General features: G+C 40.7%; 3 protein-coding genes across 3 annotated transcripts in view; 2 read left to right on the forward strand and 1 right to left on the reverse strand.

Annotated features, from left to right (window-relative positions):
* The first annotated feature begins 42,914 nt into the window (after positions 1–42,914).
* Positions 42,915–74,809, forward strand: wash1 (WAS protein family homolog 1). Its single transcript, XM_072267689.1, has 11 exons — positions 42,915–42,956; positions 44,176–44,335; positions 49,461–49,572; positions 52,358–52,504; positions 58,568–58,704; positions 61,394–61,529; positions 62,058–62,262; positions 65,979–66,119; positions 70,431–70,592; positions 71,079–71,147; positions 73,803–74,809. The coding sequence occupies exons 2-11, from the start codon at positions 44,196–44,198 to the stop codon at positions 73,964–73,966; spliced, it is 1,413 nt and encodes a 470-aa protein (XP_072123790.1). The 5' UTR covers positions 42,915–42,956; positions 44,176–44,195; the 3' UTR covers positions 73,967–74,809.
* A 3,570-nt stretch (positions 74,810–78,379) lies between these two features.
* rtcb (RNA 2',3'-cyclic phosphate and 5'-OH ligase) lies at positions 78,380–121,465 on the reverse strand. The gene is made up of 12 exons (XM_072267688.1): positions 121,301–121,465; positions 114,405–114,483; positions 113,569–113,636; positions 111,464–111,563; positions 110,622–110,778; positions 92,901–93,057; positions 92,230–92,389; positions 89,682–89,857; positions 83,394–83,582; positions 80,457–80,567; positions 79,718–79,837; positions 78,380–78,956 (listed from the first exon to the last, which is right to left on the reverse strand). The coding sequence occupies exons 1-12, from the start codon at positions 121,391–121,393 to the stop codon at positions 78,849–78,851; spliced, it is 1,518 nt and encodes a 505-aa protein (XP_072123789.1). The 5' UTR covers positions 121,394–121,465; the 3' UTR covers positions 78,380–78,848.
* A 3,640-nt stretch (positions 121,466–125,105) lies between these two features.
* Positions 125,106–139,295, forward strand: part of fbxo7 (F-box protein 7) — a 20,511-nt gene continuing 6,321 nt past the window's right edge. Inside the window, exons 1-6 of the mRNA XM_072267690.1 lie at positions 125,106–125,309; positions 126,955–127,104; positions 131,974–132,460; positions 134,670–134,811; positions 137,686–137,769; positions 138,605–138,700. Coding sequence (XP_072123791.1) covers positions 126,983–127,104; positions 131,974–132,460; positions 134,670–134,811; positions 137,686–137,769; positions 138,605–138,700 — 931 coding nt within the window. The 5' untranslated portion in view covers positions 125,106–125,309; positions 126,955–126,982. The remainder of the gene's footprint in view (positions 125,310–126,954; positions 127,105–131,973; positions 132,461–134,669; positions 134,812–137,685; positions 137,770–138,604; positions 138,701–139,295) is intronic.

Here is a 139,295-nt window from a genome sequence, read left to right on the forward strand (position 1 = left end):
CTTCCTTTCTATTCAACTACCTTACAGTAGTTTTATATAGCTCAAGTCCTGCATTGTTTGAATTACAAAGTGCAATATGACATAATTAATAACATTCTCTTTTATCACCAAGCAGGTTTGCATCACATGTCTCTAAGCAATCCACCCACTGCATCTGTCAAAACAAAAATCAAATGATTGCAAGTATGCAGTAAGTTGCCAAAAAATTCAGTAAACAAGCAGAAAATAGCAAGTGGTGATAGCAAGTAAACAACAATCTGTATCATTCTTTAAAGATGTCATGAAAGGTGTAAGCAAGGTTTGGAAGTCCAAGTTTAGGGTACGTAATCCATCTTTGTTCATCTGTCCAAGGCCGCCGATGGGAATTTAAATTTGACAACTTTTAGGAGGAGCACTTTAAACAGATCAATATTTTATACATGTATGCTTCATGATTACTGGGACAATCCTTTCCCTACTCCACTTTTGCTCCACTTTCTCTGCACTTCCCAACATCTGCCCGTGATTTATACCAAAGCGTCTGTCTTTAAAAATCTGAAGGTGTTCAGGTTCAATCTCTGGACTCCACAGAATTAGTTGACTTGAGGCCAGACAGCTGTAGAAGCAATATAATCAGTTCAAGAGGAAGAGTAAACTGACTGGAATTTCCATTCCTGAATCCTACAATAAATGCATGTTCCTCAATAGTGAATGAGAAGAAGCCCAGAGTTAGCTAACATCTATATTTTAATAATACACCAACACTGTCCATATTAACACAAGAGAAATGGCCACCTGAGAAGGAAACATAACTGGTGTTGAATGAATACTTCTCAGGTTTCCAGCTGGGTTCAGGTATTGACCTTAACCGAAGTTTTGATGACAAACTCTGCCATCTTCAACAGGGATGATGCCTAGGTATGTCGAGTCTGGTGGTAATTACTCCCCCTTCGTCCATCCCTCCTGATTGGCTAGTTCTCAACCAATCAGGTTTCCGCTGCCTTACCTTGTTTGCAATCAAATTTGAGACCCTCATCTTTTTTAAAACTCTTTTCTTCTAGTTTTACTTCAGCGGCTTCCTTCACCGGACCAGACATGCCTGGGCATCATCCTCGATGGAGATGGAGTAATTTGTCATCAAACCTTCAGTTAAAATCCATACCTGTACCCAGCTGGAAGCCTGATAAGAGATTATTCTTCATATATGCTGGGAAAGCACTAGATCCTTTTCATACCTGGTATATTACTCTTGTTATGAGGAGATAATGGGTGGAAAATGAAGAGAGAGTGACAGTGAGAGACAGAGTGTGAGAGTGACAGTGAGAGAGACAGTGAGAGAGAGTGAGAAAGAGAGTGAGAAAGAGAGAGTGAGAGAGAAAACGCTGTAATGGTTGAAAGAGGATTATTATTGTTGAAAAGTTAATAAGACAATGTTCTAACTGTACTAATCACAACACGATCGTAACAATGTGATTTGTGTTGTGACAAACATCAAACATGTCACAAATTCAGCATATGTTCAAATGAATTTAATTTTCTAGGAGTATTTGGCTCCTTAATTCCAATGGGGAGTTATTCAACAATATCTAAGATTCTTCATGTCTTGCCTCATGTTGCCGAGGATAGTTAACGGAAATTGGAGTCAACCATACATCCAAAATGTCCACAAAGCAATCGAACCACAAAATGAATTAAGGGACAACATGTATTTATTTTGTATCTCCCATTAATCATGATTTACCTCTGAATCATTTTCATGTAACTCAGCATTTTAAATCAACTTCTGAAATTTTTTGGGAAGGAAACTTGTATTTAAATTTGAACATACTTTAACACTGAACTGGGAAACATTTCAGTTTGAAAATCTATGTTTATTAAAGTTCAAACAATAAAATTCATAGGCACTCATTTTCCTATATTCATGTAAAGCTTTCTTTAGATTCTAACCTATAATTTATTCCTGAGATCAATTATTCAGTACACAATTTTTTAAAAATTCTTCATTAGTTCCCAGATTGGAGTTCATTCTTGCAAATCCATTTTCTACAATTGATCTACTTGATCCTATAATTGCATTCTAGCAAACAAGGAAATGTTGCCATCAATCTAACCTATGTTTGTTTTGCTTGTGACTCTGCTCCCATCTTTGAGTATTGTTTTAGTTGATTTTAGATGACAATTATTATCATGGGAATATATGTAATGATGTTCTCTAGTTTCTGTTGAATTGGCACTGATGGATAACAACTGTTGATCTCAATGCCTCTTGGCAAAGAATATGGGAAACGATAGAACAAAAATCTGTTAATGACCACTGGTTTCTCTGCTAGCTATCCAATGCAAACAAAAAGTGATCAGGATGTTCACACATGGGTCTCATGACCAAATAAATCATGGGAATTAATATCAATCTTGTTCCATGAAGAATGAATGCTTGGGCAAAATATCAGAATGCTAAATATCCAAGGAGCATTAGATAGTATATGCTCTTCCTTTGAAGAAAGGTGGGGAAAGCATTTGTGGAAAAAAGTGCTTCTTTACACACCTGTTTTTATTAACAATTACAGTCAGCCTTCATAATGTGGCACTCTGTGCCTAAGAGTGTTCATGGCTGTTAAAAGAAACAGAAACAAAAATCTGTTAAACCTCATCACGATTACTCGTAACAGTAGTTTTTAGAAAGGATTATCAAAGATGACGTGCACTTCCCACACAGGACTGGAAACTAATTGTCTTACTAATCCTTGCACTAAACGTTTTTAACCTTCAGGTTAACCATGACAACTTGAAACCTATGCAACCTTTGAAAAATAAGTCTGTCAGCTGTTTTGGTTGTGATTGCTTCTAATGGAGGCTTTGCTGAAGGGCATGCAAAAAATACAGAATGTTCTGACAGCTACTTCTGCTACTCTCACACCAAAGTCATAGTAGCTATGGCAAACGATAGGAAGAACGTCCTACTGATGATGTTAGCTGCCTAATGTTCAATCTTAGCACAGGCACTTTGTTCTATTCTTTTTCTTTTTCAGAGCTCAGGAAACTTTATTAATCTGGATTATTTTAAATTCAGAGTACTGCACTTGAAAAGATAAAGGTTATCATTTGCTGGCCCCACTGCAAATCTCACACTACAAGATCATTAAAAATAAAAACAAAAATAAACCATTCAACTGCCCCATCATTCAACAAAAAGCATTCTGACATTCTGCATTGTTCCATATCCCCTCAAGCCATTATATCCAAATATCTGCCAATATGTTTTGAATGTTATAAATGGACATGAACCTACAGTCCGTTTATGGGAATGGATAGGGAATTCTGAACTGGACAGTTTCTACTTCTGACACATTTTCACCTTTCAAGCTAGTAGAAATGTCCTTCCTGTTCTCATGCCACTTACAAATTTTCAATAAAGTCACTTGTTTTCTAAATTCCATAAAACATGGATCTAGTCCACTTAATCTGTTTTTCATGGGACAAACCATCATCCCTAGAATTTACATTGCTATTCTTCTTAGATAACAGTATACATTCAATCACAGCAAAGTGATGGAAGGAGTCAGCAATTCTGCTATCAAACAGTACTTGGTCTTAACTTCAAGTTGAGGTCTAGGGATTCCCTCAACTCCTGACACCCCAAAGCCAATCTACTACCTACAAGGCACTAAACTGGGGTGTAGTTGAATAATCTCCATTCTCTTGGAGGAGTCCAGCTCCAAAAAGACTTTAGAAGCTCAACACCAGTCAGGACAAAGTAGCTTGCTTGACTGGGGCTCCATCTACCACATAAATATTCATTCCCTCCACCACCAGCTCTAATATATTATTTACAAAAGCACCACATAGTTTTTCACCCAATTCACTCCAACAACAAGCCAGTTTATCAATATATTCTCAAGACCAATTGGTTGAGTGCTAAATACAAACTTGCATATTTTTAGTAAAAAAAATTTTAAAACTCACTGAAACTATATATAATTACAGTCAGAAATCTTTTTATATTCTGATGTTTTTGTAACATGGCTAAAATCTCAATTGTTCTTCTAATTGTATGCTGCATCTGCCTATTAACTTATTTGATTTATGTATAAGAACATCCAGGTCTATACATTACACAGAAAAACTGGATATTTCCTCCCCTCTTCCTATTATATTCAAGAAATTTGTTAAGTTGACCATGATGTACTACAAAAGCTGTTCAATTTTCAGATTCAGATTGCAGTCACATCTGAATAACTTAATATTCCTCACCAAATCCAAAACAGGCACATTCTCAATGGCAATTCTTGCTGGATTTTATGCTTGAATTTATTGATAAAGAGACATGAAGGCATTTCATTCCTGAAAATGCAAACTGCCAATGCTACATGTTTGCTGATGGGACTATAGCATAATTAACTATTTTATACACACACACACACACACACACACAGCAAGAACAATAATAATAATAATAACAAAAAAAATTGTTGTATTTTGACATTCTTTTGGTAGGAAACTGCATACATCAAGACCAGCAGAGTTGATATTAGAAAAGGAATAAGTATTTCACTTTGTTCATAGAATCAACACCAGCCATTCCTAGCTGAGACATAAAAGCGATTTAATATATGAGTTTATTAAGAACCATTTTGAATTTGCTGAAGCCTGTTTAAGCAAGCGGAGAAGTCTTTGTAGATTCCAACCCCGATTTCAGAGGTGATCGGTGCTAATCAACCGTGTCACTCACTTATTGTATTCAGTCAATCTTCTACAGTACTGATTCAAAGATTCAACCCTGCATGTTAACAAAGCAATTTTTCTTCAAATGTTATCTTGACAGACACCCATTCAGCTACAAAATGTCATGAACATTGATTTTATGCCACTGTAAGCATATTATATAACTAAATAATCTCTGCTAATTAGGTTGTATAAGATTTTTTATAACAATTCTGTACATTGCCTATGAATTCTACACAAAAATAGTGCAAAAGCACAAATCAACACCTTTATTTTCTGAATAGTGATGGTTTGGGAAAAGGGAAAACGCAGAAAATCTCAGTGTAATTATACTACAGTCACTGAAAGCAAGTGTTTGGCTGCAGCAAGCAGATAGGAAGGTAAGTGGATTGTTGGAATTGACTTCAAACGCATTTGAGTACAGGAGCAAGTATTACTGCTGTAGCTCTACAGTGCTTTAGTGAGACCTCACCTGGAGATTTGGTTTCCTTATTTGAAAAAGGGGATCTATGGAGGGGAATATTATTACCTTATAATTATTATTATTTTTTCTTTTCTATTTACACAGTTTGTTGTCTTTTGCATATTGGTGGCATTGACTCTATTATGTTACTGTGTATTTCTGCAAGAAAACGAATCTCAGGGTTGTATATAGTGATATATACGTCCTTTGATAATAAATTTATTTTGACCATTGTACTTTGAATAAACAGTCAACATTTCAGGCCGAGAACTTTATCGTAGCTACAATAGGACTCCCCCTTCACATTTTTTTTCCATTCTTCATTCTGGTTCTTCTCTCACCCCATCTTTTCACACCTGCCCATCACCTCCCTCTGGTTCCCCTCCTCCTTCCCTTTCTTCTGTGTTCCACTATCTTCTCCTCTCCACTACCCTCCCAATCATTGAGCACATCCACACGAAATGTTGCTGTGGAAAAGCAGCATCCATCATCAAAGATCCTCACCAGCCAGGCCATGCTCTTTTCTCACAGCTACCATCAGGTAGAAGGTACAAGTGCCTCAGGACTCACACCACCAGGTTCAAGAACAGTTACTACTCCTCAACCATCAGGCTCCTGAACAAAAGGGAATAACTACACTCATTTAAGGACTCTTTTATCTTGCTATTTCATGGTTATTATTTATTGCTACTTACTCATTATCTGCATTTGCACAGTTTGTTTACAGTCTACAGTACTTGATGTTTACAGTTTATAGATCCTGTTTACAAGTTACTGTTCTGTAGATTTGTTAAGCATGTCCACAGAAAAAGAACCTCAGGATTGCATATGGTAACGTGTGTACTCTGATAATAATTTTTACTTAGAACCTTAGATTTTTCTTCTTTAATCCCATAGCTCTTCCAACTATGACCTCACAGCTTCTTATTTCATTTCCTTCTCCCCCACCGGCCCACCTCCTCCCTCACCTAGTCTCACTTATCACCTGCCAGCTTGTACTCATTCTCCAACGCCACCCCGCATCTTCTTATTCTGACTTCTTCTCCCTTCCTTTCCAGTCCTGATGAAGGGTCAGCAGTCGATAGGTTATTCCCCTTCACAGATGCTGCCTGACTCCAGCAATTTGTGTGAGTTGCTCAAGATTTCCAGCATCTGCAGAATCTCTTGTGTTTTTGAAAGGAAAGTATCTTGCTGCCCTGAAAGGAATTCATCAAAAGTTACGAGCCTGGATTAGCAAGAAGGATGTGCTTATGAGGAGAGATTGGATAGGTTAGCAAGAAGGACGTACATATGAGGAGAGATTGGATTGGTTAGCAGGGACGTAAATATGAGGAGAGATTGGATTGGTTAGCAAGAAGGACGTATATATGAAGAGAGATCGAACAGGTTAAGGCTGATTTATACTTGTGCGTACGGGCTACGCCATAGGTCTGATTTATACTTTTGCGTAGCCCTACGCCATACCAAGCATGCGTAGTTGTGTCTGCATTGCTCTGCAATTCACTGCCAAAACACTAGTTGGTGGTGGGGTTTCTATGCCACTGTGTTAAGTTTCTTCGTGAGAGACATGGACGAGGAAATGCATTTCAAATATTTTCGGATGTCGGCAGGTAGATTTGACAATTTCGTACATCGTCTCCAACCATTTATTTCGCATCAGTGTACAGACATGGCGGAGAAAAGCAACCAGAAATGCGTATGAGGAAATGCGATGCTACCAAGCGGATCAATCACAGTTGTTGCGGTCTGTGTCACCGTGACGCACGAGTTACATTTTTGGGGAGGTGCACATCATCCTACAGCATAGGGTATGTAGTACCTACAGCGTACATTTGACGCACAAGTATAAATCAGCCTTTAGGTTATATTCAGTCAAATATGGAAAAAAAAAGAGGGGAGATCTCAGAGAAACCTATAAAATTCTACCAGGAATAAATAGACTAGAAGCAGGGAGGACATTCTTGAAGGCTGGAGAGTCCAAAACCATGGGTCACAGCTCAGCATAAGGTAATGTAATTTAGAACTATTCTGAAGAAATTTCGTCAACCAGAGAATGCTGAACCAGTGGAAAAAGCACAAGACATAAGACACAGGAGCAGAATTAGGCCATTTTGCCCATTAAGTCTGCTCCGCCATTCAATCATGGCTGATTTATTATCCTTCTCAACCACACTCTCCAGTCCCATAAGCTTTAACGCCCTCACTAATCAAGAACCTATCTACTTTCACTTTACATATACTCAGTGACATAGCCGCCTTTGGCAATGAATTCCACAGATTCAAAGCCAAAGAAATTCCCCCTAGTCTCTGTTCTAAATGGAGTTCACTCTACTCTGAATCTGTGCCCTCTGGTCCTATACTCCACCTCTATAGGAAATATCGTCTCTACCTCCACTCTATCCAGACCTTTCAATGTTCGATAGGTTTCAATGAGATTCCGCCCTCATTCTTCTAAACTCCAGCAAATACAAGCCCAGAGCCATCAAATGCTCCTCATACATCAACTCTTTCATTTCCAGAATCATTATCATGAAGCTCCTCTGGACCGTCTCCAATACCAGCACATCTCTTCTTAGATAAGGACCCAAAATTGCTCACAATGCAACAAGTATGGTCTGACCAATACCTTACAAAGCCTCAGCATTATATCCTTTCTCTTATATTCTAATCATGTCAAAATGAATGCTAATACTGCATTTGCTTTAATTACCACCAACTCAACCTGCAAGTTAACCTTTAGGGAATCCTGCACAAGGACTGCCAAGTCCCTTTGCACTTCTGATTTTTGAAATTTTCTCCCCATTTAAAAAATTTCTGCCCTTGTTTGTTCTACCAAAGAGCATGACCATACAGTACACTTCCCAACATTACAATCCTGCTACTTCTTTGCCCATTCTCTCAACCTGTCTAAGTCCTTCTACAGACTGCCTGCTTCATCACCCGCAACCTGGCCGCAAAGCTACCAATTCTGTCCTCCAAATCATTCACATATAATGTGAAAAGAAGCAGTCCCAACACTAACTCCTGCAAAACACCACTAGTCATTAGCAACCAACCAGAAAAGGCTTCCTTTATTTCTACTCTTTGCCTCATGCTAGTGAGGCAATCTTCTGTGCATGCTAGTATCTGTCTTGGGCTCTTAACTTGTTAAGCATTCTCGTGTGCGCCAGTTTGTCAAAGGCCTTTTGAAAATCCAAATGAACAACATCCACAGACTCTCCTTTGTCTATCTTGCCTGTTATTTCCTCTAAGTATTCCAACAAATTTGTCAGGCAAGGTTTCCCCTTAACAAAATCATGCCTACTTTATCATGCGCCTCCAAGTACTCTAATAAAGGACTCCAACATCTTCCCAACCACTGAAGTCAGGCTAACTGGCCTATAATTTCCTTTCCTCTATCTCCCTTCCTTCTTAAAGACCGGAGTGATATTTACAATTTTCCCGTCCTCCAGAATCATTCCTGATTCTAGAGATTCTTGAAAGATCAATACCAATGTTTTCACAGTCTCTTCAGCTACCTCTTTCAGAACCCAGGAGCATAGTCCATCTGGTCCAGGTGATTTTTCTACCTTCAGACCTTTCATCTTCCTAAGCACCTCCTCCTTAGTAATAACAACTCACTTCTGCCCACTGATGCTCTCAAATTTTTAGCATACTGCTCATGTCTTCCATAGTGAAGACTGACACAAACTGACACATTCCTTTGTCATAAACAGTAGAGGACGTCAATACATATATTTGTGAAAATAAATGTCAAAGGGATATGCACCCATTGTCATGTTGATCGATGGTGCAGACCTGAAGGGTCAAGTGCCTCCTATTTTTACAGTTTCTAACTAAACAGCAGAACAAATATAGATATTGTCAAGAGTTATTATTTGTTGTTATGCAAAATATAAAGTGTACACACAAAAATTGAGACTGGGACATTTCAGACTATGCATTATGAAACAGGTTGAACTTATCTCTTTACCACATCAAAACCATTTATGCATAGGAACCAATATTGATGGCAGCAACAGCCATACACTTCCTCCTCATGCTGTATTCATTGTATTTAATGTCAACAAATATCGCTAGGCATACCTTATCTTTCACAAGATTATACTTGCCAGCAAAGCACTAAAGGATTACTAAACTCCAAAATAAACAGGTTATAAGAGTAAGACTACGTAGTAAGCCTGGAGTTCAGCAAATCTTATTCATTACAGCACTATTCAATGACAATGATTGAAGTAAAGTCACTGCACGTATGTGGGGAAGGTGCCACCCACCCTTTCAGCAAATAGTGTCTCTGCAGAGAATAAATTTAAGAAGTTAAATGGGAGAGCATTGGAAATTTTTCATTGCCTCAGGGATAAAATTTCTAATTGTGGTAATTTTTTTTCAATAACGTCCATGCACTCAAAGCAGTTACCTTTCCTATAGGTTGTTGTCAAACATAGTCAGAAACTATATGATTTTTGAAGTCAGCCTTAGCATGTGTGGAATGCAGGGACATCTCTCAGTACTTGACACACTTCCACAACAAATGACCTTGGGCATTGTTTGATATTGTCAAGGGATGAGCAGAATCCAGAATGAATGCCAGGCAGTTCTGTTTAATTGAAAATGTCTTTTGTAACTAAGCTGGTACTCCTCCAGCTGTGATGTAATAATAAGCAAAATCAAGCCACATGCAGTAGTTTCCATTGTGCAGTTCAGTTATAATGAACATAGGCAGAAAAATAGTACTATACAAATATACAGTATCACAAATTTAAATGGCATCAGAAATACCTATGTGTATTTCTCTTGCTTTAGATCACATAAAATTCTTACTGAATTACTTATAAATGGTCAGAAGTTATAAGGAAACATTATCTAATGCATTTGACTTGACCCAAGCAGATTAAATAAAGGTGAATGAAACATTTGAACCTAGATGACTGAAAGGTCTTTGATGAGATGCTGTACAGGAGACTCTTTTTATGAAACTAGGTGGTATTTATATATTGTGGAAATATTCAGGCATGGATTACAGTTTGATTAATGGACAGAAAATAAAGAGCAGAAATAAATGTGTAATTTTAGGATAGCGAATTTGGGATGATGAGCTTGTCATATGACGAGGAACAAAACAGGCCTCTATCTTAGAGAGATGAGAAGAATAAAAGGTAATGTTATTGAAATATAAAACATATTTAGGAGGCTTGTCAGGGTGAATGCAGAGTGGACATTTTTCTCTTGGCTGGCAGGTCCAGAACAAGTCACCATCTCAAAATAGGGGCTTCCATCAGGACAGAATTGAATAGAAGCTTCTTCACCAGGGTGTTGAATCACTAACTAAGAAGATTGTATTGTCACTAAGCATATTCAAGACAGAGAATAATATTTTTGGATAATAAGGAGAAATAAATTTAGTACCCAAATGTGGTGTTAAAGTCAAGATTAACATGATTTTATTCTTTGACAAAAAAGCCACAATTGGTCAAATGGTCTATTGCTGCTTCTATTTCTAATATCTATACAATATTTATTACTTATTTATTGTTATAATTTTGTATTTTCCTTTTTGTATTTGCACAATGTGTTGTATTTTGCACATTGGTTGCTTATATGCAGTCTTTCATTGATTCTATTGTGTTTCTTTGCATTTACTGTGAATGTCCAGATGAAAACGAATCTCAGGATGGTATATGGTGACATATATGTACTTTGATAATAAATTTACTTTGAACTTCGAATTTTCTAACTCTATGCTTCAGAAATTACAGGATAAATAAGGCAGTTGCTCACTAAATTAAATTTCTTTGCAATATGCTTCCATTTGCCACATTAATAAACTAATCTGCAGTAAAGATATGTACTTATTGACATCAATTTTTTTTCATAGACCAAGAACAAGGTGAAGTGTGGGATACAATTCAGTTTGTGCAAACCATAATGATCTATTTACAGTTTCAGAAAGAATGACAAAGTCATAAGTTGCAAGGTTAGTTGTTATGATGATGTGGAGAGAAAATATGGGAAAAAGAAGGCAAACTCTAATAAAGAGAGAGAGAATCAGATAGAAAGAGCAGAATGGAAAAGGAAGGGATGTGAAGAAAAGAAGAAGTACTAGATCCGATAGAGACAGAGGTCGAGAATAAAAGTACTTTCACGTGCAATCACAGACAGAGCAGAAATTCAGTGACAGGAACAACCAAAAGGATGCAGAGAGGTTAATCTTGTCACTAAGCTAGACAAAGAAAAAAAAATTGAGAGAAACAGAAAGTGACAGAAAAAATATGTAAAGATATAAGAAAAGGAAGCAAAAGGAATCCAGGGCCATAGGACCGTATTCTACAAAAGACAGACGGCCATGGGAAAAACATAAATTAGGCTAAATCCATTCAACATTTTTAATAGATACAAAGCAAATACAAAATTAATATCTGCATGCTCACATTTATATCAATATATAATGATTAAGTTGCAGTTTATCAACAAAGGGTCACATTATAGTGTAACCTGTAAGAACCCCTTCAAATCCCTGTGATATTTTGGAGTATGTATATGCGAACAGGTTGGGGAGAATTGAAGGGGGTTGGCAGTAGGATTGAAGGAAGGCAGCTGGCCCTCCTCATTCTATATTAGTCACATCCATCATGAGTTTCTCAAACAATAGTTTTCATGTCCAACACGCAGAGCTGTACACATAAAAAGAAAACATTTACTAATGCCCTTAATCTTTGCGTATCTATAGGTGAGTCACTAGCTTCAGCACTTATTTACTATCTGGAGGTCTTGCATTATTTTAAAGTTTCTGAAATTCTCCTTAACTCTCCTTCCTTTGAATACAAGTAGAAGCTACTCTTTGCTGATATACTCCAAAAAGAAGCAATCTACACTTGATTACCCTCAATTACTTCCATATTTTTCTCCTTTAGTCTAAATATCTAATGCATATTTTTGAAGTTAGTTGTAATCATATGCACCTCTTTCCCCCCAACCTTTCTGGTAACTAAGATGGAAATACTGATAAATAGAAAGTCAATGTCTTGCGTTTATTGGACCATTAACCTTAGGACACAGATCTTTATATTGGCATCTTCTTCAGTTCAGCAAGGTAGTTCAGTGTCAGTAAAAGTAATATTCACTTGGGCTTTTCCACCTTAATTCCAAAACTCAGTGATGAAGACTCTAAAATCCACTGTGAAAATCTTCATGTGTTTTGACCGATCAATCCTTTAAAATAAATATTCCTGGCCAATCACGGGGGCAGTTTCAATATAAACTTAGTCGCGCTTCTGGAAAACGTACAATCACTATTAAGATTACTTTACAAACAGAAAATGTTCCGGGTCTTAATGAAGTCGAACAATACATTCTCAACTAGCCAGTGGTGTACTTGTTTATATCGATAGAAACGGATAAAGTTCAGGAGGACCGGGGCTGTGGAGGACTTACTGTGGGTTGCAGGAGATCGGTGCTCTGGTACTGATGGCGGGGTGTTTGTGCTGTGGGTCTTGCTGATGATGCTGGAGATCCCGCGGCTGTTGCTGCTGCTGATGGTGGTGGTGGTGGCGGTGGGGGCCGCCGCTCGCCGGCTGCTCTTTCAGACTCCGGTTCTCCTCCAGGAGCTCCTCCACTTTCAGCTCCAGCTCGCGGATCCTGTGCCGCTGCGTCTGGATGAGGGTCTGCTGATTCTGCACGATGGTGGTCAACTCTTTGAGATACAGCACTGCTCTCATCGGGTTCTCCATCAGGCTTTCCATGGCCGGGGAAAAAGGCAGAGAGATGCAGGAGGCGGGATGCTGCTTCTCCGCACTCCGGCTGCTCCTTTCTCCTGGACCAGCTGGAAACTGACGCACAGCCACGCTACTTAAAGGGACAACCCGCCTGTTAAAGGCGCTGCGACCGAGGGAACATTCAAGCGCGCGCCTCAGGATGAAACTACATGCATGAACCTCTTGTGAGCCACAGCTTCTCTCTCTCTCTCTCTCCGATGAGTTGCCTACTGGAGCATGTCACACTTTGCGTGTCCCTTTTACAAATTTTACACGAGGAGATTGCAGTTTTATACGGAGCCCCATGTTTAAATCTCTAACAGAGCGGCCAGAGTATCCCTCTGAGATTTACTCCATTTTACATTATGACCTATCGAGGTTTGTGGGGAAAGAAGGGAGGTAGAGAAGAAGAGTTTTCTTTTGAGGAGGAAGTTATTTTTATTCAGTTTTTTTCCAGCATGTTGGGCGGCGGGGGGGGGGGGGGGGTCTCTGCTGGCATGTCCAGCGTGCCCATTCCGAATTGTCCTTGAGAGGTGCAGTGAACTACTGCAGTCATTTTGGTGAAGATACTCCCACCGTGTTGTTGGACAGGGTTCCAGAACCTAGACCCAGTGATAATGAAGTGCAAAGTGTTTTCAAGTTAGGATGGCGTTTGACTTGGAGCATAACCTTAAGGCAGTTGTACCAGAATCTGGAGTCCCTGGGTCATCTCCCCTCGTCAGTAAACCACTGTTTTATTGTATGAGGGGAGATTAAGTAGACTGGGATGTGATCTCTGGAATTTAGAACAATGATAACATTGTTACAGGGCTTGATAGGGTGAATTAGTTTCTGCCCGTTACACCACTGGCATTCAGGGCAACAATGAAGGTCCTTCATCTCTGGTGGTGTTCAGGGCTTCCTTCATCATGTCAGTAGCTTCCTCCTGGGTTACTCTACTGTCAGTCATGCAAGTGCTGGGTCAAGATTGGAATACCGTCACACTCGGAGGTAGAAGGATTCTTCATCGCTGTTTCTGTACCAGTCAGGGTTGTTAGCCCCAAGCTGAGAGCCCAAAACTGGAGGACCAGTGGACCACTCTTGGTCTGGCCTATACTCTTTGTAAGGATGGCCCTACCAAGAGCTAAAGCCTAAAGCCCTGACTCCAGCCAACATCGCTTTCCAGGTCATTGAGGCACGCAGGACTCCAAACCCAATGACAAGGTTGTGGCCCTCTTGGAGGTGACAGGTTGAATGCAAAAGTGAACTTTCCCATGGCTGGCAAGTCTGGAACAACAGGATCTTAAATCCTTGCACTTCTCTACACCAGAGATCAATGCAGGTATACTCACTGAGTATAATCAAGACAGAAAATGATAGACCCTCAGGTAATAAGTGAATTAAAGAATGTGGAATCAGTGCAGGGAGGTGGTACTGAGATGAAACATCAGCCAGAGACTTATTGTGTGGTGCAGCAGCTGCAGAAGGGCTGAATGGCCTTTTTCTTGTTTTTATTGCACTTGTTATAATTATGTCCAATTCTGTGATGCACTTTGCTGCTTCTTTACTTACATTGTGTAATTAACACACTTAGCTTCCTTCTTCATCAATGACTTTCTGTCAAGACTACTTTCAAGCCGCTTAACAAATACTTGTCATTAAAGTGTGAAAATTGGTAAGGTATGTATGTGAATATACGAACTTCAGAAAGAGAACATTAGAAATAGAAGCAGTACTAGGCTGTTCAGCCCTTCACACCTGTTTTGCCATCGATCACAGCTAACCTTTCACCTCAAGTCACTCTCCTGAATTAACCCCATGTCAATTGATCCCCACAGTACCTAAAATTCTATCTTTCTTTGTTGTCCATATAATTAGTGACTAAACCCTCTTGGGTACAGAGTTCCAACAACTGAGTCCTCTCTGAATGAAGACATTCCTTTTCATCTCTGTGTTGAATGGCTGCCTCTTTATGTTGAAATAGTAAACCAGCCAGCATAATCAAAGAACACACATCAAAGTTGCTGGTGAACGCAGCAGGCCAGGCAGCATCTCTAGGAAGAGGTACAGTCGACGTTTCAGGCCGAGACCCTTCATCAGGACTAACTGAAGGAAGAGCTAGTAAGAGATTTGAAAATGGGAGGAGGAGGGGGAGATCCAAAATGATAGGAGAAGACAGGAGGGGGAGAGATGGAGCCAAGAGCTGGACAGGTGATTGGCAAAAGGGATATGAGAGGATCGTGGGACAGGAGGCCTAGGGAGAAGGAAAAGGGGGGGGGAACCCAGAGGATGGGCAAGGGGTATAGTCAGAGGGACAGAGGGAGAAAAAGGAGATTGAGAGAAAGAATGTGGCATAATCAAAGATCCCATGCACCCAGACATTTTCTCCTCTTCCCTCCCCACTGGGCAGAAAATACCACGGCTTGAAAGCATGTGGAAAGAACATGGACAGCTTTTATCCCTCTGTTAGATAAGACTACTATATGTTTCTCTAGTGCAATAAGATGGACTCTTGACTTCACAATCAATGTTGTTGGGTCCTTGCACCTTGCTGTCCATCTACACTACACCTTCTTTGTACTATAACACTTCATTTTGCACTCAGTTATTGTTTGACTTTGTACTACTTCCCTCTCCTCTCTCTCTCTCTCTCTCTCTCTCTCTCTCTCTCTCTGTCTCTCTGGCTATCCATCCCATAGGATGATGATGATTCCTTTCAGAGAAAGGAACAGCGTGTGCGTGAGTGGATTTTAGGTGAGTAGGGAGTTGCACAGGTCCAGACCCACCCTCTCAACATCCCCTCCTGGATCCAGTGGCATGGTGGGGTCCAAGATGGCTGGGGGAAGTTCTGTTGCAGTGAATGGCCAGACCAAGCTTCGATGCAAAGGATGCCCTTTCTGCGCTTCATGGCACGTGTTTGCTAGATGGCCGTTGACCCTATGAGAGGGTTCATCTGCCCTTTGACAGGTCTTGTTTTTCGTCCTGCAGGGTGTCTAGCCACTCTCCTCACCAGGCGAGCCTGGTGGGGGAGACGGTTTAGTCGCCCACCACCCGACCATGCGACAGGTAGTACTGGGTTACATGGTACCAGTAGCACTCAGATGAGTACTACTTCAAAGCAACACTCACAGCACGCTGGAGGAACTCAGCAGGTTGGGCAGCATCTGTGGAAAAGAACAGACAACGTTTCGGGCCGGAACCTTTCGTCAGGCCTGAAACGTCTGTTCTTTTCCACAGATGCTGCCCGACCTGCTGAGTTCCTTCAGCGTGTTGTGAGTGTTGCTTTGACCCCAGCATCTACAGAGTATTTTGTGACTGTACTACTTCAATGTACTGTAGTAATGAATGGATCTGTATGGTCACTCCGAGAGGCAAGTTTTTCACTGTACCTCAGTTCATGTGACAATGATAAACCAAATTACCAATAATAATAACCAATTTAACCCTAATTTTAGATACTGTACCCCTTCCAAGGGAAACCAACTCCACTCTGTCATCAGAGACAGAGTTAATCTGCATTAGGTACTTCAAAGCACTGGAAAATTACCATCTGAACAAATATCCACATTCTCTCTCTAGCTACATAGCTCTAATCATGCATAAGCTGCACCAAAGCTTGGCTACATCATCCTGAATCTGAATTCCCATTGCAGGCAAGAGAAAATATTGCAAGCATGTTCTCATTTTTTAATTCATTTTGACTAAAGTGTAACATCCTTGCTGACTCATGGGCAGTTTCAACTTTGACTGTTTAAAATGAAAAGAACATCCAGGAAACAGAACGTCAAGTCTTGACACTTACAGCAAAAGGACCTAATAACCAACCCACCCAACGCCAGCGTTTCTTCACATCAAGCATCAAATGACCACACATGCTGCCATACGCCGATGGATCCTGCAAAGGGCCATTTTATCATCTCCGAATCTTAAGAGTGGAGCAAATCATCCCTGAGAGAAAATGCCAAAGGGTAGCAATTAGCTCAGCTGCCTTATCTGCTACCAAAGGCTCCTGCCATGATGTTCAGTGACTGAATGGAAACGCTAAGTAACAAAATATCTATGTAATTTTAGTCAGCACACTCAAACTCAGTTATCATTCCTGGTGTGTCTCAGATTCTGCTGTGTTGCTCCAGAAATCTACATATTTATTCCATCCACAAGAACTAAGAACTAAGAACCAGAACTAGATCAGGACACCAGGATACCATGGTGGTTAGCTCAATACCATAACAATTCCAGTAACCCAGGTTCAATTCCACTGCTGTCTATGAGGAGTTTGTAAGTTCTCCCTATGATCATATAGTTTTCCTCTGGGTGCTCTGGTTTCCTCTCACATTCCAAAAGACATATGGTTAATCGATCACATTGGTGTAACGAAGCAACATGGGCTCTTTCGGTTGGAGGGGCCTGTCACTGTGCTATTATCTCGAAATAAAATAAAAAAGAGTGAGGTTAACGCCTTCAGTCAGAAATGCTCAGGGCTGCCCCAGCCATAAAGATGTCCGTGCTTACTTCTGCGTCACCAATTAATATCCTCAATCCCACACGGAAGGGAATCTATTTGCTTTGCTGTGGACAGACACCACTGGAACATGAATAGCAGACCGCTTTCACATCAAAGGCTTGGCTGTAGTGGTGGAAGTTTTCAAGCTGATTGAAGCTGGAATGCTTGTATTTCACAGAGAGTACGAGTGAGTGAGGTGAGCATACTGTCGCAAGATGTCAGACTCCCCACTTCCTCTCCCATCAAGTGGACACTTTCTCCATGCTGTGAGAACTGCACTTGCCCCTTCCTTCCTTCCAACAAAAATGAAGATGGAAATAATGGTATATTTTGATAGACTCGTCCTTTTCATAGCTGAAGCTGTAAATGTAGCTTACCAATGTGTCATTGCAAGGCCACCAACTGTATTGAGACCTGACTATTAAAGTCGCCTGGTTTCACTCTACACTGTTGTGTTTTCAATCATTACCTCTTCTGCCACGTGCATAACTCAAACCCCTAGAGTACTTCTCCCAACAAACACACACCTACATATTCTTGTGCACCAATCCCAATCACTCTGGTGTGTTTCTAGGAAAGAGATGAATGGATGCATAATGATAAAGTGGATTAAGTTCATTCTTCATTCCATAAGGGATAGGCTTGTCGGGATTAATTACATTTCTTATAAAATTGCTTAAGGATTAATGATATGGGTGAAGACTCCATGGACCATGCTAAAACTTATCTATCTGAAAATAGTTCACACCAATACTGAAATAGTTTAATTTTCAAATTGCTTTGTTTAAAGTGGATCCAGCAAAGTAATATGCTATTTTTATAGGTGCGATTCCATCTATTCCTCTGGAGTTTCCTTCAACTTCTTGCGATTCATACTTTTCCTAGCTGAACATGACAGCACTTCCAACATTCATTCTTGAACTATGTGTGGGAGAGAAGTGGTTTATGCAGTAAAACCTGTACTTTCTTATAACGCCCCTCAACCAGCACACCACTCTGTGGGGCAAGACAGCAGCCTGCTGTATAAAATTTAAACCCACTGATGTACAATTTACAAAACAAGACAGTGGAAGTGAGGAGTGAGCATGTATGCTGTGATATTAGGGCAAGGGGGGAATAGAAGAAAAAGGAAATAGATTGATTTCCAAATCAGATACTCTAGAAAAATAATATATGTGACATACAAACATAGATAGATAGATAGAGAGAGAAGGGAGAGGGAGAGAGAAAAAAAAGCAGTCAAATAAAAACTCTGACAGAGTAATTGTGAGTGGCATTTAAAACATAGATGGTGGTGGACAAGCCGAAATGCAACTGACTTAGAGAGTAAGAACTATTGTTTCTACATACTAATAAAAGTCTGGCCCAGATGGAAGCACAGAAATAATGAAAGCTTTTAACTGACAGCATTCCTCCATGGCTCATGTACTATGATAAAACTGAGCAATGATCAACAACATGATCCAACAGTGACAAAAAGAATTCCCCTTCCACATTTTCTGACTGCTGTAATTGCGTTATTTAGCTCTGTCTAAGTGTATAGCCCAGGGCTATGCAAAGAGACCTTGATGAAATTATATATTCATTTCACGTAGAAGCCAGAGAAACAGCCTCATGATTGTAATCCAAACTGTCATTGTAGGAGAGTGAGAGACCTAAAAATAAGATATATGCAGATCAGTCAAACAAAAGTAATTTTGTCCTTTAAAAGCTTTGGCAACAAACCGCCAATGTTCAAGCTGTGTATTTCTTCCACCTAAAAAGAACAGGCTTTCTGTTTTTTCTTTCCTTTTATCCTCATTTTTGCCATCTCAACTGAAAATTAAAGCACATTTCTGGAACCAAACATCTAACTGTAACTTTGATCCTCTTAAATGTTCTCAGCAGAAGATAAAAGGTTAGCTGAAGTATGGTAATAAAAACAACTCAAGCCGGAGTTCGGGTCAGTAAAACAAATTTGAGATAAAGAGCTAGATTGAAACGACAGTGGGGTAAACAATATCACTGCATATTGAAATGATATTTCTGGTTTGGTGGATAATAATGATGCTGATTAATGTTCAAGAAATGGTGAACAAACAATATGGTTAAACTTTTGTTCTAAGGGAACGGCAAAAGGTGGTGATGAGAGTACACTGCTAGCCTAACAAATCACAATGTTTCTCGATAATGTATTTTGTCACTTGTTCTTCTCTTGATTGATGCATTCCCGTAGTTAATTGTGTGCCTCCAGTAAAATCGAGAGCATAAGAAAAAATAGGAAATTTTTACAGTCACCTGACACTCCTATGATCTTTGTTGGAAACTGTAGCATATTTAATATTTGAGTAATATTGTAAATATATTGTTTGATTAAGCATTCTTCATTGTTTACGTAATTCATTACGGGTTATAATTAGAAGTACGTGAATGGCATACGTCATTACGCCACCACGTCAGAAGTGTGTGCCTCACTAAAAAAACTAAGTAGGCCAGTATTCCAACTCCTGTCCTTTTCTTTCAATTAGTTTCTGGAGTTACAAAACGTACCAGGAACCAATAATCTTTTTAATTGTAAACCCAAGCGACACAGTTCTTTCTTCTAAATGACGGGAGGGCGTACAGGAGTGAGATATGCCAACTAATGGAATGGTGCCGCAGCAACAACCTGGCACTCAACGTCAGTAAGACGAAAGAGCTGATTGTGGACTTCAGGAAGGATAAGATGAAGGAACACATACCAATCCTCATAGAGGGATCAGAAGTGGAGAGAGTGAGCAATTTCAAATTCCTGGGTGTCAAGATCTCTGAGGATCTAACCTGGTCCCAACATATCAGTGTAGTTATAAAGAAGGTAAGACAGCAGCTATATTTCATTAGGAGTTTGAAGAGATTTGGCATGTCAACAAATACACTCAAAAACTTCTATAGATGTAAAGTGGAGAGCGTCTGGCAGGTTGCTATGCGGGGTGGGGGGGGCTACTGCACAGGACTGAAAGAAACTGCAGAGGGTTGTAAATCTAGTCAGCTTCATCTTGAGTACTAGCCTACAAAGTACCCAGGACATCTTCAGGGAGCAGTGTCTCAGAAAGGCAGTGTCCATTATTAAGGACCTCCAGCATCCAGGGCATGTCCTTTTCTCACTGTTACCATCAGGCAGGAGGTACAGAAGCCTGAAGGCACACACTCAGCGATTCAGGAACAGCTTCTTCCCCTCTGCCATCTAATTCCTAAATGGACATTGAACCCTTGGACACTACCTCACTTTTTTTTAACATACAGTATTTCTGATTTTTGCATGTTGTTTAATCTATTCAATATATGAATACTGTAATTTATTTATTTATTTTCTCTTCTATATTATGTATTGAATTGAACTGCTGTTGCTAAGTTAGCAAATTTCATGTCACATGCCAGTGATAACAAATCTGATTCTGATTCTAATTCTAATATAGACTTGCACACTAGCACAGTATCTGTAAATGGTAAAGTATGGCAAAGAGTTTTTCTGAACAGGACAGCTTCTCCTTCCTACTCCTTGCATATCTGCACATTCAATTCATCTCTAGAAACAAAACTGCTGATATAATCCATGGGCTCCCGTTGCCACATTATGAGACAACTCCGGGGAATGGTGTTGAACTTTTGACTGCTGCTGCCTGTCCTCATCAAAAGCATGAATGGTGTCAGAAGGCTGCGCAAAATTGTTACAATGTTAGGGATATTGTGGGTTCGAGTCCCACTGCAGCACAATATTGTTGACAAACACTCAAGTTCAGTCTTGGGAGAGTGGCACACTACTAATAGTGCATCCATGTTAAATTACAGTCCTATCCGCATAATAGTTGTAAAGATCACATGACATTTCCTCTTTGAAGAAGGCAGTTGTTCTGGCTAGTAATTAACCGTCAATGAATCGTGTCAAGTCTTATTGAAGACTGGGAAGCTGGCACCTTCAAGAGAGAGAAAAAAATAATTTCCCTAAAAATTGGACAACCAAATGACAGATGAAAACAAACTTAACCTTTTCTGCATATTTAATCTAAGCAAACTGTCAAAGAAGTATTAATTCAATATTATCCAAGCTTTTGAACCATTCTGAGCTGAGAGGATTGTGAAGTTTTATACAGAATGCTACAAGGATTAATTTGCATGGGTATGGTGTCAGCTGAGCCAATTATCCCTGAAGTAGAAACAAACAGCTGATCCCAGATACAGTACTCACAGTTTTATTTTGTTTTTGTCACATCTTTGTGCTTTGCACTGAATTCCAATCATCAATCCCCCTCCTCCATTGAATATATCTTTTCCTTTTAATTATGTGGTTGATTATACTAACACCACCAAGAAACATGACTAGATATGGTCATCTTGCAATGTGCCAGCACCTGGTATCAATTCTGTTCCTTGGTCAAATCTGTAGTTGGATTGTGCCATTGAGAAATGGGCCAAACGATAACCTAAAAGGGAAGCACCATCCTTTCTAATTGGCTCAAATCAACAAAGTATGCAAGAGAAGGTACAACCCAATAGTTTTCAAAAGGATGAAAAATAAATTGTGAAGCAAAAAAATGTAAATGTAAGTAATTCACTAAAGTAACTACGGAGTACTTTTGACACATGTATACTTTAGAATTTGGTTAGGAATGTTGTCTACATTTCACAATTGTAGATCGTGATCACATTTTCAGTAGGTGTCTGCAGCTTTTGTGAGAACTTCGCTCAGAGATGATGAACTGGATTCAGGAGACCAGTTAGCTTGACATCAGTAGCAGGAACTCTGCATGAGTCTATTTATTAACTCATTTAATAAACTCTAACATTTATCAAGCATGATTTCACTTTGACTATAAAGTGCCCGTTTATTAAGGTCTTCCTTCCAGAAGACCTTCAATAACGTACTCGAAAACAAATATATGAGGATCACTTAATGGACAGAAAGCAAAGAGTAGGAACAAATAATGCTATTTTTGGGTTGGACGACTGCGACCAATGAGAGCTGCAGGAATCATTATTGTGCCTCAGCTGTTTACAATGTATATCAATGAATTGGATGGAGGAATCAAGTTTAATATTCCAAATCTGTGAATGAAACAAAGCTAGGTGATAATATCAGCTGTGAGAACGATGCAGAGAAGCTTCGGATGGCTATGAACAAGCTAAATTAATGGGAGAACAGTGACAGATGGAATACAATGTGGGAAAAAGTGAGGTCATCTACTTTTGATTGAGAAAAAAATTATCATTTTTTTTAAGTGATGATAGATTGAGAAGGTCTTGGGTGTTCATGAAACTCTTAAAGTTTATGTACGGATACAACAATCAGGAAGGAAAGCAGTTTTGCCTTAATTTACAAGTAAATTTGTAACATTTTACACAATTACATGATGACCTGGTGAGACTGCATCTGGAATATTGTCTGTACATCTGGTTTCTTTCTTCTTCCTCTTCTTTTGTGCTAGTGGCAGCTCGCTTCTATCAGGAAGGCGCATTACCACCAGCTATTGTAATGGATTATGGCAGGAGCCATTACAGGGATCAGATCCTGCCTCCCAAACCTGTTTTAATTAAACAAGTTCACCATGACTTAACCATCCCTGCTTCAGGTGCCAGAATATCCTGCAGCCTAGTAATTGCCTAAACTGCTTCTTACCTTCTCACGAATATCTGTGGTACACCATGATCGCTTGTCCCACCGTCTCTGGTACCTTACAAAAGTCACACCACCCGTTCCCACGTTTGCCAACAAGTGCCAAAGTGGAGTGCAAATCTGTGTGTCCTAACCTCAATCTTGCAAACTACACATCTTCCCTCCTATTCCTTCCCAAAATGATCTGGTATCCTTGCCTTAAATAGATAGATTAGAAGAGATGCAATTAAGTTTCACCTGTGTGTCAAAGATGTAAGTGCAGAAAGCCTACTGTTCCTATTTCTGACATTTCATGTTTTTTTAAAATATAAACACTGCACCATCTTCTCCTCTTCACCAAAGTCCCTGCTCAGCAAAATTCTACATATGGTACTCAGTAACAGCAGTATACTGTATAACTGTATACCATGTTACAAAAGAACACCCATAGTAGCCAATGCCTAATATCACACTCCAGGAATTCCTTAGGGAGTCAGCACATAATGCCTGGATCATCTTCAGAGGTTCGGGTTCCTTTCATACTTGAAATACTTGTTTGGATTGCAAAGAGTGGAACGGGCTAATGAGCAGAATGCAGGTGTACTCCTGCATTGTCTGCCCCGATTAGATTATGTTTCGCCTCTATGATCCTTAAATAAGAAAGAAATCTTGGCTACCAGCGGCCATTTTCTACACAATGCCACATTGGCGATCCCTGCACATCAAGTTTCTTCATTCTCTTTCTTGCCATGGGTTGGAACCTACATAAAAGTGTAAGTTCGGATACATGTATTTGTTTTACTGAGTTACTATCATAAACATTATTTTCCTGAATATTAAATATTGAGACTCATGAACCTTTTTGAATGAGGATCTTTTTATTCCTTTTGTCAGGTGATGCACCATTTTCCCTCTGGATGAGACAAATCCGGAACTCTAGAGGTTTTGAATTATGCAGTCTACTGTTCCTGCACTGAAATATGCCATTAGATTGAGTTTGTCTGTCTCCTAATTTTTAAGAGTCACAATACTCTAACAGCAACTTCTGAATATTTTCCAGGCTGGTGCTTTGGTTTGTTTGAAGCCTATGGGACTGTGATTCATTGCTCTATATTTCCTGGATTTTATTGAACATCATAATGCATTTGTTAAGTACCATTACTTTACACAATTATATGGTTGATTTTAGGACAAATAGCATTCGTTGCATTTTTCCTTGCTTTCCTGAAAATAGCTGCATCATACATTACAAATGCTAGTCATCAATTGTTGCTGCACCCATTTCAAATGCCATTTATCATGTAAAGACAGTACGGTCAAGCTTCTTTTCAAATAGGAAGAAAAGGAGCAATATCTACCAGGGCAGGTAGATGGGATTAGGCAGAAGATCAGGTCAACATGGGCTAGATCGGCCAAAGGGCCTGTTTCTATGGTGTAGCGCTCAATGGCTCTATCTTGATAATTCATAGTAGCTTCTCCCTAATTATTTGGTTGTCACCATATTGGTGTGAGCACTTAGATAGATAACTTGCATGGTCAGTGGAAATAATTGTCTTGTTCACCTCAGAAAACTGTCAAAGTTCAAAGTAAAATTAGTATCAAAGTACATATGCCATATACAACCTTGATCCCTAATCCAATTTTTATGTACCAGTGGCTAGACTGTGCAATCTCAGTTCATTGGTCATTCATCTATTTACAGACACAGCACATAACATGCCCTTCTGTTCCAGCAAGTGCTAGGGTGCCCCTGCTGCAATGTTGCCAGCTGCAGCCACACAGGGAAGGAGATGCCAAGGTGGTGTTGCAAAGAGCAGGGGCCTCTGTGGGCATGTTGGAATCTGTACTGGGTTGGAGACAGTCTCCTCCCGTGGGTGCTGCCCTCAAGTGTTCGCTCATTGCCGTCCTCCGGTGTTCACTTGCTGCTGCCCTCTGGTGTTTGCTCTGTGTTGCCCTCCAGTGTTCACTCAGTGGAGGAACAAGCTGGACCAGGACAGCTTTCCATCAATATACAGTCATGCCAGTCGGGTACTTGAGCTCTGCAGTACATATTTTTTCTTTGTGCCTCTGTCTTTTTCTGAAATTGTAACCACGCGTGATATTTGTGCTATATGCTATGTGCCATGTGCTGTAAACTGTGGATAATGTGTTTTAGACCTTGGCCCAAAAGGAACACCTTTTCGTTTGGCCATATTTATGTATGGTAATTAAACTTGAACTTGAGCTTGGTCTAAGCCATCCAATTCCATGGAATGAAAGAAAGAATCATAGCGAGGTACTGCACATGAAAGATGTCCTTTGACCCACCAAGTACATGACAACCATCCAGCAACCATTTACAGTTTTCCTGAAGGAGGTTCTCAACCTGAAACGTCAACTATCTATTCATTTCCACAGATGCTGCCTGACCTGCTGAGTTCCTCCAACATTCTGTGTGTGTTGCTTTGGATTTCCAGCATCTGCAGACTTTCTCATGTTTACAGTTTTCCTGCCCTAACCATTTTACTTCCCCCACATTTATATCAATGCTCCCCCAATTCTACCACTCACCTCCACACTAGTATCAATTTATGATGGCTAATTAAGCATAAAATCTCAATCTCTAAAGATATGGGAGAAAATTGCTGTCCCTGAAGGAAACCTGCGCAGTCACTGGGAGAATGTACAACTCTACACAATCAACACATATGGTCAGGATCTTACAGGCTCCATAATAACGCTGTCCATCAAGGCTTTGCACGATCCGAGTCTCACAGTCAGGAGTATGGACCAATCAAGTACACGCAGTAGAAGGAATATGCAAGAATTAAAACTCTATCTGCCCCTCCCTAAAATTCACAAAACTCAAGTGGAAACAAGTCATCCTTGACCTAAAGGATTGTTTAAGAAAATAAATCTCACCTACACGAACTGACTGAATTCTGATTTGAATTTTTACACTTTGGACATTTTAGTCTGGTGTTATTTAATACCAATGTGGAATTCTTGCTAAAAATCTTTGTAGTGCTGCAATGTTATTTTAAAAGATGGTATGAGGTTTTATCAGCAAACTCTTCTGGCCCTTTTAAAATCTACAACATAGTTCTTTAGATGCTAAAAGCCAGAGGGATGGAGTTTGATAGGGTGGGTGGGTAGTTATGCAATTCCTTCTGCTGCATTCACTTTCACAACCTGCTCCCAACTATAGAACTTAAAGTCATTCTAGATGCTTCACTGCCTCTTTAAATGATCTGCCATAATTGGTTATATCTCGGACACAATAGAAGGGCATGGTTTATTGTGGCTCACAGATGGATTTGGTATCTTGATCTTTGAAAGCATTTTTTTCACAGGTAGACATGATCATGCTGGTGCATTGGAGGCAATGGAGGATGTTGTCTGATCTCTATCTTTACCTGAGACCTGGAAAGTGATTCTTGTTGTGGCATCCATGTGGCATGATGGATCTTGATTGTGTGGAGGAAGTGGGAGGAGGGGTGCTAAGGTTAGTCTTCCAAATGTTTACTGTGAGCTGTCTCTCATAAACTTCAGTGGCCTAAATCTCAATGATTTGGAATTTAGACTTTATGTATGCACAAGTGTTTAGTTTTACAGAAACTAAAAGATAGAAGTGCATCTGATCTTGTTCTGGAATGGAAGAGGTGAAGGTTGTATAGTTTCCTGTTTATTTTGTAGAGTAGCTCAAGCAGAGAGGTTGGCAGGAACATCAGTACCCGATTCTGATAAGGAAGTGGGAATGGGAATTTACTGGAACTTCTGGTTAAGATGGCGCTACAGAACCTGTGTGACAGCTTTCTGGTAGTCAAAAAGCTAAGAAATCTGACTAAAACAGCACTAAAAATACCTTTACTGAGGTAAATTCTGTTAAATTATTGCCACAAACAGTGAAGGGGCGAGCGATGGTGAGGTGAGTTCAGGGAATGAGCCAAGATGGAGTTTGGAAGTCCATACAGCTGGCCTGGCAGTGAGGGTGGATCACTCTGTGCACCTAAAGGAGAAGTAGTGGCCCAGGCAGAGGAGATATGGTGCTTGTACAACAGGCCTGGGTGCAAGGTTGGATCGCCCTGGGAGCTGAGGCCCAGATCAGAGGTGAAAGTCAATTTTGCTCTCCACAATCTCTCCAGGGTATAGAGCCTTTCATTGTTCTGTTTTTCGGTCAATTTAAACACCAACCCAGATAGACTGAAAAGACAGGGTGTCGGTCGGGACAAGAGCCAATTTCACTCGTTTTCCACGATGGTCATCTCCACGGCGCTGAGGCTATGAAGATTGCTTCGGCTGCTGTGCTCTGTGCCAGCTAATATGATGAACTGATAACCAAGACTTTGGGTCTACTTCAGGCTGTTCCAGGGTTCAGATCAGAGGAGCTAATTTTGGTTCAGAATGCTGTTGTTGTTCACTTCAATTGTTTGCATGATCTTTATTTTTTTCTTTCTCTTGTGCATCGAATATTGGTCTTTTATTTTTATTTTTATTCTTTTTTTCTTTAATTGGGTTCTTTCAAGTTTCTTGCTTTGTGGCTACCTGTGCGCAAGCAAATCTCAAGATTGTATAATTAATACATTCTTTGATAATAAATGTACTTGAATCTTGAACTTGAGGAGAAGAAGTGAATGGCAGTTGGAAACAGAAGGGGAGGAGTGTGTGAAGTGGATGGATGGAGCCAGGAGTATAAAAGAAACAGAGATGGATGACAGGGGCGGGTGGGATTTGGGGGAGGAAGGAAAGGGGGAAAATGGGAGGACCAGATGATCAGAAGGGGAGAAGGAAAAAATGGGGGGAGTGAGTTTTCCTAAAATTGGAAGTCTCAATATTCATGCCATTGAGTTGTACCCAAGTGGAAAATAAGGCGTTGCCACTCCAATTTGCATTTGGCTTCATCCTGGCAGAAGAGGAGGCTTAGGATGGACAGATCAATGTTGGAATTGGAAAGACAGTTAATATGGTCTACAAAATGGGAACAGATGTAGCAGAGATAGAGAATCTGGGAGAAGAGAACAGCATTCTTACTAGAGACAGGATGGGAAGGGGTGTGGTCTAAATAGCTGTTGGAGTTGGTAGGTTTATAATGAAGATCAGTCGACAGTTTGCCTCCTGTAAGGGAGACAGTGAGATCTAGGAAAGGGAGAGAGGTGTCAGAAATCATCTACGAGAATTTGAGAACAGGGTGAAAGTTAGTGACGAAGGTGATGAAATAGATGAGTTCTGCACAGTCACAAGAAGCAGAACCAATGCAGTCATCAACGTAACAAGAAAGATTTGGGGGGTGGTACCAAAGAAGGTTTGGAACAGCAACACATACAAAATGCTGGAGGAGCTCAGCAGGCCAGGCACAGTCAACGTTTCGGGCCAGAGACTGTTCACATAGCCAACAAAAAGCCGTGAATAGTTGGGCCCATGTTCATACATTTGATTTGCAAAAAGTGAGTGGAGTCAGAAGAGAAGTTGTTTAAGGTAAGAACAAGCTCAGCAAGGTGGATGAGAGCATTGTTGGAGGCAAACTGGTTGGATCGTTGTTGTAGAAAGAAGCGGAAGGCTTTTTGATCTTTCTGATGATGGATGAGGGTGTATAAGGACTAGACATCCATAGTAAAGATGAGGCACTGGGGATGGGGAATTGGATTTTTTCTGAATGATGGCGGGCAGTTGAGGGCATTCTGTATATGGTTGGGAAGGGATTGGAGAAGAGGAGACAGCAGAAAATCAACATATGAGGTGATAAGTTTGATGGTGCAAGCGCAGGCAGAAATGATGTGTCTACCAGGATTGTCCTGTTTGTGGATCTTGGTAAGAGATAGAAGTAGGAAGTGAGGGGTTAAGGCATTACGAGGCATTACGAGGTTGATAGCTGTGGAGAGGAGATCTCCTGATGCAATAAGTTCTGTGACAGTGCAGGTCCGGTGTTTTGTTGGTGGAGTTACCATACAGGGCTTGGTAACAGGAAGTATCTGGCCTCTGCAAAATCAGTCCATCGGACTACAATGGCACCACCCTTGTCTACGGGTTTGATAAGTGAGTTGCAGCTGGTACAAAGTAAATGGAAGATGGCACATTTGGAGAGGGTGAGGTTAGAGCAGGTCAAGAAAGTGGGCAGGTTGAAGTGATCGATTTCTTAGTGGCAACTGGAGATGAGAAGGTCGAGGAAATGTAAAAGGGCCAAGGGGGTATTTAAGAGAGGAAGGGGAGTTGAAGATATGAGAAGGGATCATCTGTGGAGGGGAGGTGGTGGAGGAAGGGTGCATGGGGTAGGAATCCTTGCCAAAGAAATATGCACAGAGGTGGAGACAGTGGAAGAAGCATTCCATATCATGGCGAACATCAACCTTGTAGAGGTGCAGGTGTAGGTTTTCATAAATAAAACTGGGTGAGGCGTTTTAAGTTTAAGAAAAAACCGTAACACATTTATTGATCTCCAAAAACCTGAACACAAAGCATGCTAAAACCCTTTACTATGTCATCATGTCACACCTGCCTCTTAAAGTGAAACCGCAACTCAATATCGGTGGACATGAATTATGTACATTTCCACCAATTATGTTACACTATGCAGGGAAAGGGGTTCAAATTTGAAGCCTTTGCTGAGGACTGACAGCTCAGCATCAGAGGGGAAGTCGGGTGAGGGGTAGCAAAGAGCTAGCAGGGGTTGGAGTTGGGACAAGGATTAGGGTCAGAAGAGGAGAAAGAGGGTAATAGGTGGGGTATTTAGGGAAGGTGAGATTAGGGGGATATCAGAGGAAAGAGGGGAGGAGGAAGTAGTAAGTTCTTTTTATTTTATCTACTCCAGAGTCCTTATTATTTTTAAATGATGGATTGCCCGTTCAAACACTTGTCCTTCTGGGGTGGCACCAAGAACATGTTGGATAGCACACTGTGGAATGAAGTCAAAGACCTTTAAATCAAACATCAAATGTTGATTGAGATTTTCATTAGGATATTATGAAGCTCGCCTTAATGGCTGAATTTTCTGATTCGGTCGAAGTGGCTGTAAATTAAAATGGCATCAATTGCAAGTATCATCATGACATAGGACTTTTTTTCTATTGTCTCCACCTCCATTAGTATTTCTTTAGGCATCTGCATTTACTTATTTATGCAAAAATCCCTTCTGAAGAAGTAGGCTGCCTATTAATATTGACTATTCACTCAACCAGGGCAATAATTCAACTGTTAATAGCATTGATGTGATGAGACAAAGTTATGGAAACACTGCTTTAAATATTCTGTATTCACAGTTCCTTTTCAGATTTGCTTATTGATTAGGGTTTATTGAAACTTTACACTTGATTTTCTGAATTACAGCAGGATGGCCCTTTGGTTATTTAGACGAGGACCAACATGATCAGAATGAATGTCCCATAGTACCCAACTCCTCAAAGGTACAGATCAGAGAGGGCAGTTGTGTGAGCCACAGACAATGAAGTGCTGTATATGCAGTAGCAGCTTTTATAGGTCTTCTGATATTACAGATTGTAGTCAATGCAGACCAGCAATAACATCTCCCGTGCTGACAGATCATTTTCTGGCAATCAGCACAGTAGAATACAATAGTATCTCAGCTGTAGAAAGGAAGGACAGTATGGAGGGATCACCTAATGAGTCAGTGTGGATGGAAGTCAGAAATGGGACTCCCAACAATCACTCAATTGGGAGTATTCTATAGAAACCCCCTAATAGAAGCAGAGACAGTAAGGGACCTATCAGGAGGCAGATTTTGGAAAGATGCAAAAATAATAGGGTTGTTTTCATGGGTGACCTCTCTTCTGGAAAAGGTTTAGATGGTCCAGGAGGGATTCCTGACACAATGTGGGGACAGGCCAACTAGAGGAGAGGGTATATTGGATCTAGTGCTAGGTAATGAACCTGATCAGCTGACAGATCTTGGAGCAGGTTGAAAGGTCAGCACAATATCCTGTGCTGTACTGTTCTAGGTTCCGTGTGCTATGCCTGGTTTGGAGGCTGTAATGCTCAGGATCACAATAGGTTGTAGAAGGTTGTTGACTTAGGCAAAGTCATCACAGGCAGAACCCTTTCCATCATCAAGGACATCTTTAAGAAGGTGGCATCCATCATTAATGACCTTTCACTATCAGGATGCGTCTTCTTCTCATTACTAACGTCGGGGGGAGGTACAGGGATTAGAAGACCCACACTCTAAGTTTTAGGGACAGCTTCTTCCCCTCTACTTCTAGTTTTCCAAACACTACCTCATAATTCCTCTTTTCCACTATTTATTTATTTTGTAGCTTAAATTAATTTTTATCTCTTGCTCTGTTCTGCTGCCATAAACCAATAAAGCTCATGACTTGTATCAAAGGTAATAAACTGGAATGGGTCGTCATATATAGGTGACTGGTGCTTGATTATTTCACCAGGAGGGAAGAAGTAATCCCACCTTTTTGGCATCCACTAATCTTCAGTGCTACCCTGCCTGGAAAATATGGAGAGCTGCCTTCAGTTCTCCTCTGTTTTGTGGTGCTGAAGTAGATGAGATAACATGTGCCTATTCTAATCCCATTGTGATAACTGCAATGCACTCAATAAAAGTGACAGAGAGAAGCATGAATTATATTAGAAGGGGTGAGTGGGTGTAGTGAAAGCAAAATGAGCTTGTTAGTAAATGACAAGAAAGAAAATAGTTGGGCATCATGGAGCGGCATAATGAATGTGGCAGGATGAAAGTAAATGTGAAGCGGGACTCAGCTTTCCATACTTTCTTTCATTATGAGGACATTTCCTGCATGGAATCAAAGATCATGGCCTTAGCCTCTTGCAGCTCATTCACTGAGCCACCACCAGCCATAATTTCAAGATGAAACCAGGAGGTTTTTCACTTTTGCTGTTGAGGAATGGTGTTTTCCTGTGATTCACTATTAATAATTGGTGTGTCAACGAGATATTTGTAAACCAAGTGTAGCCTTTCTGGATTTGGAATCCATTCTTATATTTCCCCTTGTTCAAACTCCAGCACTCCTAGTTCTGAAGTAGAGACAATGTCACATGGACAAGTTTTGTGTTTGTTGCAATGCTATGGATAGCAACCCTAAAAGTGATGTTCAGTCATCTTGCTGTGTTACAACCCGAACTACATTATCTTTCTTTAGAGGCTTTTCTCATTATGTCTCAACATGCTTCTGTCAATATTAAAGTTTATGTGGTTATTGTCTTCAAGTGTTATTTCGTATAAGGGAGCATTGCTCTGAATGCTGTATAAAATTCACCTTGGAAGTTTGCTTGGGCTTCTCAATTATTTTCTGGACATGGAATCTGCCTGCCCAGTGGTTTACTCAATGAAATAATAAACAATGCAAAATTCTGAATAGACTACAGGTTAGCATTGGAAAAAAGGCCAGATAGCTATAAAAGATATTACATTCTAATGCAAAGAAAAATGAAGGTCACAAACAGCTTAGAAGATAAATCTGAATAGCAAGAGGAACTAAAGCATATGAAGACAAAGGATTTAGAAATATTCATACAGGAATCACTAAAAATAGCACTGAAAGTTAACAATGCTAAAAGAATAAAACAAAGCATTAAGTTCAAAAGAATTTTTAAGGGGTTTAGCATCTTTGAAAATGTATATATTATCAGGCCTGGATGAAATAAATCCCAGGCTGCTAAAAGAAGGGGAGGGAATTGCAGAGGCTTGAAAGACTACTTATCAAACCACACTAGCTATAGCAAAGTTGCCAGAAGATTGGAGTATTTCCAACTATTAGAGTACTGCTACTCTACAATTATTTAAAAATAGAGGAAGCAATAAACTGAGTATCTACAGACTAATGAGGTCCACTTTGGTTCTGGAAAAAATACTGGAATCAGTTCTAAGAGACAGTATAAAACTTCATGTAGAAAGACAGATCAATCAGAATCAGTCAATTTGCATTTGTTAAGGAAGGTTTTAACTTGACTTAGCTTGTGGAGGATGGTCAGTGTAGTTTACATTGATTTTAGCAAGGCTACAGGTAAGGTCCCATGACAGGCCAGTCGGAAGAAAAGCTCCAGAGATCTAAGGCAGAATGGCAAACTGGATCCAAAATTGGCTTGGTGGCAGGAAGAAAATGGTTGACAGGTGCTTTTGTGACTGTAAAGCCATGATGTGGAATCCCACTGGACTTAGTGCTCAATCCCAGTATATATTAATAATTGAGACCTAGGTTCAGTGGGCATGATAAAGGAAGTTGCAGATGATGTGGCTGACTGTGAAGAGAAAAGCTTTAGACTGCAACAAATATAGATAACCTAGTCAATTGGCAAAAAATAGCAAATGGAATTTAATCCAAAGTCAGTGAGACAATCCATCAGTGGAGGTGCAAAATGGCAAAAAGTTGCATAACAAATTTATGGATCTAGTACGGAGGAGCAGATGGACCAGACCTTAAGAATCTGAGTTGACAAACAGGGCAATGAAGTCTTTCTAAAGACTTGGAGGATGCCCTCCTTCAACTACAAGCTATAGATGAGAGAAGCTATCCCAGAACTCATAACATTAGTTAGACTAGGTACAGTTCTGACCATCATATTGTATATAGTCTGATTGTCTAGCTACACAAAATATGTCATTGCTCTGGAATTTGTGCAGAAAAGACTCACCAGTGTGTTCCCTGGACTGGAAAGCTTGACTTATAAGGAGATACTGGATAGGCTCCACCATTTATTCCTTAGATATAGGAGTCTGAGGAGTTTCCTTAGAAATATATTGGAAATCATGAGGAGCATAAGGTGAATGGTCACAGTCTTTTTCCCAGGGTAGGAGAGACTAAAACCTCAACATCATTTTCCTGTGCTGTCTTATATTTTTAAATTCTGTTAATGTTCAGAAAACTGTTTTGAATTAACTCAATGCAATGGAGTTTTCGCTGCCTCTCCAGGTCACAAATAGTTCCCAGGCTACATCGTAGATAGTGCAACACTATCACATCTGGAGTACAGAGTTCTATTCCAGTGTCCTCTGTAAAGAGTTTGTACATCCTCCCCATGAACACATGGGATTCCTCTGGCTTTTCTGCTTACACCCCGCAGACCAAAGGCATACGGAGGGGTGATTGATAAGTTCGTGGCCTAAGGTAGAAGGAGTCAATTTTAGAAAACCTACCTAGCACATTTATTTTTCAACATAGTCCCCTCCTACATTTACACACTTAGTCCAGCGGTCGTGGAGCATACTGATCTTGGACCTCCAGAAAGTGCCTACAGCAGGGGTGATTGATAGATCTGTGGCCTAAGGTAAAAGGAGATGAGTTATACAGTTCTCACTACATGCACATGCAGTTCAGCTCTTTGAGTGATTATGCACAAAGTTTGAAGTTAATAACTCATCTCCTTCTACCTTAGGCCATGAACTTATCAATCACCCCTCATACCAGTTAGTTGGTTAATTGGTCACTGTTAATTGTCCTGTGACAAGGCTAGGTTTAAATAGGTAGGTTACTGGGCAGTGCAGCTTGTTGGGCCAGAAGGACCTGTTCTGTGTTGTATAGCCAGAAGAAATGTCTTCCATGCATCATTCTGTAACAAATTTCATTTCAGTGTGATCACCTCTCATTCTTGAGACTATTGATATGGTCTATCCAACCTTTCCCTTTATGGGAAAAATCTGGTGAATCTTTGTCACACTCCCTTTAAGAGTGCAATATTAAAGGTAATTTGCACTATCATTTAATATGTGGTCTCACTAAGGTTCATATAACATCTCCAGTGTTTTATTTTTACTTTATCTTTTAATTATAATTTCCTTCAGTTTCTTGGCCTCACTGGGGCCTTAGTTCTCTCGTGTAGTTGGCAGGTTCTCTGTCCCTTTCTCCAAGAAGATAGACACCTTGTCCTTATTCCTAATTAAAAATGTTCCTACCTTTCTCATCTACCCTTGCTAGTTTATTCCTTTTTGTAGACCTATAAATAGTCTTGCAGTCCATTTTTATGTTGCTTGGCAGTTATCTTTCATATCCTAATTACAATTTGTTTTAAGTCAAATTCTTGGACTTCCTTTGCTGAGTTCTAAAATGTTCTCAATCCTCAAGCTGAGTGTTGTTCTTGCAGCTTTTTATATTTCTTCCTTTAATTCGATGCTATATATTTAATTCTTTCTGTAAATCCATAGGATGAGGATGGATAGCCTCATCCTACAGTTTTTCTGTCAGCCCAATCAAATTGAGAGAGGAGGCTACTCTGAAAATGTACTTTGTTTGTTGTAACAAAATGGAACCTGTATTGTACCAGAGTGCTTTGCTAATGGTGTTCATTCAACATTATGCCTATGGACCTTGAATACATAACAAACTGCAGAAAGACAAGTGGATTTGGTTACTGAAAGAATGTCAAGTACAGTACTGTACGCTAATTAAGCAGACTAACAGAATGCACCCTGTCCTTGAACTGGCATGGGTAGATAATACTGGTGTATAAAAGAGTGACTATGTCATTTGTTTTCTCAAAGCTATCACCGGCTGTTGTGCAGTGATAGTCTTCCCTTGCAGCAAGTAAAATAAGTACACATATGATTAATCCACATTGGGTTCATTGTTGTTTGTTATAAGACAATATGAAAGGGTACTTCACACCACATACAGGTCAGAGAGAAAGATTTAAAAAGGAGTGTTCGTGGGCTTTCAGCTTTTTCCAGCAACCTAATGGAATCATGATTCATTAGCAAGGGGAAATAAAAATAAGGTAGGTACAAGTGGAGCATCCATTATTGGAGTGGACCAGTGTTAGAGTGGGGAGGCTTTGGCTCAGCAGTCTTCAACGACAAAAGGCTTTGGCAAGGTAAGCTTCTAGTAAGTTGCTTCTTTATCATTCTTCATCTGCTAATGCACAGTTAGTGAAGTGAGAATAGGTCCAGGGGACTATGTTGTGTTCATTGTGTGAAATGTGGGAATTCTGGAAGACCTCCAGCCTCCCAGCTAACCAAATGTAGCTCATCAAAAAACATGTAAGGGAACTGGATATGCAGCTCGATAACACTTAGATCATACAGGAAACTGAGGAGGTGATCGATAGGAGCTACCCCAAAGTTACAGGAGGCAGGTACCCGAGTGATTGTCAGGAGAGGGAAAGGAAATGTGTGCCAGGTCAGAGTACCCCTGTGGCTGCTCCCCCAGTAATAAGTGTACCTCTTTAGATACCTTTGGGGTGTACGATCTACCGGGGGGGGGCACAGTGACAGGATCTCTGGCACTGAGTCTGGCACTGTGGCATGGAAAGGAAGGGGTAAGAGAGGACTGCAGTAGTGATACAAGGTTCCAAAGTTAGAGGAGTAAACACAAGTTTCTGTGGACATGAAAGAGACACCCAGATTGTATGTTACCACCCAGGTGCCAAGGAAAGAGATGTCTTGGATCAGGTCCACGGCATTCTAAAGTAGGAGGGTGAGCAGCCAGAAGCTTTGTTACATATTGGCACCAGCGACAGGTAGGACAAGAGAGGAGGTCTTGAAGGGATACTTTTAGGAGTTAGGTAGAAAACTGAAAACTGGGACCTCCAGGACAGCAATCTCTGGAATGCTGACTGTGCAACGCACCAGTGGGGGTAAGAATAGGATGATTTGGCAGATAAATGTGTGGCTGCGTCACTGGTGCAGGGGCAGGCTTCAGAATTCTGGATCAATGGTGTCACTTCCAGGGAAGGTACAGCATGAACAAAAGGGACGGGTTACACCTGAAGCCAAGGGAGACCAATATCCTTGCAACACACATAAAAGTTGCTGGTGAACGCAGCAGGCCAGGCAGCATCTCTAGGAAGAGGTACAGTCAACGTTTCGGGTTGAGACCCCTCAATCCTGACGAAGGGTCTCGGCCCGAAATGTTGACTGTACCCCTTCCTAGAGATGCTGCCTGGCCTGCTGCGTTCACCAGCAACTTTTATGTGTGTTGCTTGAAATTCCAGCATCTGCAGATTTCCTCGTGTTTGCATTTCCAATATCCTTGCAGGCAGCTTTGTCAGAGCTGTTGATGTGGGTTTGGTAGGAGGTTAGGAACCAGAATGAGTGGGCTAAGGATGGGGCAGTTGGTATACATCCAGGTGCAGTGTGCAGTGAGACTGTCAGGAAGGATAGAAAAATAGTAGAGCAAAATTGCAGTCGGTGTGATGAGTTACAGCGTAACATGGTGACAAAATCAAAAAGGGTGACGGTTAGGGAAATTGATTTGCTAAGGAAGCTCAATTAAAGTTGGTCACAAATAAATTCGACACAGACTTTGACGTGGCTAGAGTACCTTTATTCATGAGCATGGGAAAAGTGACTCGCTAACTGTGTGGTCGCGAGTCTTCCTTGTCACCAGAACTGTTAGAGAAATTGCTCAAATGCATGACTCAGACACTTTCAGACTTCAAAGTAAAGAGCATTTTATTCACGATATTGTGTGGAGTGGAACTGCTAACAGTGGGTTTCGAATTCCAAAAAATACAGAAAGCACATGTACAAATACTACAGGGAGGCTGCAGACGACTTAGACAGATTAGGAGAATGGGCTAAGAAGTGGCAGATGGAATACAGTGTCAGGAAGTGTATGGTCATGCACTTTGGTAGAAAGTATAAAAGCGCAGAAGATTTTCTAAATGGGGAGAAAATCCAAAGATCTGATGTGCAAAGGGACTTGAGAGTCCTTGGGCAGGATTCTTTAAAGGTGAACTTGCAGGCTGAGTTGGTGGTGAAGAAGGCCAATGCAATGTTAGCATTTCAAGAGGACTAGAATATAAAAGCAAGGGTGTAATGCCTAAGCTTTATAAAGCACTGGTGTGGCCTCACTGGGAGTATTGTTAACAGTTTTCGGCCCTTATCTAAGAAAGAATGTGCTGACATTGGAGAGGGTTCAGAGGAGATTCACAAGAGTGATTCCGGGAATGAAAGGATGTTTGTATTGTATGAGGAGCATTTGAGGGCTCTGGGACTGTACTTGCCGGAACTTAGAAGAGTGAGGGATCTCATTGAAATCTATCGAATGCAGAAAGGTGTAGAGGGGATGTGGAGAGGATGCTTCCGATAGCAGGCGAGTCTAGGATCAGAGGGCACAGTCTCAGAATAGAGAGATATCCATTTAGAACAGAGAAGAGAAAAAAATTCTTCAGCCATAGGGTGGTGAATCTGTGGAATTTGTCGCCACAGATGGCTGTGGAGGCCAGATCATTTGGTGTATTTGAGGTGGTTGGTATGTTCTTGATTAGCCAGGGCATGAAAGGTTACAGGGAGAAGGCAGGAGACTGAAGTTGAGAGGGAAAATGGATCAGCCATGATGAAATGACGGAGCAGACTTGATCGGCCAAATGGCCTAAGTCTGCTCCTATCTCTTATGGTCTTATGATAGCTCTTTCACAAGCTGCATCACTGTGTTGTGCTGAAACTGCACAATGGTGAACAGGAAAGCTGTGCGAAGCGTAGTCAAAACTGTCCAACGCATCACTGGCAGTAGTCTTCCTGCCACCAAGAATATATATATATATATATATTCTTGGTGGCAGATAGGGCACCTGGCTGAGTACTAAGGACATGTGCTGATCAGTTGGCTGGAGTGTTCACCAATATCTTTAACCCCTCACTTCGGCAGTCTGAAGTACCCACCTGCTTCAAGCAGGCTTCAATTACATCGGTGGCTGTGGTGACCCGCCTCAGTCATGATCATTCAGTAACACTTGCATCCACTGTGATGAAGTGCTTTGAGAGGTTGGTGATGAAATATATCAACTCCTGTATGAGACATGAGAAACGAGTTGGATCCACTTCAGTCTGCATAACAGGTCCGCAGCAGATGACCTTTCATTGGCTTTTCACTCAGCCTTGGACAGCAAAGGTGCACATGTCAGGATGTGCATTATTGACTACAGGTCGATATTCAATACCATCATTCCTTCAACACTAATCAATAAGCTTCAAGACTTTCACCTCAATACCTCCTTGTGCAATTGGATCCTTGATTTCCTCATTTGCTGACCCTAGTCAGCTCAGGTTGGCAACAACATTTCCTCCACAATCACCATCAGCACAGGTTCACCACAAGGCTGTGTGCTTAGCCCCCTGCTCTTCTCACTTTATACTTATGGCTGTGAGGCCAAGCACAGCTTCAATGGCTTATTTAAGTTTGCTGATGACACTGCTGTCAGTGACCAAAGATGGTGATGAATCAGTATATAGGAAGGAGATTGAAAATCTGGCTGAGTGGTGCCATAACAACAACCTCTTACTCAATGTCAGCAAGACCAAGGAGCTGATTATTGACTTCAAGAGGAAGAAATAGGAGGTCCATGAGCCATTGTTCACTGGGAGATCAGAGGTGGAGAGGGTCAGCAACTTTAAATCCTTTGTGTTATTATTTCAGAGGATCTGTCCTGGGCCCAGCACGTAAGTGCAATTATGAAGAAAGCACAGCACTGCATTTACTTCTTTATAAGTTTGTGAAGATTCAGCATGACATCTAAAACTTTGACAAACTTCTATCGATGTGTGCTGGAGAGGATATTGACTGACTGCATAACAGTTTGGTATGGAACGGAAAACCTACATAATGGGGTGGATATAGCCCATTCCATCACAGGTAAAGCCCTCCCCATCATTGAGCACACCTTCATGGAGACCTGTAACAGGAAAGTGGTAAGGACCATACCACCCGAGTCATGTTCTCTTCTCACTGCTGCCATCAAGAAGAAGGTATAGAAGCCTCAGGACTTACACCACCAGGTTCAAATAATTCAGTTTAATATCAGAGAACATGTACAGTAAACAACCTGAAGTTCTTACTCTTTGCAGATATCCACGAAACAGGAAAAAACCCGAAGAATGAATGACAGAAATATCAGAACCCCAAAGCCTCCCTCCCCCCTCCACACACAAGCAGCAGCAGAAACACCAATCCTCTCCCTCCCTCTCCCCCCACTTGCTCCAGCAAAAGCACTGACCTCCCTCCCCCCATCATGCCATTGTGGCTATCCCTCGAGGTCGAGGATGATAGTCTTCATTCTGTTGATCTACTTATGGGCTCTCAAGTGGCTTATGAGTCCAATCTTGGCTCTGAAAGTTCTTCCACATTCAGGACAGGTAGTTCCAGATGGCAGATCGGACTTTGGTTGTTGCTGCCTCTCTTTCCATTTTCTTCTCTTTTCTTCTAATTCTGCACATCTGTTGGCTTCGAAAGTTGCTGTTCCTTCTCGGATGATGACTTGCCAGAGTTTCCTGTCCTTGGCATTGGTTTCCCAATTGTTGATGTCGATGTTACCTTTCTTCATGTTGGCTTTTAAGACGTCTTTGAATCTCTTCTGTTGTCCGCCTCTTTTACGTTTGCCTTCTTTAAGCTGGGAGTAGAAGATTTGTTTTGGCAGACATTCATCTTTCATCCGAACAACATGACCGCTTCACCTTAGTTGGTTCTCGATAACGTAGGCTTCAATGCTTGTTGTCTTTGCTTCATTTAGCACGATGACGTTGGTTCTTCTATCTTCCCAGCTGATATTCAAGATGTTTCGAAGACAGTGTTGATGGAACTTTTTAAGTGCCTTCAGATGTCGTCGGTATGTTGTCCAGGTTTCTGATGCATACAGGAGCGTTGGGATTACCACTGCTTTGTACACTAACATTTTGGTGTCTGTTCAGGTGTCATGATCATGAAAGACTCTTGTTTGGAGACGTCCAAAAGCTGTTCCAGCACATTTAAGACGATATTGGATCTCATCATTAAGGTCAATATTGGAGGAAAGGTGACTTCCAAGACACGGGAAGTGGTCCACGTTTTCCAGGGTTGGTTCACCAAGTTGAATTGATGGTTCCATCATGCCAACAATAGCAGAAGCCCCCGAAGGGCTCTTGATCTAGAATCCATCAAAAACTACAGTCCACCCCAACACTTTGGCATCTCAGACAGGCTCTCTCTCACAATTACTATCCCTCAACCATCAGGTTCTTAGACCAAAGAGGATAACTTCACTTGCTCCATCATTGAACTGTTCCCACAACCTGTGGATTCACATTCAAGGGCTCTTCATCCTATGTTCTCGATAATGATTGCTTATTTATTTATTATTATTTTTTCTTTTATATTTTCAGTTTGCTGTGCTCTGCACATTGGTTGTTTGTCCATCCTGTTGAGTGCAGTCCTTCATTGATTCTATTGTGTGACTTGGATTTACTATCTATGCCCGCAAGAAAACCTATCTCGAGTTGAATAAGGCAGGGGTCCCCAACCTTTTTTGCACCGTGGACCGGTTTAATATTGACAATATTCTTGCGGACTGGCCAACGGGGGGTGGGGGGGGGAGGTGTTCAAGTAGGGTTAAACTCACCTCAACATGTCTTTTACAGTTAAGGTTGCCAATTTTCTCACTCCCAAATAAGGGACAAAAGTAGCAGTCAAATCCTGGGACACTTTACCTCAGTAAAGACCACAATGACCATGAAGCCTTACGCGGGTACCTGTATGCGCATGTGCGTACATGCCGATTTTTTTCCCACAAATCGGTTTTGCCTTCATCTTCCTGACCATACTGTACATACATTATTTCTACTTTATACAGGCTGTATATTTATCATATCATTCCTACTTTTACTACTGTATATGTTAGTGTTATTTATTTTCGGTTTTATGTGTTATTTGGGTATGATTTGTTAGGTTTTTTTTGGGTCTGGGAACGCTCAAAAATTTTCCCATATAAATTAATGGTAATTGCTTCTTCGCTTCACGCCATTTCAGCACGGAAGGTTTCATAGGAACGCTCTACCTTAGCGGGGGGAAATACAGGACAAGGGCGGTCCCCTGTGGGACAAACCAATTTAGCCCAATATACTGGATGTCTCAGCAAATACGGGACAGTTGGCAACCCTATTTCAAGTTCGACATTGCGTGACAGGGAATGAGGAAAGGTGCAGCTGACTCATATCGTTTCCTCACGTCCCGGTGGTTGGGGACCACTGGAAGGTGACATAATGTACTTTGATTATAAGTTTACTTTGAATTTTAAGAAGAAAGCTGGTGGGAGAAGAGAGTGGACCATGGGAGAAATGGAATAGGGAGGGGCATCAGGGGAGGCAATAGGCAGATGAGGAGAAGAGGTAAGAAACCAGAATGGGGAATATAAGAGGGAAGGGGGAGGGAAAAAAATATCGAAATCCATGTCCAGGCTCTCAGGTTGGAAGTTACAAAGACAGAATATCAGGTGTTGCTCCTCCACACTGAGAATGGCCTCATTATGGCAGAAGAGGAGGCCATGGAACAACATGTGGGAACAGGAATGGGGATAGGAATTAAAATGGTTGGTCACTGGGAAATTCTACTTTTCCCAGATGGAGCAGTCCTCCAATTTATGCTGGGTCTCATTGGGAGAACCAGATACAATAGATGACTCCAATAAATTCGCCACTGAGGTGTTGCCTCATCCGGAAGGACTGTTTGGATTCCTGACTGGAGGTGAATGGGCAGGTGTAGCATTTCTGTCGCTTGCGGGGATATGTGCCGGGAGGAACGAAGGGGCAAGGAAATAAAAGAGGGCGGCAGTCCCTTCATAAAGCAGAGCGTGGGGGGAGGTAAAGATGTGTTTAGTGGTAGGATCCCATCGAAGATGGCGGAAGCTACGTAGAATGTTGTGTTGGATGTGGGAAGATTATGGAATGGTAGGTGAGGACAAGAGGAACCCTATCCCAGTTAAACTGTTGGGAAGATGGGGTGAACAAATTAGTAGTCTTTCCGCAAAAAAAGGACAGGCATAATTTGACAGAATTGTTTTAACCATATAAGATTTGGATAGAGTAGGTATGGAGATAATCACATAAACGTGAAATAAAATATATGGATGCCAAAATATGAGATAATTACTAATTAACTAAATGACCAGGCCAGCAAGCGAGGGGAAGAAGGCGAAGCTTCCCACAAGGCCCAGAGTGGCGACCTGAGGGCGTGGTTTCTGGCCGGCGATGTAGTAAACGCATGCGCACAAGATGTAAGGCGATGCGCAGGCGTGGATTCATTTCCCGAGGTAAGATGACGGAGAGCTAGAGCTGGGGATATTGAATGATGGGGGGGGGGGGGGTTGCCTGTTGGTGGTTGAGCTGACGGTGGCACCAAAGTCCCAAGCGTGGGAGACAGCCACCTTCACAAAGCAAATTTGATGGGGGAGAACATGAATGCTGCGCGAGGGAGTTGCGGGGGGGGGTGCGGGTATGTGTACGCATGCGCTAAAAGAGATCTCCTGACAGGAAGGTTCAACAGTTAGTTCCCGAAAGTTGGGATCAGAGGGTCGGGCACATTCAAATCACTCACTCACCCTATCTCCGGTCATAATTGCAGTCCCCCTCCTATCTAGGCGCGGGCAGATGGGATAGTAGATGTTTGTACGTTTCCCGGTCGTATGAAAGAGCTAGTTGTTTACAAATAACTGACGTTTAATTAGGGTGATATCAAACGATATGTATCATGTAAGAAGGGTATTATTGACCATTTGCGTTCATATGATTTTTGGAAATCTGCATTCATTCTGGACCCCTCGATACATAGTGAAGCCTAAAGTCCCACACCACCAGGTTCAAGAACAGCTGCTTCACCCAGTGAACCAAAAGACACAACCAATCACTAGTGTTTAACAATACTATGATGACCTTGCACAATGGACTTGTAGTATAATTTGTTTTTTTTTGTGAGTGCTGCTTATATGATGCTATGTGCCTCTAAACCTCTACAAGCTTTTCATTGCACGAGTGTATATTGACAATAATCTCGATTTTTGAATGTGTTGCCTATCTCAGAAATCAATGGTTCTTTGCAAAAGGAAAAATGAATGAACAGCTATTATTCTTTTTAAGCAGTGAGGCAGCACTTGTACCAGTGGCATAGCCAGTAGAGCTGCTACCTCACAACTCTGATGACCTGGTTCAATCCTAAATTCCAGGGATGTATATGTGGAGTTTGCATGTTTTCATGTGACCTGTGGGATTCCACTGGGGGCTTCAGTTTCCCTCCATAGCTTGAAGAAGTGTGGGTTAGTGGGTTGATTGGCTGCTGTAAATTGCCTCAACTATATAGATGAACGGTCAAATCTGGAGGAGGGAGGGAAGAAGTTGGTAGGAATTGAGTGAGAATGGGTTATAGGGAAATGCAGTAGGGGAATGTGCTTGTTCTTGAGAGCTGATATAGACTTGTGGGCTGAAATGCTTCCTATGTAAATAGAAGATATGGTAATTAACTTCTCTTGCTTTCAGTTTTCCGATATTGAATTAAAATGACGCAGAAATACTTCATTGAAGGACAGGTGTACACTGTTCCAATCATCCAGTCAGACTTGCGCCGAGAGGAAGCCATTCATCAGATCAGTGATGCCCTTCAATATCTCCAGCAAATCTCCAATGATGTGTTCACTAGGTATGGACCTTGAGAATATTTTGGTATATCTGTGTTAACCATTGAAAACAAGCTGAGATTGTATATGTCTTTTTATAGCTTGTAGTGCAGTGCATAATTAATATTTGCATTTTTTCACTGCTGCCTATAGAGGGGAGTTAGTCTCAATATTCATCAGTCACTCAAAAATCCATGATCGGATGATTATGCTGTGTCAGATTGTCCTAGATCTCTACAACAGAAAATATACTTCAAAAGTGCACAAATACATGTACAGTGCATTGGAACATTCTGTGATTGTGAAGGTGCTATTTAAATGGAAGTCTTTTTCTAATGTTTCAAGGCATGTTAAGCAGAAGGCATTAATATCAAGCATCTGATGAAGAATTGGCCATAAATCTGGGCTTAAAGAGAGTTGTATAGATAGCTTTTGGATGAAAGTTGTAGGGTTTGAGGCCAAGCTAACTAAAAACCTTCGCCTTTGATACAAAGGAATGGATGAGTAATGCTCAGAGGCTGAAAACTGAGCCCCTCAGCATTACTCGTGATCAAAAACAACATAAGATAACCAGGCTCCAAACTAAGGTGAACAGAAGGAACTTATTTCTTTTAGCAGGAATGTCAGTTGCTAGCAGGCATAGGTTTAGGTAATTGGTAGAACCTTGGAGGTTAGAATTTTTCTTCTCTCCATAGAAAAATCAGGAACTCTCCTGTTTCTGGTTTTCCAATGCTACGTTGAAAATATGCAGTAGTACTTCATTGGAGAACTGGTGTGTTTTGTCCCAATCAACTTATTGGACTTGCTTCACAATGAAGCCATTCACCAGATCAGTGATATTCTTCAGTATGTCCATAAAATGATAATGAAAGTAGAAACTCTTGTACTTAAAAGACTTGACCTAAGACCAGAATCTTAGTTGCAGAATTAGGTCATTCGGCCCTCCAGTCCACTCCGCCATTCCATCATGGTTGATTATCCCTTGCAACCCCATTCTCCATTCTTACCAGGTGGTAAGATTGGGCTCCCTCACCTCTGCCCCTCTGACCCTCAACACCTGTGCCCCTCGGGGCTGTGTCCTAAGCCCCCTCCTTTACTCTCTGTATACCCATGATTATGTTGCCACCCACAGCTTCAATCAGCTAATTAAATTTGCTGACGATGCTACATTGATAGGCCTAATCTCAAATAATAACAAAGCAGCCTGCAGAGAAGAAGTCATTACCTTCAAGAAAGCAATCTCTCCTTTAGTGTCGCAAAAACAAAGGAGCTGGTTGGACTCCAGGAGGTTTGGAGACAGGCTAACCCCTATAGACATCAATGGATCTGGGGCTGAGAGGGTGAGGATCAAATGTGGTCTCTACATACTGGCTGTGCGGTGAAAAAAGCACACCAGTGCCTCTTTCACCTCAGGTGCGGTTGAAGAAGTTTGGTATGGGCCCCCAAATCCTATGAACTTTCTACAGGGGCACAATTGAGAGCATCCTGACTGGATGCATCACTGCCTGGATGGGAGCTCAGTCCCTCAGTCGCAGGACTCTGCAGAGAGTGGTGCGGACCAGCTGAACGCACCTGTAGATGTGAACTTCCCACTACTCAGGACATTTACAAAGATAGTTGTGTAAAAAGGGATCTTTGGGGACCCGAGTCACTCCAACCACAAACCTGTTCTAGCTGGTACCATCTGGGAAACGGTACCGCAGCATAAAAGACAGGATCAACAGGCTCCGGGACAGCTTCTTCCACCAGGCCTTCAGACTGATTAATTCACGCTGAGACAATTGTATTTCTGTGTAATATTGACTGCCCTGTTGTACGTACTATTTATTGCAAATTACTATAAATTGCACAATGCACATTTAGACGGAGATATAATGTAAAGACTCATTCATGGTGGTATCATTACAAGTGAATGGACAAAACATTGAACAGGTGCGAAAGTTTCATTATCTTGGCAGTTGTCTGACAGATGATGGGAGATGTGAAGTTGAGATCAGAAGGAGAATAGGTATGGCTAAGACCCAGTTCATGAAGCTAAAAGATGTACTATGCAATTGGAAGGTAGACATCCAAAGTAGAATCCGCTTCCTCGAATGTTACATATGGGCAGTGTTGAGGTATGGATCAGAAACATGGACCCTGAAGAAGGATGACATGAAACGAATTAATGCTTTTGAAATGTGGTGCTATCGACGAATGTTGAAGATCAACTGGGTAGAGAAAGTTTCAAATGAGAGGGTTTTGTCCGAAGTTGATAGACCACGGATACTGCTGGAGAAGATCATGAAGTTAAAAGTTGCTTATTGTGGACACGTTACGCGAGAGATAACATCTTGTCGGACTTGCTATATGGAAGGGTGGAGGGAAAGAAAGGAAGAGGAAGGCAAAGAACAAAGTGGCTGGATAACGTCAAGGATTGGACCAAGCTGGACAAGACTAGGGACGTTGTGGACAAGTGTCGGGACAGAGCAGCACAGAGGGAAATTGTCTGCCAACTGGAAATTCCAGATGCGACCTGACAACGATAATGTAAAGATTTTTACTCATGTATATGAAGGATGTAAGTAATAAAGTCCATTCAATTCATAACTCCCGACACCCTTACTAATCAAAAAGCTATCACCCTCTGGCATGGCCTCCACAGCCATCTCTGGCAATAAATTCCATTGTTTCACCAACCTCTGGCTAAGCTTGAGGAAGGAGGAGCTGGAAGAAGAGTTTAAGTCCACAAAGAAATAAGGGAGATAGGTTGATTTGACTGTATACCATTGGCAGTGAGAATTCTTTCACAGAGAAATGAGGACTTTGTAATGGTGTTTGAGTTAAGATATGGAATTGGTTCTGTTAGAGGTGCACCAAAGTGTCATTTAGAAACTTGCAGTAGGGGTGTAATAAATGGAAACTTAATCGTCAACTGGTTCTTTCTGAGTTGCTGGGTGTGATTACCTTCAATTTGTGTGCATCATTTCTGTCATTAATTTATTTGTTTGAGTGAGCTATTTCCTTGTTTTCCTCTGTTTTGTAATTAGAAAATAATTCCCTTGCAATCATCACTGATGTATCCTTGACTTAGCTGTGATCATCCAGCCTAACACTTGAAACATTTTTGGTATTGGACTGAATTGTCCCTACTTTCTACCTTTACCAAGTTGAACCGTGGTAGCTGTCACACTCTGTAAGACGTGCAATGTGCAAAAAGATTTATTTTGAAGAATCTTGTCGAAAGCCTAAGATTTGGAGAAAAAAACTGGACAAATCTGTATGGAAATGAGATCTGTTTCATAAATAATCTGATTTCATTGCATGTGTTGCTAAAAGATTATGATCTTGTCTGATTATCCAAGGAATGCAGGATTCTAACTACTAATGACTTCCATGTAGCAGCTTTCTGATTGCTGGGAATGTGCATGTGTAAATGCTAATATTGTTCTTTAATTTTATTTATTGAGATATAGTGCAGAATAGGCCCTTCTGCCCCTTCAAGCCGCACTGCCCAGTAATCCCCGATTTTACCAATTTACAATGACCAATTAACCTACGTCTTTGGACTGTGGGAGGAAACCGGAGCACCCGAAGAAAGCCACATTGCCATGGGGAGAACATGCAAACTCTTTCCAGGCAGTGGCGGAAAATGGACCTGGTTCACTGGTGCTGTAAAGCGTTATGCTTAACCGCTAAGCTACCATACTGACCTCTTTTAGAATTGTTTGTAACACAAAAACTGTTAGGTATAAAAGATCATACAGATTTTACATGAATGTTAAAGTTTTAGGGATGTTCTTTTAATTGATTATAAGAGTAATTATCATTCCTATCTGATCCAGAAATACCAATAGCAGATTCTGCTGAAATCTTGAAAATCATGGGGTTCTTTTTTAGGATAACTGCTGTTGAAGTTCTGCAGGTGTCAGTTAGAGAGCCTAACTTTTCACTTTATATGTTATTGATTTGGATGAAGGACCTGGTAGCATTGTGGACAAGTTTGTCTTTAAATTCCTCTAACGGTTAAACGTGCATAATTTCAGACTTGCCCACACAAAACTTTGGGTTGCTATTTTCGCTCTTCCGCTCAACCTGTCTACATCCTATTATAGATTTCTGACGTCCTCTTTGCAACATGCCCTCCCACCTATTTTTGTGTCATAGCAGACTTGGATACCTTAATTCTGCCCCTACCTCCATGTCATTAATGTAAATTGTAATTAATTGAGGGATAAATCATAAATAATTGAGGGAATCAGCTGGTGTACACAGCATTTATGATATGGAAGTGGGTGGGGAGGTGGGTACTGAAAGCTTATGTGACTTGAGCTGAATTAAGTTACTTTATCTTAAACATTGATTATCTCATTGAAGTTGTACTATTTGGGTAGATGGAGAGTATTGCATCACACTTCTAACAAGTACATTGCACGTGGTAAAATAATGTTGAAGTCTAGATTTTCAGTTTTGTATAGGCTGATCATTACCTCTTCACATTTAATATTCTATACCTAAGCACAAAACTTTAAATTCCCATTTTTCTTACCATAAGTAATCATATAACTTTAGTTTTGCTTTGAAAGCTTTGTGAACCTGAATCCTTCTATTACTGCAATATGTTAGCCTAAATTCAGAGTATCATATGTGGCGGGTAGGGGCGTACTTTATCCAAATTGTATTTGGTCAAAGCTACTGGCCTAATAATTCACCTGTCTGTCATCCCACTTTCTCGGCATTGACCTTCCTTGCGGCTTTCAATGATCTTCTGAGGAATTGATCGTTATGCCTGTTCCAGTACAATCTGTACACTCCTGAAACTATCTGCAGAGGACAGAATTGACCCCTGAAGTTGAACATTGTGACAAGCTGCTCTCAAAACTTGTTATCCATTTAACCAATTAGAATCCACTTAGCTGTCCTAGTATTACATGCATCATAACTGGGCAATGCATACAAAATGTTGGAGGAACTCAGCAGGTCAGGCAGCATCTGTGGAAGGAAATGTCTAATTAACATTTCAGGCCAAGACATGCTGAGTTCATCCAGCACTTGTATGTATGTACACCCAAGATTTCCAGCATCGGCAGAATCTTTTATGTATCATAACTGGGTCATGGCATTTCACTACTTAAGAGAAAATCTTAATAGAAGGATGTCTTGTTACAGGGTTTCCCAAAATGTGGAGAGTAACCAAACTCGCTTGAGATCTATCAGTGACCGGATCAACTTGGCACAAGCCAAGATCAAGAAAATCAAAGGCAGCAAGAAAGCTACTAAAGTGAGGGCTGAGTACCTTATTTTCTTTGAGTGGATATGATTCTAGCTTGAGTTTCTTTACGGAAACGAGGAGTCATGAAGTTAGCTCTTATTCCCTTGTTACACAATTTGAATTTAGGTGTTCTGATATTTTCATTGCAAATTGTGGTGTAAAACTAACTACTGTATTTGTACTCAAATTTAATTTGAATTTGCATTGAGACAATTTTTGTACTTCTAGTCAAGTAACTATTTAAACATTTGTGTGCAAATTTTTTGTTATTTCAGAGCCAGTAAGAATGGAGCTTTAGCTTACAGACAAAGGCATAAGAAATAGAACAGGAGTTATCCATCTGGCCTGTCAATCCTGCTCTGCCATTCAATAGTATCATGGCTGACATGACCATGGACTCAGATCCACCTACCTGCCGTTTCTTCATAACCTTTAATTCCCCTGCTATGTAAAAATGTTGTCTTACCGTGTCTTAAATATTTTTAATGAGGTAGACTCTACTGCTTCTCTGAGCAGAGAATTTGACAGATCTACAACTCTCTGGGAAAAGTAATTTCTTCTCATCTCTGTCCTAAATCTATTCACCCAATTCTTGAGGCTATATATCTTAGTGCTAGCCTCACTCATCAGTGGACCCGACTTTTCTGCTTCTACCTTATCTATCCCTTTCATAATTATATGTGTTTTTATAAGATCCCCTCTTATTCTTCTGAATTCCAGCAAGAATAGTCCTAGGAAACTCGATCTCTCCTCATGGGTTAAGCACATCATCTCTCTGGAATCAATCTGGTGAACTTGCTCAGCACCACTTCCAAAAATACAGACAAATATTTAATTTGTCTGCAATTTTTTTATTCCTAATGTTCTCACAATAGTCTGCTTATCGATGCTCAGTTTGGACTACGTAGGATGCAATCTCATCATTTGCTCCAAACACGGGGAAAAAAAACTGAATTCCAGAGGTGAGGTGAGGTGAAAGTGATCAAGGCAGCATTTGATAGTGTGGCATTGAGGAGCCCTAGTAAAATTGAAATCAATAGGTGTCAAAGAAAAACATTTTCAGTGATTGGAGTTCAGTCTTGCACAAAAGAAGTTGGCTGTGGTTGTTGAAAGTCAACTAGCTCATTGTCAGGAAATCACTTCAGAAGTTCCCCAGCCAGCTTCAGTTGCTTCATCAATAATCACCATCTACCTCCTGTTGCACGACCTCATCCTACCATCCCACTCCCTCTGCTACTTTGAGCATATGTTCAGAAATGGGGATATTTGCTGGTCTTGCAAGTTGTTATTAAATTAGCCTGACCTAATCTGCATATAGAACATCTGGATAGCATTCTGAAATAAGTTGGAAATGTAAAGTAATATGCCCAGAAACATTGGCGAATAACTATTTCCATTAAGAAAGTCTTACCACCTACATTTGGTACTCAGTGGTATTAGCATTGCTGACTCCCTCACCATCAATTTCTGTGGGATCAACATTAACTAGAAAGTTAACTAGTTCAGTCGCACAAATACCAAATTTTCCCAAAGCCTTTCCAATATCTGCAAAGCACAAGTCATGAATTAATAGAGTACACCCCACTTGTCTGAATACATGTAGCTCCAACAGCACTCAAGAAACTATATACTGAAGCAGCCCATTTGTATATTTCTACGGCTGTGGTGTGCATCATCTACTAAATACATTGGAGTTACTCACTTGGGCTTTAGTGGCACTCCCAAACTCAAAAGGATTCTATCAACAGGATGGGGAGGGGTAGTATGTGTGGAGGAACACCATGCATGCTGGTTACCCTCAAAGTCACATAGCATCCTAATTTGACAATATATTATCAGTCCTTCATTGTAACTAGAACAAAATCCTGGAGCTCCCTATCCAGACATGACTATGAGGATCGTTAAAAGTCCAAAAGGTAGCTCACTGCAGTGATCTTCTTGAGTGCAATTAGAGATGAGCAGTAAATGCCATTGTCATGAAAAATGAATGAATATTTAACTTAGGGTAATCTTTACCTTCTTGCATTTCTATAGGCATTCTACGATCTTTTTAGGTTTCTTGCTAGCCTACTCTTGTACTCAGCTTTTCCTTTTCCCAGGAGTTCATTCTCCTTTGCTGAATTTAGAAAATGACCTAATCTTCAGGTTTGCATTTTGACATTTTAACTTTTTCCTTTGTTCTTGTACAACGCTTGATTGCATGAATGAATTACTACTATGTTCTTTTTGGCCTTCATAATACATAAACATTAGTTCCTTAAAAGTAGCTGTTACTGATTCTGTCAGAGCTTTAAATATAGTTTCCCCTATCTATCATGGATAAACATGTGCCTCATACTTTCATAATTTGCTTTATTTGGATTTAAGATCTTGGTCATGGATTAAACTAAATCATTTTCAGTTTTTGTATAAAATTCTATTGTATTCTGATCAATATTCCCCAAAATCTGTGTTAAATGTCAGATCATCAGTTAGCTTTTTCTCATTACACATTACTTGAGCTAAAAATAATCTGTTTTCTCATTTGATCCTCAATATGGTACCATCTGTTACACACTGTGCAGTATTACTGCTGATATAACTTGTCCAGGCTATATGTAGATTAATGTCCCTATGATTTTGTTTCTTTGCACCTATAATTTCCTGTTATGCCCTGCTTAGGAAGCTAAATGGAAACCTTGAAGTTTGTGGAGGGGTTAGGCAGAAGTTGCTACAGAGTTACCATGTTGTGGATATTAGTATACACTGATATTTTGCAAATGCCACATTAAAAATATATATTTGCCTTTTATAGGTCTTTTCCAGTGCAAAGTACCCTGCACCTGAGAGGCTTCAAGATTATGTTTCAATTTTCACTGGTGTAGATGACTCCAATTTGCAGAAGCGTCCACGCTACAAGATTCACAGCAAGTTGAAACCACTGGATGAGAAGGCAGTGCAGGTATCAGTCAGTGATAAATACCTCATTTGTGAAAATAATTCAGAATTAGTTACTTAGTCCTTTCAGATCATTCCAAATGCTTTGTCTTTTTCGAATGGGAATGTTTCCAGTATAAGGTTGGCAGCAAAATTTTCCTCTACTTTATTAGTAATACTTGTGCATTCTGGGTGCATAGTTTATGCGGAATTAAAACTATAATTTTCAAAATAAAAACAGATTTTGCAGTATTTTTAGATTTTTTTATATTGTCAAAGAGAGAATTTACTTTCTCAGTTGTGTAACATCACATGAGCCATTTGTGCTGCCAACACCTGGAATACTCTGGATGTTTGGGATCTTCTGACTCCTGCAACTTGTTCGTGAATTATGTGTTTAATTAATTTCAAAGTAAACAAAATATAAGACATTAATTCTGTTTACTCCTCTAGTTCTGTGTTTTATACCATGTTGATGAATCTCAATGTATTGCATAAATATGCAGAGCTGTGCACATGAGGCTGAAGTGTTTTGTGCATTAAAAATTGATGTGAATGAACTAAAGTACCCATGTCACTCTACTTCAAAGTACTCTGCCATGCATTTCTGGTTAATACACAGCTCATATTAATCTCTTTAGGCAGTGGATTATTTATTTACAATGCAAAGTGAATTGGACCAGAAAACTAATAGAGTAATGCATAATTCATTTTTCAGCACTACCAGTTCCTAAATTTTGTAGAGATATGAAGAGGACAGGAGGAATGTGTCTGCTGGATTATTCTTGTGTAGTCCTAGCCCAAATTTGATGAGTCAGATGCCCACTTTCCATTGTTGAAGTGGTTGTGTAATTGTCATTCAGGCTCTGCAAAGCAGTTTTTTCAGTGCATTTTCATTGCCTTTGCTGAATATCCCATGGGGTTAGAGATACTGGGACAGACATTACAATGGGCACTCAATATCATCAGTGCTAGATTGGAGCTGTGGGATTCAGCAGAGGTGGACAACTGAAGAGAGAATTGGGACTGACCTATCCCTCCAAACACAAGTAGAGAAGGACTGATGTGAAATATGACTTGAAAATCTGGCTCATTGCTGAGCGTGCAAAAGGATGCCTGACAGTAACTGCGAAAGTCTGTGCCTTTAAAGGAACATAGGAGTTCAATAGTCTTGTACTGAAGCCTGTTTTTTTTTCCCTGTTCAGGGCCCATGTTGATCCGCATAGTGTATCTGAAATCCAACATTTCAGCCACATTGTCAAAACTGACATAACTCATGTATATTCTTAGTCCCTCATACATACACAAGTTCCAAAGAGGAAGCATGCAAAGCAGACTTCCGTTATGCACTGTGTGCTCTGGTTATGATTGAAGCATAAAATTAAAGTGCACAGAAAATGTTCTCTAAGAATTACATTTTTTTAAGGTCAAGGAATTCAAAAAATTACTTTTTATTTCAGATTTATTTAATCAACATCATAAAGGTGATCATGAAACCAACCTCTTGTAAAAGCCCAGTTGATTACTGACATCCATTGGAAAGCATAATTTCTCATCTTCTATTTAACTATATTCATTTTCAGTAAAAGTTCCAGCCACTCAGAACAAGAGGTTGGAGGTGCTTTTAGCATTATGCTATCTGATGTCTAAAGGTGGTGTGAGGAACATATTCCATTCCTTTTTACTACTGAAGTTCTTGTATTTTTTTCTGGAAATACAATAAATGTATTTATAAAGTTATAAAGGGATTAAGTTACTCAGTTTTTATTCTGTGAGCAATAGTTCTCATCCTATATATTCAGTCTTGTCTTTCCACTTTCCAGTAGTGCTTTCTTGTCCCTACAGGAGTGGTGCTGAAGCACTGCTATTGTATTCCTTTTGAAAAAAGGAATGAAGGAATAACCGGAATAATGAAGCAATTACAGCATAGTTAAATTATTAGATTCAGATCTGATGATGCTTCATTTTGAAAGGCAGGTTAATGAAGGGCATTCAGGATAGATTTGTTAATGGAAGTTTATGTCTATCTAACTTCATTAAATGTTGAAGGAGGAACAAAGAGGCTTGATGAATTCAGTACTTCTGCTTCAAGCCTGCCTGGATTTTGGCAAAGTTTTTGACAAGGTCCTGCATGGCAGGCTGATCAAAAACAGAACAAAGATTTGTAGAATCCAGTATAGCAAATTAAATCCAAAATTGGCACAGTGGCAGGAGGCAGAGTAATAATTAATGTGCATCACTATTAGTGTCCCACAAAAGTCGATGCTTGGCCCCTTTAAACAAACATTTGGGAAGGAACGTTAAGGAAGCTTGCAAATAACACAAGTCATGATGGGGAAAGCTTTTGAAGATCTGAAAGTCTGGTAACTTGGACATTAACAAGTCAATCCATAGTGTTGCAAGGTAGAGAACTGAGGAAGCACAGTAGGCCAGGTACTGTGCAGTAGACGAAATGATTCATGTGGCAGAATAGAGGAACCTTTCACTCTATGTCCACGTACTCTTAAGGTTGCAGGAAGGGTAGAAAGGGGCATCTGGGATGACTTGCTTTATTAGCCAGGGCATAGGAAATAACAGCAGGGAGATTAAGATAGAATCATATACAACATTTCAAAGTTGCTGGTGAACGCAGCAGGCCAGGCAGCATCTCTAGGAAGAGGTACAGTCGACGTTTCAGGCTGAGACCCTTCGTCCTGACAAAGGGTCTCGGCCCGAAACGTCGACTGTACCTCTTCCTAGAGATGCTGCCTGGCCCGCTGCATTCACCAGCAACTTTGATGTGTGTTGCTTGAATTTCCAGCGTCTGCAGAATTCCTCGTATATACAACATTTGTCAGGTACAATTTGAACTTTGTGGATATTTCATATCATTGTGTTATAGAATTAATGCAGTTGTACCAAAGAGGATGAAATAGGCTTTACTGGGAAATTTAGAGAATGGGAATAGTATATTTAAGAAGAGATTGGATAGCTTTAGGTTTTTCTCCTTGGAACTGAGGAGGCAGAGGGCAGAATTAATTGAAGTATATATAATTACACAGGACCTATGTGAGTAAGCAGGAAGGATCAATTTCCCTGAGTGGCTGGGTCAAAACTAGTGCCATATAGATTTTTAAGTATTTTGGGAGGTTTAAAGGGGAATTGAATAGTGTTCTTATCCAGAGATAAAGGTGGGGGTCCGGAACCCACGGCCTGAAAGGGTGGATGGGACAAAAAGTCTCAGCTTATTTTAAAAAACCTGTGGAGGTGTACTGGATGAAACTTTAAAGCAGGACAATGTATCAAGTGATTGGAGCTGGGATTAGGTTGGGTAGTTCTCTATCAATCAATACATACAATGTATTTGAGCAATAAACTCTGGTGTTTTCTCTGACTCTATTAATGATCACTGACATTGTCTTTGCATCAATAGTATGCTATTGAGATAGTTGATTTAATACCATCACTAGTCAGAAGCAAGTGATTAAAATTTTGTTAATAAGACTGAAATAAAACTAGCCAGAAATAAAAAAAAACAGTAAGTGTTTCTATTAAAAGAAAAACCCTAATAAAATTAGCAACGGTCTTGTAGAAAGTGAATCTCCGGAATTAATAATGTTAAAAAAGAAGAGAAATAAATCAAAATTATTTTTTCCACCAGTCTTCTCTCTACAGGACACGAGTGACATGCCAGAAGTAAATGTAAATTGAGAATTGGAAGAGGGGGAGAACTTTGGAAAAAAACAGTCATCCGGGCATGGGCAAAGTTAATTGTTGGATCTATGGGCTGACATCTGTGTGCGTTCTTATGAACTGTATCTTGGTGTCTTAAAGGTGGCCAGTGAGGTAGTTGAGTACTGATCTTAATTTTCCAAAGTTCTCTATACTTAGAGTACCTGAGAACATCTGGTTCCCTAAACCTGTCCTGCCATTTATCAAGATCATGGTTGATAATTTTACCATTTTCCAGAACAATCTTCATATCCCTTGAATCCCTTAATATTCAGAAATCTACAGTATAAAACTGTTTTAAATGAACTCTGTAACTGATTCCTCAGTCCTCCAGAGTATAGCATTTCTAAAAGTTATTACATTAAGAGTAAAGAAGAAACTTTTCCTCATCTTATTTCTAAAATTTCTTTTTTTCCAGAGTCCACACCCTGGTCTTAGAGTCCTGGCAATATTCTTATAAGTCTTCGAATAAACTCTTCTCGGGCTTCCAGCCAGGTACAGGTATCGATGTTAACCCCGACACTTTGATGACCAACTCTTCCATCTTCATCAGGGATGATGCCTGGGCATGTCTAGTCCGGTGGTATTCATACTCCTGTTGTTCATCCCTCTTGATTGGTTAGTCCTCATCCAATCAGGAGGGATGGACAACAGGGTATAAATACCACCAGACAAGACATACCCAGCCATCATCCCTAATGAAGATGACAGAGTTTGTCATCAAAACATTGTTGAAATCGATACCTGTACCCAGCTGGAAGCCTGAGAAGAGTTTATTCGTCATTAATACTGGGAAAGTAGTAGGTCCTTTTTCACTTGTAAATATTCTTAGCTCATTTTCCAGCCTAATGATATATTTCCTGTAACAAGGTGGCCAAAGCTACACAATACTCCATGTGCAGCCTCAGGAACCTCTTGCACAACTGCAGCATAACATCCCAACTCCTAAACTTATTGTCTTAACTAATAAAAGCCATTGTGCAAAATCTGCTCTTCACAACCCTGTCAACTTGTGACAATACTTTCAGGAAACTACAGTATGTAGTTGTACAGTACTCTTAAATTCCCTTATTCCCAGTTCCCAACACCTCACAATTATCTGAATTGAATGCCATTTGCCATTTTTGGACCCTTTTATAGCTGATGTAGATTCCCCTGTAATTTTTGATAACTTTTTTCACTGTCTACGTTACCACCTATTTTAGTAACATCTCCAAATTTAATTGTACCTTATCATCTAAATTGTTCATATAAATGATGAACCATGAAAAGCGTTGGTCTCTGTGGCATACAACTTGTCACAGGACTTTAATCTGAAAGGCAGACTTCCAAAATCCAAGTTTAGTTCATTGTCATATCCATAAGTACAGGTGTATACAGAGGTGCAACAAAAAACTTACTTGCAGTAGCACCATCACAGGCATATAGTATGATATAAGCAGCATTAACAAGAAAAACAAAAATTATAGTCTTTGAACAATAAGTCCACCATCACCCTCCACTTTCCATCCCCAAGGCAATTAACTATCCACTCAGCTCTCTCTGGATCCCATGTATTTTAACTTTCCAGACCAGTCTTCAACGTTGGACCTTGTTAAAAATCTATGTAGACAATATCCACTGCCTTGCTCTCATCAATCCTCTTGGTTACCTGTTCAAAACAAAATTTGTCACAAACGAGAAAACTTGCAGATGCTGGAAATCCGAGCAACACACACAAAGTGCTGGAGGAACTCAGCTGGCCAGGCAGCATCTAGGAAAAACATTCAGTCGACGTCAGCTGTACTCTTTTCTTATATGCTGCCTGGCCTGCTAAGTTCTTCCAGCATTTTGTGTAACTAACAGATTTGTGAGGTACAATTTCCCATGCAGAAAACTATGTTGACTATCTCTTATTAGTCCTTGTCTATCCCAGTGCTGGTAGATTGATTCCTTCAGAATCCTCTCCATTAAATTGCCCATCACTGATGTTGGGCTTAATCGGCCTGTATTTTCCTGGCTTGTCTTTGCAGCCGTTAAGTAATGGTACTTTAGCCACTCTTCGGTCTTCTGGAGCTAACCCCATGACAAGGTGATGAAAATTTTGCTTTTGGAGTTTTGGGAGCTCCTCAGTGTGGTAGGCCATCTCCAGGTTGAAAGGACATGAGATAAATACCTCTTGACTGAGAAGTCTGATTGCCTGACTGTATTTACTCTGCCAGGACTCAACAATGAAGAGAGGCCAATCTCCCCTGTGCTATTGCTGTGATATCGGAGATTGGTCTTGTCATGCCAGTGAATTGCTAGCAGCCAACTTATTAAGAGCAGATGGTGTTTCTAGTGCTATTCGAGGGTTAGCGACTAAACTTAATTTATATATTTCCTTAATTTCCTTTAGGAGAAAGCAAAGCCTTATCCTGTGTGTTTGAACACAAAGTCACGGGAGGACAATGAAACGGAGGAAGGGCTGGGAAGCCTTCCACGAAATATCAGCTCCATCAGTTCTCTTCTGCTTTTCAACACAACTGAGAACCCGTAGGTATCATTGATCCAATGAAGGGAACACCAATTTTTTTGTCGTATATTTATTCTCTGTATGTATTGTGCAAAAGCCTTGGACTCATATTTATAAGTAGGCTGTCTAAGACTTTTGCACGGTACTGTATTTGTCAATGTAGAGCAGAGAACAAATTTGTAAATCTAGCAGGAGTAAAAGATGTTGGGAATGGCAAGGGTAGAATGCCACAGGAGGGGAATGGCAAGGGTAGAATGCCACGGGAGGGGAATGGCAAGGGTAGAATGCCACGGGAGGGGAATGGCAAGGGTAGAATGCCATGGGAGGGGAATGGCACAGGTGCAAGAGAAGGAGTCCCAGGGGTGGGGGCTGGTGCTGGTGCAGGTGCAGGTGCAGACACACCCAGTCCTGAGACACCAGGCAAGGTCAATTGATTCCAAACAATTGGTTTATTGGTCATTACAGAATGTTTCTCTGGTGCTGCCCACTCTCTCCCTTCACCTTTCCCCTTCTCCCAGCCATGATTCCTCTCTCCCTGTCTCCCTTCTCACTTCCACTTTCTAATAGAAACCCATATCAGAATCAGGTTTATTATGATTCACATACCTCTCCTCCTCCACTCTCACCCTGAACACCAGCGTGCCTCAAGGCTGTGTGCTGAGCCCTCTTCTGTACTCCCTTTTCACCTATGACTGCATTCCTGTACACGGTTCTAACTCCATAATCAAGTTCACAGACGACACCACGGTGGTTGGCCTGATCAGAGGGGATGACTAGACAGCCTTACAGGGACGAGGTCCAGCACCTGGCTGCGTGGTGTGCTGACAACAACTTAGCCCTTAACACCCAGAAGACCAAGGAGATCTTTGTGGACTTCAGGCATGCTAGGAGCCACACTCACGTCCCCATCTACATCAACGGAGCTGTAGTGAAGCGTGTATCAAGCTTCAAATTCCTTGGTGTCCACATTTCTGAGAATCTCACCTGGTCCCTGAACTCCTCCATCCTGATCAAAAAGGCGCAACAGTGCCTTTATTTCCTGTGGAGCATCAAGAAAGCTCACCTCTGTCCCAGGATACCGAATGGCTTTTTACCGCTGTACCATTGAGAGCATACTCACCAACTGCATCTCAGTGTGGTATGGCAATTGTCCTGTATCGGACCGCAAAACACTCCAGCGTGTGGTGAAAACTGCCCAGCAGATTATTGGCACTCAATTGCCCACCTTTGAGAACATCTACCATAAACGCTGCCTGGGCAGGGCGAAAAGCATTATCAAGGATGCATCTCACCCTAACCATGGACTTTTTACTCTCCTCCCATCTGGTAGGTGCTACAGGAGCCTCCGCTCCTGCACCAGCAGGCACAGGAAGAGCTTCTTCCCTGAGGCTGTGACCCTGCTGAACCTCACATCACAGCGCTAAGCAGTATTACACCCATATTGTACTGTCTCAGTACTTTTATATTTGTGTGCTGTAGCACTTACTTTTTATTCACAGTTATTTTGTAAATAACACTATTCTTTGCATTTCTGGTCAGATGCTAACTGCATTTCATTGGCTTTGTACCTGTACTCGGTACAGGTACAATAAAGTTAAATCTAATTATTGTGGCAGCAGTACAGTGCAATACTTAAAATTACTACTGTACTGTGCATATGCCAATAAGATGGTCTGTGGATCATGTCCACATCTTACAATTATGTAATTAGATTAGATTAGATTCAACTTTATTGTCATTATGCTGAGTACAGATACAAAACCAATGAAGTGCATTTAGCATCTGACCAGAAATGCAAAGAATAGTGTTATTTACAAAATAACTGCAAATTTTAAAAGTGCTACAGCACACAAATATAAAAGTACTGAGACAGTACAATATGGATGCAATACTGCTTAACGCTGTGATGAGAGGTTCAGCAGTGTCACAGCCTCAGGAAGAATGTTATATGTCCTGAACTGAATCAAAAATGATAAATAAATTTCATTGACAAAGAATTGGAAATCTTGAATATAGCAGTAGCCTTTTTTGTCTGCATACAGGCAGTCATGAACTAAGTTTGCATAAATTTAAACTCAAGTTTATAGGTTTAGGATAAAATGTATTATTTTTACTAAACATTTTGAAGATAACTTATCTTGCTAAGACATTTTAATCTTTTTGAAATTAACATAAAGGAACTGTTCTCAACCTTAATTTCTACTCATCCTTTAAAGAAGAAAATTATATAAATCTTTGATGGAACAAATGAAATTAGTATGAAATGCATTCACAGGTTTCATTTCTGGCTGAAATAATATTCCAATGAGAGCTATTGCTGTAATGCCTGGAGGAGATACAAATTATTTAGAGGTTACTTCAAGCTCTCAATGTAGGCTCTTAAACAAAATGGGTACCTGAATGCATTTTTCATTGAGCATAAACTATCTTTAAGAGTCTGTGATAACTGGCACTGGTTTGTGTATTTCACTTGAGATGCCCATGGAAATGGAAATGCTGAACTGGTCCCAATGTTGATTAAACTTTTATGACTGCTTTCTAATGCATCAGTTAGGAATTCTGGAAATTATTGCAATGGAATTTTTATCAAGAATGTACAAAAAAATATATATTATTGACATGCAGCTTGTGTTTAGCTATGCAGTCTTGTTCTTTTCTCTCTAGAAGCTAATATTGAACCACACAGTATTCTTCTTCTCCTCCCTACAGCTACAAGAAATATGTTCTATTAGATCCATTAGCTGGTGCTGTCACAAAGACTCACACTGCACTAGAGACTGAGAAAGAGGAGAAGCCATTTGATGCGCCACTGTCTATTACCAAGAGGGAACAGCTTGAAAGACGGGTAAATGTAGAGAATTTTTATCATTTTGAAAAGCTTTTAGCTCTATCTACTCAGCCACGTGACACAATCTGCCACAATTAAACTCACATGTAATGAGGAATGTGATTTTTATCATGTAATGAGCAGAGATTTATATTATGGACAACTAGTATTTATCTATCACCAGCCATCTTCTGCAGACTTCACTTAATGGGTGAAGAAAGGAAGATGTCTACACATTAATTTGTAATTAGTGAAAACTACACTGCTTTATTAGCTGAACACGATGATCTCGTTAGTTTCACACATTCTGTATGTGATAGGAAATAGTAACGAGAGAGTTCTGTTTGTACTAAATTGTCACACATTTCTGCAAATTCTTTGCATTATCAGTACATTCTTTTTCAAACTGATGCTGAGAAGTTTGCCTTAGTTCTGTCAGATTTATATTGGCTGCCTGATTATGGGATGTACTTCTTTCTACTGGTGATTTGTTCATTAGGGACTCAGTTGCTTGGTGTAATATGGTACCTTTTTTGTGTGTTTCAGACAACTGAGAATTATTTCTATGTACCTAACCTGGGTCAGGTCCCGGAGATAGATGTACCATCCTACCTCCCAGATTTGCCTGGCATTGCAGATGACCTCATGTACAGTGCTGATCTAGGTCCGGGTATTGCACCGTCTGTACCAGGAAGCAATATGCCTGAACTGCCAAGTTTCAGTATTGAACCAGTTTACACAAATGGTCCAGGTAACATAATGTGGTCTACGGTTGCTACTGTGGGATTGATAAATCTAGATATTATTATTCCCACCCACTGAGAACAGCTCAGCAGAGTAAATTTTCAAAATATGCATTGTGGATTAACCTGTTTGTTTTCAAGCTCTATAATATTTTAACAACTTTCTGCTAGTAGACCAAATGACTCCCTCTTTCTCTAATCATCTTAGTTCTTGGAATCTGAATCAGAATCAGGTTTGCTATCCTTGGCATATATCATGAAATATGTTGTTTTGCGGCAGCAGTATATAATAAACTATAAATTACGACAGAAAAAAAATCTAAATTCACTGTATTAAATAAGTGGTGCAAAAAAAATGGTGAGGTAGTGTACATTGGATCATTATCCATTCAGAAATCTGTTGGCAGTGGGTGAGAAGCTATCCCTAAAATGTTGAGTGTGAGTCTTCACTCCTGTACCCCATCTTTGATGGCAGCAATAAGAGGGTATGTTCTGGGTGATGGAGCTCCTTAATGCTGGATGCAGCCTTTTTGAGGTACCACCTTTTGAAGATGTTCGTCATGTTGGGGAGGCTAGTGACCATGATAGAGCTAGCTGAGATTGTAACTTTCTGAAGCTTTTTCTGATCCTGTGCAGTTGCCCCTCCATACCAGAGAGTGGGACAATCAGTTAGAATGCTTTCCAAAGTACATCTGTAGAAATTTGCTGGCACCTTTGGTGATATACCAAGTCTCCTCAAACCCCTAATGAAATATAGCTGATGTTGTGCCTTCTTTCTAATTGCAACAATATGTTGGACCCAGGATAGATTTTCAGAGATGTTGAGACCCACACAGTCATTGGTACATAGGGAGTAGAGCATGCGTCCCTGAGGTGTTCCAGTGTTGATTGTCAGCAAGATGTTATTTTTGATCCGCATTGGCCTTGGTCTCTGAATGAGGAACTTAACGTGTAATGAACCGGATTTGATCTGGGAACTCGAGGTAAAGGAGCCATTAGGAGGTAGTGACCATAATATGATAAGTTTTAAACTACAATTTGAGAGGGAGAAGGGAAAATCAGAAGTATCAGTATTGCAGTTGAACAAAGGGGACTATGGAGCCATGAGGGAGGAGCTGGCCAAAGTTGACTGGAAAGATACCCTAGCAGGGATGACAGTGGAACAACAATGGCAGGTATTTCTGGGGATAATACAGAAGGTGCAGGATCAGTTCATTCCAAAGAGGAAGAAAGATTCTAAGGGGAGTAAGGGGCGACCGTGGCTGACAAGGGAAGTCAAGGATAGTATAAAAATAAAAGAGAAGTATAACATAGCAAAGATGAGCAGGAAGCCAAAGGATTGGGAAACCTTTAAAGAGCAACAGAGGATAACTAAAAAGGCAATACGGGGAGAAAAGATGAAATACGAAGGCAAGCTGGCCAAGAATATAAAGGAGGATAGTAAAACTTTCTTCAGGTATGTGAAGAGAAAAAAATTAGTTAAGACCAAAGTTGGGCCCTTGAAGACAGAAACTGGTGAATTTATTATGGGAAACAAGGAAATGGCAGATGAGTTGAACGGGTAATTTGGATCTGTCTTCACTAGGGAAGACACAAACAATCTCCCAGATGTAATAGTGGCTGGAGGACCTAGGGTAACGGAGGAACTGAAGGAAATTTACATTAGGCAGAAAATGATGTTGGATGGACTGATGGGACTGAAGGCTGATAAATCCCCAGGGCCTGATGGTCTGCACCCCAGGATACTTAAGGAGGTGGCTCTAGAAATCGTGGACGCATTGGTAATTATTTTCCAATGTTCTATAGATCCAGGATCAGTTCCTGAGGACTGGAGGGTAGCTAATGTTATCCCACTTTTTAAGAAAGGAGGGAGAGAGAAAACAGGGAATTATAGACCAGTTAGCCTGACATCAGTGGTGGGGAAGATGCTGGAGTCAATTATAAAGGATGAAATAGCAGCACATTTAGACAGCAGTAACAGGATTGGTCCGAGTCAGCATGGATTTACAAAGGGGAAATCATGCTTGACTAATCTTCTAGAATTATTTGAGGATGTAACTATGAAAGTGGCCAAGGGAGAGCCAGTGGATGTCGTGTACCTGGACTTTCAGAAAGCCTTTGATAAAGTTCCACTTAGGAGATTAGTGGGCAAAATTAGAGCACATGATATTGGGGGTAGGGTACTGACATGGATAGGATGAGAGGGGATCTGATTGAAACATGTAAGATTATTAAGGAATTGGACACGCTAGAGACAGGAAACATGTTCCCAATGTTGGGGGAGTCCAGAACTAAAGGCCACAATTTGAGAATAAGCGGTAGGCTATTTAGAACGGAGTTGAAGAAGAACATTTTCACCCAGAGAGTTGTGGATCTGTGGAATGCTCTGCCTCAGAAGGCAGTGGAGGCTAATTCTCTGGATGCTTTCAAGAAAGAGATAGAGCTCTTAATGATAGCGGAGTCAAGGGATATGGGGAGAAGGCAGGAACGGGGTACTGATTGTGAATGATCAGCCATGATCACAGTGAATGGCGGTGCAGGCTCGAAGGGCCGAATGGCCTACTCCTGCACCTATTGTCTGTTGTCTATTAAGGATCCAGCTCCAGAGGGAGGTAAAGAGGCCTATGTATAGAGGAATCAACTGTCTTCTCAGTTGACAGAGAATTATCTTTATCAGTGTCTTCATTCCTGACTTTTCCATTTCTTCTCTTCTCTGTCACATTCTCAGGGGTTTGGTTAGTGACCAATATCCCTGACAAACCTTTGATTTCCATGGCTATTTCGATCACATCTCCTAACTCCTGTAAGGGTTTTTGTTAGCATTCCTTCAGTTTCTGTGACACTGTTCTAATGGTATTTTACATACTAGTTCCTCTTAGATATCTTCCTTTCCCTGCTCCATGACATTTCCTTTGTCACAGTTGGCAACACAGTGAATCATGTCCATTTTGATTTCTCACATTGCTACTTTTCAGCCAGAGCAAGGATAAGGTTTGTATTTCTTCACTGTCCCAGGACCTAAGCAGTAGTTCATGTGTGGCAACAACCACAGATTGGGAAACTGTTTTGCACTGCCTAGTTCAGTCATTTTCAGTTGTTTGTCTCTACATTCTGCATTGCCATCCTGCACTATTCTAATGAAGTCGTAAAGTAAGCACAAGGAGGAACAGCACTTAATTTTCTGTCTTGGTATTTCAATCCTCAGTGAATTCAGAATTTTAGGTAAGCAATCTTTCTAGTCTGTTGCAGAACTGGCCAGCTGTGATGAAGGATTACCCCAGTTTCCCCATCTCTGGATGGTACATAGTCTGCTGAATATTTCCTGAATTTGCTTTTGTCTAAGAATTCCAATAAAGACTATGTTCTGCATCTCACTGTATCAGAATATTTTTCTCCCTCCTGCTTTTATTCCTCTCCTGCTTTTGCATCTCGAGTAGACAGATCTGCTATAATTAACAAAAATTCATAACCCTCTTTGTGGCCCCAACATGTGTCAACTGCTCTCCGCAGTATCACAGGAATTCTAATTGCTCCTTTCATCCTTTCCCCTTTCTGCAACTTAAACATTATCATCTTCTCATTTATCTTACACAGATTAGGTCATTGACCTGCAACATATTAACTCTGTCTTTCTCTGCTTGCTGAGTATGTTACTCTTTTTCCTCATAATGCCATGTAATAATTACTTTGCATGATGATTCACAATGCTTGTTTCTCATTTCAGATCAACAAAATACTAATCTCCCACTGCCATCTGTAGAACTCCCTCCACCAGAATTACTGACACCAATGAGTGGTCCTCCACCACCACCGCCTCCACCTCCACCTCCACCTCCAGTTGAGTCTACCAGCAGTCAACCTCCAGGTTCGTAAATGTCTCTCCTTGACCTGAGCTAAACCTGATGAATTGCTCTGTGCCATTGAGGTTAAAGATGCCAGCCAATAAAGTAATTGTCTCATTCAGCTTTGTTGGTACCATGTCTGCTGTCATCAGTAGGAATGTAGTAGGATTGCAGGTCACTGCAGCAAATGCAAAGGATTATACCTGAAAAACGCAAGCATAATCCAAGTCGGATGTTTCAAATTATGGTATGCAATAATACCAGTTTTTCACATCATCACTAGCCTAAAAATCCTATCAGGTCAGGTGCTGCAGCAATTCAAGAAATTTCATTACCCCTTCCCAGACTAATCTACTGGGGGGGGGGGGGGCAATAATTCCTGGTTTATCTGCAACACTTACATAATGAAATGAGAAGAAAATCATAAAGAAAACTGGAATCCACACAGTACTGTGCAAGAATTTTTGGCGCCCTAGATTTTGATATAAATTTTGTTTTAGATGTTTACTTTTTGTCTCCTGTATTGGTGTATTAGTGAAAAAGAGCAAATTTTATATTTTCAAATAATCATTTTCCAAAAAAGATTTTTTTGTTTAATAGACCACATTTCAAATAAAAACTTGATTACTTTGTAGGTATATAGCCCAGTGCATGATTAAACAAAGATAACAAACAGATGCTAATGATCAATGACATAATGAGTTGAATGAATTAAACTGATTAACTGAAACAGAAACGGGTGTTCCTCAGTTCTAGCAAGTTTAAGGTCTTTTCATACAAACAGTTGGCTAGATGTACTTTATGAAGTCCTTCAGTTAGTTACAAGAATTGCAAATCAGGGAGGTCAGGTAAAATTTCTATGGGTTCCAGCATATGTAGGGGTGAAGGGGAATGAGAGGGTGGATGAGTTGGCAAAGAGGGCGTTAAAGAAAGAAAATGTGGAAATGCACATTAGTATCAGTAAAGCAGAGGTTAAGTGTGTAATCTGGGAAAAAGTCAACCGAATGTGGCAAGAAAGATGGGACAGGGAGGGGAAAGGGAGGCATTTATATCAAATACAAAAGAGTGTTGCAGTTACTAGGGTAGGTAATGGAAACAGAAGAGAGGAAATTGTGTGGACTAGGTTAAGGCTGGGGCATTGTGCATTAAACAAAACATTGAAAATGATAGGGAAGCACCAGACAGGATTGTGTGAGGAATGTCAGGAAGAGGAGTCAGTAGAACATGTAGTTTTGTGTTGCAGGAAGTATGGGATACAGAGAGAGATGATGAGAAATAAATTAAGGGAGTTGGGGATGCAGGAATTCACATTAAAAGGGTTGCTGGGCATGGGTGAGAGAGCACAAGTCCGGGTATTTTTAGCGTTTTTAAGGGGTACAGGGGTTTTTTATAGAATATGACGAATAAACAGGAATAGGATACTAGGGTGGTCAAAGGTGGGAGGGTGAAGTGTAGGTTTGTGTGTGTGTATATATATATATATATATATATATATATATATAATATGTGTGTGCGCGCGTGTGCGCGAGCGAGATTGGGTGAAGGGATTTGGAATGTATAGTGCACATTCTGGAGCAGAGGGTGGCGGTAATGCACCATTAAGCTGGATGCCAACCGCCGTAAAACAAGATAGAGACAGAAACGGGTGTAGCAGATGTGACAGTTTAACCTTCAAATCATCAATTCTTATACCATGGCAAGAGTGAGCACAGAAACAGGACACAAGGTGGTCATCCTGCATCAGCAAGGTCTCTCCAGAGCAGAAATTTCTCAGCAGACAAGCTCTTCTGAAGAAGCACAAAGAAGCAGGCAAGGTTGAAGACCAGAAACAGTGGTCAGCTATGGAAACTGGATGCTGCAGATGAAAGATATATCAAACTGATGTCCCTTCTAAATCAGAATAAGTCCAGCACTGCAATCAGCTCTGAACTCACAGAAACCACTGGCACCTAAGTACACTCTTTATAGTCTGGAGAAGTCTTGTCAGAAGTGTTCTTTGGAAGAATTGCTGCCAGAAGCCATTCCTCAGAATCTTAAGAGTTTTTTGAGGAAGTTACCAGGAAAGTTGATGAAGGCAAGGCAGTGGACTGTCTACGTGGACTTTAGCAAAACTTTTGACAAGGTCCCATATGGGAGGTAGGTCAAGAAGGTTCAATTGCTTGGCATTCAAGATGAGGTAGTAAATTGGATTAGACATTTGTGGGAGAAGCCAGAGAGTGGTAGTAGATTTTGAGGCCTGTGATTAGTGGGGTGCTGCAGGGATTGTTGTTGGTTCTGTTGTTTGTCATCTATATCAGTGATCTGGATGGTAACTGAATCAGCAAATTTGCAGATGGCATCAAGTTTAGGGGTGTATTAAACAACAATGAAGATTATCACAACAAGCTAGAGGAACTCAGCAGGTCGGGCAGCATCTGTGGAAACGTTCAGTCAATGTTCCCACCCGAAAAGTTAACTGATCGTTTCCACGGATGCTGCCCGACCTGCTGAGTTCCTCCAGCTTGTTGTGAGTGTTGCTTTGACCCCAGCATCTGCAGAATATTTTGTGTTAACGAAGATTATCAGAGCTTGCAGTAGGATCTGGACCAGGTGGAAAAAAAATGGGCTGAAAATGGCAGATGGAATTTAATGTAAACAAGTAAGGTTTTGCACTTCAATGGACCAACCTAGGTAGGTCTTACACAGTGAACGGTAGGGCACTGAGGAGTGCAGTAGAACAGAAGAATCTGGGAATACAGATCGATAATTCCTTGAAACTGGTGCCACGGGTAAATAGGGTCGTAAAGAAAGCTTTTGGCACTTTGGCCTTCATAAATCATGTATTGCATACAGGATGGGATGTTATGTTGAAGCTGTGTAAGATGTTGGTGAGGTCTAAGTATTGCGTGCAGCTTCGGTTAGCTACCTACAGAAACAATGTAAGTAAAGTTGAAAGAGTATAGAGAAAATTTACAAGGATGTTGCTGGGACTGGAGGAACTGAGTTATAAGTACAATTGTAAACAACAGGAATTCTGCAGATGCTGGAAATTCAAGCAACACTCATCAAAGTTGCTGGTGAACTGTTCACCAGCAACTTTGATGTGTGTTGCTTGAATTTCCAGTATCTGCAGCGACTGTATCTCTTCTTAGAGATGCTGCTTGGCCTGCTGCGTTCACCAGCAACTTTGATGTGTGTTGCTATAAGTACAATTGAATAGGTTAAGACTTTATTCCATGGAATGTAGAAGATTGATGGGAAATTTGATGGAGGTATACAAAATTGAGGGTTATAGATAGGGTAAGTGCAAGCACGTTTTCTCCACTGAGATTGGGTGGAACTACAACTAGAGGTCATAGATTAAAGGTGAAAAGTTTAAGGGAACATGAGGGGAAACTTCTTCACTTTGAGGGTTGTGAGAGTGTGGATTGAGCTACAGCATGCAAGCTTAATTGCAACTTTTGAGAAGTTTGGATAGGTGCATGATTGGAGAGGTATGGAGGACTATGCTCTGTATGGTCCGAGTGTAGATCAATGGGAGTAGGCAGTTTGAATGGTTCAACATGGACTACATGGGCCAGAGGGCCTGTTTCTGTGCTGTACTCTTCTATGACTAAGACTGACAAGAACAAGGAGTTCTGCAACAGATGGTATGGCCTCCGGCGCCCTGATCTCAACAACATCAAGGCTGTCAGGGATTATCTAGAGGGACAAAGCAAGTGAGGCAGCCAAAATCTGAAGAACTGTGGCAAGTTCTCCAACATGCTTGGGACAATCTACCAGCTGATTTTCTCATAAAACTGCACAACAGTGTACCTAAGAGAATTGATACAGTTTTAAAGGGTAGTCACACCAAATATTGATTTAATTTAGTTTTCTACTATTTACTACTCTTTAGTAATTTTTTTGATGTTTAGAAACTTTTCATTATTTTTTTAAAGTATCTTCACTTTACAAAATTTTTACGTGTCTAAGACTTGAATAGTACTGTATGTCATTTGCATATCAAGCACCTATTGTATTTTAAAAGCGAGTTGAGCAGCAAGAATGGAGAGAGAAATGGCATTATAGGTCTTTGACCCAAGACATTAACTGTTTCTCTTTCCACAGATGCTGCCACTCAGTGCTTTCAGCATTTTCTGTTTTACTTTCAGATTTCTAGTATCTTGCAGCTTTTTATTATTTTCATCCATGTTGTACAAATCAGGTGATTTTTCCCTTTGTTGTTTACTTTGTTGTTTCTCCCAAAAGTTCAGTCTAGTCTCAAGAAGCATCTTCTTCCAGATGAATATTATCATAACTGTGGAAAACAAATTTCTTGATTTTTCTGCCTTCTCTAATTTCTCTTCTGGAAGATGGTATCGTTCAGGGAGCACCTCAAGAAGTTGTAAAGCCTTCAAATGGAAGAGCCAGTCTGCTGGAATCTATCCGGCAGGCAGGAGGAATTGGGAAAGCCAAACTACGCAATGCAAAAAACATTAAGATGGAAAAGAAAAAACAGAAAGAACAGGAACAAGGTATTATCTTCTTTGAGGCTTAACTCGGGGTTATGAAACTATTTTTGTATTTTGTATTTAATATTTAGAGGAACTTGATAAAAGATGTTCTGTTTTTCTGTTTTATTGATTTGGAAAGGATACTGCTTTTTCCCCTCAACATCAAGAACATTGAACAGTTGTCAATGTCTGCTGCAGATTTGAGAATTTGCTTCATCAAAGTGAATGTAAAATGCATCATCTGTTGCAGATGTGGAATTTTTAATGCTGATGGTTGTAAACTGAAATTTATGCATCAATGGTTAAGAACTGGAACAGCAGAAACATTCCATATGGTGCACCTTTTATCCCCGCATAATGATAATACATGTTTGGAAGCTTAAAATGGAAACCTATATTTAGTGCAACTATAGTAATGGGAATGAATGTTTCCCTGCCACTGCTGCTTTTGAGTGGTGGCTGGGGAGGAAGCGAACATTCTGCTGAATGTTATCTATTATATTCTAGGTGGAACAAGTGAAGGAGGAGGGAACCTGATGTCTGATCTCTTCAACAAGCTTGCAATGAGGAGAAAAGGTACAAAACCCATTGTTGGTACAGCTTATAAATGACAATTTTAGCTTCTGCTAATGTTAATATTTTAACAGATTGTTCATGTTACTTTAATGCTATACCCAAAGTGTACATATACAGAGCTTCCTCTGCTCTTATTATAGCATCTTCAGATCTGTCACTTCTTTGGTACTTCTACTGAAACCAGCTACGGTTTAATACCAATCTCTGGACAGGCTTGTGAACATATGCTAGTACAGCATAGTATCCACAATATAGTGCCAACCTATGTAAACACATTGCATGCTTAATCTAACCCTTCCCTCCCACATGGCCCATAATGCTCTATTTTTCCTCCCATCCATACATCTTGCTAAGAGTCTCCTAAATATCCCACATTCTTCAAATTCAAGTTATCTATATTGTATAGGTCTTTGTAACCAACAGAAGTGGAAATATTTCCAAATTTAATTTGAAGCCGATGTTGTATTCAATGCTGATGCTCTATTCTGAACTGCAGCAGAACATGTTAACGTTCATTATTATATAACCATATAACAATTACTGCACGGAAACAGGCCATCTTGGCCCTTCTAGTCCATGCCGAACTCTTACTCTCACCTAGTCCCACCGACCTGCACTCAGCCCATAACCCTCCATTCCTTTCATGTCCATATATCTATCCAATTTAACTTTAAATGACAATACCGAGCCTGCCTCAACCACTTCTGCTGGAAGCTCGTTCCACACAGCTACCACTCTCTGAGTAAAGAAGTTCCCCCTGTTACCCCTAAACTTTTGCCCTTTAACTCTTAACTCATGTCCTCTTGTTTGAATCTTCCCCACTCTCAATGGAAAAAGCCTATCCACGTCAACTCTATCTATACCCCTCATAATTTTAAATACCTCTATCAAGTCCCCCCTCAACCTTCTACGCTCCAAAGACTAAAGGCCTAACTTGTTCAACCTTTCTCTGTAACTTAGGAGATGAAACCCAGGCAATATACTCTCTCAATTTTATTGACACCTTTCCTATAATTTTCAACGTTACATCCCAACTCCTATACTCAATGCTCTGATTAATAAGGGCCAGCATACCAAAAGCTTTCTTCACCACCCTATCCACATGAGATTCCACCTTCAGGGAACTATGCACCATTATTTCTAGATCCCTCTGTTCTACTACATTCTTCAATGCCCTGCCATTTACCATGTATGTCCTATTTTGATTAGTCCTACCAAAATGTAGCACCTCACATTTTTCAGCATTAAACTCCATCTGCCATCTTTCAGCCCACTCTTCTAACTGGCCTAAATCTCGCTGCAAGCTTTGAAAACCTACTTCATTATCCACAACACCACCTATCTTAGTATCATCTGCATACTTACTAATCCAATTTACCACCCCATCATCCAGATCATTAATATATATGACAAACAACATTGGACCCAGTACAGATCCCTGAGGCACACCGCTAGACATCGTCCTCCAATCTGACACACAGTTATCCACCACTACTCTCTGGCGTCTCCCACCCAGCCACTGCTGAATCCGTTTTACTACTTCAATATTAATACCTAATGATTGAACCTTCCTAACTAACCTTCTGTGTGGAACCTTGTCAAAGGCCTTACTGAAGTCCATATAGACAACATCCACCGCTTTACCCTCGTCAACTTTCCTAGTAACCTCATCAAAAAATTCAATAAGAGTTGTCAAACATGACCTTCCACACACAAATCCATGTTGACTGTTCCTAATCAGACCCTGTCTATCCAGATAATTATATATACCATCTCTAAGAATACTTTCCATCAATTTACCCACCACTGACATCAAACTCACAGGCCGATAATTACTAGGTTTACTCTTAGAACCTTTTTTAAACAATGGAATCACATGAGCAATACGCCAATCCTCCGGCACCATCCCTGTTTCTAATGACATTTGAAATATTTCTGTCAGAGCCCCTGCTGTTTCCGCACTAACTTCCCTCAAGGTCCTAGGGAATATCTTGTCCAGACCCAGAGACTTATCCACTTTTATATTCCTTAAAAGTGCCAGTACTTCCTCTTCTTTAATCGTCATGCTTTCCATAACTACCCTACTTGGTTCCTTTACCTTACACAATTCAATATCTTTCTCCTTAGTGAATACCGAAGAAATTGTTCAAAATCTCCCCCATCTCTTTTGGCTCCACACATAGCCGTCCACTCTGATTCTCTAAGGGACCAATTTTATCCCTCACTATCCTTTTGCTATTAATATAACTGTAGAAACCCTTTGGATTTATTTTCACCTTACTTGCCAAAGCAGCCTCGTATCTTCTTTTAGCTTTTCTAATTTCTTTAAGATTCTTTTTACATTCTTTATATTCCTCAAGCACCTCATTAACTCCAAGCTGCCTATATTTATTGTAGATCCCGCTCTTTTTCCGAACCAAGTTTCCAATGTCCCTTGAAAACCATGGCTCTCTCAAACTTTTAACCTTTCCTTTCAACCTAACAGGAACATAAAGATCCTGTACCCTCAAAATTTCACCTTTAAATGACCTCCATTTCTCTATTACATCCTTCCCATAAAACAAATTGTCCCAATCCACTCCTAAATCCTTTCGCATCTCCTCAAAGTTAGCCTTTCTCCAATCAAAAATCTCAATTATGTCTAATTTCTTGCAGGTATTTCAGGTAAAGGTCCTCAACATAGTGAGGGCAGTGGTGAAGGAACTGGAAGTGAGGTTCCTGTACCAGGTGGTGCTTTTGCTCGGATGTCTGACGCCATTCCACCCCTCCCGCCTCCACAGCAACAAAATGCTGAAGATGAAGACGACTGGGATGCATGAGACTGACTGATTTGGCAAACATGTCTGCATTATGTCTATGGTTCTTTGAAAACTTGAACTTCAGGCTTTAATATCTATCAATTTGGCTCACGCCTAGAAATTTATTTTCTTTAAGGGAAAATATTGTCTATTAATATCTTTAATAATAGATCTGAGCTTGAGCTCTGGAGACAAACAGGGTTCTTTACTGTACTGGCTCGAGTTTGCTACATGGATGGACATATCCAACTAAGTTAGCAGAGTTTTCATCCTACACTTAAATTATATCAAGTGGGCTTTCCTGCAATGCAGTGAGCATAGCAGGGACATGCAAACTGATTGTAATAATAAACCATTCATAGCTTATTTTAAGCAAAATTTACTCAGGTATATTTTATCCTTTTATGAAATAGTTTGAAGGCAACACCACAGCCTGCATTAACCTTCATCTTTAAAGTGCAAGTCACTATTGATGGTAATTTATTTCCATGCTCTGCCAAAACCACTTTACCAGTTATCAGACAGCAGCTGATAAGAAAAAAAAATCAGTATGTTTTACAACTCTAATGTTGCACTGTTGAGGGATTTTTGACTACACTGTACTTAATAGGAATGAGTCCAGTAATGTCATACTAAAATTAACAATCAACTAAATCTAGTTTAGGACAGCAGTAAAATTTAGTGTACCTTAATTGGTGTAAAAGCATTGGTTTTGAAAGTTTGATGTATACAAATGTTGGTATCTCAAACTATTGCATAAATAAGCTGCAGGTCATGGAAGATGCATAGCCTATCATGCTTTGAGAATGGATGTGTTGTGATTTATTGCATAAGTCTTTGAATAAACAGGACCATTCCAAACAGTCCCCTAGTACAGTGCAACTTTGTTTTGCTGACCCAAGAAATTCTGTTCATACAGTTTTAATTAAAATTCTTATGAACAAGTTTAATTTTGGGGGAATGCCAAGCTATCTCTAGTCATGTCACTTTTTTACCAAAGCACAGCTTACATCAATCTTTGAAGTTATTTGAATAGTCTTTAATCAAGAGCCTTTTGTATTAAGAAGTGCATTAGGCCTTTTGTTTGTGGCCAGATTTGTCTTGAACACATCGACATACTTGGTCTTGGCAACAGAATTCCAATGAAGAGCTCCTTGTCTAATTTAATAGATGTTAATTAAAAGTGAGACTTGGTGGCAGATGACAACTCTTAAAGAACTATTCATCAATTCCTTTTGCAGAGATAAAAAGAGCTTTTAACCATTGGGCATGAAGCAGTCAGCCAATACAGAAATATATGGGAAATGATTAAACAAACCTGATATGAGAATTATGGTGATATTTTAAAATGGCAACACGGGTAAAGTAGTATTACGGTTCATGTGATTGTTGGGTTAGAAGTCTTTTAGGAGCTGAACAGTCTTTGCTGCTTTGCTCAATAATTCAAAACTATTATTGGCATATCCAATTAAATGGGTCACTGCTTCTACAATGATAGTTTATATTTCTAGTGCTATTGGCAGATTTTTAAGTTGTCTATGATCACTTGGATTGAACATCCTGTCTGAAGAAGCAAGGTACAACTGATAATATGAACAAAATGTGAATTGAATAAATGTATGAAGTGATCACAGCACCCAGTTAAAGTTCCAGAAGCTATAATAGGAGCTCTCATACTAATATTGTTTCTGCACCTGCTGCAGCAGCAGTGTGAACCAGCTAGGTGTGACATTAGTAAGAAAACTGTCCAATGTAATTGCAATCTATTCTTACATGAAAATATATACTAGGGAAGAAATTGCTAGTAATACATCTAAAAAAGAAAGATAAATAAGATCATGGCGGATTAATATCCTCCAGGCTCTCTTGCTGGTGCCCCCATCAAGCAAAACCATACATTTCATTTTCCCCTGCACTGAGATATTTCCAAGATTGGTGATTTAGAATCTGCCTTTTACCAATCTGTCAGATGAAATTTTTTGTTTTCATTTTTATTCTAAATCCTCATAGTTAGCATTCAGGGAAATCATTTAGATTATTGCAAGCAGTATTCATAATTTAACCCTATAACCTAGTTTGACCCCATCCAGTATACTAAAGGCTCAACACAATTGAAAAACTCACTGAAATCTAGCCACTCAGTTTTTTCCCTAACTCTCTAGTTTCTATAAATCATACTTGGAACTTCTGTTTGTCTTTGGCAGCATAGGAATATTAAGAATTTACTCCCCTCTACCATACGTTGTTTATTATCAGAATCAATAGCTGTGCATTAGCTTTATACATAGAACACAGTTGTTCGTCCATCGTCATTGATGAGGACCTCGACACCGTTATGATGATGATGTCGAAACTAGCACTTGATTTGGATTTAAGTGAGGGAGAGTTGCGCAGCGTCAGCCTCACTTTTTCTTCCAATTCCCATCTGGATCCAGTGGCAAGACAAGAGTCGAGACGGCTGGAGATGGGACTAGGCGCAGTGGATGACCAGGACATCTTCTGTGTCTTGTCATGGTCTACACGTTCCACGATGCTTGCAGAGACCACCTTCTTGACCATTGGACCTTCCGTTGGTCTCCTTCACTCAATCCGCCGGAGTCTGTCTTCACACACTGGGATAAACAACTCCCTACCTCACTGAGGGTTTGAGACCCGTCGGCTACCCTCACCTGGTTTCGCCGGCTTGTCAAAAGCCGTTGCCCGGGGTGTGGCCGGTGTCGCATGCAAACAGCTACAGGGAGCCACAGGTGACAGCTGAGTGCCGGGTGGGGACCTAAGGAGGACAAACTGCCTGAAAAGGACGCGACATGTTCCCCCACCAGAGGTGCTACCCCTCCCTGACACCCCAAACACATAGAACACAGTACAACACAGAAGATCCCTCAGTTCAATTCTATGTTGAAATAATGAAACTAGTACAGGTGTCCCCCGCTTTTCAAATGTTCGCTTTACGAAACCTCACTGTTACAAAAGACCTACATTAGTACCCTGTTTTCGCTTTCAGGTGTTTTCACTGTTAGGAAAAAAATTCAGCGCGCGATAAAAAGCAGCGCGCGCCCCGAGCAGCCGCTCTCCCCGGATTTGGAACAGCATTGCTTTAACACGAGCCTGTGAGCAGTCGTTTGCAAGATGAGTTCTATGGTGTCGGAAAACCCTGAAACAGCTCGTAAGGGTGTTACACTTAGCGTAAAACTGGACATAATTAAGCATTTCGATCGTGGTGAACGAAGCAAGGGCAAAATGAGTTTGGCTTGTGGAAGCTGACGAAGATGATGTTGAAGAGGTTTTAGCATCCCATGACCAAGAACTGATAGATGAAGAGCTGATGCAATTGGAAGAGGAAAGGATAACAATTGAAACTGAATGAGTAATGATAAAGTACGACTTTAATTTTGAAAGGGTACATAGGTTTGGGGGATATTTGCAAGATTCTTTGAGTCCTTACAAAGAACCGTATGATAGAAAAATGCGTGAGGCTCAGCAGAAAAGCAAGTCTTCCACATCAGCCACAGCAGACGACGAACCTCAACCTTCGACATCGAGGCGGGCAGTCATAGGAGATAAGCTGCCTGCCCTGATCGACGAGGTGACACCCCCGTGTCCCACCGACCTGGACAGATACTGTACCGATTTGCGGAGAATGCAGCAGTAGCCAGGAGGCACACAGCACATCTTTAAGAAAAAAGCCTAAATAAACATGCTAATTAATTAGGTGCCACCCCACACGTAATTAATTAGCATATTTATTTCAGCTTTTTTCTTAAAGATGTGCTGGGTGCGTCCCGGCTACCACTGGACCCCTGCGTGCTTCGCGGCAATGTATTGGTTGGTAGCCCAGAGGGTGGGGGCCACTGCACCACCCAGCCTGCGACGACTCAGTCTAACACACCATCATCAGTGTGCTCTGTGCTGTCCTAATTCCGGTAAATGATACTACACTGTACAGACATTATTTCTACTTTATATAGGCTGTGTATTTTTACATGTTATTTGGTATGATTTGGCAGCTTCATAGTTTAAAGATTACTGGAGAAAGCTTGTGCCGTGATTTTGCCAACAGCGCTTGCGTGAGGTTTTCGCTATGGAGATCTGTGCCGGCAATGATTGTGGAAAAGTATTTCTACTTTATATTGGCTGTGCATTTATCATATCATTCCTGCTTTTACTATATGACTGTTATTTGTGGTTTTATGTGTTATTTGGCATGATTTGGTAGGTTATTTTTGGGTCTCCGAACGCTCACAGAATTTTCCCATATAAATAAATGGTAATTGCTTCTTCGCTTCACGACATTTCGGCTTACGAACCGTTTCATAGGAACGCTGTACCTTCGGATGGCAGGGGAAACCTGTAATTAAGAGCTTACTAAATTTGTCCCCTCTGCCTATACTAAACTACAATGCACCAAAAACCACATATCGAAGGCTATTCAAGCAGTGTCGAAAATAGAAGAAAGGAATTTAATCAGGTTGTTCTGATCTTGACCTCATGCAAAATTCACTTGCAATTTCTAACATGTCATTAGATTGTGAACAAGTGCTTTATTCTCTCCATAGATATTCAGTGTGACAGTTGCTAAGGTAAAACAACTTTGAATAGAGTACTATGCACTAAACAAAAACAATCTTTTCCTGGATTAATTTAACTGATTCATGACAAGAAACTTTTTAAACAAAAAATTAGCCTATTAATTTATTGTACTTAATCCATTTGTGAGTTTTCAAAATGAAAATGCAAAATTCTGCACTCTTAACTTAATGGGAAATGTACAGTAGTACTTCACTGTAACAAAACTTAAAATTCCGTATCTGTGTGGCAGAGTAACAGGATTTTTCCACAAAAAGTAGTTTAATAAGATAGTCCATCTTACAGATTTCTAATGTAAACTATCAATATGCTTCTATCAACCTTTTATAACTGCAATAGGCCGTAGTTTAATTGCTTTTTTGCTGATCCCTGCATCATGACAAGTATTGACAACATCAGTCACATTCTTGTAGGATTCGGGAGCCTAGAAAAGAAAAGATTATGATTTAGTAATGATTTCAGCATCCCCTTTTAAATCTATCTTGAATAGTAATTTATACCAAAAGGACACTGAAATTCTGTTTATAATTCCATCAGTCATTCATGATACCAAATGATACAGTTATAGATCTGCTACCCTACAGCTGCAGGGACTAGGGTTCAACCGTGATCTCTGGTGCTGACTGCGAAGAGCTTGCACATTCTTCCTATGACCACATGGGTTTTCCTTGTGTGCTCTCATTTCCTTACACATCAAGACACTTGCCTCTTTAAACAGGCCATCACCCTCCTCAGTCCTGAAGCAGGGTTTTAACCCAAAACAACAATTACTATCCCCAGGTGCTACCCGACCAGATGATTTGTTGCTTCAGATTCCTGCATCTGCGGGTCTCTTGTGTCTCCAGAGTTTGAGAATGACTGCAAGTTGTAGATAAGTGTTCACCACATTGGGTGTCTTAGTATTCAAAAACAATACAAATGTGTATATATAATGGGACAGAAATGCAAGTGCAAGTTGGACTTGGAAAAATTTAGCTCTATTGACTTCAATAGAGTTCAATGTACATTCTGCATTCTCAGTGTTAGTACAAGAAGAAATACAAATTTCTATCCATGATCTTCATATTCTTCTCAATTCATCTAAACAGCACAGGAAAACAATACAGAAAACAAATTGCTCCCATACATTTAAGCAGCTTCAGCAGACATCCAAAAACTAAGGCAAAAATAAATCACAGCACTTACTTCTTCCATTACCAGTTTAGGTGAAGCAACACGAATAGCAATTCCCATATCAGCTAATTTGTCCAACACATCCTGAAAATCAAGATTACGTCGGGATTTTGCACGTGACAAAGCTCGCCCCTGAAAAGAATATTCTGAAATTACATTCAAGCTTCTGTATCAGATTAAGAAACACTTACAAAGCTATTATGCTAACAAAAGTTAAATAGGGCTCTTCTGAATCTCTACAGATGACCCTTGTGTTATGGCGTTTAGGTAATGGAAATTAACCCTTAAAGAATTCACAAATCACGAGCCAAAAGTTTGAGATACAAGATTAAATTATTTTTCATGGAATTTGTGGGGATAAAATTAACCAAATGCCTTTCTCCATTCTTATTTCATGATGCATGCACAGACAACTTAGCTTCATATTATAGACGATCACAATAACAAGTTTTCTAGGAATGGCACCCACCTCTTCCCCCGCCCATAGTTTTGTCCTTTCAAATACTGCATTTAAAATAACTTAATGAGGCAGCTGCTGAAATTATCATGTAATATTATTTTTCAATCCTTTTAATAGCAATTTCTGATCCAACAATACTACAAAGACCAAAACAGTCTACATTAATTGAGCATGAAGAACAATATCTGCAATGGATTCTGCTAAAAAAAAAACCTACAAATTTATAAGACATTTAGGCAAGATCACAATTACTGGGTTATGAAGATCCACAATTTATTCATAATTCCTTACAGCCCCATGGCAGGTAGTCCCAAAAGTTTCTGTCATGCCTTGTTCTGTTCCAGTAAGGACATAGCTGCAGGTTCCCATTGTTCCACCAATCAAAACAGGCTGCCCAGTTAACTAAAAGGTACAAAAGAAAGTTTAGAGAAGGCATGCGACTTGTCAGTTGGGTGGACATGGAAGTCATTCAATGACTTAGTCGCTGAATGGAAGTCCATGTATCAGAAATATCTGAAATACTCTGGCACACAGCAATCACAGCAGAATAAACCAAAACTTTGATTAACCTTGTACATCTTCTTCCAGTAGGACAATACATCTCTTAGAAATGTCACCTTCAGCCCAGTGCTCCACTCCCAGCACTTTTATTCTTTTATCTGTCTTTTACAAGCCCCAAGAGAAACCAGTGGCCTTTCCTGAGAACTGCTTTATCATGTTAGGGATGGTAACGATTGTTTAAAAAAATACATAAAAAGCTGCAAAATTAAATGACAGAGTAAAGCATGTTCTTTTATAAATAAAATAAACAATAAACTTCACTATCAGAATTTCTAACAATTATTTCATATTCCTTGATACTTTAAAATACTACCCCATGTCTCCTGCTTCATAAATCAATTAATTATGTTTCATTAACAGAGATACAAGTGCTGGTGTAAAGGCTGTTTTAAAAAAAGCGTTGACCTTTAAATTGTTTGGATAACAGGAACAATAAATATTAAATGTAGTCAGGATCATTTGAACAAATAGGCATCTAGTCAAATAGATTTAAATGTGTACAATGTGTATGCAAGTGAATTATTTTACAACATTAATTTTTTATGCAAAAATTCTAATTAGCACGGCAGTTCAGATCAGAACAGCCATTTATACAGCTGTTTAGTGTATGCATTGAATAATGTACAAGATTTCAATCTCAAAAAATGTATAAAATATGCCTTAGCATAAACAACAAATTTAGTAACCTATGTTCGTGACCTGATACTGATTCTGAATTGAAGACAGCCCATTTCCCAAAATAACATTTGCCAAAAATTTTAATGAATCATACTTCCAAAGTGAAGATCAACTTCAGATAATCCTTCCAAAGTTTCCAGAACAAGCTCATAAACAAATGGAAGTGATCTTCAACCAAATAATCAAAGGAAATAATAGTACTGAATGACAACTTCTCCATTGGAACAGCTTTAGTGGTTAATGGGGTTCTAGAAATCTGACTTAAAAGTCTGACTCCCATGTTCTATAGTCAAAGTAGAATAGAATGTGCTGCAGCAATTTTATCAATTCTGATATTTGTATGGTTTCCATATTGGCTAATATTTACTAAAATATCATATACAGGTTGAGCACCCCTTATCTGAAATTCGAAAATCCCAAAACCTCCGAAATCCAACATTGTTTGAGCGCTGACATGACATCAAAAAAGGAAAATCCACAATGTGCTGGGAAGGTTCTCAGGCAATGCAGTAGTCAAGCGATCGTGTTTTGAAAGAGTGGATCTGTCAGTGTCAAAGCGAAAATATGCCGCTTAACAGTATGCTGATTATGAAACAAGCCAAGATCTATCACGAGGAACTGAAAACTGAAGATAATTGCGAATATTCAGCACTGTCATTGCAGAAACTTAAGAAAAGTCATGGCCTCAAATTTTTAAATATTTGTGGTAATAAAGCACCTGCTCAGCATGAGGCAGCAGAGATGAGTTTGCCAAGATCATCACTGATGAAAATCCAACATGCTGAACAGCTGCATCAGAAAATAGATGTGATGAACCAGTGTAAGACAAAGACTGCCTACTGCGTAGCACGATCAGAGCCGGGATTGATGGCAATGCCAAAAAGTCACTGACTGTCCACCCGGGTAGCTGAGGTAGTGACAACTACCTTTCTGATGGTTCAATGTACACATTATTGTTCCATGCATAAAATTGTTAAAAATATTACATAAAACTATGTGTATAGTCATAGTCATACTTTATTGATACCGAGGGAAATTGGTTTTCGCTACAGTTGCACCATAAATAATTAAATAGTAATAAAACTATAAATAATTAAATAGTAATATGTAAATTATGCCAGGAAATAAGTCCAGGACCAGTCTATTGGCTCAGGGTGTCTGACCCTCCAAGGGAGGAGTTGTAAAGTTTGGTGGTCACAGGCAGGAATGACTTCCTATGACGCTCTGTGTTGCATCTCGGTGGAATGAGTCTCTGGCTGAATGTGCCCAACCAGTCCATTATGTCGTGGATGGGAGACATTGTCCAAGATGGCATGCAACTTGCACAGCATCCTCTTTTGAGACACCACCGTCAGAGAGTCCAGTTCCATCCCCACAACATCATTGGCCTTATAAATGAGTTTGTTGATTCTGTTGGTGTCTGCTACCCTCAGCCTGCTGCCCCAGCACACAACAGCAAACATGATAGCACTGGCCACCACAGACTCGTAGAACATCCTCAGCATTGTCCGGCAGATGTTAAAGGACCTCAGTCTCCTCAGGAAATAGAGATGGCTCTGACCCTTCTTGTAGGCAGCCTCAGTGTTCTTTGACCGGTCCAGTTTATTGTCAATTCGTATCCCCAGGTATTTGTAATCCTCGACCATGTCCACACTAACCTCCGGATGGAAACAGGTCACCGGTGCCTTAGTATAAACTGTATATGTAATGTATATGGGCTTGGGTCCCACCCCCAAAGTATCTCATTATATAGATGCAAATATTACAAAATCTTAAACATTTCTGGCCCCAAGCATTTCGGATAAGTGGTGCTCAATCTGTAATATAAAAGTGCTTCACACTTTTAAATAAAGGTATTGATAAGTTTAGACACTAAATATCCTTACAGTCACTTGCATCCCAGTTGAGTTGACAATCTCTTCAACATCTTGTAAAGTTTCTGCTTTCCAGCAAACTACAATGTATGTACTGTTTCAGCAATTTTGTTACCTGATAATCAACTGGTATAAGAGGATGATGAGGTGGGAAGGCTCTTGTAGAACCCTTCCTATGGATCAGCAAAGTCTTCTGTTTCCCATCCACCACATGCTCTTCTACTTTGGCTATGTTGTGTGATACATCATAGATCACATGCATATCCAGATCATCGGGGGTGGTGTTGAAAACTTTGGCAAATGCCTAAGGGAAAGAATAACAGGAAGGAACAGAGGAAATGAAAAAAGAGAAAAATGGAACTCTGATTTTGATGAAGGTGATTTGGGAATCATAGGGAGCAGAATGGCAAGACAAAGAAATAGGTACCAAAGAAACTAAACAGCTCAGACAGATGAGCAAGAAAATTGAGAGAAATTTGGCAGAGAATAAACACAATATTCAAGAATTAGGAAATCAAGCAAGAAAAAATGCTAGAAGCAGGGAATATGAACGAAGATAAGGAAATTGAGAAAAAAAATGTGAGAAATTCACAAGAACAGAAAACAAGCTACTTCTGGAATTATTTTCCTAAGATCACACTTCCCTACTCATATTTTGACACATTAGGGAGTTATACAGCTTTTCTTTAATAGGCATTTTCCTATTTCTCTGAATGTATTAGCCAGTCCTTCGATTAAATGAGTCTAACAATTATTTTTTTCTCTGTTGGACGTGCAAACTCAGGCTACGTCCACACTAGACTGGATAAATCCATAACCGAAGCTTTTTCTCTTCGTTTTGACCCTCCGTCCACACTGAAACAGCACTTTCCTCCCCCGAAAACAGAGCTTTTCTAAAATGCCCTCCAGAGTGTGTAAATTTGAAAAAGCCAATTGTGCAGATCAGTGTGGACAGGGTAACCAGAGATTTCTAAAAACGCTGTCATGACATGCTGGAACAGATGGCGGCAGCGTGACATTTCATTGTTTTCTTGAACACAACTCCCCACACAACCTAACAATTTCAGAACAGACGGCAACCAGACTGAAGCCAGAAGAGTTAGAAATGTACTCACCAAATAACTGTACGGGGTCTTTCTTTTGTTATACTTAAAATGGCGACTTTGTTATGTTAATCTGGGGAATGCGGCTTTGTTGTGCTTTAACGCTGAAGAGAGTTTGCACTAGCAGTTTGTTTTACTTTAAAGTAGATAACCGCCTTCTATTAGCCAATGGGTGGTTATGTATCATTTTGTTTTCGGATACCATGCTGTATGATATGACTGTGGACTGAGTTTTGGCGGGGAGTCGGAGGAGAGACGGGGAGGACGGTGGAGAGACGGGGAGGTCGGAGGAGAGACGGGGAGGTCGGAGGAGAGACGGGGAGGTCGGAGGAGAGACGGGGAGGTCGGAGGAGAGACGGGGAGTCGGAGGAGAGACGGGGAGTCGGAGGAGAGACGGGGAGGACGGAGGAGAGACGGGGAGTCGGAGGAGAGACGGGGAGTCGGAGGAGAGACGGGGAGGACGGAGGAGAGACGGAGAGGACGGCGGACGTGCGGAGAGATGGGGAGTCGGAGGAGAGACGGGGAGGACGGACGAGAGACGGGGAGGACGGACGAGAGACGGGGAGGACGGACGAGAGACGGGGAGGACGGCAGACGTGCGGAGAGGCTCCAGTCGATCACTCAGGGTGGTCCCGAGCCGTGAGTCGACGGAATTCGGGTGGTCATCTAAAGTCGAATTGAGCTCCAACGGTAGCGCGCGAAGAACTTGGACTTTGATAAGTATTGGCGCCTTTTTTTTTTCATTACTTTCGTCTCTGTATCAAATGCATATTAATGTCATAGAATTAGTAATATCTATAAAGTGTATTTGTTAAAATTCACTGGGTGTGCTGGCTGATGATTGATGTCGTGATTGATTCGGGCGGCGACTGACCCTGTGGGGAGTGTTGAGGCGGGTGCTGGGCTGGATTTCCCCTAGACATACACGAGCCAATATAACGGAACATTACAAGTGGGGGCTACCGTCCTGGATTTGGACTTTTTCGGGAAAGTTGTACTTGTTGTTGTGGTAAGTGGTGTGAAGATGGATCGAGATAAGATTGTAAGTTGGTGTGAATTGGAGGAGGTACCGGTGAATCATGCGTGTGTGGTAAGCGGGGTCGATTATCGCATTCCGGCAGAGGTACTGGTGCGAGGGTTGAGTTTGATTAAAGGTATTGGGCAGGTAGAACTTGTAGCTAGAAGGGCCTTTTGGATTGAAGTGGGATGCTCAATGTGAGGAGGCGTTCCAACCTCTAAAAAGGGCGCTGACGCAGGCCCCAGTGTTGGCATTTGCTGATCCCCGGAAGCCGTATGTTCCACACACTGATGCCAGTCACGACAGTCTGGGGGCTGTTCTGTACCAGGAACAGGGAAACGGATTGAGGCCGGTGGCATTTGTCGCCATCTGAGAGAAACTATCCCACTCACAAGCTGGAGTTCTTGGCGTTGAAATGGGTGGTGGTGGACAAGTTGAGTGACTACCTATATGGGGCCCAGTTTGAGGTGAGAACGGATAACAACCCCCTCACTTACATCCTGACCTCGGCGAAGCTGGATGCTACTGGGCACCGGTGGTTAGCAGCCTTGTCTGCCTATGAGTTCAGCCTGAAGTACGGGCCAGGGAGTCGGAACATCGATGCAGATGCCCTGTCTCGTCCAGCGCACTACGAGTCGGGCACGGCCAAGGAGTGGAAGAGTGTCCCTGCCCCGGGAGTAAAGGCCATGTGTCAAGTTGGGAGCGACAGGGAAGTCGGAGCACAGATGGGAACGGATCGGGCAGTAGATCAACTGGGGGCTGACGATGACGCGATACCCACTGTTTACTGTAATGTGACTGCTCTGAGGGACAGGCAGCTGCCGGAGTTGAGTCCCCAGGAAGTAGAGGCGGCTCAGCGTGATGACCCAAGCATTGGCACTATCTGGTACACGGTTAGCCAGGGTGATATGGGGCAGGTGGAGAAGGCAAAACATGCCTCCGTTCCCCTACTACTGAAGGAGTGGCCCCGGTTGAAGCTGAAGAACCACGTCCTGTACCAGGTCACGTCACCTCCGGACCACCCCCGGCGCTGGCAGCTGGTCATGCCTGAGAAGTATCGGAAGACTGTGCCCCAGGCTCTACATGATGATTCCGGGAACTTGGGGTAGAGAAGACCTATGGATTAGTCAAGGACCGGTTTTACTGGCCCCGGATGAGGGGGGAGGTGGAAGAATACTGTAAGACCTGTAGCCGTTACATCAGGAGGAAGACCTTGCCTGCGCAGGCGGCCCCGTTATCCCACTTGCAGAGTGCGGGACCCATGGACCTGGTGTGTATAGATTTCCTGTCTATTGAGCCGGACACCAGCAATACCGCGAATGTCTTGGTCCTCACGGATCACTACACTAGATATGCACAGGCTTTTCCTACTAAGGATCAGAAAGCAACTACAGTGGCGAAGGTGTTATGGGAGAAGTACTTTGTTCATTATGGCCTTCCCTGGCGGATCCACAGTGATCAAGGACGAGACTTTGAGAGCAGGCTTATACATGAATTGCTGGATATGCTTGGGGTTAAAAAGTCCAGAACCCCCCCTTATCACCCGCAGGGTGATCCTCAGCCCGAGAGGTTTAACCAGACCCTGCTGGACATGCTCGGCACCTTGGAGATTGGACAGAAGAGTAAGTGGAGTCAGCACATTGCCCATTTGGTTCATTGTTACAATTGTACTCGCAATGATGCTATGGGGTACTCGCCCTACTATCTGATGTTCGGACGGGAAGCGAGGTTGCCCATTGATGTGTTTTGGGACTGAAGCGGGGGAAATACCTTCGAAGCCATGTCTGAAGTACGTGTCCGATATGAGGAGAGAGTTGAAATGGGCGTACGAGTTGGCTGAGGCGGCAGCCACCAAGCAGAACCAGTGGAATAAAAGGAGGTATGATCAGAAAGTAAAGTTCGTCCAGCTATTGCTGGGAGACCGAGTCCTTATCCGGAATTTAGAACTACCTGGTAAGCACAAGTTGGCGGATCGTTGGGTAGCCACCCCTTATGTGGTGGAGAGTCAGATGCCGAATCTCCCGGTTTACCGGGTGAGACCTGAGGGCGGGCAGGGGCCTGTCAAGGTACTCCATCGGAACCACCTGTTGCCTCTGGGTCAAGAGGTGAAGATGGACCCAGAGCCCGAACGGGAGTTTACTCCTAGTACGAGGACTCTGCGAGGGTGCGGGGCGAGGGAAGAGCCCGCTGCGAAGAAAACAGGGCCGGTCCCCACCTCGAGAAGGGATACGTCATCGGAAGATGACGATTCGGACGTGTGGTACCTGTTTCCATTCGCTGATTCCCCGGTGCCGGGAGAAGAGACTCTTGGCCCTTCCATCACTGAGTCAGGGGAACCGAGGGAGGGTGTTGCAGAGCCGCCTGTATTCCAGCCGGGATTGCGGGAGGAGAGGGTGGAGGCAGAACCCGAGCCAGAGGGCTCACAGAGGCAGAGGGATCCCGGTGAAGGGGAAGGTCCGACAGATAGGCTCGAGGGGTCAACTGGGGTGTCTGAACAGGGAGAGTCCGCAGAGGAAGTACAGAGGCCTCAGAGGAGTAGGCATCCCCCCGAAAGACTCACTTATATAGCGCTGGGAGAGCAGGGTGTGATCTCTACCGCCCTGCAAAGTTATGTCACTGCTTTATGCACCTGGGTTGGGTTTTGTGTTTTACAAGGAGCACTGCTGAACTCTGTTAACGTCATGAGGGCATGACTTTTTGTGGTGGGGGGGAGAGTGTATGGGGTCTTTCTTTTGTTACATTTAAAATGGCGACTTTGTTATGTTAATCTGGGGAATGCGGCTTTGTTGTGCTTTAACGCTGACAAGAGTTTGCACTAGCAGTTTGTTTTACTTTAAAGTAGATAACCGCCTTCTATTAGCCAACGGGTGGTTATGTATCGTTTTGTTTTCGGATACCATGCTGTATGATATGACTGTGGACTGAGTTTTGGCGGGGAGTCGGAGGAGAGACGAGGAGGATGGTGGAGAGACGGGGAGTCGGAGGAGAGGCGGGGAGGACGGCGGAGAGACGGGGAGTCGGGGGAGAGATGGGGAGTCGGGGGAGAGACGGGGAGTCGGAGGAGAGACGGGGAGGACCGCGGACGTGCGGAGAGGCTCCGGTCGATCACTCAGGGTGGTCCCGAGCTGTGAGTCGACGGAATTCGAGTGGTCATCTAAAGTCGAATTGCGCTCCAACTGTAGCGCACGAAGAACTTGGACTTTTATAAGTGTTGGCGCCTTTTTTTTCATTACTTTCGTCTCTGTATCAAATGCATATTAATGTCATAGAATTAGTAATATCTATAAAGTGTATTTGTCAAAATTCACTGGGTGTGCTGGCTGATGATTGATGTTGTGATTGATTCGGGCGGCGACCAACCCTGTGGGGAGTGTTGAGGCGGGTGCTGGGCTGGATTTCCCCTAGACATACACGAGCCAATATAACGGAACATTACATAACTTACCCATAACTTACTGAATAAATAAGTATACTCACTTGGCCCTGTTTTCTGTCCTTGCTTGTATGAAGGTGGTTTACCTATTATGCAAGTACTTCTCTGACAATTGATGTGTAACAGCCTAGTGTAACATTGTATGGAAACACATGTCACTGATGCAGACATGTTTTATACATTTAACAAGGTGCTTTATTAATGCAACAGAGTTAGTCAGTTTTTCAATGTTCGTCATCAGCCGGGTCATACTGTCCGTGAACTCCCTGTCGGTTGCCTCCATACGCTCCAGTATTTGTTTTTTTTTTAGTCTTAAGTCCTCCTGCGTGAGAGCCAACAGCTGTCCCTCGTTTGGCAATTTCCTTTTAAGTTTTTCTAGTCTGTAACTGCACAAACGCGCACTTTCACAGCGAGATTCGACACCAAACATGTCGCTTGTTTTCTGTAGATGTGTCCTGTGCATGCCCAGTAGGAGGAGATTTGCCCAAATACCCATTTTAATCTGGACGGAGGTATTTTCAAAAACGCTTGGTGTGGACACCTATCGTTTTTACGCGAAACCAGCATTTTCAAAATTATCCGGTCTAGTGTGGACGTAGCCTCAGAGAGATTAACTAATCAACAGCAGCTTCCAAGTGCCAAAGAAAGCAAGCTGCTTCCACTCTGAACCTCCCCATAATGACCTAAGAATGAAGTGTTTCTCATCAGAAAACCATCTGGACAGATCAATGCGCTACTAATTTCCAAAAAGCGATTTGACAATGTAAAAGTCTGAAGAACTTGGAGACTAATTAAATGGTGAGTGGTTTAACGCATCAGCAGAAAGAAACAGTTCATCACAAATCCTACCTGTCGTGTCAGAAAGGTCATAGAGGAGCGATTCACCCAAGCATAGTTTCCAGCTGCTGCCATGCCTTTAAGGTAGTCCTGACCTTCTTGGGAATTGATCCTGGCACAGGCCAGCTGTCTGTCATTGACAATAATATTATCCCTCTTCATCGCTTTCTCCATAGCCACTAGCGCATCTAGAAAATAAACCAACGCTTTATTCAACTACTCTAACTGCACTCTAAACCATCACAAAGAGGCCAGATTTGTCAAGTCCGTCTAAAATACTGAAGATATCTTAAGGAAATGAATTGGTCATATTCATCATTTTTACTTTTCTGGGATGCCAGCACACATTTTGCATTAATAAAATAGCAAGTAGCAACCCTCTGAATAAATATAGGAAAATACTGTGTAGGAGGAGCTCACATGGCACCAATATGTTGCATTAATGATATTAAAATATATTCAAAGTTCAAAACTCTATATTACCTTAAAGGCTGGCACCACTATGACACTTAACAGTAGCTAATTACATTTAAGGAATATTTTAAGTGGCAAACCTTAAAGTTTGATTGTTCCTGCTTAGTAACAAGCAACTATCTATCAGCAGGTACAAATAATTCAAATTAGTTTTAAGAACATTTTATAGGTATGCTAAGGGCAAGAGTATAAGTCATTGGGGCAGAGAATTAAGGTGTTCTCTTCAAATGAATAGCTTATGTACATCTGTATGCATGAAGGAGTACAATATCATAGTTTATGAATTCAGGGAGCAGGACAGTGAAATTGTGGAATATGTATCTTGAAAAAGGTTTAATATATCTTAATGGTTTTAAAGATGGATAAACCACAAGGGCCTAATGAGATGTATTCCAGAGGCAAGGGAAAGGATTGTGGGGACCTGGTGGAGATGCCAGATAACTGGAGTGGCATCATCTTTATCCAAGAGAAACAGGGATAAGCCAGGTAATTACAGGCCAGTGAATCTAAAGTCAGTGGCAAGGAAGTTCTTGGGGAAATAAAATCGCAGAGACAGGATTAAACTATACTTGAAAAAACTGGAGTTAATGATAAAAAAACATAGCTTTGTTAGGAAAGGTTTTATTTATACGTCCAACTGAATTGAAAATTTCAGAGGCAAGAAGGTATATTGATGTGTGTAGTGTTGTCGGTGTAGTCTATATAGGTTCTAATAGGGACCATGACAAGGTCTCACATGGGAAAATGCTCGAAAAAGGTTAGAAGCAATGGAATCCAAGGCAGGCTGGCAAATTGGGTTCAAATCTGGCTTGACGAAGAGAGAGAGGGTGTTGGTGGAGAGTTGCTTAGTGATTGAAATTCTGTGACCAGTGGAGTACCACTAGGATGGATTCCAGGGCCCATACTGTTATAAACATTAATAATTTAGATGCACATACAGGAGTGTGATTAGTAAGTTCGCAAGTGACACAGAAATTAGTGGTTGTTACTCGCAAGGAGGAAGGGCCTAGGCTACAGGACAATATCAATCAGTTGGTATGATGACCAGGGGAGAATTTAATCCTGATAAATAAGAGGCAATGCATTCTGGGAGGACTAATAGACTAGGACAGATACAAAGAATTGGATCCTAGGGAGACTGAGGTACTAGGGTGGGTGGGGGACCTTGGTGTAAAGTCTAAGGATTGCTCCCTTTCTGTACACAGGTATATTAAGAAGTTAAAGAAGACACTTGTAATATTTGTCTTTGCTAGCCAGGACATAGAAGAGCAGGGATGTTATAGTACATATTTATAAAACATACATTTAGGCCAAGCTGGGACAGACTGTACAGTACTGATCACCAGTGTAGGAAGGACATTATTAAATTGGAGCGAGTGTAGAGGAGATTCACCAGGAAGGTGCCTGGGACTGGGCATTTCACTTATGAAAAGAAGCTGAGTAGACTAGATTTGTTTGCCTTGAAGTAGTGGAGGCTGAGTGAGCATCTGGTTGAGGTAAATAAAATAAATAACAACAGAACATTCCCAGTACCAAAGGCATTTAAAAATGGAGGGTATTGTTTGAAAGTAAGAGGAATGAGGTTTAGAGGAGAGCTGAAGCAGGCAGCTTTTTCATCTAAATGTGATTGGAATCTGGAATGCACTGCATGAGGGGGTGGTGGTGGAGGCAGAGGCTCTCATGACAGTTAATTATCCAGACAAGCACATGAAAGACAATGGACCAAAGTCAGAACGGTCATGAAGGGCTGAAGGATCAGCTTCCATGCTGTATGATCCTGACACTAAAAACGCATTTACATTGAAGGACACAAAGATAAAGTCACTGCTGAAACAAATCCCAGGATGTTCTGTAGCTCTTAGTGAAAATCATAATTCATAGGAGCCTTTAGCAATGGCTATTGCAAAATCTTCATACTGCATAATAGTTAGAACATCTGAATCAAGCAAAGTGAAAAATGCAGATTTTAAGACATATAACATAATAGGCCATTATCATAGACATATATATCACAGACTGTATTAAGAGACATGAATATGCATTGAGAACGAGATACATTCTGTAATACTTAGATCATGTGTTTTACCTGTTGCAACCTGGTGTCCAAATCCCCTGCTGCCACTGTGAATCATAACACAAACCTGGCCCTTATGATCAATTCCCATTTTGCGTGCTGCATAGTCATTGTAGATTTCATCTACCACTTGAATCTCAGCATAGTGATTTCCAGCACCTAATGTCCCCAGCTACCAAAAAGAGGGAAAAGAAATACCACACAAATTCTGGTATTCATTTAATTCAAACAGTCCTTAAGTATTTTATAAAGTAAAACAGTTTAAAAGAGATTTGCAAAGTTAGATTTCTAAAGCAGAGTTTAACACAATCCACAACTGAATAAGATAATGGTTGTTCTGATAATAATTAAAATTGAACTAGATTTACATGTTTTGTTTTATAATGAAGATAGACAACTTAATGCACTAATTTTGGATGATTGTGGTACAAGTTCACAACAATAAAGCACAACTAGAACTACAAAAAAATGAATTCATTACAAATGCTTCACATGTAGTATAGAAACAAGAGACTACAGATAATGCAATCTGGAAAAAAATATTGTATAGTTGTGCTTCTGAATTTCCAGACCGCAAGTTAAAAAACAAAGCAGACAAGAGAGTGATGCAACAGTGAACAGAGACAGTTCTTGGAAACTCAGTACAGATCAAGAAATAAAAAGCAAAATGCAGACAAAATAACCTGGGGTAATCCTCTCTTCTTGGCCTTTGATGAGACTTTGGAAGGATCAGCTTGCAGCATCCTCCCATATTCTTCACAGTGTTCCTTATCCTCAGCCCAAGCATAACCTTCCCGCAGAGACCAGTCCACTCCCATTTCCAAAGCCTCTTCCAAGTCTCTGCAAGAAAATGTCAACAGAAAATGTTCAACATACATAAGCATAACAAGATCAATTAACGAAAAGGATTTTTTTTTGCATTCAGTTACAAAATATTTCATTGAAAGCTAACCTTTCTGTTCTAGGGGTACTGAAAGGATAATAAAACTCAACGAATTATCTAATTTCAAACAACAGGAATTCTGCAGATGCTGGAAATTCAAGCAACACACATCAAAGTTGCTGGTGAACGCAGCAGGCCAGGCAGCATCTGTAGGAAGAGGTGCAGTCGACGTTTCAGGCCGAGACCCTTCGTCAGGACTATCTAATTTAGTAGCCGCGTTATTCATAAGGAACCAAAATGGTAAAGAGCCAGAACATCTGGTTAAGATATTTCATTTTAAAGGTAGCAAATATGAAATAAGATGATAATATGCTGCAAATTTCTTTAATACCTTTATTAATACTTTAATAGCCAGTTCTTGATTCTTACTTCATTGACAAAAATGAAGCAAATTTGTCCCAAGACTCAATACTAATAGATTATCTGGTAGAGGAGATATTTTGAAACAACCATACTCATGCAGAGCAGATTCAATTTTATCTCAGTGTATTGTTACAGCAGTCTTTTCAGTCTCTATGCAAATTGCTTAAGGGAAGAACCAAGCCACACAAGTTCAAACATTACCATACTGTGAAATTTGTTCAGATGGCTGTCAAGGTTAGCAGCTTTCTGAATTTACCAGATGGTTATTTAAGTAGTTGTCTAGCTTTGGTTAGAATACACAGGGATTATTTATTTGTTTACACTTAAAATGATTGGTGCAAATGATTAATAAAACAGCTATTTTAAGTAGTAAGTGCACTTTGTAACAATAAATACAATTTGTTTTCTACTGTAACTCTAGCTGAAGTTCAAAATTACAAGGCAAAAGCAAAATAATGCGCAAGTTATAAATCTGAAATAAATGCAGAAAAGCGCTGTAAATAGTCAACAGATAAAGTAGCATTTATGTGGGAGAAAGAAAACAAACTGCTTAAGCGGTCTCATATCGTATCACTTACACCAGTGATTCCCAACAAGGGTGGTTACATGTCCTCTGGGGGCATTAGGGGAAATAGAAGTCGTTGGGGGGGGGGGGGGGTCAGTAAGCAGCACCCTAACATGAGACTGATCAACCATTAGTAGAGCAGACACTTTCAAAATAACAGGATGAGACACTGTAACATGGGAAGAATCTCAGTTCTGCAGGCAGTAAGCACTCATCACCACAACGCATCCGAAACTCGGCAATCTCATCTGACCTTACCAACCAAACAGACATTATTGGAGATTCATAAATTAGCAACCAGGGTGCCCAACAGTTCCCCTTGACTCACGGCAATATGTTCATGCAATTTAACAGTTGGACATTAAACTACACCCTCTCAACCTTCTCTACAGATCGATGAAATAAGATCTGTAGAGAAAGTTGTGCAATAATACAGCGCTGGCCAGAACAAAACGGTGAAAGGGAGCTAATCAGTAAACCCACCGTCACCAAGGATTCCTCTTGAGGTGTTCAAAGCCACCTAGGCTTCATGTGTATGACCTAGAACCATCTTTGGGGCTTATGAGACCTTACATGATTCATCAATCCTGCTAACTGGAATAGTATAAAGGTAGCTTGCCGAATACTAGCTCTATCCCGACCAACATTCAGTTTCAATCTGATCCTTGTCAACGTAATTTTCACTGTTGTGATCATCTTCATCTTTGCCTCACTAATCCTTTGCATGCTGCTACCATCATTCCATCCATGTCAACTCGCTGCTGTCATCGCCATCCGATAGGCATTCCCAGTTTATGTTAATTTTTTGTTTTAATTTTGCCCTGCTAATGATGGATAAATATGTACGGCGTGATCTCTACCAGTCTGAAGGAGGTGAAGCCTTGAATTCTAACTCTGCTAAGAAACAGGAACAGAAACTACAGAAAGTGTGTCAGTACAATGTTACATACCTGGAGTTTGGTCTTATTCTATACCCATCAGAACAGCGACGCCCTATGTGCTTTATTTGTAATACTGTACTGTCTAATGAAACCATGAAATCATCAAGATTGCAAAAGCACTTCCATAAAAGACGACTTCTGAAAAGGCGACTTATGGTATTACTCAGTTCCAGAAGGTGAAAGGAGCATTTGAAAAGTGCTGCACACTCGAGTCATTTGCCAAGAATGCTAAAATTGACTTTGATAGTGGTCTGATTGCTTCTTATAGTATTTCCAAAATGATAGCAAAGTGTAGAAAATTTCATACAATTGGTGAAAGATTAATAATGCCTGCTGTATCAGAGAAACCCAGCACTGTTCTCAAAACGGATACCAGTATCTTAAAATCAATATCTCCGAGTAATAACTCTGTAGCTCATCGTACTGATGAAATGAGCGAGGACATTGAGTATCAACTATGCACAGAGCTACAAAAATCAGAATTCGGGATACAACTGGATCATCAACTGTTCGAGATGAGGCATTGCTAATAGCATATGTAGTTTATTAAAAAGAGATTCTCTTTTGTAAAAAGTTTTTTAAAAAATTCAACAAAGAATTAATCCACGATGAGCTCAAAATGTATATTGGGAATAAAAGTAAAAGGCTGACTCTTAAAACGTTTCTTTGAACTTTTGACACTGTAGTTGAATTTTTGTTCAAGGTCAACAAGAGCTTAGGAAACAAGATTGAACTCCTCCGTGGAGATGTGGCATGCCTAGCCGATCTGTATGATGACATGAACATTCTAAATATGAAACTACAGGGTGAGAGTTTCAATTTAATCCAGGAAAATAGTGCAGTGTTCATTTTTAATCAGAAAATTGGAAATATACAAGTAAAGCATTGGGAGGAGAATATTCTCAGTTTCCCTGCATGGAAAGTATGGCACTCTTTCACACTCAGTGATTTGCAAGAGTACTGATAACACCTGCAGTCACTGAAAGATTTTCAGAATCAATTCAAGGATTTGAATGATCTAGAAATTCCAGACTGGGTAATTAACCCATTTCATTGCAAGGTGGAAGAACAGGAAGAGAGCTTGCAAGAAAAAAATATCGAAATTCAGAATGAAGCAGCAGCAAAAATGCTTTTCACAAATGTCGGCTTTTTGGTATGTTGTTACACTGTCATACTAAGTTTCCTGGTCCTTGGAGAAGAGCCAAACTGCTCTTCATCGCATTTCTATCCTCCTACCTTGCTGAAAGAGGCTTCAGTGCAGTGAACCACATACTCACAAAAAAAGAAACCACTTGGATATTGTTACGCGGGGGGACAGCTCTTGCTGTCACAACTTGAACCAGATATTTCAACTCAAGCTCAAGGATCACATTAATATCGAAGCTGCGGTACAGTGCACTAGTACTGTGTAAGCTTGGTATAAAAATGAATAAAAATTTAAAGCAGAATTGTTTTTCTTGTGTTAGCATGTGGTATAAACATGTTTTTATACTATGTGGGCACTAGAAAGTATATTCTGCCTAAGTGTAAATATGAAGGTGCTTGGGGTTGGGGGGGGGGGGGGGGAGGGGCAGATGTTGGGCTAAAAAGGGTTAGAAAACACTGATTTACACAGTAGAAAGTTCCCCAACCTGCTGAGTATTTCCAGCATTTTCTTCTTTATTTCAAATTTCCAACAAATGCAAGATTTCATTTTTGGACAACTGCTGATTTGTATCCAATACAGTTCATCTCTATTCTTACTTAACATCCTCCCACATTTAAAACAACCTCTGAATCAGAACAATGCTCATAGGTTTAAAATTAACAATTTACACAATGTACCTGGCGTCATTGCCTATTTTTATTATTCACTGCTAATTATCTTTGTACTTCTGGTTCATTTTCACACTCAGTTTTTACAAAAAAAATCTTTTATGAAGTTGAGGCCTAATAAGTGTTATTGGAAGTCCTATTAATTACTTTTAAACACATGGAAGCCCTCAGAATGCTGCATGGAGCTCCTGTATAATTACATCTATTTCAATACACGTACTGTAGCTTAACAGGTAAGGTGGACAAACAGAGGACATGGATTGCCAAGTGACTACAGTTTTTAAAATAGTTATGGAGAAAGATAGAACAGGTTCACAGCTTAGAGTCCAACAGGAGCAGGGCCAAATTTAAGGGCATTAAGGCAGGTTACAGCTGGAACTGACAGGGAGACTATTTAAATGCAAAGGAACAATTGACAACTTGGAGACTTTTAAAAGAATCATATCAAGTATCAAGGGATAGCAAATTCCTGTTAGGATGAAGGGTAGACATGTCAGGTTCAGAGACTTCTGACTGACAAGAGATATAGGTCAGGAAAAGGGAGGTTATTAGGGATTAGGAACAAATCCCTCAATGAATATCAAAAGATTAAGAACAGGTTTAAGGAGGAGGGCAAAAAGGAAGGGAATGAGATGGATTTGGCAGGTTAAAGATAATCCCAATAGATTCTTCAGTTATATTAAAAGGATGATTGGGAGAGATTAGGTCCTCTTAAATATCACAGGAAATGGCTGAGATTTTTAATGTTTATTTCTCCTCTGTGTTTACAAAGGAGAATTCATGGATGTCAAAGCAAGAGGAAAATAAGTAGTAAGGTCTTGGGTCAAATGCTTATTAAGAGGAAGGAGGTATTTGCAGCCTTAAAACACATCAAGGATAGGCATTAACACCTCCATCATGATCAGTCTAAACACTGGTGCTCCACAAGTTCACATCCTGAGCACCCTAACGCTACTCCCTGTACACTCATAATTGTGTGGCCAGATTCTGCTCTGTCTCCATCTCCTCTACAAGTCTGCAGATAATACCACTGTTGTGGCTCAAATCTCAAATAATAATGAGTCAGAATACAGGAAGGAGATAGGGAGCTTGGTGACATGTTGTCATGACAACAACCTTTCCCTCGATGTCAACAAAAGAGCTAGTCATTGACTTCAGGAAGGGGGAGGGGGTTGGTTGCACAAGCTCCTGTCTACATCAATGGTATTGAGGTTGAGAACTTCAAGTTCCTAGGAGTGAGCATCACCAATAAAATGTCTTGGTCGAACCTGTCAAGGCTCTACTTCCTCAGAAGGCTAAAGAAATTCAGCATGTCCCTGTCGACTCTTACCAATTTTTACTGAAACAAAAGCATTAGAGAAAGCATTCGCTCTGGATGCATAACAGCTTGGTATGGCACGTGACCACCAAGAAACTAGAGTTGTGGTCGCAGCTCAGAACATCACAGGAACCAGCTTTCCTTCCATGGACTCTGTCTATACTTCTTAATAGCTTAATCAAGAACCCCACCCAACACAGATATTCTCTGATTTCCCTTCTCTGAAAAGGCAGAAGATACCACCTGGCTCAAGGACAGCTTCTACCCCACTGTTATCACTCTAGGGCAGACCCTAATATGGTAAAATAGACTCTTGGCCTCACCTTAACCTTGTTATCATCTTGCACTTTATCTGCACTGCATACTTTTGATAGCTTTTACGTTTTATTCTGCATTGATATTGTTATAACTCATTCCAGCTTAGGGAGGGGGAGGGAATGTCGACTCAGACCATGAGAGGCCTGCGTCGGGCATTTTCATGCCTTACAAGGCACAAATTGGAAGTCTGTGTGGGGCGCCACTCCTCGCACAGACTAGAGCAATGTGTGATTAAGTGCCTTGCTCAAGGGCACAAACACGCTGCCACAGCTGAGGCTCGAACTAGCGACCTTGAGATAACTAGACGAACGCCTTAACCACTTGGCCACATGCCCAACACAAATGCACTCCAGCTTAACACACCGTTCAATGATTTGATCCATATCAAAGAATGCAACACAAACTTTTCACTGTATCCTGGTACATGTGATAGATAATAATAAGCCAATACCATTTGTGGGGGGGGGGGGGGGGGGAATCCCCAGGACCTGACCAAGTGTGCACTGTCAGATGTCATGGGAGGCCAGGAAAGAAATAGCAGAGACCCTTCTAGGGATATTCAAAGTTCAAAAATAAATTATCAAAGTACATATATGCCACCATACACAAATCTGAGATTCATTTTCTTGCAGGCACAGTAAATACAAGAACCACAATAGAACTAATGAAGGACCGCCCCCAACCAATGAGCCAACAAACTGACAAATACAAAAAAAGAAAAAGATAATATAACTACTACTACTAATAATAAATAAGCAATAAATATTGAGAACATGACATAAAGAGTCCTTGATTGTGGGAACAGTTTAGTGATGGGATAACTTAAGTTATCCCCTCTGGTTCAACAGCATGATGTTTGAGAGGTGATAACAGTTCCTGAACCTGGTAGTGTGGATCCCAAATCTCCTGTACCTTTTTCCTGATCACAGCAGCAAAAGGGCACAGTCTGGGTGAGGAGGTCCTCGATGATGGATGCTGCTTTCCTGGGACAGCGCTCCATGTAGATATGCTCTGCTCAGTGATGGAGAGGGTTTTACCCACGATGGACTGGGCCATATCCACTACATTTTGTAGGCTCTTCTGTTCAAGGACATTGGTGCTTCCATACCAGGCAGTGTACAACCGATCAATATACTCTCCACCGCATTGTGTATTGAAGTTTGTCAAGGTTTTAGAGGGCAAGCCAAATGTTCGCAAACTTCTAAGAAAGTAGAGGCACAGCCAAACATTCTTCCTAATGGCACTTATGTGCTGGACCCAAGATAGATCCTCTGAAATGATAACACCAAGGAATTTGAAGTCGCTGATCCCCCAATGAAGACGGGCTCAAGGACCTCTGGTTTTCTCCTCCTGAAATCAATAATCAGTACCTTAATCTTGCTGCCACTGAGTGAGAAGTTGTTGTTGTGGTACCACTCAGAAAGATTTTCCATCTCCCTCTATGTGCTGATTTGTCATCACCTTTGATTCGGCCTATGACAATAGTGTCATCAGTAAACTTAAATATGGTATTGGTGCTATGCCTAGCTTCACAGTCATAAGTATAAAGCGAGCAGAGCAGGGGCTAAGCACACAGCCTTATGGTGCACCTGTGCTGATGGAGATTGTGGAGGAGATGTTGTTGCCAATCCGAACTGACTGGGATCTGCAAGTGAGGAAATTGAGCATGCAGTTGCACGAGGAGGTACTAAGGCCAAGGCGTTGAAGCTTACTGATTAGTTTTGAGGGGATGATAGTATTAATTGCTGAACTGTAGTCAAGGAAAAGCATCCTGAGGTATGCATCTTCGCTGTCCAGATGCTCCTCTGCTTCTTTTTAGCTTCTTTTAGAAGACTGGAACATTAGCCATACTCCAATGTTCAAAAAGGGTAGCAAGGACAGGTTATGGAACTAGAGGCCTGTTAGCCTGACTTCAGTTGTAGGGAAGTTACTGGCAGGAATTTTGAGGGACAAGATCTACCGTCGCTCGGATAGTCAAGGCCTGATTAGCAGTCAGCTTCTTTTGTCTGTGAGAGACTGTTTGACAAATGTTTTGGAGTTTTTCCAATGAAGTCACTGGAGAAATAGATGAAACTAGGGCAGTGAAGTTGTCTACATAGACTCCAGTAAAAACTTTGACAAAGTCCTAAATTGCAGGCTGATCCGGAAGATTACATATCATGGCATTCAGGGAAGCTAGCGAAGTGGATTCTGAAATGGCTGGATGACAGAAAGCTGAAGGTGATGGTTGAAGTTTGATTCTGTGACTGAAGGCCTGTGACTAATGGGAGGCCCCAGGGGTCAGTGTTGGACCTCTGTTATTATGTATGTAAATGAACTAGATATGAATATACATAGTATGATTAGCAAGTTTGCTGATGATACTAAATTAGGGGATCTTGATGATAGTGAAGCAGATTACAATGAATTGCAGAGAGATCTTGATCAGTTGAAGATATGGGCTGCGGAATGACAAATAGATTTCAACTTGGATGCATTTCAACATAGTGTGAGATAATGCATTTTGGGACAGTCAAACCAGGTCAGGACTTATCCAGTGAACAGGGTATTGAAAAGCTTTGTGGAACAGAGCCACCTTAGAGTACAAGTGCATAGTTTGCTGTAGTGTCTGAGCAAGACAACAGGATGCTGAAGAAGACATTTGGCAAGCTGCTTTCATCAGTCAGGGCATCAAGTTTCGGAGTACGGACATTATGTTGTAGTACAAGGGTCATGGGCTATTCATAGACAACTGGGACTAGCAGCGAGGATGCTACAGTTAGCATGGACCAGTGGGGCTCCAGGGCCTGATTCCATGCTGTACTAATCTATGACTCCAGTATCAGTGGGTTGCTGTTTCATTAAGTGGAAGATTCAACGTAGGCTTAAAAGAAGCCTTGTGTTGGTGAACCAAAATAACCTGAGTGCAGTGTCTGACTTGAACTGCATGTAACTGCTCTGAAACATCTCAATTCGTTGAAATGCAAAGAATGACATCAGAGGCATATCCGTATTTGGGGAAAGAGCAACAAGTTAATGCCACCTGTAGCCATGGGCCATAACCAGGATAGCCTATAAGTTTGAACCAATAAAATCAAAATATAATAGTGCAGCATTGATCAGGAAAATAAATAAAAATAAATGATTTCAGATGGCAGAACAGCAAGGAAGAACCCCATGCCTGGAGCAGAGGGAAGGAGGATCAATTGTTTTGTCAACAGGAGATCCCTCTTTCAATATTATATGTGGGAGTAGTAGTTGGGTGAGTAGCAGTCCAAAAGGAACAACCACATTCAGGAGCTGTTGGCTATAACTTACATGGATATTTGCAATGACGTAATCAAGTTGATACAATACAGACAAAAGTTTGCATTTCATTAGGATTTGTGTGGTCATTTACATAACCAAAGTCAGTTGACCAAGGTAAAGGTCAGCAATTATATGTACCATTTTAATTTTACTGTGCTTTCTTCCCCATAATTGTGTAATTGCATTGCACGAAACATCCAAAACCTTTTAAAACTTTAAGTCTGTTTAACCACACTTATTTTTTAAAGTGAAGTAACTTGGATTCCTGTACTGTTCAATAATGTTTCACGACACAAACAACGCCCAAGCCCTCAAGCATCCATCAGCCCCACTATTGTCAGAGAACGTTCCAGTATAGTATCTAAAAGAATTGATAAGCTCCATATTGTGGTGAACTGCACTGCCAAATCAGTATTTATCAAACAAGACATTTTAAGTCCTTCTAAATTCTCTTACATGAATATTCTACATTCTCTGAGCAGTATCTTACTCATGTGGAAACAACCTGTATCTCTGCAGTATCGTACTCCTCAGGTAAACAACCCTCAGCTTCAGCAAGAACAGCTCCAACTCCTTAGATTTCCAAATACAACTCTAACCCCTAGTTTTGATGATAAATTGTTTCCATCATCTTTATAACATTCTCCATAACCAGGTGTTTATAACATACAACATTCCAGAAGGCATATTTTATCCTGTAATTTTATCAAGCATGATTTCTAATTAGAATATTTGCACACCCTTTTCACCTCATTTGTGTTAGATCCCATCTTCTAAAGTGCATTTCCTTTGCTATTTTTGACTTTCTATGTTGAACTCTTGCCTGCAGTCTTTCATGGTTCCTGTCCTGCTTTGATGTTGCACATGATTTATGACATTGTTCACCCTTTCTCCAGGTACAGGACACTTATGGGTACACAATGAATTAAGGCAACTGAGCCTCTGCCTCCTGTGTGCACGTACTTGATAACAGATTTATACTACCTAGGCCACGTTCATGAAATTTCTACTAAAAACTTGAAGTATCGTCTCTTCTGGTTGGAGAACACCAAGCTTCACAGGTCATAAATAAAGGCAAAATATCCCACACCTCACAAAAAATATAGAATATAATATGCCTTCTGGAATTTTGTGCAATTATGAGCACCCTGTTATGGAGAGTGCTATAAAGGTGATGGGAACAATGCAATTTTATCAAGACTTAGGGGTATTAGTTGTATATGGCAACTGATAACACTGACACCAACTAAACTTTCACAGTAAAAGGCACCGTATCACCTAAATGACTCACTCAAATTTTACCTGGACTGCACAACAAATGCCTTTGTCAAGTCAGTTACAAAGCTGTGCTGCACAGAAATGAATCCTTCAGCTCACCCCAGCTCCATACCAATCTTCTGCCCATCTACACTAATCCCATTTGCCCACATCAGGACTATCATTCTCTGCCCTTCCTTTTAAAGAGTTTGTCTAAATGTCCATTAAATGTAGTAACTATATCCAAATCCACATCATCTGGCAGCATGTTCTCGATATCAACTACTGCCTGTATAAAATAATTACTCCTAAAATCCTCTTTGAAAACTCCTACCTTTGCATCTTAAACATATGCCCTAATTTTTGACATTCCTACCATGTGGGAAAAAAATTTAACTATCTACCCTATCAATGCACCTCATCATCTTCTATCAGGTCAACTAGACCTCTTTCACTCCAGAGAAAACAAGCCCAGCCTATTCAATCTCCCTCGATAACTAAAGACCTCCAATCCAGGTAACATCTTGGTGAACCTTCCATTCAACCTACAGGGTAGTGACCTGCACATGATACTGCAAGTGTGACCAAATGTTTGGTAGAGTAGTAACACAAGATCTGACCTCTTATACTCAATGTCTAACCAAGAAACGCAAGCATGTGGTTTGCCACATATTCTATCTACTCAAGTTGCAACTTTCAACGATCTATGAACTTGCACCTCAAGGTCAGCCTGATTGTCAACTTTCCTCTGCACCCCACCATTTACTGGGGATGTCCTACCCCTATGTGCAACAGCTCAAACTTGTCAGAATTAAATTTCATCTACCAGCATTCCACCCAACCTTCTAACTGATCTATATCTTGCTGTAGCCTTAGATAACCTTTCATGTTATTCGCAACGTCACCAATTTCCATGATATCTGTAAATTTACAAATTATGCACCTTACAATCATATTCAACACATATCACTTGAAGCCATTAGAGCTTCACGCCAGTGTTCTCTGAGTTAGATAATCTGCACCAGGGGTGCGTGTAAAGAGCTTTTAAATCAGGGTGGCGATAGAGACTACAAAAGCAGAGTTTCAGGGCAATTTTTCTGATTTGAGGAACAACTAATCAGCAAGAGGGATTCATTAGAAAGGGCCAATAAGAATAACTCAAGTTCAAGCAAAGTAGTCATTCATTTGGAGTGTGCCAGTCCTTAAGAGTGGCTTTGGCTCATCAGGCTTAGGTGAGATCAGGCATGGGTGGCGTCTTGCAAGTTGCTCTCTGTGTTCTTAATTGTTCATTCTTCATCTATTAGTGCATAGTGTAATGAGGATGGCTCCAGGGGCAGTATTTTGTACCACACGTGGAAAGTCTGGGAGACCTCCAGTCTCCCAGATGAACACATCTGCACCAGGTGCACCGAGCTACAAGTCCTGAGAGAATGTATTAAGGAAATGCAGCTGCACCTCGAGGACCTTTGACTCATACAGGAGAGTGAGGAGGTGAAAGATAGGAGCTACAGGGAAGTAGTTACCCCTAGGTTGCAGGAGACAGGCAACTGGGTGACTGTCAGGAGAAGGAGGGGAAGGCACAGCCAGTGCAGAGTATACCTGTAGCCATTCCCTTCAATAATACGTGTATAACTTTAGATACTATGAGGGGGGAACGACGTACCAGGAGGGAGCCTCAGTGACTGGGGAAGATATAACCTATACAAAAGGGACGGGCTACAGCTGAACCTCAGGGGGTCCAATATCCTTGCTGGCAGATTGGCTAGAGTTGTTCGGGTGGGTTTACACTAACTTAGCAGTGGAATGGGAACCAGAGTGATAGTGCTGAAGACTGGGTTACAAACAGAGGCACAATATGTAGTGAGACTCCTAGCAAGGACAGGCTGATGATAAGGCAAAATTATAGTCAACAGGATGAGTTGCAATGTAAAAGGCCAACAAAATTGAAAAGGATGAATACAGGGCTAAAGATATTACATTTGAATGCGTGCAGTATACGGAATAAGGTTGATGAACTTGTAACACAGTTGGAGACTGGCAAGTATGAGGTTGTAGCCATCAATGAATCATGGCTGAAAGAAGATTATAGCTGTGAGTTTTATGTTCAAGGATACACATTGTATTGAAAGGATAGGCAGGAAGGCAGAGGGAGTGGTGTGGCTCTTGGTAAAAAATGAAATTAAAATTGTTAGAAAGAGGTGACAAAGGGTCAGAAGATTAAATAAAGCATTGGTGAGGACTCAATTGGGAGTACTGTGAGCAGTTTTGGGCCTCGTATCTTAGAAGGGATGTGCAGAGGGTTCAGAAGGAAGAAGATTCATGATAATGATTCCTGGATTAAAGGACTTGTCATATGAAGAGCGTTTGATGGCTCTGGGCCTGTATTCACCGGAATTCAGAAGAATGAGGGGGTGACCTATTTGAAACCTATCAAATGGTGAAAGGCCTTGATAGAGTGGATGTGGAGAGGATGTTTCCTCTGGTGGGAGTGTCTATGACCAGATGACTCAACCTCAGATAAAGGGGTGTCCTTTTAGAACAGAGATGAGGAGGAATTTCTTTAGCCAGAGAATAGTGAATCTGTGAAATTCATTGCCACAGGCAGCTGCGAAGGCCAAGTCTTTACGTATATTTAAGGCAGAGGCTGATAGATTCTTGATTGGTCAGGGCATGGAGGAATACAGGGGTAAGGCAGGAGATTGGGGCAGAGAGGAAAAATAGATCAGCATGATTAAATGGCAAGCAGACTTAATGGATCAAAGGGCTAATTCTGCTCCAACAGTGCCTATAAAGAAGTATCACCCCCCGGAAGTTTTGTTGTTTTACAATATCGAATCACAGTGGATTTAATCTGGTTTTTTTGATACCGATCAGCAGAAAAAGACTATTTCATGTCAAAGTGAAAACAAAGTGATCTAAATTAATTAGAAATATAAAACACAGAATAATTAATTGCATACATATTCACCCCCTTTAATATGACACACCAAATCATCACTGGTGCAACCAACTGGTTTTAGAAGTCGAATTAGTTAAGGTGTCCTAGCTATATATAAACCTGTGCAGTCAAGGTGTTTCAATTGATTGTAGGAAAAATACACCTGTACAGTATCTGGAAGGCCCAACTGCTGTTGAGTCAGTATCCTGAGAAAAATTACACCATGAAGACAAAATAACACTCCAAGCAACTCTACGAAAAGATTATTGAAGAGCACGAGTCAGGAGATGGATGCAAGAAAATTGCCAAGTCACTGAATATCTTAGAGTACTGAAATGGAAAGAATATAGCACAGCTGTAAATCTGGCTAGAGTAGACCATCCTCAGAAACTGAATAATCGTACAAACAAGGGGACTAGTGAGGGAGGCCACCAAGAAAACTCTGGAGGACTTACAAGCATCAGCGGCAGAGATGAGTGAGACTGTGCATACAACTGTTGTCCAGGTGCTTCACCAGTCACAGCTTTATGTGAGATTGGCAAAGAAAAGGTCACCGTTGAAAAGAAGCTCATATGAAATTTCTGCTGGAGTTTACCAGGAGGCATGTGGAAGAATCTGAAGTCAAATTGAGCTTTTTGGCCATCAGACTAAATGCCATATTTGGCGTAAGCCAAACACCGCACATCATCAAAAACACATCATGTGAAACATGGTGGTGACTGCATCATGTCGTGAGGATGCTTCACTGCAGCAGGCCCTGAAGGCTTGTGAAGGTAGAGGGTAAAATGAATGCAGCAAAATACAGAGAAATCCAGCAGGAAAAACTGATGCAGTCTGCAAGAGAACTGTGACTTAGGAGAAGACTTATTTTCCAGCAAGATTATGACCCCAAGCATAATACAAAAGCTACAGAGGAATGGACAGGGTCCTGACCTCAATCCAATTGAGAATTTGTGGCTGGACTTGAAAAGGACTGTTCACTCACATATCCCATACATATTCCATGTATTTAGGTGCATCGACTAAATACTGACTTGAAGGAGGTGAGTAATTATGCAATCGATTATTTTCTGTTTAATATTTGTAATAAATTTAGACCAATTTGTAGAAATTTGTTTTCACTTTGACACTAGTCTTTTCTGTTGATCAGTGTCAAAAAGAAAGCCAAATTAAGTCCACTGTGATTCAATATTGCAAAACAATAAAACATGAAAACTTCTGGGGGGGGGGGGTGAATATTTTTTTTAAATCAGCACTATATTATTTTATGGTCTTGTATATTGCAATCAGCAAAGGTCCCAGTACTGATCTGTGTGGAACAACGTTAGCCACAGATTTCCAATCAGAAAAAATCATTCCAACACCAACCTCTGCCTCCAATCACCAAACCAAGTGTGCACCCTTCATCATTCCACACTCTTCTTGCCCCTTCCCAAGCCTCACTCCTCCCCATGTCACTCAATAGTCGTGGCTCTGCTGGTGCCTCGCTATGCACGCTCGTGCTACGTTAAGAATCCAGATTTTCAGTTGCAGCTTGAGCAGATGGGCAAGAAGATTCCAACTTGGGAGGTGCAGTCCAGAGTCTGGGCTGCTATTGGTACTCAGTCCAAGTGTCACCAGTCACTGGCACACCCAGAGTTAGGGAGAACGCAACAGCGTCAGTAGGCGAGCAGGTCACACACCTGAGTAGTGTCATAGAAGCAGCCTCTAGGCAGTGTCAGCAGCTGTCCTTGCATTCATCTGTCCTATTTTCACCCTCACTAAATCATGGCATAGGACTATAATTCTAGGAGGTCCTGCTGTGCAACCTTTAGCCCAACTCCCTAAATTCACTCGGTAGTGCCAACTGGAGTAGCAATCTTTCACAATAGGTCTATACATCCATCCATTCTACATCTGTGACATGGGACACGAAACATCTGCAGTTACAGTGGCACTGATAGGAGATGTGACTCTGTGACAGTGTGAGCTGGGGTAGGAAGGGAAACCACTGTGATCACAGTACGCTTCAGATATTTGCATTGGTCTCTCAGTGCACTGGTCTTCACAAAAGAAATGCTAACCACTGAATTAGCAAAAACCATCAGGCAAGTTGACCAACATTAATAAAACCACTTAGATGCATACATTTCATTTGCAAGGGGAAAATGAATAGCACAACATAAAGCAGGGGTCCCCAACCTTTTTTGCACCGCGGACCGGTTTAATATTGACAATATTCTTGCGGACCGGCCAACGGGGGGGTGGGGGGTGGTGTTAATCACAACCAGATTATAGGTGACTATAATTCACTTATAAGTGGCTAGTAACACACTCAATTTTGTTTCTAAAAGGGATTATCTAACTAATTTAATATTAAACACACAGCGCATATTTTCCTCCTATGAATATAGTGATAAGTTAATAGCATCATAACATTTTAAGTAACATTTGAATATTAAACACACAGCGCATATTTTCCTCGTATGAACATATAAAATCATTGCAACACACCAACATCGGTGAATCAGTGGGAGCCCTGGGCTTGTTTCCCTGCAACAAGACGGTCCCATCGAGGGGTGATAGGAGACAGCGATACTCGAAGGGGGTTCCTTATGTCCAGTCTATTCCGCAATTTAGTTTTCATTGCATTCATTGCAGAAAATCCTGCTTCGCAGAGATATGATGTTGAAAATGGAAGCAACGTTTTCAGTGCTTTCATGGCTATCTCAGGATATTCAGCCTTGACTTTGATCCAGAATTCTTGAAGAGATGTTATGTTAGACATATTTTTCAGCCCACCGTCATTTGCAAGCTCAAGGAGTTGATCTTCTTCCCGTGCTGACATGGATGATTCACCGGGGACATTCACAAATGGGTCACGGACCCATTCCTTTGCACATCTTGGGTCGTTTGCGGTTGGAAAGTACGGCTCGAATTCTGCCAACAGCGAAGATAGGTAATCGCACACCAGCTGTCAGAAAGACAGAGCAACCTCAGTCTCTCCCAAAATCTCAGTTAATGTTGGGAACAAGTCAAATATGCCCCTGTCGACTCACCATCCCCATAGTTTCAGTTTGGCTTTGAAAGCACTTTATCTGCCAACTTGAAGACAGTTGTCATTCTCCCTTGAAGTGACAAACTGAGTTCATTGAGCAGGCTGAAGATGTCACACAGATAGCCACTAAGTACGACACTCTCAGAGCAACAACATTTGTGGAGGTGGTGGTTCTCAGCACTTGCTTCTGTCCCACTTGCTCACGTTTTTTCCTCTCAAAAAACTCAACAGGTTTGTCTTTTAGTGCAGGATAATTGGACTCAAGGTGCCGCAGCAGTTTTGAGGGCTTCATTGCCTCATTAGCCAGCTTGTCTCCACATATCACACACAGGGGGCTTGGAGCATGCGAGTCGCTGGTCGCAATAAAGCCATATTTTATGTACGACTCGTCATATTTTCTGTTGAAGAAAGCTTTCTTTTTTTTGCAGTCTCTGCGCTATCATCATTGTTAGACCTTTTATGTCCTCTTCCAAAGAAACCCTCAAGCGACGTTTGTTTTTTTACTCATTCCGACTATTGACCTCACGTGCGTTCAAGTTCAACAGTGGACGTGACAGGGAATGAGGAAAGGTGCAGCTGACTCATATCGCCTCATATCACCAAAAAATATTGTTTCCCCGCAGCCCGGTAGCACATGCTTTGCGGCCCGGTGATGGGGGACCACTGACATAAAGGAAGCAGTAAATAGTTTACGCTGCAATTTTTGGTAGGCAAAAGCCAAGGTGTTTAATAAATGAAATCTTAGTAAACTTACCACAGTTAAGGATAAATCTACCTTCCCCACATTTCCTACACACTTCTGTATCTGCAATTACCAGAGTACAAAATAAATAAAAGCCTGATGAAATGAATAAATTGGGGTGTTCTTCTTCCAGACTTTCCTGACTATTATGATAATGGCTATGGTTTCATTGTTCAACAATGAATTGTGAGGAAAGGTGGGGTCACTGATCTAGGTGCTCGGCTGATAAGTACAGCTGATGCTAAAAAATTATTTTATGGAACATTACATGTTGAAAAGTATTTAAAAAGAGGGAAATCACGCAAGAAAGATCCAAAGCCACTGAAGTTGTCTACTATATTTCCTGTTTATGTGGAGATGGATTAAATATCGCACTGGAATTGAATTGAATTGACTTTATTTCTTACATCCTTCACATACATGAGGAGTAAAAATCTTTATGTTACGTCTCTGTCTAAATGCGCAATGTGCAAGTTATTGTAATTTATAATAGATAGTATGTACAACAGGATGTCTTAAGTGTACAATACAGCTCCCCACTTCAAAATCCCATTCCTGAGATGGAGGTTAGGGGGATGCCAAGGCTAAAGTCATTATGATGATAGCAGGATGGAACAGAACAGGATGCAGGGAGAGAAAGCCACACTCCATCAGGGTGGTCACGAGTTCACCAAGCAGCATACACTGCAGCTATTTCTCAGGTAGGAAAGGTAGTGAGTGATGGATGAGGCACTCCAGCCTATCAATTGCATAATACACAAATTACAAAAGAAATTCATATTGTAGTATGCCATACATATGAAATCTCTTGTTCTTTATCCCATCCCATTCTTAAATAACTTTAATGTTAATCTCTAAGGTTCTGAGGAGCAATCTTACTTTGCACCCATTGGAATTACTCCTTTGGATCCAACTCCTACAGGAATGTGATCAAACATGGCTTGAGCCAGTTGCTCCTTCACTGGTTGAACATCTCCTTCATCGAGGTTAGTACGCAGCAATCGCACTCCACAATTGATATCAAAACCCACGCCACCTGAAAAAGAAAAATGTACTTTCATTAAAATTTTCATTTAACACTTAAATTCTCCATTTTTTTCTTCTTCCCACTTTCACCATCTGAAATTCAGGCAGCAAAATTGAGATTCACTTTCCTCAACATACTCAAAGGTTTTCTTAAACACAAGACTCCTCTCTGCCAACATAGATTTGATAAAATACAAACATAAACAGACATTCAAGCTGCCATTTCCCATGCAGAAATCCTAAAAGTCTAGAGTCCACATACATCAAAAATTGTAATTTAATATGTCCTGTGACCAGCAATTTGCTTTATGCACAAGAGTGAACTCTGTCATTGTGAGCTTTCTTTCTGAGGCCCAGAACTTTGAAAACTTTAGCTTTTAAATTCTAGGCTTGGAAAGGCTTCCTTCGCTGTTCAAAAATAATCAATGTAGAAATTTGAAGAGGTATAAGGATACTGGCAACACAAAGGAGCCAGAATCCCGTTGTTCTGAATGTGCTTCTAGGCTTAATCGAGGTAGCAGATGCATACTTGTGATTCCTCACACTTGTTCAATGCTTCAATTACGTGGTCCTGTGTACGTTTACACAACATTCTAAGTAGAACATGAAATAAACACTCCAGGTCGTCAACTGATTCAGTACTCCACAAAAGATTGTCAACATTAGTCCAAGCTGAGTAGTAATTTTTCTTTTACCTGGGGATACTACAGCTTTTGGGTCCTCCATATCAAAGGCTGCCATGTTTCCAATTGCAAACCCATAACCCGAATGGACATCAGGAAGCCCAATGGATCTCTTCAGAAAGAAAAACAGGTTTTAATAAAGCGAAGTTTCAGTAACTAAGAACTGATAACCTCTCACACAAAGCATTCCCTAGAAATATGAAACACATTAATAACACCAAATAAGAGCTAATGACATAACATACTATCTAATAATTTGGAAATACTTATGATTAACATAAAAGTGCTATATATTGATTCAAGTAATGTTTCTCGTACTCCCATGAAATCCACCAGGGCCCTGGATCCCATGTATTCTTCTAACTTAGCAGTTTCACTGTAAAATTATAATACAGCAGAAACTAAAATAAAATTTAAAATATTTTTCGATATTAATAGTGCTCAATAGTACAGGAGATCTGCTAGTCCAATACCGAAGTCCTTAGTGCATTGAATTGTCAGTTTTACTGTACACAAAATATTTTATGTACTCAAAAGCGAAGTGTTACAAATGCCGCAAATCTGAAATAAAAACAGAAAATACTGTCACTTGAAATCAGAGCGTGCTAGTGAAACGAGAAACAGCATTAACATTTCAAATCAATAATCTTTCATGAAAGCTAAAACATTCAGCTTTTCTTCCAACAGCTGCAGTCTGACCTGCTGAAAACTTGCATCACCTACTCTTTCCGAAGAATGCTCATTTTATGTATGTATATTCTATCCCTCCACATACCTAAACATGAAATATGTCATGTTTCAGTCCAGGAAACAACTTAACTTACAATCATCCCAAATCAAGACACTGCAATGTTTCATCGGCTTTCCGAAACACAAACACCAATTCAGAGCTACACTGTGATATAATCATCTTTTGGAAAAACAACTCTACTCAAATTACTGTAGAGCTTAGTCTTTGAACTGTGGGAGGGTACCAAAGCACCCAGAGAAAACCCATGCATTCCACACGGACGACATAGACTCCTCACAGGACGCAGAGATTGAACTCCAAACTCTGAAGTCCTAATTTGTTAACAATAGCACATCTTAAAAAGGCGTGCCACAAGAAGGTGGCATCCATCATTAAGGACCCTCAAGTTCAAGTTTAGTTGCCACTCAACCATACATATGTACACAGCTAAACAAGATAGTTCTTCTCTGGGGCCAAGATACAAAACAGCTACACCCAATCACATATGGTTACAAAAGCACAAACAGTCACAAAAATAATATCAGCACAAGTCCCTGAGCGGCATGGTCTGAAGATTGATAGTGCATAGGATGTTGTCCTAGAGCCATGTTTCTGCAAGAACAAGCATGCAGCAGTTCCTCATCTCACACAGGGGCAGCTGCAAACCTTGTCTCACGCTGAATCAGCCACAAAGGAGATCTTGTCTTCCAGAGAGTGAACACTGGAGAGCAGCACTGATGGCCGAGCAGGTCCACGGGGGACAGCTGATTCCAGTGCACCAACCATGCCCCTGTTCTACACCATCCTGGCTGGCTGTACAGGCGATGCCATGGCACGAGGGTCTGGTACACGCAACCACTGAGGACCTGCAGTTGGGCTCACCAATAAACTGGGCTTTCAACAGGGTCTTGCAATCACAAGAAAAATGTTTAAGACTCGCATTTGCACTACTTGTTGAACCTGGAGAGGCTGCTGTGACCAAGAGCGCCGCCATTTTACCAGATGCTCACCAAACAAGACATGCTCTCTTCTCATTACTACCATCAGGAAGGAGACTGAAGACCTACACTCAATGTTTCAGGAACAGCTCCTTCCCCTTTGCCATCAGGTTTCTGAACGGTCCATGAGCATGATGTCATTACTCCTCCTTTGCACTATTTATTGTAACTTATAACAATTTTATGTCTTAGGTCACCAATGACCAAGAAATGCTAGACACCATTATTTGTCCTTATTTACTACATTTCACTTTGAAACTCGCTTCCAACCATGAACTTCTACAAAGACCAATGCAAAGAGATTTCAATTTCCAATATAATCTTAGAATTGGATTGCTCTTCGCAGCAATTTCCATTGAGAAGCAAATTTTAATGAATTACCAACTCACATGAACAATACCAGGTAATGCTGCCACATTTCCAATCTGCTTCATTGCTGGCAGAAAGCCACCGACACCTGGAACAAGACAGAAGTTGTAAGTTGCATCCAATGTACCAACTGAAATTCAGACATTTCCACAGAACACTAAAACGACCCAGACCATCTCATTCTGCACAGCGTAAACTCTTACCAAATTTGCAAACAAGCTATGCAAGCACATAAATTAGTAGCATATTTGTTCAGGAACTAACCACTAAATTTCCCTCCTATGTCCGAGGTATTGTCCTCAAATAGACGGATTTGAGGACAATAAATAACTACATATGGCCTATAGATTGGAGAGGAGAGAAAACATGCAGGTGGGTATAGACAAGGCAATAAATTTGGTAGATTTTACAGACGCCATTAGTTCGGGCACCTGTCATTGGTAGTGCACATCTCTGAACTGTGCAGTAGCCGTGGATCACTGCTACCCAGTAAATCATAACCTTTGTCATAGTTTGATCTTCAAACATTCTTTTTTATCTCAGTCAAAGGATATATTGCCACACTGAAAGCAAAGGAGACTGCACTAACGTCCTTGACAGGCAGCTCATAAAATATGGGGGACAACCACATTTTCCAGGATCTCATTATAGACCTTAATAAAATGAAGGTAATAAGGGATTTTGCTTTATATATATTAATTATGTCATTCTATATGCTTCAGTGAGCAGATCATCAATATATTGAAGCACAACATCTAGCTGTGTACATCACTATCATTGTTTATATATTGCAGCTCTTAAAATCAAACTCCTGTACTCATATCCTACACTATGACCATACTACAATAGTTCTTACCTCCCCCACGGCATGAATTTCGAAGCTCATCAAACATCAGTTTTTCTAGAGTATCATTGACATAAAATACCCCTTCCACCTGGAAGAGAGGAAGACATTTTCGGTACTTAGTTGGGTTTGATATCAACACAAATTTCTGCAAATTTTTGTGACACCATTACACAAATACAGCACTGCAAAGGGAGTTTCTAGTTCAGAGTTCAAATTAATTATCAAAGTACATATACAACCCTGAGATTCATTTTCTTGCAGGCATATTCACTAAATCCATAATTAATTAAAAACCATATTGGAATCAATGAAAGACTGCACCAACTTTGGTGTTCAAACAGTGTGCAAAAGACAGGAGATTGTGCAAATACAAAAAGAAATAATAATACTAAATAAATAAGCAATAAATATTGAGAACATGAGATGAAGAGTCCTTGAAAGTGAGTCCAAAGGTTGTGGAAACATTTCAGTGATGGTCAAGTGAAGTTGAGTGAAGTTATCCCCTGTGGTTCAAGAGCCTGATTGTTGAGGGGTAATAACTGTTCCTGACCTGGTGGTGAGAGTCCTGAGATTCCTGTACACCAGGCACCTACAGAAGTTTGTCAAAGCTTTAGACGGCATGCTGAATCTTCACAAGCTTCTAAGGAAGTAGACGCACTGCTGTACTTTCTTCGTGTTTGCTCTTACATGCCGGGCCCAAGCATTAGCATTCCTCTGAAATGATAACGCTGAGGAATTTAAAGTTGCTGACTCACTTCACTTCTGATTCCCCTGATTCCTCCTCCTGAAGTCAAACATCAACTCCTGGTCTTGCTGACATTGAGTGAGGGGTTGTTGTTGTGGCATCACTCAGCCAGATTTTCAATCTCTCTATGTGCTGATTCATCACCACCATTGATTTCTACCTGTAACAGTGGTGTCATAGACAAACTGTCAAAGACAGAATTAAAGGTGGTAATAAATTAGTAAATAGGAGGGTGGCTGAAAATCGGGATTAAAATCATTCAACAATTTGAATTTATATAGTGTCTGTAACTGTACAAAATCTCAAAAATGTGCTTCAGAAGAACATTATTTAATAAAATTTAACGAAAGTAATGTAACAAAATTTAAGAATTGTCTAAGGGAGGAATGAGACAAGAGGAAGAAATTCAAGTGGAGCAAATAAATGAGGGGCTGATCATGAAACCAGAAGCAAAGGACCACAGAGATTATGGAGGGTTGTAGAGTTGATGGTGAAAAGCAATGTGATGGAGGTATATAGAAACAAGGCTGATAATTTTAAAATCAAAAATTTTTTGATCAGTTTGCTGTCTTCTTGGCTGTCATGTGCTCCTAAAAAATAACAGTGCCATCTCAAAACTTAGTTAATTGGCAATAAAAGAGCACAACAAAAGATGCAAATGTTTTTTTCTTGAGGATTGGAAAAAAAAGACACTATCTGAAGCAAAGAATGTATCGTCCTCTACTAAATTAATTACATTTTAAACTGATTGGGGCAATTTTCAGGGACTGGTACATTAAACACACTGAAATACCCAAATATACTTGAAGAATTTTGATATACCATAATTACATTACCAAACTAGTAATCCAGAACAATTTGAAGATCTGAATTCACCGAGGCAGGTGAATTGAATATTTTGCTAACAATTCAGAATAAAAGAACAAAGTACTGGCTTAGTAATGATAACCAAAATTTACTGGATTCTTGTAAAACACACTTAGTTTATCTGGCAGTGAGGAAATCTGCCATCCTTACCCAGACTGGTCTATATGTAACTTCAGATGGGTAGACTCTGAAAAGGCCTAATAAGCCACTCTGTTTAAGGGCAACTGGGGGGAGGGGGGGTACCTAGTGCCCCAATGCTGAATAAATATCAGTACTTTTTATTTCCTTAAAATCAATAAAGCAAAATGTCCCTATGCACCAAATAAATAATTGATACAAGTCAGTTTTGATAACACAATCAAAACCTTTTATACTTCCATCTGTTGCCAGTCCCAGTCAAGCCTACCACTAAAGCATCAGTGAAGACAATTTTTAAGTATATAATACAGAACAGTACAGCATAGTATGGGCCATGTGGCCCACAATGTACTGACCTATACAAATCTACTCCACAGTCAATTTAACCCTTCCCTCCTACACAGCCAATAACCCTCCATTTTTCTTACTTCCAATCCCTGTCAAAGTCTTCTAAATACCTCTACTGTATCAAAGTATGGGAGGATATCTAAAATAAATCTGATAAAAATATCACTCAAGAAAAATCTAAACAACTTTATCCCCAGATTTTTCCTGATGAATGCTTAGCCTCATCTACCCTCCTCCCACATGCTGAACTCTTCTTCACGTCAACATCATATGCTGCTTCCATACCCAACGCTCAACGCGCGCGGCCGCTCTGAATTGATATCGTATTTGTGAAGTAGGATGCCGTGCACAATCCTGATTTGATGGAGACAGCCATGAGAAGCACGGAGGAACATCTGGAGAAACTTCTGAAATGCCTGCTTCACTGCCGCTGCTACTGTGCGATCGAGAATCTCCGGAGGGGGTCAAAGCGCTCGGCAGAGATGGTGCTCGGTGTCGGAGGGCTGGTCAGAGGCTCAAAGTTTTCGGATGGACTCAGAGTCGGACTGTGATTGGGGTGCTTCCAGGGTGCTGCATTGGCAAGTGTGCAGCGCTGGAAGCTCATAGCAGGAAGTTTTCTTCCTTCAACTGTCTGCGTGAGATGATGGGACTTTCAAGAGGCTTTGAGACTTTTTTCTTACCATGCCCATGGTCTGTTCTTATCAAATTACAGTATTGCTTGTACTGTTGTAACTATATGTTATAATTATGTGGTTTTTGTCAGTTTTTTTTTTAAAAGTCTTGGTTTGTGTTTCTGTGATATCATTCTGTAGGAACAAATTGTATCATTTCTTAATGCATGCATTACTAAATGACAATAAAAGAGGACTGCGTGTCCTCATAATCTAATCTAATCAATTTAGCTTCCTGCAAGGGCTGCCTTGCTCCAGGGCTCATCATAATTTTGGTCCAAGCATGAAGAAAAAGAGTTGAACATTATAAGCAAGTTAGAAATGATTCCTTTTAATCTCAAGGCAATACTTGTTGAAGCGTATTATTTCAATAAATTTGGGAATCAATGAGCAAACACTTCACTGGCTTAAGTCATATGTAGCACAAAGGAGCATGCCTATGGCTGCAGATCAATCTTATTCACAGGAGAGCTTGGTAAAAGTTACTTAACTGCTCTATGCATAACCATCTTCAGCTATGAAAATTAAGACTCAGGAGGCAGTTGACGGACCCATTAAATTCCTACCAACTGCTTTAAGAATGATTTGTTTGATTTCAACTGCCCACTCTTTCACCATAGTCCTGCAACTTTTCTTTAAGACCCAAAACAATTTTCTGTCAAAATGCCCCAGTTAGCATTGGTATTGGTTTATTATTGTCCATGTACCAAAGTACAGTGAAAAGTTTGTACAGTACTTATATATTGTTCATACAGTTCAAATCATTAAACAGTGCATTGAGATAGAATACAAGGTAAATGAAATGCACAATAAAGTGTAAAAGCTACAGAGAAAGCGCAGTGCAGGTAAACAATAAAGTGCAAGATCAAACAAGGTCGATCGTGCGGTCCAAAGTCCATTTTATCATTCACGAGTCTAATACCAGTGGGATAGAAGCTGTCCTTGAACCTGGTGGTGCATGCTTCCAAGCATTTGTACCTATTGCCCAATGGGAGAGGGTGAAGACAGCAGTATCTGGGATGAACGTGGTCTTTGATTATCCTGGCTGCTTTACTGAAACAGAGAAAGGTATAGACAGAGTCTATAGAGGGGAGGCTGGATTTTTTTATGTGCTGAGCTTTGTCCACAACTGCACAGTTTCTTGAATTCACAGGCAGAGCAGCTGCCATACTATGCCATTATGCATTCAGATAGGATGCTTTCTGTAATGCATCAGTAAACGTTGGAAACTGTTGCAGGATGCATTCCTTCTGATGAAGTAATGGTGAGCTTTCTTGGCTATGAGATCAATGTGGATGGCTCAGGACACACTATTAGTGATGTTCACTCCTCTCAACCTCAGTGTCAGTGATGTAGACAGGAGCATGTACTTTGCCCCTCTTCCTGCTTCAGCCAGGAAGTTCCAAATCCAGCGAACTTAAATGTAACTGATGACACTTTTGATCTCATCAACCCGCACAAGTTGGCTCCAGGTTATGAATGCCCGATTTATTCCGTTAGTTAGAATTACATTCTTACAAATACAAGATTAAAGATCAGCTTTATTTGTCACGTGTAAATTGAAACTTTCAGTAAAATGGAAGTTTTACATCAACATCCAACACAGTCTAAGGATTGGGCTGGGGTCAGCCCACAAGTGTCACCACACTCTTGGAGCCAACACAGCATGCCCGCAACTCACTAACCCAAACCATACGTCTTTGGAATTTGGGAGGGAACCCAAGCACTGAGCAGAAACCCACACAGTCATGGGGAGAACGTACAAACTCCTTACAGACAGTGGTGGGATCCCCGCTCGGTGATCATTGGTGCTGTAATACTGTAACTGTTACAGTACCATGCTGCCCCATTGGAAATGAGAACACAGGATGTCAATTTTATCACAGAACCAGTGGAAGTAGAATTACTCTGGAATCCATAAACCAACTCTGCTTCCTTAAAAGGAGCAGCCAATGGCATTTTGTGTGTCGTGCTTGGGTTTCCAGCACCTGCAGATTTTCATTGTCAATGATATTTCCATGCCATTTATAATGAGACTACATGACATGAAAGTCGATGACTCAGCTGCGAATGCAAGGTAAGAATTTGCTAGCTCCTGATATCAGTTTGTTCTCCCCATTTTAAATGTTGGGCTGAGCCAAGAATCCAAATACCAGGACACATCCAAGTGCAGGCCTTCCCCAGGATACAAATGCCTAACAGACAGCCATGCACAATCTCCATTAAATATTTGTTTTATTGACTGGGTTACAGCAGGTAACAGGCCTTTCAGGCTGCACCCCACACCCCCACCCCCCAGCAGTCCCGATTTAGCCCTAGTCTAATCACGGGACAATTCACAACGATCAATTAATCTACCTACTGGTTAATCTTTGAACTGAGAGAGGAAACTCACAGAGTCATGGGAACAATGTACAAACTCCTTACAGGAAGCAGTGAGAATTAAAACTGGATCACCTGCACAGTAAAGTGTTGTGCTACACTACACTACCGTGCTACCCTAAATATTATTAAACACATAATTACATGTAATCTCACCACTGTCTCTTGAGAACACTTTAATTGATACTTGGGTAGGGATATGCATCAAACCCACTACTTACGCCCATCAAAGCCTGGGCATAAAGCCATTTAACTTGGTGTCCTGCCAAAGGGTTTCGACCCAAAACATCGCCTGTACTCTTTTCCTAGATGCTGCCTGGTCTGCTGAGCTCCTCCAGCATTTTGTGTGTGTTGCTCGGATTTCCAGCTGCTGCAGATTTTCTTGTGTGCGAACCTGGGACATGCTATTCTATACCGTTGTAATGGAAAAACAATAAATAAATGTTCATAAACAACAGGAATTCTGCAGATGCTGGAAATCCAAGCAACACACATCAAAGTTGCTGGTGAACGCAGCAGGCCAAGCAGCATCTGTAGGAAGAGGTGCAGTCGACGTTTCAGGCCGAGACCCTTCGTCAGGACTAATGCTAAGGCCCCACCTCCCCCTCGTACCCCATCTGTTACTCATTTTTATGCACACGTTCTTTCTCTCACTCTCCTTTTTCTCCCTCTGTCCCTCTGAATATACCTCTTGCCCATCCTCTGGGTCCCCCCCCCCCCATGTCTTTCTTCCCGGACCTCCTGTCCCATGATCCTCTCGTATCCCCTTTTGCCTATCACCTGTCCAGCTCTTGGCTCTATCCCTCCCCCTCCTGTCTTCTCCTATCATTTTGGATCTCCCCCTCACCCTCCAATTTTCAAATCCCTTACTCACTCTTCCTTCAGTTAGTCCTGACGAAGGGTCTCAGCCTGAAACGTCGACTGCACCTCTTCCTACAGATGCTGCTTGGCCTGCTGCGTTCACCAGCAACTTTGATGTGTGTTAAATAAATGTTCATGTTAACCGGCCCTGATCATTACACATTACTGTGGAGGTACGGTTATCGTATCGAGTTTGTGTATTTTCCAATTTATGGACAAAATCGATTTATGTTTGTAAAACACCTTGGCTGAACAGAGGAGCACTTTTAGTAATAGATTAAGACAACTGCGCTACTCCAAAGAGCGCTATTTGAGGTCATTCTTATCCTCTGCCACTAGGTTCTATAGGCGGGGAAGTGATGACCCCCCTCCTGTTATACTGTTTGAGGTAACTTTATTTTTTATTCTTTTACTTCTCTTCTAATAATTGTATATCTGTGCACTGGCAATGCTACTGTGACACCGCAATTTCCTTTGGGATCAATAAGCATCTATCTACCTATCTAAAAACTGAGCCTATGAAACTACGTTGCCGACTTCCAACTGCGGGCAATTTCAACTCTTGTTTTGTAGTCTATAAAGAGTCATGGGGAAAAGAATCAGAGAAAATCCCTGCCTGCTCTGCGCCCAACAGCTGAGAATATAGTATTACTACAGTAAAATGGAGAGCCAAGTATGCACATGTGGCAGAGTTAGAGAGGTGAGGCGCCCTTGTAGTGCCGGGGAAAGGAAGGATGCTCTGGTTTGGTGGTGTGGATACCGTGGCCCGGGTTAGAGGGGAGAAAGGAGGTTGTACCGAACGTAAAGGGAAGCTCCGCCCAGTGGCGAGGCAACAACGAGGGCGCCTGGAGGCCAGGCCGTGCTGCGTTTCTGCATCTCTGCAGCAACTTTACCTGCATGTTGGGTACGAAGCCTTGCTTAATCCTCCAGCAGTTCTTGTGAATTTTGTCCAGGTAACCGAGCTCATCGTTGTAGCTGCGACTCATGGCGACGACTTCGCCGGCACCGAGCGAACGGACGCACACGACGACAGCTCAGCTATAGGTCCCGCCGCAACCCAAAATAGTCACACCAGGCAATGCGTTACCGCGTTTTTTTTTTCAAAATACCAAACCAGAGAAGAACAGATTTTTTGATATATTGAGCTAGGGTCTTTAAATAATTGGCCATATCTCAATGCATCAGTTTTATGCTCACCACTACGGTAAATATCAATATTGATTTTTAGAAAACCAGTTTAAGAACTTAACTTCACTCACCCCATCACTTGGTCGGGGGCGACCATGGATGTTGCGTCTCGGTTGTCCACATGACACGCAAACTAGGGCAGTACGACATGGAGAGCAAGCTGTCGAACTTCACTGGTCTGTTCCCACAACCTATGGACTCACTTTGAAGGACTCTTCATCTCATGTTCTCAATTGCTTGTTTGTTTATTTATTATTGTCGTCTTCTTTCGTATTCGCAGCTTGTTGTCTTTAGAATGTTGGATGTTTGTCGGTCCTGTTGGGTGCTATTGATTTCTATTAAGTTTCTTGGATTTACTGTATAGCCCGCAAAAAAACGAATCTCAGGGTTGTATATGGTGACATACATGTACTTTTATAATAAATCTTACTTTAAACTTAGAACTTCAAGTAAACGAAATCTTTTTTTTAAAGAAAATATATAAAATAGGCTATGATTGTACATCAAAATGAGTCTGATATGAACTTGGCAGACTTTAGAAAGAATTGTCATTTGGTTGATCTACCAGAGCCGATAATCTAGATTAATGCATTTGGAGTGTTGCAGAGTGTAATTAGATAAGGTTAAAGACATAATTCAGACCCAAATTTGAAACTATGTATTCATTCTTTCTAAATATTTGAAAAACCCTAGAACCATTTAGGTAAATTGGTTTATTATTGACAAATGAACCAAGGTACAGTGAAAAGTTTGCCTTGTATATCGTTCACATAGTTCAATTCATTACAACTGTGCATACATTGATATAGTACGAGGTAAAACAATAACAGAGTGCAGAAAAAAGTTAGTTACAGAGAAAGTGCAGTGCAGGTAGATAATGAGGTACAAGGCCATAATGAGAAAGATTGTGAGATTAATATTCCATCTTATCATACTAGAGGACCATTCGTTCAATAGTCTTGTAATGGCAGGATAAAACAACACACACACACACACAATGCTGGAGGAACTCAGCATCTATGGAGGGACATGAACAGTTATTAGTTTGGGATAAGGCCCTTAATTAGGATGCAGCATCTATACAGGGAAATGGGCAGTCGATATTTTCCGCCAAGACCCTGCATCAGGACTCATGAGTCCCGCCTGACCTGCTGAGTTTGTCCAACATTTTGTGTGTTGCTCCAGATTTCCAGCATTGCAGTCCCTATTGTGACCATGAGATAAAAGCCTTCCTTGAGCCTGGTGGTACATGCTTCCATATCTCTGCCCGACAGGAGGGGGAAAGAGAGAATGTCTGCGCGTTGTGCTGTTTGAACCACCTGTGCTGCTTGATGCGTAAAAGTAAGGATTGCATATTTACAACCCACAACACATATTCTTCTCTGTTTAAATTGTATTACCCCCACTGTTGAAGTCATTTCTTCCCTCAATATGCAGCATCTGAACAAACAAGAAAAAGTAGGAGACACTCAGAACTTCAAGTAACATCTGAGGAGAGAGAAACATGCAAATTACCATTTATGAAATTTATAGGCTATCTAGCCTGCCAACCCATTATCATAAGGAGCTCCTTATCATAATTATCCAGCCTTTTCCTAAATTTGAACAATGAATGTTTTGTTTTTGCTTCTACAGCATTGGGAAATGTTTTGTTTAAACCTACTTTCTCACTCAGTATTTCTTCCCCATCCCTCTCAGGCTCTCCAGATATATACCGCCAGGAGCTAGTGTGTTATCTAAACTAACATAGCTAACTTTTCTTGTATTATATATTTTTAAAATTAATTTATTGCTTAATGTGTAGATTAAGCAATGTGTAGATCTGCTGTCTTATACTGCACCTCTTCAGCAATAAGACAGGTGTGAGGGTGCCAACATCTTGTTTTATAGACAGTGGATGTTTGCAAAGCTGTGATTTTTCAACTTCAAACTGAATACTGCTTTCCATTTATATTAGGAACTGAAAAATGGCTCCCATTCATGATAGAAGCTAGACAATGAATATTAGATGGAAGTTTAACTTACAAATTCAATCCTATCCTCACACCGGTGGGTTAGAACACAGCACAGTACAAGTTCTTTGGTTTATGATGTTTTGCCCACTTTTTAGCCGACTCCATTCTCAGTCTAACCTTTTCCTCCCACAGAGCCCACCGTGTTTCTTTCATTCATGTGCCTGAGTCTCCTAATTTTCTCTAATGTATCTGCCTCTACCACCACCATGTTCCAGGCACCTACCACCCTCGGTGTAAAAAAAACACCCACCTCTGACATCTCCCCTATACTTCCCTCCAATCACCTCGCATTAGCCATTTCTGCCCTGGGAAGAAGTCACTGACTGTCCGCCCTATATACGCCTCTTATCATCTTGTACACCTCTATGAAGTCACCTCTCATCCTCCTACACTCCAAAGGGAAAAGCCCGAGCTCACTCAACCTGTCCTCATAAGATAAGCTCCCTAATCCAAGCAGCATCCTGGTAAATCTCCCCTGTATCTTATCCAAGCTGGTCTAACCAGAGTCTTATAGAGTTGCGACATTACCTCATCGCTCTTGAACTCAATCCCGTGACTAATGAAGGCCAACAGACCATGTGTCTTCTTAACTGCCCTATTAAATTGTGTTGTAACTTTCAGGGATCTATAGACATAGAGTCCAAGGTCTTTCAGTTCCTTCACACAGCTAAGAACCCTGCCAATAAGCTTGGACTCTGCCTTCAAGTTTTATTTTCCAAAGTGTGTCACTTCACACTTCTCTGGATTGAAGTTATCAGCCCAGCTCTGCATTTTGTCACTATCCCATTGTAAACTACGACTACCTTCTACATTATCCACATCACCAATCTTTGTGACATCTGCAAACTTACCAACCGACTGCGGGCTGTAGAGTCTAGATCACTGAGGGAGGGGTTAATTTAAGAGAAGTAGATAACATCTTAGGTAACTGAAGAGATTCTATGCTATCCCTTATTTAAAAACTTTTTTTTAAATGTGAGTGCTCTGACATAGGAAAAGCCTGGGGCAAATAAGCTGCAAGTTTATATACTGGAGGACATTAGATTATTAATTACATTAAGCAATAATCAGTAGGAAGCATCCGAAAGTGTACTGCTCGTTTCCAAAGAAAAATGACTAACCAATATAGGTTCCGTTTTAAACCAGAAATATGTGATAGTTTCCCAAATAGGTAATACACTTGAAAAGTCTGAATCCCATTAAATTTCAGAGCTCTAATACCAAATGTTGCTACTACCAAGAATGGCCGAATTAAATCGTCATAAGAAAGGTCTCGGCCCAAAACGTCGACTGTTTGTTCATTCCCTTGGATGCTGCCTGACTTGCTGAATTGCTCCAGCATTTTGTGTGCATTGCTTTGCATTGCATCCGCAAACTTCCCTGCGTTCTCAAGGTAACTCTTTCTCAAGGGCCGGCAACCAAAGCTCTCGGGCTGCCGGTGCCGGGAGGCTCCGGAGTGGGTCGTCACAGCGCGTGCGCAGTGGGTTGACAGCCGGCCCCGGCGGTGGGCGGGGCTTAAACTACTGTCAAGTTGCGGACAGCGGCGGTGGCTAACAACCGGGAGTAACAATCGGCTCAGTGACTGCTCATATCGGCTCAGACGCGGGGACAAGGCGCAGAGGATACAGGCAGGCCTGAGCGCGGGGAGTCGGGGCACTTGCCAAGAGTTGTAAAGAGTGGCGGTTCGGCCGGTGCAGAGGTGAGGCCCAGAAAGGGGCATCGGACTGTGTCTGGCGTAATGCGAGGCTGCCCGGCCCTTGACACTGCCAGTTCCGGGAGAAACTCCTCCAACTGCCCTGAGCGTTCGCTGTGAGGAGAGCGAGAAATGTATTCTGTGTCGTGGGTGACTGTTGCGGGGTGGGAGGGGAGATTTGCAGTCTGTTTATTGATTTAACTTTCGAAACCGGAGTGAAACTGTTCTCAACGATTCCAGTAAATCAGGTGGTTGCCGCTGTGTCCTTGCCTGACTGTCGTAAAGTGTCGCTTTTTTCCTATTTTGAGCAGGACACCTATCACTGCTTCATAAAAATACTCTTTACAGTGTTTTGAAGTATTTAATAATAATATTTTCTCTTAACATTGTTTATTTTAAATCTGTATTGTGATATTGCCGATTTTGCCGAAGAATAATTAGTTTCTTAATACAGCGCCCTGTTTCTTATACTGAAAAACCACAGGAGTTCTGAATTGATAGCAGACGCCTTCCGTTATAACGTTATTTGTTTTTAAATTGATGGAGATGATGGATCTGTCTTGAAATTGTTTTCCATAGCGTTGTTTGCAGAGCCGGAAGTAGTTTGTCGATGAGGAATACCAAATGCTAACAAAAGATGCCAAAATGCCCTAAGTCCATTTAACATAGATTTAAAACTTGGAGGGGCTCTTGATGATGTTCCAGTGTTTTGCGGTTTTCTCCTTTTGAGTTCTTCAGGTTGAGGTATTATTAAAATAAGTTGGTGTGTTGTCGCAGTGCCCAACAGAGGGCCGTCCTTTAGTGTCCATAGTGGAGAGTAACACCGAGTTCAGTAGCTAGCAAGTTTCTCTATAACCTGGAGACTCAAGATACTGCAGATGCTGGAATGATGCAGGACCTCAACCCAAAATGTCACCTGCCCCGTTGCTTCCACAGATGCTAGTTGACCCACTGAGTTTTTTTACTCTATAAGCTCTTGGCACCCCGAGGCCTTTCCACCATCTATGACACATGTCAGAAGTGGGATGGAATATTCTCCATTTGCCTGGATGAATGCAGCTCCGACAGCTGCCAAGTTCTGGAACTCTGTACCCAACAGCACTGTGGGGGCCCCTTCACCAGAAGTATCGCAGTGCTTCAAGAAGGTGCTCACTGTCACCTTCCTGATGGTAATAACGATAAACATTAAAATGCCGAACTTGCCAATCTTGAAAATTAACAAATCTAGGAATTAAGACTTTTAGTTTTCTTGAAGACAGGCGTCAGCAGCAGTGTTCTGTTCTGTTCCACAGAACAAGCAACTTCTTTCTGACAAGTCCCTGACGCCTGCTATCCCCTATTTTCATAACATTCTTTACAGATTTTGGGGAAGCTAACCTCGGATATCATTTGCACCTAACAGAGAGGTATCGGTGGAAAGTTTGGGCATGTGTAATATGTAATGCTTGCTGACCAGGAAAACTTAAAACAAACAATATTATTGTGTGGGAATTATGTGCATGTTCCATCTCAAGAATTACAGAGCCTCAACATAAATGTCACAGGATTAGTTAAGATAAACTCTTAAATCTGGGGGAGGTGCTGGCTTGAGAACAATATAATTTTGAGTGGAGCTCTTCCCTTTATTCTTCCCACTCCATCTCCTCTCCAGTTAACATCTGCATGTAGAATCAGCTAAAATGAAACTGCGTGTGCGCATTCAACGGCAGAGAGGCTGGGTGGAGCTGGAAGAGGATGAACCGACTCTCGGTGACCTGCGCAGTAAAATAACCAACTCCTTTCTGCCATCATTAGGCTACAAGTAAGTTATAACAAGTTAAGAAAGACTTGGCTTCTATTATTAATTATTTTGGTTGCTCATCGTGCCATTGACTGATTAATGTCTTTATTTTCATATTGCCAACATTTTATATTTATTGAAAAAATGATTGATGCAAATGTTATTTTGATGATTTTATAGTACGGAAATACTTTTCTTGACATGAAGATTTGTTGTTGTGTACTTTGATGCAGAATAGCTGTACAAAAAAGCTGTTTGGAATGTCACATCAGTGTCATCAGATTATGGTTTCATGGCGCCAACAGAATAATTGCAATATAGATGTAAACCTATAACTGTAGTTCCTACCATGTCAATAGAATTAAAACAAAGTGCGGGTCACCATGTTGTAGTTTGTGAAAGTTCTGGGTAGACTGAAATCTTCAACTGCAAGAATCACAGCTCAGAATTATTGTCAGATTTCCTTGGGTTACAGCAAATCCCTGTGTTCACTCTACCTATATCTATGAAAGCAATAGTAGATGACAGCTTCTCTCCAAGAAGCTAGTGCAAGCTTCCTAATGTAGCAGCAGATTGAGATGTTGCTGAGGTCAACAGCAGTTGCCTGGAATGATCCTGAGTGTAAGAAGCTAAGGGAGACTACTGACGGAGATTATTTTAATTGGTGAACTATTGAATGTGTGAGTGTTAGACCTTTTTTCTTGTATACAAATTACTGAAGGTTAATTTGCAGGCACAGTAAACAAATTTAATGGCAAATGTGATTTTGGCCTTTATTGCAAGAGGATTTGAGTAGAAGGGAGCACTGTCTGCAAATATATAGAGCCCTGTTATGACTGCATCTGGCCCATTATCTATAAAGCAAAGCACAAAAAGCTGAGGAACTCAGTGGGTCAGACAGCATCTATGAAGGGAAAAGGACAGGCCATGTTTTAGGTTGAGACCCTTCATCTGCACTGAGGGGTCTTGGCCCAAAATGTCTGTGTCAATGTTTCTCCGTATATACTGCCTAACCCTCTGAGTTCCTGCAGTGCTTTGTGTATTGCTCCAGAGACAACCATCTGCACTATCTGGTGTCTATATTATTTGTAGATCTGCTCTCCCTGCCTGTGGAAGAATATACGAGCAATAGAGAGACTGCAGTTAAGGTTTATCAGATTGACGCCAACTGTGGGATGTACTTAAGGGTACGTAAGATGAACTGCACCCTAGGGTTCTGAAAGAGGTAGCGGTAGAGATTGTGCAGGCATTAGCAATGCTCTTTCAAGAATCGTTGGACTCTGGCATAGTGCCAGATGACTGGAAAATTGCAAATGTCGCTTCACTCTCTAAAAAAGAGGAGGGCGGCAGAAAGGAAATTACAGACCAGTTAGCCTGACCTCAGTGGTTGGGAAGATGTGAGAGTCAATTGTGAAGGATGAGGTGATGGAGTACTTGGTGACACAGGACAAGATAGTACAAAGCCAGCATGGTTTCCTTAAGGGAAAATCTTGCCTGACAAACCTGTTGGAATTCTTTGAGGAGATTACATGTAGGATAGATAAGGAGATGCAGTGGATATTGTCTATTTGGACTTTCAGAAGGCCTTTGGCAACGTGCCAAACATAAATCTGCTTACTAAGTTAAAAGCCCATGATATTGCAGGAAAGTTACTAACATGGTTAGAGCATTGGCTGTTTGATAGGAGGCAGTGAGTGGGAATAAAAGGATCCTTTTCTGGTTGCTGTCAGTAACTAGTGGTGGTCCGCAGGGGTCAGTGTTGGGACACTTCTTTTTATGCTGTATATCAATGTTTTAGATGATAGAATAGATAGCTTTGTTGCCAAGTTTGCAAATGATACAAAGATTGGTGGAGGGGCAGGTAGTGTTGAGGAAACAGGTAGGTTGCAGAATGACTTAGACAGATTAGGAGAATGGTGAAGAAAATGGCAAATGAAATACAATTTTGGAAAATGCATGGCTGTACACTTATATAGAAGAAATAAATGTGCAGACTATTTTCTAAATGGGGAGAAACTCCAAAACTCTGAGATGCAAAGGGACTTGGGAGTCGTTGTGCAGAACACCCTAAAGGTTAACTTGCAGGTTGAGTCAGTGAAAGGCAAATGCAATGCTGGCATTAATTTCAGGAGGTCTTGAATACCAGAGCAGGGATGTGATGCTGAGGCTTTATAAAACACTGGTGAGACCTCACCTTGAGTATTGTGAACAGTTTTGGGCTCCCCATCTAAGAAAAGGCGTGCTGGCATTGGAGAGGGTCCAGAGGAGGTTCTAGGAATGAAAGGATTATCATGCTCTGGGGCTGTACTCGCTGGAATTTAGAAGGATGAGGGCAGATCTCATTGAAACCTTTTGAATGTTAAAAGGCCGAGACAGAGTAGATGTGGAAAGGATGTTTCCCATGGTGGCAGAGTCTAGCCTCAGGATGGAGGGCCATCCATTTAAAACAGAGGTGTAAAGAATTTTTTTAGTCATACGGTGGTGAATTTGTGGAATTTGTTACCACAGGTAGCTGTTTAGGCCAGGTCATTGGGTGTATCTAGGGCAGAGCTTGATAGGTTCTTGATTGGATACGGCATCAAAGGTTACAGGGAGAAGGGCAGGGAATGGGGTTGAGGAAGGGGAAAGAGGATCAACCATGATTGAATGCTGGAGCAGACTCAGTGGGCCAATTGGCCTAGTTCTGCTCGTATGTCTTATGGTCTTGTGAGAGGCATGCTTAAGCAGACTGTGCCTATACTGTTTGGAGATTAGAAGAATGTAAGATGATCTCATAGAAGGATAACAAAATTCTTGCTTTGTAACAAAAACCTAAATTCAATTTGAAAAGGTAGATACAGAGTTAAGGTTTCCTCAGGTTAGATACCAGTGTCCAAGGAGCACAGTGGCAAAATGAGGGGTCAGCCATTCAAAGCAAAAAGTAGAAATTTCTTCACCCACATGCAAGTGAATTTTTGGAATTCTGTACTGAAGAAGGCTATGTATGTATAAGAAGGAGATGGGTGGATTTTTCATTTTCAAGGGCATCAAAGGATATGAAGTTTGTGCAAGAGAGCGGTGCTGACGTAAAAGGTTGGTCATGATCTGATTAAATGGCTGTGCAGATTGGGGCCCAGGTAGCTTGTTCTTGATTCTATTTATGTTCTTACAAATGGATGGTAAGGTTAAAAATAGCAGTAGAAGTGCATTTTGGGATTTGCAGTATTTTCATTGGGTTGGCGGGGTGGGGGGCGGGGCGGATGATGTTGGTGCTTTACAGTAGTAAAAACCCAGGGCAAATGAGATCTCACCTCATAATTATTGACAGGTGCTAAGTCAGCAAGAGAAATGTGCAAAATTGCTCTGTTAAGCTATTTATTTACTGCAGGGCACCACTTCTTTTTTGAATTATGCAGAGAGATTTCCTGTTAGTTCTTTAAATGTCTTGTTTGAAGAATACATATTGATCAGAGTACACCTATAGCTCTCTCACATGTGTTAATTTCATGCCATTTGTCAGTGATAATAAATCTAATTCTAAATATTTGTAGTCATTCTAAGATGGTACATTATCTGGCCTTCCTTTATCTCAAATGGTAGTGCGGAGTTCTACCAGTACCGTGCTGTTCGGTAAGGCTTGAGCCCCCGAGCTCTGATGTTGAGAAAAGAATGAGGTAATTTTAATTTACCTCATCAATGTAGAAGAGCAGTGAATGCATAATGTTATTGATTGAAAGAAACATTATTTGTCCTTCATTGAAGAAAAACTTATAGGTCCTAACCGGTATTTTTTAAGATAAAAAAACCCATTGTATTTTGAGCGTGAATGAGCAGGTACAAGTAGAATGATAGCAATGGTTGTCAAGGACTGGAAAAAGGAGACAGAAATGTACTTTCAGAAGGTATAGTATGATTTTTGTTTGGATTATGTACCTGTATTGGAAAAACTGGAAGTAATTTGTTGAATACGGCATTGGGTCACATGAAAGATAAAGATCTCTGGATTGGGAATGAATCATAGTTTCAATGATGTTAAAATCATTGGTTGAGGGCCTTGTCTACTGTAGGAAAAATAAATCTTGCTGTGGAAAGTACAATTCAAACTCTAATTTTAAAAGCACATGTGAAGGAGTTGGAATAAACCAAGTCTGAAGAAAAATGTCCAGGTGAGTAGGGAGTAAGTTATTAGACATTCCTTATTTCATTTTAGTTGTAGAGTCATTGTTGGAACATTATTATTTTGCAAAGTTTACAATTGTAAATTGGAAATAAATGAATGTATTTATTTAGTCATTCATTCATTCATTGAGATACAGTAGTGCAGAATAGGCCCTTCTGGCCCCTCAAGCCATGCCGCCCTGCAATCCCCGATTTCAGTCTGAGCCTAACCACAGGATGATTTACAATGGCCAATTAGTCTACCAACCGGTATGTCTTTGGACTGTGAGAGGAAACTGAAGCACCCAGAAAAACCCACGCAATTACATGGAGAATATACAAACTCCTTGCAGGTAGCGGCGGGAATTGAGCCTTGTCGCCTATACTGTAATGCATTGTGCTAACCGTTACACTACCATGCCTTCCCAGTTAGTTTCCCCTACTTCCTTTCATAGATTGACATTGTATGTATATTCTGTAATTTTTGTTAAGCTACTCTTTTTACTTTTAATGTAGTTGAGCAATAAGTAAAGTAGAAATGAAATTATTATGAAAGTGTCATAGTATCTTTTGGTCTTCATTATTGATTTTTACATAGTGTGTGTGCTGGAGGGGCAGAGGGGGTGGTGATGCTGAGGAGTTTTCTTTAGTCTTCAACTGGGATTTGCAGTGACATTGCATGTTACCATTTTAAATGTGGTGCAAGTTAGAATTTTGTTTTGAATTCTGAAAGATTTTGCCCTTATTTTACAGTACTGATACAGAGTTTAAGATCAGTTTAAATGGGAAAGATGCTCTGACTGATGACCAGCTAACTATCAAGTCTATTGGAATAGTCACGGGAGATTTGATCTGTTTAATAGTACCAGATTCCACATCTGCCTCTGGTTCTGCCTCAGCAACAGACTTGAATATGAGGGAGCAACCATCGTGTTCCCATGCTGCTCCAAATCAGATCCTTGAGAATAACGTGAGTGGATCTGAGACCAATCATAATGATGACTCTCTCACAGTGCAACAGTCTGAGGAAAACTTCCCGATTTCATCATCAGATGATACGTCTATGACATTGGAAGAGACAAAATATCCACATGAACCAATGTTGTGCAGTGAAGCAATTGATGGGCAGGTGCCACATTCATTAGAAACACTTTATCAGTCAGCTCAGTGCGCTGACCCGAAAGACGCTCTGATTGTGGTGCTTCACCTCCTCATGCTGGAGGCAGGGTACATTCCACAGGTAAATAATTTTAGAGTGACATTAAATGTAAATGCAAGTTGGTCTTTAATGAAAATTATCCTTGTTTTTGTTTTTATTTTTGGAGTTGTGGATTTGTTGAAACGAAGTTGGTTATAAATCATTAGAATCACTTTATTTTTATCTCCTACTCCATTCTGAAAATCTTGCAGTTTTAACTTTCACCGTTTTCTATCTCTAAGCTGCTGGATTTATCTTTCATATACTCTCTATTTTAAAATACATGAATGCTCTCTGAAGGGAAGTGAGCAGTACGTCTACTACTTTTCTAACTGATCAGCCTGCAAGGCATTGAAAAATGTTCTTGCATCTTCCTACATCAGGTGAAAGACATCTGAGTTTAAGCAGAGAGGCCATTCAGTTCATTGCCAAGTTTCAAAACATTCATATCAGTTCCATTTCCTTTCAGATGCCCATCAATACCCCTGATACACCTGGCATTCACCTCCATTAGACACAATTCATTGCAGCCAATTTACCTGCCAGTATGCTTTTGGAATGCAGGAGAAAACTAGACCACCCACTTGAAACCCATATGGTCACAGCTGGAATGTGCAAATTCCCAAAGAATGGCATGAGAACCCAAGTCACTGTATTGAACCCCAGTCATGGGAGCTGTATGGCAGCAGCTTTAAGCCCCAAAGTTAATTTTTTGTAAGTGCACTTTATGTCAATACTTGATTGTGAAGTGACGAGAATTTTGTTTTTCAAAATATGGAGTGGTATATAAGTTTTAGTTTGAATTTCTTGACCTAATTTTGTAAAATTGATATAGACTGACTTGTATGAGAAATGCAGTGGTTATTGACAAATGCAGCAGTTTTCTTGTATTAGTTGTATCCCACATAGAGCAACAAATTGAATGTTCAGTTGGTGCTTTATTTTAGTGATATTCATCAAGGAAATTGTTATCCAGAACACGCGAGACCATCATGTTTCTCTTCAGAGTGTGATGTAGGATATTTATGCAATTTTTAAAAATTTACACCTGGAGCACTAGAATGTGAATGTTGTGTTACTCTTGTTTCTAAAGAACAAGAAAAAAGCATTTTCAATTATAAAGAATTCCTGCTGCTGATTGTCAACCCTAAATTATGAGTTTAAAATCACGGGCTTCCCAACCAACTGAAAAGCAAGACCCTTGGAAAATAATCTTTGGAAGTGGATGAATGCTGCAATGGCAAAGAGAGTTTAGCTTTTTTAGTGGACTAAAAGTGAACAAAGTTGAGCTGAATCTTCGACTGATACTTGACTAATAGTAAGCATCAAACTGTAGAAAGGATGCTGAGATTCACAGAGGGTACATAATAATAATTATTGTTAACCAATACTGAGTATCATACTGTAGAAAGGATGCTGAGATTCACAAAGGATACATGAAAGAATTACGATAATATCAAGGATGTGGGTTAGTTACTTGTGCAGTAACTGGAGTTTTACTTCCAGTGCAGAAATTTACCAGGAATAAAGTTGGAGATATGGTTTTTGATACACAAAGGAAAGCTGTTTCCAGGGAACATAGGATCAGTAAGTAGAGGACTGTGATTTAATTAGATTGGAAAAGGTACCAGAGTGAACATGAAAAATATTTTTTTAATACAGTGCATTATTGAGATAAGTCATGTACTGCCTGAAAAAGTTGTAGAAGCAACATTATAATGCAGTCAAAGGTGAATTGAATAAATACTTCAGGGAAAATTAACAGGGTTGGAGGATGAAATTAATTGGTTACTCTTCAAAAAGTCAATAAAGATGAGATTTAATATCTTTCTGTAATGCATTATATAATACTGCAATTTAGTTATTCAAACTGTGCCTTCTATTTGATTTGGATGGTTAATAGATATTGCTTCTTTTTTTTAGGACAATTAGTAAACATAGCTACTAACCCATATGCAATAATTAGTTTTCATCTCATTCCTGACTTTATAAACATTGGTTGTTGTGAAGTTGATGGGGAAATTTAAATGGCAGGTAATGAAATAACCAATATACAGAATTTTAATACTGCTGATGCAGGTAGACTTTATAGAATAAATGGAGCAGTCAACCAGAAGTGTCATCCAGGTTACTTAAATATTTCTAATTCTAATGCCCCTTCTGTCCAGTTTCTTTATAGCTGAAACTATGAGATTCAAAATTTAATTTAAAAAAATAACTTGCAGAAACCATTGTTTTTGTATTTTCCCAGGATTCTAATCTGAATATTGTCCAAATGCCTGAAAATTGGAAGAACGGAGGTCTTTATCGATTACAGTACAATCACACCTTGTGTGAAGATGGTTCTGCTACACTCAGCTGCATCCCAATGGGAAATCTGGTTGTAGTCAATGGTATTGTATGCTAGCTTCATATCAAGAATGTTGTTAATTTTTCAAATATTCTGCGATTTTTACAGTGCCTTGAAAAAGTATTCAGCCCCACCCTTTGTTCACATAGATGAGTAATACAACCAGGGAATTGATTAATTTAACTGATTTTTTAATTTGTGAATCACATGCTCCTTTGTTCACAGTAGAGCACAAAAACTGGAAAAATTGTAGAGCATGAAAAACTAAAAATTCAGAACCTGAAAAGTCAGCAGTTCAGAAGTATTCATCCCCTTTGCTCAGTACTTATTTGAACTACCTCTTGTCGTGATTACAACCATCAGCCTTTTTAGATGAGCCTGGATTAGCTTTGCACAATGTAATGAAGTAGGATTTTACGATTCCTCTTTGCAGAATTGCTCAAGCTGTGCCAGGTTAGTTGGGGAGTGACACTGGACAGCAATCATGAAGTCTTGACAGAGACTAAGGTTAAGGTCAGGGCTTTGACTGGGGCCACTCAAGGACATAAATTTTCTTCATTTGAAGGCACTCTCATGGTTGATGAACTTAGAGCGTGAATCAATATGTGGAACTATGACATTGTGGCCATTACAGAGTCTGGATGTCTCAAGGGCAGGAATGGCTGGTGAGTGTGCCCAGGCTTTAGATGTTTCAAAGAGGACAGGGAGGGAAGCAAAAGAGGTGGGGTGTGGCATTGCTTATCAGGGTTAGTGTCATGGCTGCAGAAAATGCGGAAGTTGTGGAGGGATTATCTACTGAGTCAGTGTGGGTGGAAGTCTGAAACAGGAAGGGGGCAATAACAACAAGGATATCGAGAAGCAGATGGGGAGGCTGATTCTGGAACGGTGCAATAAGGTTGTTGTGATGGCAGATTTTAACTTCCCTAATATTAACTGGCATCTCCTTTAGAGCAAGGGGTTTAGATGGGTTGGAGTTTGTTAGGTGTGTTTACGAAGGTTTCCTGACGCAATATGTGGATAAGCCAACTAGAGGAGAGGCTGTACTTGATCTGACATTGGGAAATGAACCTGGTCAGGTCTCAGATCTCTCAGTGGGAGAGCATTTTGGAGGTAGTGATCACAACTCTATCGACTTTACCATAGTGCTGGAGAGGGATAGGAGCAAACAATTTGGGAAAACATTTAATTGGGGTAATGGGAAATATGATACTATTAGGCAGGAACTTGGGAGCAGATGTTCTCAGGGAAATACACAACAGAAATGTGGCAAATGTTCCGGGAGCACTTGCATGGCGTTCTGCATAGGTACTTCCATTGAGTCAGGGAAAGGATGGTGGGGTAAAAGAACCATAGTGTACAGAGAATGTATAAAATCTAATTAAGAAGAAAATAAACTAGGTACTAGGTATACACACAAAATGCTGGTGGCATGCAGCAGGCCAGGCAGCATCTATAGGAAGAAGCACAGTCGACGTTTCGGGCCGAGACCCTTCGTCAGGACTAACTGAAAGAAGAGATAGTAAGAGATTTGAAAGTGGGAGGGGGAGGGGGAGATCTGAAATGATAGAAGACAGGAGGGGGAGGGATGAAGCTAAGAGTTGGAAAGTTGATTGGCAAAAGGGATACAAGGCTGGAGAAGGGAGAGGATCATGGGACGGGAGAAATAAAGGGGGAGGAGAGCACAGAGGAAGACGGAGAGCAGGCAAGGAGTTACTGTGAGAGGGACAGAAAGAGAAAAAAAGAGGGGAAAAAAGGGGAAAAGTAATTAATAAATAAGGGATGGGGTAAGAAGGGGAGGAGGGGCATTAACGGAAGTTAGAGAAGTCGATGTTCATGCCATCAGGTTGGAGGCTACCCAGACGAAATATAAGGTGCTGTTCCTCCAACCTGAGTGTGGCTTCATCTTGACAGTAGAGGAGGCCGTGGATAGACATATCAGAATGGGAATGGGACGTGGAATTGGACATTAATTTCTGTTAATGCCCCTCCTCCCCTTCTTACCCCATCCCTTATTTATTTGTTATTTTTTTCCCTTTTTTCCTCTCTCTCTTGTGGGGGTGAATGCTTTTTCAAGGCACTGTATCTAGGATAACTGCTAGAATGCTGTAATGACTGTTCAGTGGTGCTCCTAAGTTTAGCTACTTGAATTTATAGTTTTTGATCCAAATAAATAGTCCTTTTCCATTTGTTTCAAATGACCCTCCTGTTACCCTCTTGTTTAGGACCAATTAATATATTTCAGTATTTTTCTTTATATAAAAAATATTGTCCAGTATCTGGGAGAAATCCCTATTTATTCACAGTCTATAATGAGATACAGTATTATGAGTTCATCTAATGAAGCGGAGCTGCAATTAATGTGTTATACTTCGGCAGCATTTCTAAAAGTACAGTTCTCTTTCATTGCTATGCATATGTGTCTGTTATGAGTAAATGGACAACAAAGCCATTTTAATTTTTAGATGGGGATAATAAGTAATCCAAAATTGTAAACTCATTTAAGAGGCCAGGTAGAGGACGCTGCCTGGCCTGCTGCATTCACCAGCAACTTTGATGTGTGTAGCTTGAATTTCCAGCATCTGCAGAATTCCTTGTGTTTGTGTTTTTAAAAGAACATTTAAGACCCTCTTTGATCCTTAGATCAAGTGCTAAAGATGGTTCCAGTGCCTCAATGAAATTAATTGCAAAAGCTAAGCATCTAATATGGAGCTAATATTGGGAGCTCCTCAAATTTTGGGCATGTAAGAAGAGAGAAAGTGAACTTGCTCCCACCTAAAGGGTTCCAACATGCTGCCATCAAGTCCTTTAAGTTTAGAATTTCTCAAATAAAGGTGGAATAATGCAAGAGCTTTAACATAACTCATTTACTTGTGAATGTATTAATATGTGCTGATTCCATTTGAACGTTTTCCTTCAGCTACATTGAAGATCAATGAAAATATCAAAAGTGTAAAGAAGCTGCAATTATTACCTGTGTCCTACGTTCGCCCAAATGTTCTCGGTAAGCTTTCATGTAGTTTTGTAAATGGAATCTGAAACTTTATTTACTTACAGAAAATGATCATAAAAATACATTTATTGTAATGTAAAAGTTGCTTAGGTAAAAGTTGTATGGCAGCATTAAGAGGTCTCTATTTTAGCCCAACATAAATTGTGCATTGGTATTCTGCTGTTCTACATTTCTACTCACTGAGAATCACAATTTGACACCTATAGGTGTTAACCTAGTCTCAGACATGAAAGAAACTTACCCACCATGTTGAATAATCTTGTGCATTCACTTTCATGTTTATTCATTTAGTCAGAGATCAGGTTATCCAAGTTAATTAAAAAATACTTTAGAGCCCACTGATGTAGGGCACAAGCATTTTCCATAACACCTTCGAGCTCATCTTTTCAGAGATTTTTTTTCCTGCTTTTCTAATAGACCAAGCAGTCATTTGCATCATTGTCTTGCCCTTGAATATGCTTGTTTGTTTATAGGTTTACTTTGTTTTTGTCCCTGTGAAATACAGAATTATTGTTTTTCAATTCAGGGTGATTGCTATTTCAACTTTTGCATTCAAGTAAATCAATCAAACATGGAGTATAACAGAAAATCTTTATTAAAATAGTAATTATGAGAAATTACTTTTTACTACTTTAGTAAATGTATAATAGCTTCAAAATCTTTTTAAGGAAATTGGGTTGAGAGCCAGGTGTTTTCTTTTTCTCTTTGTAATTAAACAAACCTATCATATGGAATGTAGTTATACTAATTTGGATATAGTGAATGCCTAGATCTGAAACTGTTTTACCAACCATTCCTAATTGTATCCAATTTGTTATTTGGCAAGGTGAGAATGCTGCACAAGTTTACAAAGATCTACAGAAACTATCCTGCATGTTCAAAGATCAGCTGGTATATCCTTTGCTTGCCAATGCTAGACAAGGTAAAAGCCTTAGGCTCCATCTTTCCTTACTGTGATCAGGACCAGCTCAGGAATTCTTATTGTTGAAAGTATTGCTCTTCCTTCTAGCAATAATGTTTTACATTTTGTACCTTCTTTAATCCTCAAAACTTTTAGAAAGCTGAACAAAGCTCCTGAGAAATGTATTTATTGATTTATTTATATTTATCAGCACGGAGCAGGCCCTTCTGGCCCTTTAAGCCACTCTGCCCAGAAATCCCCAATTTAACATTAACGTAATCATGGGACATTTGCAATGACCAATTAACCTACCAACTGGTACGTCTTTGGATTGTTAGAGGAAACTGGAGCACCCAGAGGAAACCCACGCGGTCACAAACTTGTACAGGCAGTGGCAGGATTTGAGCCTGGTTCACCTGTACTGTAAAGCGTTGCGCTAATCATGGTCAATTACTCATTGCACGAGCATTAGCTTCAATGGTTTGTGACTGGTTGGCTTCAAAACCTGCTGTTTCCTTGTTGAACCAAATATGCCCTGATCTGCTCTGGCACAAATCTTTATACCACATAATCTGTAAAAAGCCACAAATTAAAATATCCTTTTAAAATGTTTTAT

This window comes from Mobula birostris, chromosome 9, assembly GCF_030028105.1.
Source record: "Mobula birostris isolate sMobBir1 chromosome 9, sMobBir1.hap1, whole genome shotgun sequence".
NCBI classification, from domain to species: Eukaryota; Metazoa; Chordata; class Chondrichthyes; order Myliobatiformes; family Myliobatidae; genus Mobula; species Mobula birostris.

Bases quoted from the DNA above. Each gene is read 5' to 3' on its own strand.
- wash1 (XM_072267689.1), top strand. From the start codon at position 44,196: ATGACGCAGAAATACTTCATTGAAGGACAGGTGTACACTGTTCCAATC. The intron at 44,336-49,460 runs GTATGGACCTTG...GTCTTGTTACAG, and splicing joins TCCAATGATGTGTTCACTAG to GGTTTCCCAAAATGTGGAGA. The intron at 49,573-52,357 runs GTGAGGGCTGAG...TGCCTTTTATAG, and splicing joins GCAGCAAGAAAGCTACTAAA to GTCTTTTCCAGTGCAAAGTA.
- rtcb (XM_072267688.1), bottom strand. From the start codon at position 121,393: ATGAGTCGCAGCTACAACGATGAGCTCGGTTACCTGGACAAAATTCAC. The intron at 110,779-111,463 runs GTAAAAGAAAAA...TTTCTTTTTCAG, and splicing joins AAAAGCTGTAGTATCCCCAG to GTGGCGTGGGTTTTGATATC. The intron at 78,957-79,717 runs GTAAGTGCTGTG...TTTCTTTTCTAG, and splicing joins CTAAACTGGTAATGGAAGAA to GCTCCCGAATCCTACAAGAA.